At 44.8% G+C, this 110,550-nt stretch overlaps 2 protein-coding genes across 3 annotated transcripts; one reads left to right on the top strand and one right to left on the bottom strand.

Annotated features, from left to right (window-relative positions):
- Window positions 1-17,926: 17,926 nt before the first annotated feature.
- On the top strand, window positions 17,927-103,662 carry LOC121549116 (rho-associated protein kinase 2-like). Of its 2 annotated transcripts, none has more exons than XM_045213352.1 (32): window positions 17,927-18,446; window positions 32,801-32,882; window positions 34,412-34,512; window positions 39,823-39,960; window positions 46,188-46,448; window positions 48,437-48,581; window positions 48,924-49,062; window positions 53,228-53,319; window positions 60,214-60,373; window positions 60,967-61,060; window positions 68,055-68,143; window positions 68,220-68,268; window positions 68,349-68,484; window positions 76,187-76,278; window positions 76,791-77,037; window positions 77,699-77,805; window positions 78,761-78,920; window positions 79,296-79,456; window positions 79,709-79,893; window positions 80,123-80,192; window positions 80,537-80,640; window positions 82,120-82,306; window positions 82,528-82,621; window positions 82,861-82,955; window positions 83,893-84,084; window positions 84,641-84,812; window positions 86,196-86,263; window positions 86,403-86,491; window positions 86,616-86,694; window positions 86,821-87,091; window positions 87,492-87,768; window positions 103,111-103,662. In XM_045213352.1, exons 1-32 carry the CDS (start codon window positions 18,348-18,350, stop codon window positions 103,121-103,123), a joined length of 4,248 nt encoding a protein of 1,415 aa, XP_045069287.1. In that variant the 5' UTR covers window positions 17,927-18,347; the 3' UTR covers window positions 103,124-103,662. The 2 variants fall into 2 exon arrangements, with proteins under 2 accessions (XP_045069287.1, XP_045069288.1); XM_045213353.1 differs by having other exon boundaries at window positions 17,928-18,038.
- A 1,639-nt stretch (window positions 103,663-105,301) lies between these two features.
- On the bottom strand, window positions 105,302-110,256 carry LOC123483389 (solute carrier family 66 member 3-like; the record flags this gene model as incomplete). Its single annotated transcript, XM_045213354.1, has 5 exons — window positions 105,302-106,302; window positions 106,568-106,609; window positions 109,468-109,588; window positions 109,926-109,983; window positions 110,183-110,256. Coding segments are annotated over 5 exons (387 nt in total), but the record flags the coding sequence as incomplete, so codon positions are not given.
- Between the last annotated feature and the right edge of the window lie 294 nt (window positions 110,257-110,550).

Genomic DNA, 110,550 nt, shown 5'->3' with positions numbered 1-110,550 from the left:
AGACTTTGACTTTATATTAACTTATGAATGATGCCTCTATAGATCTTCAAAAAGTGCTTTATTGATTTTTATTTTGATGATGATTATTATACTGTATTTCGCAAGTGCTGAAACTCTTACCAGTTTCCAAATGTTTTGTTCAAATTTGTCCACTAGAGTGCAGTGTCGCTTTTGGAACACACAGGTAACTGCCAAAATAATGGAAACGCTTCAGTAAATGAGGGATACAAAGTAAATTGAATGCAGGTGGTTCCACACATGTGTGGTTCCTTAATTAAGCAATTAACATCCCATCATGCTTAGGGTCATGTATAAAAATGCTGGGCAAGCCACAGGACACGAGTGGTTATTGAATGGTTTGATGAGCATGAAAAAAATGATGTAAACCATATGCCATGGCCGTCTCAGTCACCAGATCTCAACCCAATTGAACACTTCTGGGAGATTCTGGAGCGGCGCCTGAGACCGCCTTTTACACCACCATCAACAAAACACAAAATTATGGAATTTGTCGTGGAAGAATGGTGTCACATCCCTCCAATAGAGTTCCAGACACTTGTAGAATATATACCATGGTGCATTGCAGCTGGTCTGACTCATGGTGGCCCAACGCCCTATAAAGACACTATGTTGCTGTTTCCCTTATTTTAAAAGTTACCTTACCTGTAGCAGCTGCCTCTTTTTAATATATATAACTAGCTGACTCCAATACCTTCTGTAAATAGATAAGCTATTTTCATAAGCATACACATTTATTAATTCACCTTAATTCAGTAAACAACCATACATTTAGTGCCAATACATACACACACACACATCTCTGCCATCTCAGAACTGCATTCCAAAGAGCACATGCCCAATCAGCGTATGCGCAGCCACGGTGACAACAAGCTCATTCCAGTCAACAGGCTCAGCTTAGGATGCCCTATAGAATCATTGTCATATTTGTCTGGCCAGGGGACTGTGTCACAAACTAGTATGACTCAGCGGTGGTGTCACTCTATACCAATGCCTGTGATATCCGGCAGTACTCCCCTAGCCATTCCTTAGTGGCCAAAAAGTGAACAAAAAACTGCCATAGTATATTGCACATCTGCCTATACCTACCATTTCTGGCCAGTATCAGTTTGGGAAGATAAAAATGTTAAGTTGTCTGAAACCTATAGATTGTGGACTCTGAGGACACTTGTTGAACATGTCGGGTAATGTATAATTGACAATTCACAGATTGTTTTTATGTAAATGAATATGATAAACTGGGAGCTGTTTGGTGAAGACTCGTTTGTAAAGTGAATAAAGGCTATTCTGACAGTAACAACATCATGTTTTATTCATATCTGATGTCGTCTTTTACTTTGTATATCACAAAATATATACTTTTCTATGTAAAATGGTCCAAGGATAGTAACAAAAGTCAAAACTATTCACTGAAAAATAACATCTGGATGTAGGCTGGATAACATTCTCTCTGCCATACCTTGTCTGTGTCCCAAATGGCACCCTAATCCCTTAGTTAATGAAGTTGTTAAAATGTTACACATTTGACCCAATGCCTCACTTATGTTGGTGTCAGCATTTTATATTATTGCATAGAGATAGAGACAGAGAGAGAGTGAGATAGAGCGATAAAGAGAAGACTCATTTACACCTTGCGCTTACATGTGGTTTTGTGATCGGATTAACCTGATCCAATCACTATCTGATCAAGGTCTGTTGCATCTACACATATTTAAATGTGTCTATTTTCAGTCCACTGTGTCTGCATTGTGACCAGATGTCCTGGTGCCTCCCTGTATGCAAATTATTTGACAGATATTCTTTCAAAATAATATGAATTTATTTATTTTAGCAGTTAGGCCTATTGATGCCATAAGTCGATGGTGCCACCTATCAATTATTTTAGAAGCCGGTATAATTATGATTTAAATGACAATCCAGATCTGTTTACACCTGATTGATATGCAGAAAGTTGGAGGAAATACCTTCCTATTGTGTGAGGAACATTTTTGCTGGCCTCAAATGCAAGCCAGCTAGCTAATATTTAGTAGAAATATTTTTGGGGGCTAGAGCTATGCTAACCTGCAATCGCTTTAGTTTTGCTATCTAGCTTGCTGTTGTTGTGTTATCATATATTGCCTATTCCACCGTTAGCAGAATGGCGTTTGAATATAACGCGGGAAATAGGAATCCGGACATAATGTGGGCATGGTAGACAAGTTAAATGTAGGTGTAGACGCATGATGTGTTCAGAATTCCATGATCAAAATTCAATGATCAGAATACAAAAAAATGCATTAAAGATGCATTATATTGGTTTTGTATAACTTCAGCCAGCAGTTTTGAAAGTAGCGCTCACAAGCCAAATAGGGTCCCTGAAAATTGTGAACAATTGTGTACAATGTCATACATTTCATATGATATGTTGAGTCCTGCAAATTAATATAAAAAATCCTGCAATTCGTATGATATGTTACAAATTCGTAAGTGCTTAAGAGATTGAACGGGATCTAAAGCACCTACAAATTCTTAAGGATTTCCAAATGTATAACATATTGTATGAAGTGGAATTCGTAACATATCATACGAATTGCAGGAATATATACAGTGGGGAAAAAAAGTATTTAGTCAGCCACCAATTGTGCAAGTTCTCCCACTTTAAAAGATGAGAGAGGCCTGTAATTTTCATCATAGGTACACGTCAACTATGACAGACAAAATGAGATTTTTTTTCTCCAGAAAATCACATTGTAGGATTTTTAATGAATTTATTTGCAAATTATGGTGGAAAATAAGTATTTGGTCAATAACAAAAGTTTCTCAATACTTTGTTATATACCCTTTGTTGGCAATGACACAGGTCAAACGTTTTCTGTAAGTCTTCACAAGGTTTTCACACACTGTTGCTGGTATTTTGGCCCATTCCTCCATGCAGATCTCCTCTAGAGCAGTGATGTTTTGGGGCTGTCGCTGGGCAACACGGACTTTCAACTCCCTCCAAAGATTTTCTATGGGGTTGAGATCTGGAGACTGGCTAGGCCACTCCAGGACCTTGAAATGCTTCTTACGAAGCCACTCCTTCGTTGCCCGGGCGGTGTGTTTGGGATCATTGTCATGCTGAAAAACCCAGCCACGTTTCATCTTCAATTCCCTTGCTGATGGAAGGAGGTTTTCACTCAAAATCTCACGATACATGGCCCCATTCATTGTTTCCTTTACACGGATCAGTCGTCCTGGTCCCTTTGCAGAAAAACAGCCCCAAAGCATGATGTTTCCACCCCCATGCTTCACAGTAGGTATGGTGTTCTTTGGATGCATCTCAGCATTCTTTGTCCTCCAAACACGACGAGTTGAGTTTTTACCAAAAAGTTCTATTTTGGTTTCATCTGACCATATGACATTCTCCCAATCCTCTTCTGGATCATCCAAATGCACTCTAGCAAACTTCAGACGGGCCTGGACATGTACTGGCTTAAGCAGAGGGACACGTCTGGCACTGCAGGATTTGACTCCCTGGCGGCGTAGTGTGTTACTGATGGTAGGCTTTGTTACTTTGGTCCCAGCTCTCTGCAGGTCATTCACTAGGTCCCCCCGTGTGGTTCTGGGATTTTTGCTCACCGTTTTGTGATCATTTTGACCCCACGGGGTGAGATCTTGCGTGGAGCCCCAGATCGAGGGAGATTATCAGTGGTCTTGTATGTCTTCCATTTCCTAATAATTGCTCCCACAGTTGATTTCTTCAAACCAAGCTGCTTACCTATTGCAGATTCAGTCTTCCCAGCCTGGTGCAGGTCTACAATTTTGTTTCTGGTGTCCTTTGACAGCTCTTTGGTCTTGGCCATAGTGGAGTTTGGAGTGTGACTGTTTGAGGTTGTGGACAGGTGTCTTTTATACTGATAACAAGTTCAAACAGGTGCCATTAATACAGGTAACGAGTGGAGGACAGAGGAGCCTCTTAAAGAAGAAGTTACAGGTCTGTGAGAGCCAGAAATCTTGCTTATTTGTATGTGACCAAATACTTATTTTCCACCATAATTTGCAAATAAATTCATTAAAAATCCTACAATGTGATTTTCTGGATTTTTTTCTTCTCAATTTGTCTGTCATAGTTGACGTGTACCTATGATGAAAATTACAGGCCTCTCTCATATTTTTAAGTGGGAGAACTTGCACAATTGGTGGCTGACTAAATACTTTTTTTCCCCACTGTACATGTATACACACACACACACACACACACACACACTACCAGTCAAAAGTTTGGACACACCCACTCATTCTGTGATGAGTACTGAGGATACGAAGAGGCAGGACGCAGACGCAGGAATACAATGTAAAGGTTTACTTAACACTGAGCATGAGAACAACAAAGAGTGAGTACACGACAAGACACCAACAGTCCAGGGCTATATAGGGGTGGTGATGAGATGATGAGGTGCGCTGGAGGTGATTAGGGTGGGTTGGGTTTCCATTCCGGTGTTGTGCTCAGATCGGTGGCTCAGTAGACCGGCGAATCAGAGTGCCGGAGGGGAGCAACGGGAGGAGACGTGACAGTACCCCACCCCGGACGCGCGGCTCCCGCCGCAGGACGTTACCGGCCATGAGGTCGACCCGGAGGACGAGGAGCGGGCCGGTCAGGGCGGCGACAGTGGAAGGACGGTGGATGTCCCGAAATAGGTTGGGGTCCAGAACGTCCCCAGCCGGAACCCAGCTCCTCTCCTCAGGACCATACCCCTCCCAGTCCACCAGGTAACGGAGCCGTCCCCCATTGAACCTGGAGTCCAGCAGGTCCCTCACCGCATACACTGGACTCCCATCAATATCCAGGGGCGGAGGGGGCGTACCCCGGGGGACGGAATCCGCCAGAGGACCAGGAACCACCGGCCTGAGGAGAGACACATAAAAAGTGGATGAGACACGGTGGTGAGGGGTAAAAGAGCAGCCAGTACGATACCTCATTTATCTGCCGGAGGACCTTAAACGGCCCCACAAACCGGGGGCTCAGTTTCTTGCAGGGCAGGCGGAGAGGGAGGTTTTTTGTGGACAGCCAGACATGATCACCAGGCTGGAATACGAGGGCCTCACTACGTTGGCAGTCGGCTTGGTCCTTCTGCCGACGAATGGCCCTCTGGAGATGGACATGGGCGGTGTCCCAAACCTGTCCGGCCCAGCAGAACCACTTGTCGACAGCGAGCGCAACGGTCTGGCTGGGTGTCCAAGGGGCCGGGAAGGGAGTGAGCCCCGTGGAGGAGTGAACGAGGGAGTTCTGGGCATATTCTGCCCAGGGTAGAAACCTCTCCCACTCACCCTGCTGGTCTTGACAGTGGCAACGAAGAAACCTCCCCAGCTCCTTGTTCATGCGCTCCACCTGCCCATTCGACTGAGGCCTATACCCGGAAGTGAGGCTGGCCGTGGCCCCGATCTTCTCCAGGAAAGCCTTCCACACTCGGGAGGTGAATTGGGGGCCACGGTCCGAGACTATGTTATCCGGAAGTCCATAATGCCGGAAGACCTGTTGGAACAGGACCTCAGCGACCAGGAGAGCAGAAGGAAGACCAGTTAGTGGCAAAAAACTGCATGATTTGGAGAACCGATCTACGACCACCAGGACTGTGGTGAAGCCGTCAGAACGTGGGAGGTCAGTGACAAAGTCTATGGACAGGTGTGACCAAGGTCGCTGAGACACTGGGAGAGGAACTAGTTTGCTTGCCGGGGTGTTCCGAGGTGTCTTCGTTTGGGCACATACGGAACAGGAGTTGATATAGCTGGAGACATCAGTAGCCAAGGTGGGCCACCAGTATTTTTGTGAGAGAGAATGTAGGGTGCGCGTCATACCGGAGTGCCCTGCCGTAAGGGTGGTGTGCGCCCAGATCAGCAGGCGGTCACGGACCCTGGTGGGTACATACACACGCCCCGGAGGGGCGTTGGCAGGTGCTGGGTCCTCCTGAGCCGCCAAATCGGAGGGCCTGTTGTCTGGACCTATGGCAGTCTCTATGGGGGTGCCACAGGGTTCAATTCTTGGGCCAACTCTTTTCTTTGTGTATATCAATGATGTCACTCTTGCTGCTGGTGACTCTCAGATCCACCTCTACGCAGACGACACCATTTTGTATACATCTGGCCCTTCATTGGACACTGTGTTAACAAACCTCCAAACGAGCTTCAATGCCATACAACACTCCTTCAGTAGCCTCCAACTGCTCTTAAACACTAGTAAAACTAAATGCATGCTCTTCAATCGAACGCTGCTGGCACCCGCCCACCCGACTAGAATCACTACTCTTGACGGGTCTGACCTAGAGTATGTGGACAACTACAAATACCTAGGTGTCTGGTTAGACTGTAAACTCTCCTTCCAGACTCACATTAAGCATCTCCAATCCAAAGTTAAATCTAGAATCAGCTTCCTATTTCACAACAAAGCAAACATGCCCTCGTAAAACTGACTATCCTACCGATCCTTGACTTCGGCGATGTCATTTACAAAATAGCCTCCAACACTCTACTCAGCAAATTGGATGTAGTCTATCACAGTGCCATCCGTTTTGTCACCAAAGCCCCATATACTACCCACCACTGTGACCTGTACGCTCTTGTTGGCTGGTCCTCACTACATATTCGTCGCCAAACCCACTGGCTCCAGGCCATCTATAAATCACTGCTAGGCAAATCCCCGCCTTATCTTAGCTCATTGGTCACCATAGTAACACCCACCCGTAGTATGCGCTCCAGCAGGTATATCTCACTGGTCATGCCCAAAGCCAACAACTTCTTTGGCCGCCATTCCTTCCAGTTCTCTGCTGCCAATGATTGGAACCAATGTCAAAAATATCTGAAGCTGGAGACTCTTATCTCCCTCACTAACTAAAGCATCAGTTGTCAGAGCACCATACTGATCACTGCACCTGTACATAGCCCATCTGAAATTAGCCCACCCAACTACTTCATCCCCATATTGTTATTTATTTTGCTAATTTGCACCCCAGTATCTCTATTTGCACATCATCTCTTGCACATCTATCATTCCAGTGTTAATACTAATTGTAATTATTTTGCACTATGACCTATTTATTGCCTTACCGCCATAACTTGCTACATTTGCACACACTGTATATATATTTTCTGTTGTATTTTTAACTTTGTTTTGTTTTACCCCATATGTAACTCTGTGTTGTTGTTTTTAATTGCACTGCTTTGCTTTATCTTGGCCAGGTCGCAGTTGTAAATGAGAACTTGTTCTCAACTGGCTTACCTGGTTAAATAAAGGTTAAATAAAAGAAAAAATTAAAAGGTGGATGTCTTCGTCCACATCCCGAACGACAGGTGCCACGATGAGAGACGGAGGCAGGATAGGACCCCCCAGATCCTTCCTTTCTCCGGTATGGTGCATCCTGGAGAGTGCGTCGGCTTTCACATTCTGAGATCCTGGGTGGTAGGACAGAATAAACTGAAAGCGAGTAAGAAATTGGGCCCACCTGGCTTGACGAGAGTTCATCCGTGTCACTGCCTATATGTGCTCCAAATTCTGGTGGTCAGTGAGAATCCAGAATGGATGGACTGCGCCCTCCAGCCAGTGTCTCCATTCCTCCAGAGCGAGGACCACCGCCAACAGCTCCCTGTCTCCAATGCCATAGTTCCTCTCTGCGGGGGTAAGCTTTTTCGAGAAAAAGGTAGAGGGATACATTTTCTCTGGCTTACCTTGCCGCTGGGAGAGGACCCCACCCACGCCCTCAGATGCGTCCACCTCCAGGATGAAAGGATGAGCTGGATCTGGGTGTTTTAGGAGGGGCGCTGTGGTGAACCTCTCCTTCAGCCTCTTGAAGGCAGCTTCAGCTTCAGGGTTCCAGGCCAGCTTCTGAGGGCCCCCCTTAATGAGAGAGGTGAGCGGGGCGGCTATGGAGCTGAAGGACCTGATGAAACGCCGGTAGAAATTTGCGAAGCCCAGGAAGCTCTGTAGGCCCTTGATGGTGGTGGGGACTGGCCATGACCTGATGGCGTCCGTCTTCGCTGTTTCCATGAACACCCCCTGAGGACTGATCCTGTATCCCAGGAAGGAGATGGCCTGTTGGTGGAATTCTCATTTCTCGCCCTTCACCAACAGGAGGCGGAGTAGGACTGCTCTGATGTCCCTGACGTGCTCCTCGAACGTAGCCGAGTAGATCAGGATATCATCGATGTACACCACCACCTGTCTACTCAGCATGTCTTGGAACACGTCATTGATGAAGGACTGGAACACGGAAGGTGCGTTGGCGAGGCCGTAGGGCATGACGCAGTATTCATAGTGGCCTGAGGTAGTGCTGAATGCAGTCTTCCACTAGTCTCCTTCCCGGATTCGGATCAGGTTGTAGGCACTCCTCAGGTCCAACTTCGTAAAATACTGGGCCCCTCACAGCTGCTCAATGGCCGACGGAACCAGAGGGAGGGGGTACCGGTACTTGGTGGTGACTGCGTTCAGCCCCCTGTAGTCAATGCACGGTCTCAGTCCTCTGTCTTTTTTGGCCACGAAGAAGAAGCTGGCGGAGGCAGGAGAGGTAGAGCGTCTGATGAACCCCTGTTTCAGGGTCTCCGCCACATACTTCTCCATGGCCTCAGTCTCCGCTATGGAGAAGGAGTAAATGTGACCCGTTGGGGGGTGTTGTCCCTTCAGCAGGTCAATGGCGCAGTCCCAGGGCCTGTGAGGAGGGAGACACTTAGCCTTGGAGGCAGAGAAGACATCGGAGAGATCTGCATACTCACGTGGAATGTTGGGCTGGAGGGCAGACTCCGGACTCTCCACTGACGTGGAACAACAAACCACCGGCAGGCAGGTCCTCCGGCATGAGGGGGACCAGGCTGTGATCCTCTTGGTGATCCAATTGATGGTGGGGTTGTGTAGTCTGAGCCAGGGCAATCCCAAGACGATCCGGTGAAGGGGTGACGTGACGATATGGAAGGACAGCTCCTTGTGGTGCTCCGGTAGTGTGGGAATGGTGATGGGGAGAGTGACGTGCGTAATGGTGCCTGATCCAAGTGGTTTATTGTCCAGCAAGGTGACATGTAGCGGAGAAGGCAGTGGCACGGTGGGCAACCCCCATTCAGATTCCAGCTCCCTATCTATAAGGTTCCCCGCTGATCCGGAATCTATCATTGCCGTGGAAAGCGAAGAGAAGGAAGAACCATTCACCGTTAGGGGAACTAAAAACAATGGTTTGGTGACAGGTGATGACGGAACACTCACGGAGCGGCGACGGGAGTCAAACCGCCTAGATAGGGAGCCGCCAGGAGATCTGTGGTCCGTGGTGGTGTAGGGGGTGCTTCCCACCTCCATGGGTGAGGACTCGGAGGCAGGGCGGCTTCCATAGCTCAGATGGGGTGAGCGTCGTGGCTCCGGGAGGTGTTGGGAACACCGTCGGTCTCTCAACATGTCGTCAAGATGAATGGACGTGGCGATGAGGGTATCAAGGTCCATCTCGTCGTCCCGACATGCGAGTTCCGTCGTGATGTCCTCCCGTAAGCCTCTCCTGAAGGCCGAGCGCAGAGCACGCTCATTCCAGCCGGAAGACGCTGCCACCGTGCGAAAGCTCAGGGCGTACTCGCACGTGGCCCCCTCTCCCTGTTGTAGCCGGAGGAGACGCTCACCCCGTCCTTTCCCTCCGTGGGATGATCGAACACCACCCTGAACCGAGTGAGGAAGGTGGAGTAGGGAAGCACCGCGGCCTCACCTCCTTCCCAGACTGCCGTGGTCCAATCCAGCGCCTTTCCCTTCAGTAGCGAAATCACCAGCGCTATCCTAGCTTGGTCCGATGGAGATGCCCCACGCTGACGCGCCAGATAGAGTGAAGTGTAGCAGGAAGCATCTACATTTAGTCGTTTTCCCGTCATAGTGCTCAGGCAAGGCGAGGGGTCCCTCAGATGTTGGTGATAGCCCAGGAGGTGGACTGGGTGCACTCGCCGCTCCCTCAGGTGGAACCGGAGCGATGGTCAGTTTATGCAGCGTTTTGAGCACTTCCTGCATGGCGGCGTTCAGCTGGGCAATCTGCTGCTGGTGCTGCTCGAGGATACCCTGCTGCATCCATCTTCGTAATTGTTGTGTGATTCTGTGACGAGTACGGAGGATACGAAGAGGCAGACGCAGGAATCAACAATGTAAAGGTTTACTTAACACTGAGCATGAGAACAACAAAGAGCGAGTACACGACAAGACACTAACAGTCCAGGGCTATATAGGGGTGGTGATGAGATGATGAGTGGCAGGTGCGCTGGAGGTGATTAGGGTGCGTTGGGTTTCCAATTCCGGTGTTGCCGAGGTGGTGCGCTCAGATCGGTGGCTCAGTAGACTGGCAAATTAGAGCGCCGGTGTGGAGCAACGGAAGGAGACGTGACACATTCAAAGGTTTTTCTTTATTTTTACTATTTTTTACATTGTAGAATAATAGTGAAGAATTCAAAACTATGAAATAACACATATGGAATCATGTAATAACCCCAAAAGTGTTAAAGAAATCAAAATATATTTTATATTTGAGATTCTTCAAATAGCCACCCTTTGCCTTGATGATCCTAACTGACCTAAGACAGGGAATATTTACTAGGATTAAATGTCAGGAATTTTGAAAAACTGAGTTTAAATGTATTTGGCTAAGGTGTATGTAAACCTCCAACTTCAACTGTATATACACTACCAGTCAAAAGTTTGGACACACCTACTCATGTCAGAATAATAGTAGAGAGAATGATTTATTTCAGCTTTTATTTCTTTCATCACATTCCCAGTGGTTCAGAAGTTTACATACACTCAATTAGTATTTGGTAGCATTGCCTTTAAATTGTGTAACTTGGGTTAAACTTTTCGGGTAGCCTTCCACAAGCTTCCCACAATAAGTTGGGTGAATTTTGGCCCATTCCTCCTGACAGAGCTGGTGTAACTGAGTCAGGTTTGTAGGCCTCCTTGCTCGCACACGCTTTTTCAGTTCTGCCCACACATTTTCTATAGGATTGAGGTCAGGGCTTTGTGATTGCCACTCCAATACCTTGACTTTGTTGTCCTTAAGACATTTTGCCACACCTTTGGAAGTATGCTTGGGGTTATTGTCCATTTGGAAGACCCATTTGCGACCAAGCTTTAACTTCCTGACTGATGTTTTGAAATGTTGCTTCAATATATCCACATAATTGTCCTTCCTCATGATGCCATCTATTTTGTGAAGTGCACCAGTCCCTCCTGCAGCAAAGCACCCCCACAGCATGATGCTGCCACCCCCGTGCTTCACGGTTGGGATGGTGTTCTTCAGCTTGCAAGCCACCCCCTTTTTCCTCCAAACATAACGATGGTCATTATGGCCAAACAGTTCTATTTTTGTTTCATCAGACCAGAGGACATTGTCCCCATGTGCAGTTTCAAACCGTAGTCTGGCTTTTTTATGGCGGTTTTGGAGCAGTGGCGTCTTCCTTGCTGAGCGGCCTTTCAGGTTATGTCGAATATAGGACTTGTTTTACTGTGGATAGAGATACTTTTGTACCTGTTTCCTCTAGCATCTTCACAAGGTCCTTTGCTGTTTTCTGGGATTGATTTGCACTTTTCACACCAAAGTACGTTCTTCTCTAGGAGACAGAACGCGTTTCCTTACTGAGCGGTATGACGGCTGCGTGGTCCCATGGTGTTTATATGGAACAGTGGTGAACCTTCCCAGGAGTGGCCGGCAGACCAAAATTACCCCAAGAGCGCAGCGATGACTCATCCAAGAGGTCACAAAAGACCCCACAACAACATCCAAAGAGCTGCAGGCCTCACTTAAGGTCAGTGTTCATGACTCCACCATAAGAAAGAGACCGGGTAAAAATGGTCTGCATAGCAGAGTTCCAAGACAAAAACCACTGCTGAGCAAAATTAACATCAAGGCTCGTCTCATTTTTGCCAGAAAACATCTTGATGATCACCAAGACCTTTGGGAAAATACTCTGTGGACTGACGAGACAAAAGTTGAACTTTTTGGAAGGTGTGTGTCACATTACATCTGGTGTAAAAGTAACACCGCATTTCAGAAAAAGAACATCCTACCAACAGTAAAATATGGTGGTGGTAGTGTGATGGTCTGGGCCTGTTTTGCTGCTTCAGGACCTGGAAGACTTGCTGTGATAAATGGAACCATGAATTCTGCTGTCTACCAAAAAATCCTGAAGGAGAATGTCCGGCCATCTGTTCGTGACCTCAAGCTGAAGCGAACTTGGGTTCTGCAGCAGGACAATGATCCAAAACACACCAGCAAGTCCACCTCTGAATGGCTGAAGAAAAACAAAATGAACACTTTGGAGTGGCCTAGTCAAAGTCCTGACCTGAATCCTATTGAGATGATGTGGCATGACCTTAAAAAGGCAGTTCATGCTCAAAAACCCTCCAATGTGGCTGAATTACAACAATTCTGCAAAGATGAGTGGGCCAAAATTCCTCCACAGCGCTGTAAAAGACTCATTGCAAGTTATTGCAAACGCTTGATTGCAGTTGTTGCTGCTAAGGGTGGCCCAACCAGTTATTAGGTTGTAGGGGGCAATCACTTTTCCACACAGGGCCATGTGGGTTTGGATTTTGTTTTCCCTTAATAATAACAACCTTCATTTCAAAACTGAATTTTGTGTTTACTTGTGTTATCTTTGACTAATATTTAAATTTGTTTGATGATCTGAAACATTTAAGTGTGACAAACACGCAAACAAATAACAAAATCAGGAAGGGGGCAAACACTTTTTTACACCACTGTACTTGCGTACTATTGTTTGTACAGATGAACTTGGTACCTTCAGGCATTTGGAAATTGCTCCCAAGGATGAACCAGACTTGTGGAGGTCTACAATTTTTTTTTCTGAGGTCTTGGTTGATTTATTTTTATTTTCCCATGATGTCGAGCAAAGAGGCACTGAGTTTGAAGGTAGGCCTTGAAATACATCCACAGGTACACCTCCAATTGACTCAAATGATGTCAATTAGCCTATCAGAAGCTTCTAAAGCCATGACATCATTTTCTGGAATTTTCCAAGCTGTTAAAGGCACAGTCAACTTAGTGTATGTAAACTTCTGACCTACTGGAATTGTGATACAGTGAATTATAAGTGAAATAATCTGTCTGTAAACAATTGTTGGAAAAATTACTTGTGTCATGCACAAAGTAGATGTCCTAACCATTACATTACATTTTAGTCATTTAGCAGACGCTCTTATCCAGAGCCTAACCGACTTGCCAAAACTATAGTTTGTTAACAAGAAATTTGTGGAGTGGTTGAAAAATGAGTTTTAATGACTCCAACCTAACTTCCGACTTCAACTGTATATATCTATACTACATTACCAAAAGTATGTGGACACCTGCTCGTCGAACATCTCATTCTAGAATCATGGGAATTAATATGAAGTTGGTCCTCCATTTGCTGCTATAACAGCCTCCACTCTTCTGGGAAGTCTTTCCACTACATGTTGGAACATTTGCTGAGGGGACTTGCTTCCGTTCAGCCACAAGAGCATTAGTGATGTTGGGCACTGATGTTGATCGATTGGGCCTGGCTTGCAGTCGGCGTTCCAATTCATCCCAAAGGTGTTTAGGTCAGGGCTCTGTGCAGGCCAGTCAAATTCTTCCACACCGATCTCGAACAACCATTTCTGTATGGACCTCACTTTGTGCACGGGGGCATTGTCATGCTGAAACAGGAAAGGACCTTCCTCAAACAGTTGTCACAAAGTTGGAAACACAAAATCGTCTAGAATGTCATTGCATGTTGTAGCATTAAGATTTTCCTTCACTGGAACTAAGGAGCCTAGCCCAAATCATGAAAAACAGCCCCAGACCATTATTCCTCCTCCACCAAACTTTACAGTTCGCAATATGCAGTGGGGTTGGTAGATTTGTCCGTCGGACTGCCAGATGGTGAAGCGTGATTCATCACTCCAGAGAACGCGTTTCCACTGCTGCAGAGTCCAATGGCAGCCAGCTTTACACCACTCCAGCTGACGTTTGGCATTGTGCGGCTGCTCGACCATGGAAACCCATTTCATGAAACTCCCGACGAACAGTTATTGTGCTAATGTTGCTTCCAGAGGCAGTTTGGTACTCGGTAGTGAGTGTTGCAACTGAGGACAGACAATTTTTACGCGCTACGCGCTTCAGCACTTGGCGATCATGTTCTGTGAGCTTGTGTGGCCTACCACTTCGCGGCTGATCCATTGTTGCTCCTAGACGTTTCCACTTAACAATAACAGCACTTACAATGGACCAGGGCAGCTCTAGCAGGGCAGACATTAGATGATCTGACTTGTTGGAAAGGCGGCATCCTATGACGGTGCCATGTTGAAAGTCACTGTGCTCTTCAGTAAGGGCATTCTACTGCCAATGTTTGTCTATGGAGATTGCATGGCTGTGTGCTCGATTTTATACACCTGTCAGCAACGGGTGTGGCTGAAATAGCCGAATCCACAAATTTGAAGGGGTGTCCTTATACCTTTGTGTATATATATATATATATATATATATATATATATACATATATATATATACACTGAACAAAAATATAAACGCAACATGTAACATTTTCAAAGATTTTACTAAGTTACAGTTCGTATAAGGAAATCAGTCAATTGAAATGAATTCATTAGGCCTTAATCTATGGGCTTTACGACTGGGAATACATATATGCATTTGTTGGTCACAGATACCTTTAAAAAGTAGGGGCTTGGATCAGAAAACCAGTCAGTATCTGGTGTGACCACCATTTGCTTCATGAAGCGCGACACATCTCCTTCGCATAGAACTAATCAGGCTGTTAATTGTGGCCTGTGGAATGTTGTCCCACTCTTCTTCAATGACTGTGTGAAGTTGCTGGATATTGGCGGGAACTGGAACACGCTGCCGTACACATCGATCCAGAGCATCCCAAACATGCTCAATGGGTGACATGTCTGGTGAGTATGCAGGCCATGGAAGAACTGGGACATTTTCAGCTTTCAGAAATTGTGTACAGATAGATCCTTCTGACATGGTGTCGTGCATTATCTTGCTGAAACATGAGGTGATGGCGGCGGATGAATGGCACGACAATGGGCCTCAGGATCTCGTCATGGTATCTCTGTGCATTCAAATTGCCATTGATAAAATGTAATTGTGTTCATTGTCTGTAGCTTATGACTGCCCATACCATAACCCTACCGCCACCATAGGGCACTCTGTTCACAACATTGACATCAGCAAACCACTCGCCCACACAATGCCATACGCCCTGTCTGCCATCTGTCCGGTACAGTTGAAACTGGGATTCATCCATGAAAAGAACACTTCTCCAGCGTGCCACTGGCCATTGAAGCTGAGCATTTGCCCGCTGAAGTCGGTTACGACGGCGAACTGCAGTCAGGTTAAGACCCTGGTGAAGACGAATAGCATGCAGATGAGATTCCCTGAGATGGTTTCTGACAAGTTTGTGCAGAAATTCTTTGGTTGTGCAAACCCAGTTTCATCAGCTGTCCGGGTGGCTGGTCTCAGACGATCCCACAGGTGAAGAAGCCAGATGTAGAGATCCTGGGATGGTGTGGTTACACGTGGTCTGCGGTTGTGTGGCTGGTTTGATATACTGCCAAATTCTCTAAAATGACATTGGTAGAGAAATGAACATTCAATTCACTGGCAACAGCTCTGGTGGACATTCCTGCAGTCAGCATGCCAATTGCATGCTCCCTCAAAACTTGAGGCATCTGTGGCATTGTGTTGTGTGACAAAACTGCACAGTTTAGAGTGGCCTTTTATTGTCCCCATCACAAGGTGCACCTGTGTAATGATCATGCTGTTTAATCAGCTTCTTGATATGCCATGTGTCAGGTGGATGGATTATCTTGGCAAAGGAGAAATGCTCACTAACAGGGATGTAAACAAATTTGTGTACAAGATTTGAGAGAAATAAGCTTTTTGTGCATTTGGTAAATTTCTGGGACAACATAGCCTAGGATAGCGCTCGAGGGTAGGCTACCACTGTATTAATCTATGATCTCATTCCAAATGACCCCAAAGAACGAGGTGATCGAGTCGCCTAAAGCCTAACGATTATTAAAGTCACCATTCACCAATAAGATAGCACGAATGAGAAAGTTATTTTGCTCCGCAAATACTGTATGTCATCAGCTATTTATAGCCTATTATAGGCGAGAGAAGACTCACAGGCTACCCAGTAAGCAAAATGACATTGAAAATACATATTTCCAGACATTGAAGTTAGGTTCATTTTAGGTTCTGTATGAAAGGTGAAAATACGACTTTTCCGGATGTTTAAAATACGTATTTTCCGTGTGTTAAAAATAGTTTTTTTCCGAACGTTGAAAATAGGTATTTTCCGGCTATTGAAATCAGGTTAATTTGCTGTTCTGAATGAAAGTTGAAATTATGTATTTTCCGGACTTTGAAAATACGAATTTCCGGACGTTGAAAATATGTATTTTCCGGATATTTAAATCGGTTCACTTTCAGTTCTGAATGAAAGTTGAAAAGATGTCATTTACAGACGTTGAAAATACATATTTTTTGGTCATTGATTCTACACATGCATTCTCAATGAAGTAAGCATTATATCACAATAATCATATTTAAATCCATTTCATGTAGGAAAGAGGAGATTGCAACATAGAATATCATTATTAATGCTCCCATCTGTCACATGCACTTATGCTAGATTTTTCAAAAGCTTTCAAACTGGCAGCGATGCAATGATTTTCAAAGTATTCCAACCTACAAAATAAACCAACAGACTACTTTAACTACAATAACATTCTCAGTAACAGTTACAAAAAAAAAAAAATATTGCTATGACTGTGATATGTTGTTGTATATCTACCTTATCTACCTTAGCATTGACTGTAAATCGCTCTGGATAATAGCGTCTTCTGAATGACCAAAATGTAAATGTAAAAAACTAACACTTGCAAAGCATTCTGGATATTATTCTAATGAGTTCCGCACCAAAACAAGTACCAAGTCTGAACGAATCATAGACGTCTGACTTCTTTTCATAAGTTTGAACAGCACAATACAGTACGGCACAGTTCAGTACAGTAGAGCATAGTAAAGTACAGTGCAGTACAGTACGGTATGGTATAGCACAGGACAGTAGTTTAATTCAGTAGAGTACAGTACGGTGCAGTTTAATTCAGTAGAGTACAGTACGATGCAGTTTAATTCAGTAGAGTACAGTACGATGCAGTTTAATTCAGTAGAGTACAGTACGATGCAGTTTAATTCAGTAGAGTAGGGTACAGTACAGTTTAATTCAGTAGAGTAGGGTACAGTTTAGTTCAGCAGAGTACATTAGAGTAAAGTAGGGTATAATACAGTACATTATACTGTATTATGTAGTCCCGTGTAGCTCAGTTGGTAGAGCATGGCGCTTGCAACGCCAGGGTTGTGGGTTTGATTCCCACGGGGGACCAGTATGAAAAATTAAATAAAAAATGTATGCACTCACTAACTGTAAGTCGCTCTGGATAAGAGCGTCTGCTAAATGACTAAAAGGTAAACTGGCTGGTTCAAGCCCTGAATGCTGATTGGCTTGAATATACCACAGGTGTGACAAAATATTTATTTTTACTGGTCTAATTACATTGGTAACCAGTTTATAATAGCAATAAGGCACCTGGGGGGTTTGTGATATATGGAAAATATAGGCCAGTGCGGACCAGACCAAATCTGAACCAAACATAAACTTCTATGATTGGTTCAGAAGTTGAAATCAGGACAGTTAAATAAATCCAAAAGACATTGAGGTTGGTCCGTGCTTTAGGGTAGTTTACAGAGCTACACATGAGCGTTCCAAATATACTGAAAGTTGTGGCGAGCACGAGCTGTGGCGGTAAAATCAATCAATGAGATAAGAGGAAAATAATTCCTGACAATGAAGAAACCTTTCATTTACACCGAGATAATAAATGAGTCATGCTGAACGGAGTGCAGGAGTTCAACACTGTTGCAGCAGTCGACACTGTCATAAGATAAATACCACGATTTGGAACAGCGTATGTCATAGATCTGAAACGCAAATGGGTGAGTGAATTGTACGCGGGGAGATTCTGTCTGGATTTGAGTTGGAAAACCCTCTTTAATGTCGAATAATACATAGAGAGAACACTGGCAATAACTTATTAACCCGTTTATACCGTCAAAACAGCGCGTGTTCAGTGGAGCTGTCAGTTTTTATTGCTCATTCCACCAACCAGCCGCAAAATATCGAGTTGTCTCGAGTGCTGCCCGCCCGGTTAAAGGGCAACTGCAGGTATTGACAAGTTTGTTGTCGGAACATTTCAGCTTGCCATCACATACCATTGACGGACCTGGATTCACTCAATTGTTATCATGTCGTCCGGAGCGGAAAAGAGGCTGGACAGCCGGCTGAAAAAGATGGAATCCTTAATCAGAGACCCGAAGTCAGTTTTAAACTTGGAGAGTTTACTGGTAAGTTTGTAACAATACAGGGCAACAACACATCTGTCAAAAAGAGGAGCATCATGGAACTACAGTATCCGTCCTTTGATGAGTATCTAGGATTTTTGTGTATCGTTTTAGCAGACGCGCTTACCCAGAGCAAATGTTCATACATTTTAGTTGTAGTCCACCGTGGGTATCGAACCCACAACCCTGACATTGCAAGCGCCATGTTTCTACCAACTGAGCCACATGGGACCTTGATCAGATTAATCAAACGGCTATCTTCATAGCTAACTAGCTATAGAATGGACGTTTGATCAGATAATCTATAAAATGATGATATTCACTTGTCAACTTTATTTTGGATATTCAGGGAATTTGCAGATTGGGGAGACTAGGGCTATGCTGGGATATAGGCTACTGAATATAGCCTATTCACGTCGCAGTTAGAGCGGCTATTGCGCTGTTTCCACCGGCTATTGCGCTGTTTCCACCCGCATGTTGGAAGACCAACGCTAACATAATATGAAGATTGGGACACACAAGTGATGCTTCATGATAATCATAAATGGATTTAACGTGAGCATTTTTGTCCAATGAACAAATTACTTGCATGGACACGTGGTTTTGTTTCAAAATTGTTGTTCTTTTGACATTTGGCAATGTGAAACCAACTGAACCAAATGTGGAAAAAATACAATGTAAAAAAATAGTCGACCTCTGATTCAAACTATAGCGCAAAACTATGTGTGAAAACGCCCTAAGGAAGGGTAGCACTGCATTGCATCATGTGTAGGCTACCACTATGGGCCAGATCTATGAGACACAGATAAAGCCAGCTCCAAGAGTATTTGCTAAATCACCCTGTAGTAGGCTCAGGTGTTAGAGAAGAGCAAGAGCTGAGTAAACACTCATGTTGGTCTCCCTGACAGCTAGCTACCTTGGTCATGGCAAGAAGAGATCCAGCTTTTTTTTTGCATTTGATCTAATCCTAACCTTCTTCTTCTTCAATGAGGTTTAATGGCGGTTGGCATCCAATTTGTTTTATTACCGCCACCTACTAGACTGGAGTACAACTATTTTGCTTGAAAAATACAATAAAATAAAGAAATACCCTACCATCTAACACTACACTCACAAATTCAAAATTATTATTCATAATTAACACCACCCTTCTCCACTATTTAAATATATTCATTCCTACCTCATGCCCTCAACCTGAAATTATGGGACATCACCACTTACACTCCCTGTAACTCTTCTGATGTCAAGTCTCACACACCCAAATACCTCTCTGCAGCTGCCACCACAACCTCAATTTTCTTTGACTTACATTCCATCCCTGCAGTACAATTAATAACCATTGCTATAAACCCAATCTTACTGAAACATATATCACTTGTTAGCCTATCCCTCTGTACTGGTACAAACCTACTACTCTCCCCCCTCCCCCTCCCTTTCTTCACTGCCTCAGCATATGACAACTTCTTCACTACTATTACCCTGGAAACCTCAACCTGCTTCTCTCGCACGGGACATTTCTGATCCTCAGCCCTATGACCACCCCTACAAATAGCACATACCACTACTTTCCCCAATGCTACACATTCCTTTGTTTCATGCCATTCTGCACACTTATCACACATTTTAGTCATTTAGCAGACGCTCTTGTCCAGAGCGACTTACAGTTAGTGAGTGCATACATTTTTCATACTGGCCCCCCGTGGGAATCGAGCCCACAACCCTGGCGTTGCAAGCGCCATGCTCTACCAACTGAGCTACAGGAGGCCACACCTTGGAACCTCCCTCCTACATACTGCTGCTACATGCCCATAAGTTTGACACCTGTAACATCGTAATGTATTTGGCACATAAGCTCGTACAGGATAACTTATATATCCTAACTTCACTTTGTCAGGCAAAGACTCAACTTCAAAACTCAAAAGAACAGACAATGACTCTTCTGTTTCCCCACTCTCACCACCCTGTTTGCGTTGCACCATTCCCCTTCAGTTGGTCTACTTTTACATTTACTGCTACACAAACAATTATCACTAGACCACTTCTGGTTACTCTCACCGATTCCACTATACCCAACGCTTTTTTGACCCATCTTGAAACCACAAATGGATCAGCCAAAAGGCAAGGGTCCACTCTTTCCAAAAACTTCACTCCTACTGTCACAGACTCACAGAATCTATATCCTGACCCTCTGTGCAAGCCTCTGGCTCCGAGTACTTCACCACACCTACCACTTCCGATACTTCACCCTCATTCACTTCCATTTCTCCTCCTGTCTTCAGCTCACTTTGCTTACATTTCCTACCACTCTTCTTTACCAAACCTTCTCCCTTTTTCCCGCCATTTTTCCCCGACTCAAGCTCACAATCTTCCTCCCTCTCTCTCTTAGACCTACTCTGCCTCTCTTTTTCCTTCCATTCCTCCTCCGCCATCCAAGTATACGTCTCCTTATCCCACAGTTGTCTGTTAGACATCGTTTTTTCTCCACCTTTAGCCACTCGGGTCAGTGACTCTAATCGGGGAGAGGCGCGGCAAATGGCTGGATAGCTAGCTCTAATCCTAACCTTAACCCTATTCCTAACCTTAACCGAATTCTCATAACCTGCTACATTATTTCTCATAACCTGCTGCGTAAATTCTCCTAACCTTCTACGAAATGTCAAATCAGACGTTAATTTGATAAAAGCTGGATCCCTTCTAGCCATGACCAGCTACCGGTCTCCTCTGCTTGGACAAGCCCCTTGTGACCTGGCTGGCAGCCATCCAGGAATGCACAGCCGGTATCGCTGAAAGCCTCCTTGTGTGGGTGGCGCTCATTGAACTACATTACTAACAACAAACATGGCAGCACATTGTTAGCTGATAAGTCAGGCGATAGGGGAGTCACTTGGTTTTTGTTCTAGCCTGTTATCAGTGCATTAATTTGACTCAATCTCAGCACACACACCTTAGCCCAGGGATCATCAACTAGATTCAGCCACGGGCCGATTTCGGGGGCCGGAACATAAATACAAATAATTTATATATATACAGTGGGGGGAAAAAGTATTTAGTCAGCCACCAATTGTGCAAGTTCTCCCACTTAAAAAGATGAGAGAGGCCTGTACTTTAGACGTGACGCTTGGCATTCAGGCCAAAGAGGTCAATATTTGTTTCATCAGACCAGAGTATCTTGTTTCTCATGGTCTGAGAGTCTTTAGGTGCCTTTTGGCAAACTCCAAGTGGGCTGTCATGTGCCTTTTACTGAGGAGTGGCTTCTATTTGGCCACTCTACCATAAAGGCCTGATTGGTGGAGTGATGCAGAGATGGTTGTCCTTCTGGAAGGTTCCCCAATCTCCACAGAGGAACTCTGGAGCTCTGTCAGTGACCATCGGGTTCTTGGTCACCTCCCTGACCAAGGCCCTTCTCTCCTGATTGCTCAGTTTGGCCGGGCGGCCAGCTCTAGGAAGAGTCTTGGTGGTTCAACTTCTTCCATTTAAGAATGTGTTTTTGGAGACCTTCAAATCTGGTACCCTTCCCCAGATCTGTGCCTTGACACAATCCTGTCTCGGAGCTCTACAGACAATTCCTTCGACCTTATGGCTTGGTTTTTGTTCCGACATGCACTGTCAACTGTGGTACCTTTTTATATAGACAGGTGTGTGCCTTTCCAAATCATGTCCAATCAATTGAATGTACCACAGGTGGACTCCAATCAAGTTGTAGAAACATCTCAAGGATGATCAATGGAAACAGGATGCGCCTGAGCTCAATTTCGAGTCTCATAGCAAAGGGTCTGAATACTTATGTAAATAAGGTATTTTTGTTATAGATTTGCAACAATTTCTAAAAACCTGTTTTCGTCTGTTGGACTGCCAGATAATAAAGGGTTATTTATCACTCCAGAGAACGCGTTTACACTGCTACAGAGTCCAATGGCGGCAAGCTTTTCTCCAGCCGACTCTTGGCATTGCACATTGTTATCTTAGGCTTGTGTCATGGAAACCCATTTCATGAAGCTCCCGACAAACAGTTTTTGTGCTGACGTTGCTTCCAGAGGCAGTTTGGAACTCGGTAGTGAGTGTTGCAACCGATTACAGAGGATTTTTACGCGCTACGCGCTTCAGCACTCGGCGATGCCGTTCTGTGAGATTGTGTGGCCTACCACTTCACGGCTGAGCCGTTGTTGCTCCTAGACGTTTCCACTTCACATAACAGCACTTACAATTGACTGGGGCAGCTCTATCAGGGAAGAAGTTTAACGAACTGACTTGTTGGAAAGGTGGCATCCTATGACGGTGCCACGTTGAAAGTCATTGAGCTCTTCAGTAAGGCCATTCTACTGCCAATATTTGTTAATGAAGATTCTTTGCGAGGCGTTGGAAAACCTCCCTGGTCTTTGTGGTTGAATCTGTGTTTTGACATTCATTGCTCAACTGAGGGACCATACAGATAATTGTATGTGTGGGGTAGAGAGATGAGGTTGTCATTCAAAAATCATGTTAAACACTATTATTGTACACAGAGTGAGTCCATGCAACTTATTATGTGACTTGTTAAGCACATTGTTATTCCTGAACTTATTTAGGCTTGCCATTACAAAGGGGTTGAATACTTATTGACTCAAGACATTTCAGCATTTCATTTTGTATTAATTTGTAACATTTTAGAAAAACATAATTCCACTTTGACATTATGGGGTATTGTGTGTAGGCCAGTGACACAACATTTCAATTTTATCCATTTTAAATTCAGGCTGTAACACAACAAAATGTGGAAAAAGTCAAGGGGTTTGAATACTTTCTGAAGGCATTGTATACTTGAATGAATCAATGAACCCTCAATCCACCTCACTTAGTTAAATAACAAGAGCGGTAGGCTATCAGATGGGTACACTTAGTGATATGAGGGCACTGGATGATACTAAAACAGTGTAGTGTTCAGTTCAGGCGAAAACGTTTTGATAGAGTGAATCATAGCGCTACTGCGACCTGAACTTGACCAATAAGAATGCAGATTTTTGTGCTCTGTTGTGAAATATTTTTCTACGCTCTGCCCTAATAAACAGGACCCAGCTCTCTAGAAGGCCTAACAATGAGGCATGCGGGCCCCCGCTGCAGTGCACCATACCTCAGGAAACTGAAATCACATCCTGGAATTGAGCATGGAGATAACCCACCATGACCTTACAGTACTATTTCCTGTTTGTTCACGCTCATTTTGGTGTAGTCGCTGGCACTCAGCGACGTTTGTGAGGAAAAGAAACAGGAATACATGTTTCAATGAGACGTGTGTCTCTTGAGTAAGTTTGTCCCTGTATTTGTTTTATTTTTTATTCTCACATTCAGTCAGAATGTAAAGACATGCCTGTAAGGAGTTTATTTGTGAGGGAAATGTGATAGCGCTAAAACGTTAAGGGTCCAATCCTAACATGAGCACCAAACACGACTCAAAGGTTCATGTACACTAAATCATCCGAATGTAAAGTTATGATGTGGCCCTATTGCAAATAGAATACATGCAGTCAATGACAAAATTGACTCAGTCAAACACCCACACAGCCCCTAAAATTAAGTGGACCCCGAGCTCCCAGAAATGTTGGGTAAAGTCAGAGAACTCTGTCCCATAAGGGACTGTACATTATTTATAATGAGGGATACCTGGGAAAAATCAAACCTTTCTGAAATGAAAATGGATGTCCCTCCCTTCAGTAAAATAAAGTTTTACCCAACCGTCCCTGAACACTTGGAGAAAAAAAGCAAGTGACCCTCCCCTATACCCAAAATAATAATTAAAACATAAAGTGGATAGCAGAGAAGATGCCTCACTCCTAGGACAGACCAGGGCTGGGTTTCCCAAAAGCATCGTAGCACTAAGATCATCTTAATTCCGTTGACACTAAATGGACGGAAGATTATCTTAGTGCTACGATGCTTTTGGGAAACCCAGTCCAGAGCCATAGCTATTCAGTTTTAGAAACTGGTCTTCGTTTTGTAAGCATTACATGGCAAAGGAGCCAAAAGGTTGCGGACAAGGGTAGGGGTGAAAATATATCCATTTTAATAAAAGCGCTGCATGAGTCTTATTTGCAGTTGAGAAAAAAATAGATTTTTATAAACGCATTTCATGCAATTCTACGTCATTTTACATGACTGGAGACAAACAGAATCTTATTTAATACCACAACAGAGCATGACAACGAATGAGCACATGCTGCAGCACCGAAGACGTTTTGATTTCTATACAGGCTATTGTTAAAACGGAGTTTGGAACAGTGCTAAAGTTGTCTATCAACTGTAAAAATGGAGCACAACATAACCAGTTACAATATGAAGTATCTGATCATCAATCAATTAGAGAAAAAAAACATTTGTTTAACACAGCAGCCACATATCATCAGGTAGGCTTATATGCACTTGTAACTTTGTTTCATTTGGGAAACTATAATTTTCTAATTTATTCTATTTTATTATTGTTACAAAATAGATATGTGTTGAATGTGATTAGGGCATGGGAATATAAGGCTAAATTAACTGCCAGGCTAAATTAACAAACTAGGCATGCATAGCTCACCGCATGATCCTCAAAACAAAGACTGGCCAAACTCATGTTTCTAGAAGTGAACTCAAAGTCACTGTAGAATGACTGTATAGCCTAATTTTTCGTTTAATTATTATTTAATTCTAAGTACTTTATTGGCATGTTGTTGAAGTGCTGTTGTTGATGTGTTGTTGAAATGCTGAGCGCTCCTGCCAGCCTGTAACATGTCACAAATGCTTCACAATTGATTTCTAAAATGGCAGGCTATAGCCTTGAATTATTAGTAACAGCCTAAATAATAATTAATTTAGGCTACCTGGCTTGCTCCTGACTGATTTTAGCGTTAGTATGTTATTTAATAGCCTGTTGAAATGTCAAAAGTCAATTGATAGTGACAGAATTACATATTACTTCCCAAGCAAAGTCCATTTTTTTGTCTCCTCGACTATAGAAGGTTCTAGTGCAGCCTCTGAATGTCATAGAGACAAACAAAAGACATCCCAATATGCATCAGTCACGTCTTTCCCTGGCATTTTACAGCTTGTTTCTAGCATTGCGGACTAAAGCATTGTTATAGATCTTTATACAATCAGGTCCTTTAAATGTTTTTCAAAGGGGTAGACCTATGCTTTTAGCCATTTCCTTTAACAAAAGCCACAATATCCTCACATACCCCCTCAATTCGAGCCCTGGTTTTAACTTAACACACCAAGCTCTTCACTGAGACCGAGACATTTAAGGAGTCACTGAAGGAATTAGCTGACAAAATCTATGGTAGGCCTGTCAAACAGGTAGGCCTAACTCTTATTTCTTGAATAGGAAGAAATAGGCTCCAACACAAAGCACTCTTGATGTTAGTAGCCTAACAGTACATTTACTACTGGTGACATATGTAATGGGCAAAATCTAAGGGCAAACGATTCACATAATGAAACAATGAATGCGCAGGAATTAGCAGGAGACAGCTGAGCCATTCTGGAGAGTGGCTCACCTATATCTTCGCCACACACACCTCCCCTTCTTGTCTCAACATTTTAAATTATACTCAAGACACATTATATTTTAGATGCTTTTCACTGACAGCCGCAACTCAATAATCATCTAGGCCTATTGCCACGTGCGCTGCCCAAATAGTGGGCTTCCCTAATAGGCAGAGGCCTACGAGCTTGTGATTTGAAACAATCCACAACAATCCCAATTTTTTTTAAATAAGCTAATGATCCTCGATTATTCTGTGGCTAAATCATGCTTTCTGGTGAAGTATTTTGAATTATTTTATTTATTTCTGTATAGACAGGAGTAATTGTATAATTTTGGCAAATCTATTTATATTTACTTTCCTATTGGACCCACCGCTATGCCATTTCTCTCCTGTTCTAAGTTTCTATCAGAGATTTTAATCTCTGTCACATATGGAACCGCTAACAGTTGCGCTGTTTAGAATGCTTTTTTCCCAGGTGCGCTGTTTAGAATACTGTTTTCCCGCTAATTGCATTTTGGCAAATTTTTAAAAATGATGTTTTATTGGCTGCTTCATTACATTAGTTGTATGTTCTGTTAAGAATCATTACCATAATCTAAATGTGATTTCTGTCACTCTGGGCACTGTGCCCAATGCATATGGATCCGGTAAATTTCTCAAATGGCATGTACATTTAAAATCTTCCAGGTCACCTTCTCCGGCACCACATTTTCCTAACGGAAACCCTGGCACAGATATTGCATATTTTGGACAAATAAAAATATATTTTAAAAAGAAGCCTTTGACTCACCTCCTGAAGTGTCACCCTACACAGCACAGTTATTGGTTAGGCAGCACAAAAGGGTTAACATCATCAAGAGCAGGGCAGGCCGGGCTCATGATTGGGAATGCCTATCCATTGCAGTGTGCAATGCAGTGTAGCCTAATTTCATATAAACCATCCCAGAAGCACAAAAACTCGGGATGTACAGTGGGGAAAAAAAGTATTTAGTCAGCCACCAATTGTGCAAGTTCTCCCACTTAAAAAGATGAGAGAGGCCTGTAATTTTCATCATAGGTACACATCAACTATGACAGACAAAATGAGATTTTTTTTCTCCAGAAAATCACATTGTAGGATTTTTAATGAATTCATTTGCAAATTATGGTGGAAATAAGTATTTGGTCAATAACAAAAGTTTCTCAATACTTTGTTATATACCCTTTGTTGGCAATGACACAGGTCAAACGTTTTCTGTAAGTCTTCACAAGGTTTTCACACACTGTTGCTGGTATTTTGGCCCATTCCTCCATGCAGATCTCCTCTAGAGCAGTGATGTTTTGGGGCTGTCGATGGGCAACACGGACTTTCAACTCCCTCCAAAAATTTTCTATGGGGTTGAGATCTGGAGACTGGCTAGGCCACTCCAGGACCTTGAAATGCTTCTTACAAGCCACTCCTTCGTTGCCCGGCGGTGTGTTTGGGATCATTGTCATGCTGAAAGACCCAGCCACGTTTCATCTTCAATGCCCTTGCTGATGGAAGGAGGTTTTCACTCAAAATCTCACGATACATGGCCCCATTCATTCTTTCCTTTACACGGATCAGTCGTCCTGGTCCCTTTGCAGAAAAACTACCCCAAAGCATGATGTTTCCACCCCCATGCTTCACAGTAGGTATGGTGTTCTTTGGATGCAACTCAGCATTCTTTGTCCTCCAAACACGACGAGTTGAGTTTTTACCAAAAAAGTTCTATTTTGGTTTCATCTGACCATATGACATTCTCCCAATCCTCTTCTGGATCATCCAAATGCACTCTAGCAAACTTCAGACGGGCCTGGACATGTACTGGCTTAAGCAGGGGGACACATCTGGCACTGCAGGATTTGAGTCCCTGGCGGTGTAGTGTGTTACTGATGGTAGGCTTTGTTACTTTGGTCCCAGCTCTTTGCAGGTCATTCACTAGGTCCCCCCGTGTGGTTCTGGGATTTTTGCTCACCCGTTCTTGTGATCATTTTGACCCCACGGGGTGAGATCTTGCGTGGAGCCCCAGATCGAGGGAGATTATCAGTGGTCTTGTATGTCTTCCATTTCCTAATAATTGCTCCCACAGTTGATTTCTTCAAACCAAGCTGCTTACCTATTGCAGATTCAGTCTTCCCAGCCTGGTGCAGGTCTACAATTTTGTTTCTGGTGTCCTTTGACAGCTCTTTGGTCTTCGCCATAGTGGAGTTTGGAGTGTGACTGTTTGAGGTTGTGGACAGGTGTCTTTTATACACATAACAAGTTCAAACAGGTGCCATTAATACAGGTAACGAGTGGAGGACAGAGGAGCCTCTTAAAGAAGAAGTTACAGGTCTGTGAGAGCCAGAAATCTTGCTTGTTTGTAGGTGACCAAATACTTATTTTCCACCATCATTTGCAAATAAATTCATAAAAAATCCTACAATGTGATTTTCTCAACAAACAAAAAAATCTCAATTTGTCTGTCATAGTTGACGTGTACCTATTATGAAAATGACAGGCCTCTCTCATCTTTTTAAGTGGGAGAACTTGCACAATTGGTGGCTGACTAAATACCTTTTTCCCCCACTGTAAGTACATTTTCTTCGAAAAATAACTTTGCCCTGTGCTTCTCCGAGCATGCTCTTCGTATAGCCTAGGCCTATAGTATAGGCTATGGATAATTTTATTGAGACCACACTAGGCACACCTGATATTACGCGCCCAGCAGAGAATCAGGGATGAGGGGCATCATCGGGAACACATTGAGATACTATAATAACAAACTAATTCTCAAACCCTGAGCAATATGACATTTTAATCGATTACAAATTACATGACTCTCCCCTTTACTAAATAAAAAAATACTAAACCCTCCCCCTAGGAATTTTTCAACATGCCAAGGAGTACCAGCCCAGGCACATGGCTGGAGTTACAGTGAGGGGAAAAAAGTATTTGATCCCCTGCCGATTTTATATGTTTTCCCACTGACAAAGAAATTATCAGTCTATAATTTTAATGGTAGGTTTATTTGAACAGTGAGAGACTGAATAACAACAAAAAAATCCAGAAAAACGCACGTCAAAAATGTTATAAATTGATTTGCATTTTAATGAGGGAAATAACTATTTTACACCCTCTCAATCAGAAAGATTTCTGGCTCCCAGGTGTCTTTTATACAGGTAACGGGCTGATTGGGAGCACACTCTTAAAGGGAGTGCTCCTAATCTCAGCTTGTTACCTGTATAAAAGACACCTGTCCACAGAAGCAATCAATCAATCAGATTCCAAACTCTCCACCATGGCCAAGACCAAAGAGCTCTCCAAGGATGTCAGGGACAAGATTGTAGACCTACACAAGGCTGGAATGGGCTACAAGACCATCGTCAAGCGGCTTGGTGAGAAGGTGACAACAGTTGTTGCAATTATTCGCAAATGGAAGAAACACAAAATAACTGTCAATCTCCCTCGGCCTGGGGCTCCATGCAGGATCTCACCTCGTGGAGTTGCAATGATCATGAGAACGGTGAGGAATCAGCCCATAACTACACGGGAGGATCTTGTCAATGATCTCAAGGCAGCTGGGACCATAGTCACCAAGAAAACAATTGGTAACACACTACGCCATGAAGGACTGAAATCCTGCAGCGCCCGCAAGGTCCCCCTGCTCAAGAAAGCACATATACAGGGCCGTCTGAAGTTTGCCAATGAACATCTGAATGATTCAGAGGAGAACTGGGTGAAAGTGTTGTGGTCAGATGAGACCAAAATCGAGCTCTTTGGCATCAACTCAACTCGCCGTGTTTGGAGGAGGAGGAATGCTGCCTATGACCTCAAGAACACCATCCCCACCGTCAAACATGGATGTGGAAACATTATGCTTTGGGGTTGTTTTTCTGCTAAGGGGACAGGACAACTTCACCGCATCAAAGGGACGATGGACGGGGCCATGTACCGTCAAATCTTGGGTGAGAACCTCCTTCCCTCAGCCAGGGCATTGAAAATGGGTCGTGGATGGGTATTCCAGCATGACAATGACCCAAAACACACGGCCAAGGCAACAAAGGAGTGGCTCAAGAAGAGGCACATTAAGGTCCTGGAGTGGCCTAGCCAGTCTCCAGACCTTAATCCCATAGAAAATCTGTGGAGGGAGCTGAAGGTTCGAGTTGCCAAACGTCAGCCTCGAAACCTTTATGACTTGGAGAAGATCTGCAAAGAGGAGTGGAACAAAATCCCTCCTGAGATGCAAACCTGGTGGCCAACTACAAGAAACATCTGACCTCTGTGATTGTCAACAAGGGTTTTGCCACCAAGTACTAAATCATGTTTTGCAGAGGCGTCAAATACTTATTTCCCTCATTAAAATGCAAATCAATTTATAACATTTTTGACATGCGTTTTTCTGGATTTTTTTGTTGTTTTTCTGTCTCTCACTGTTCAAATAAACCTACCATTAAAATTATAGACTGATCATGTCTTTGTCAGTGGGCAAACGTACAAAATCAGCAGGGGATCAAATACTTTTTTCCCCTCACTGTAAGTGTGGACAGATGATGCTCTGAGGACATCCCCCTCCCCCTAGTTGACTCCACTTGACCCCTAGACTGGGGGGGGAACATCCCTCCCCACATTCCTGGTTTGGCGCTGACTACAGTGACATTTTGAGTTCCCCTGTCGAACCCCTCAGTCCTGTTGCGATGTACTGTGCTGAGGACACCAGGGTTGTTGTGTTCAGTAAGGCACACTGTAGTAAAATGTTTTACGTCAGGTAGTAACTCAAAATGTTTCTAAAGGTTTTCTTCCTACTGAACATGACCAATGGTCTTTAGGCACTCACCACCATCCCAGTCCCTGTACATCAGAGGCAGAGCTCTACTAGTCATTGTGTCATATCCTTGATATACTGTCTATTAGCAGACTCATCTTCTCTCCCAGCTGTGTTGCATTTGGGAGAACTCTGCTATGGCGGGCAATGAGGGATGATGGAGGGAAAAGTCATTGAGTTCATTAGCCTAGTAGTTTTGATTATTAATCATTAATATTCATACATTTTATTGTATTAATCGTTGGGTTGTTTGCTGGAGATGAGGCAGACAGAGGCTATGTTCCAATGTTCATACTGTACTAGCATACTACTTAGAATGCATGCTCAGCCCAATACAGTACATTGCTTCATTCTAAGTGCCTGTGTGTTTAAGTTAGCGTAACATAGTCAGTTTTGGTTAAAAATATTTCAAACTTAAAGGGATAGTTTAGCAATTTTACATTTTAAGATCATCAGCTTTCAAGGTACAGTTGAAGTCGGAAGTTTACATACACCTTAGACAAATACATTTAAACTCAATTAGTATTTGGTAGCATTGCCTTTAAATTGTTTAACTTGGGTCAAACATTTCGGGTAGCCTTCCACAAGCTTCCCATAATAAGTTGGGTGAATTTTGTCCCATTCCTCCTGACAGAGCTGGTGTAACTGAGTCAGGTTTGTAGGCCTCCTTGCTCGCACATGCTTTTTCAGTTCTGCCCACAAATTCTCTATAGGATTGAGGTCAGGGCTTTGTGATGGCCACTCCAATACCTTGACTTTGTTGTCCTTAAGCTTTGGAAGTATGCTTGGGGTCATTGTCCATTTGGAAGACCCATTTGCGACCAAGCTTTAACTTCCTGACTGATGTCTTGAGATGTTGCTTCAATATATCCACATACTTGTCCTTCCTCATGATGCCATCTATTCTGTGAAGTGCACCAGTCCCTCCTGCAGCAAAGCACCCCCACAGCACGATGCTGCCACCCCCGTGCTTCACGGTTGGGATGGTGTTCTTCGGCTTGCAAGCCACCCCCGTTTTCCTCCAAACATAACGATGGTCATTATGGCCAAACTTTTTGTTTCATCAGACCAGAGGACATTTCTCCAAAAAGTATGATATTTTTCCCCATGTGCAGTTGCAAATCGTAGTCAGACTTTTTTATGGCGGTTTTGGAGCAGTGGCTTCTTCCTTGTTGAGCTGCCTTTCAGGTTATGTCGATATAGGACTCTTTTACTGTGGATATAGATACTTTTGTACCTGTTTCCTCCAGCATCTTCACAAGGTCCTTTGCTGTTGTTCTGGGATTGATTTGCACTTTTCGCACCAAAGTACGTTCATCTCTAGGAGACAGAACGCGTCTCCTTCCTTAGCGGTATGACGGCTGCGTGGTCCCATGGTGTTTATACTTGCGTACTATTGTTTGTACAGATGAACGTGGTACCTTCAGGCGTTTGGAAATTGCTCCCAATGATGAACCAGACTTTTGGAGGTATACAATTATTTTTCTGAGGTCTTGGCTGATTTCTTTTGATTCTTCTCATGATGTCAAGCAAAGAGGCACTGAGTTTGAAGGTAGGCCTTGAAATACATCCACAGGTACACCTCCAATTGACTCAATTAGCCTATCAGAAGCTTCTAAAGCCATAACATAATTTTCTGGAATTGTCCAAGCTGTTTAAAGGCACAGTCAACTTAGTGTATGTAAACTTCTGACCTACTGGAATTGTGATACAGTGAGTTATAAGTGAAATAATCTTTCTGTAAACAATTGTTGGAAAAATTACTTGTGTCATGCACAAAGTAGATGTCCTAACCGACTTGCCAAAACTATAGTTTGTTAACAAGAAATGTGTGGAGTGGTTGAAAAACGAGTTTGAATGACTCCAACCTAAGTGTATGTAAACTTCCAACTTCAACTGTAAGTGAACAAATATCTAAATATGTAAAATCGCCGAACTATCCCTTACATTTTTTATTTAACAGGGGAACTGAATTCTTAGATTAATTGTAAGACATAAAACCATTTCAAACACAGTAAATGTATTACATTTATTTTCCTTCTTTTCCCAGGAGTCCATGAATGCCTTGGCCCTGGATCTGGACTACCCGGCGCTACGAAAAAACAAAAACATAGATGCCTTCTTAAACCGATGTAAGAGCTTTCCTAGTAGAATTGCTTTAATTAATGCAGACCATCATTATAAGATTATCATGCATTGCATTATCTAGACTTCTTCCATATCAGACATAGCGGAAGACAGGTTCCTGATTGATTTACAGTCGACTTCTGATATTTGTATATTTGATACTGTTATGAGTGTGTTTGTGCCTATTTGAAGCGTGGACATATCCGGAGTACATTAAAATAATATATATTTTTGAATTAGGACAGGTAGATTAGATTGCATTGTTACAGAGTTAGCTCTCACTATTTTGAGTCCTGCATTCAGTCGACTTTTTACCATCCCAATTCTAGGCTATGTTCAATATTGCAATCCATTGTCATCCTTAGTTACAGGTTTATAACAACTAACTACAGTTTCTGTATCAACCCCTGCCTTGCAATATTTCATATCAGATAATAAGTAGTATGAAACCTGTAACATATATATAATATCACCCTATCCCTAGTAATTAGTGATACAATACAGATATAAGAGCAAGTTATTTTAAAGTATTACTGACCCTTATCTGTATCTTACCTATGGAGGTGTATAGAGATCATTACTTGGAAATAACCCGTTTTTGCATGTATATTGCCATTGATGGCTTCCTCCATTTGAAAGTAGTCAACTGGATGGGGATTCCTATGGGTTGGGAGCGATCAGACAATGATCAGAGCATTGTCTTCTTCAAATAGTTTTAAAGCTAATGGCTTTAAGCAAGATGACCGCCATCTAGTGGTCGCATTAAATGACTGACACACAAGATTTGGTTCAAGACTCCAGGACGAAGGTGGTGGGCGGTAAGTCACCAATATTAGCTTGGCATTTTTTTCAAACACGAAAGAAGAAGAAAATGTACACCTTAAAATGGAGATAGCCTCAATGGCGCTGACCATGCTGTCACAGATGCCATAACGTTGCGATCACTATACATCTCTATGATCTTACCTTGACATGTAAGTAACCACTGGAACAACTGCAAAGGGGTTTGACCTCTGAATGCAGGCAGGTCACCCGTCATAGAAATCAGTGTTCGACGTCCATCCATGTCTCAGGACGTTGGGAGATGACGTGGAAACCGGCCACTTGGGGGCAACAGTGAGCGTTGTTAACTTCAAGTAGGCTTTGGTTTTGCTAGAATGTTGTGGACCGGGATGGCGGTTGGGCTTAAGCATCTGGTTCCAAATGTTGCATGTTCGAATCCAGCGACAGAAAGTTGGTTACCTTAACCATTCTGAGTTAATGCCTAACCTTAAGAATTTGGAGTTAATGCCTAAACTTAAACTTGGAATGATACAGAGAAGTAATCAAACACTTTGAAATTTGATGTTTGGAACAACTTCGAAATTTGACGTTTGAGAAACATGGATGAACGTCTAATTCTTACACGAGACTGTGAGAGGTTGTTGCTGTATGGCCCTCGCTGACCTCTCCTTAGAACACAACCTTATGCGATTGACCTCTGTTTTTGCTATGGTAACCCGTGTGACCTCTGACATCTGTGTCTGTCCTGCAGATGAGAAGGCCATGGTTAAGATGCGGGACCTGCAGGTAAAGCTGGAGGACTTTGACAGGGTGAAGATGATCGGCAGAGGAGCCTACGGAGAGGTGCAACTGGTGAGAAACGTCATCCGTGTGTGCACGCGGCAAAGATACAATGACATAGAAACAGATTAAAAACATTTACATTCCTACATGTATGTGTGAGTGCTTGTGTGTGTCTACCTATCCAAGGTGACTGCCTATGTCTGTACATCTAGCTGTGTGCATCTGGTTTTCCTCTGTTTTGCTGCTTCTGTGTGCCTTGTAATCGAGACATGTTTAGACAGGTCCGAAGTGTGTGTGTGTGTGTGTGTGAGAGAGATTCATTCTGTGTTTGAAGTGTTGTGTGAAGAGGAGTGGGCTTGGTGATCTGTGTGTGGTAAATCACACTTATGTGCGTACATGTCCTTTTTTTTATTTCACCTTTATTTAACCAGGTAAGCCAGTTGAGAACAGGTTCTCATTTACAACTGCGACCTGGCCAAGATAAAGCAAAGCAGTGCAATAAATACCCTTCTGTGGGTATGTGTCTTTTTTTCTGTGTTATGTTGTTTGCAGGACGTTATGTTATCAAGGGTCTTCAATGGCATTATCTGCAACTTTTTGTCATGGTCAAAGTGACATTGTGTCATTCCACCAATTACAGTGCCTTCAGAAAGTATTCATACCCCTTGACTTATTCCACATTTTGTTGTGTTACAGCCTGAATTAAAAATGGATTAAATATATATTTTTCTCACCTATCTACACACAATACCCCATAATGACATAGTGAAAACATGTTTTTAGACATTTTTGCAAATTTGATGAAAATTAAATACAGAAATATCTCATTTACATAAGTATTCACACCCCTGAGTCAATACATGTTAGAATCACCTTTGGAAGCGATTACAGCTGTGAGTCTTTCTGGGTAAGTCTCTAAGAGCTTTGCACACCTGGATTGTACAATATTTGCCCATTATTCTTTTCAAAATTCTTCAAGCTCTGTCAAATTGGTTGTTGATCATTGCTAGACAACCATTTCAAGTCTTGCCATAAATTATCAAGCAGATTTAAGTCAAAACTGTAACTGGGCCAGTCTTGGTAAGCAACTCCAGTGTAGGCCTTGTGTTTTAGGTTATTGTCTTGCTGAAAGGTGAATTCATCTTCCAGTGTCTGGTGGAAAGCAGACTGAACCAGGTTTTCCTTTAGGATTTTGCCTGTGCTTAGCCCCAGTTAGGTACTTCATTGTAACCCAGAAATTATTTGATATCAGTGGTGGCCGTCCATTAGGACGTTAAGGGTGGTGCACCACTTGTGATTGGTAAAAAAAAATATATATATATACAGTGGGGAGAACAAGTATTTGATACACTGCCGATTTTGCAGGTTTTCCTACTTACAAAGCATGTAGAGGTCTGTAATTTTTATCATAGGTGTGAGAGACGGAATCTAAAACAAAAATCCAGAAAATCACATTGTATGATTTTTAAATAATTCATTAGCATTTTATTGCATGACATAAGTATTTGATCACCTACCAACCAGTAAGAATTCCGGCTCTACAGAGCTGTTAGTTTTTCTTTAAGAAGCCCTCCTGTTCTCCACTCATAACTTGTATTAACTGCACCTGTTTGAACTCATTACCTGTATAAAATACACCTGTCCACACACTCAATCAAACAGACTCCAACCTCTCCACAATGGCCAAGACTAGAAAGCTGTGTAAGGACATCAGGGATAAAATTGTAGACCTGCATAAGGCTGGGATGGGCTACAGGACAATAGGCAAGCAGCTTGGTGAGAAGGCAACAACTGTTGGCGCAATTATTAGAAAATGGAAGAAGTTCAAGATGACGGTCAATCACCCTCGGTCTGGGGCTCCATGCAAGATCTCACCTCGTGGGGCATCAATGATCATGAGGAAGGTGAGGGATCAGCCCAGAACTACACAGCAGGACCTGGTCAATGACCTGAAGAGAGCTGACCCACAGTCTCAAAGAAAACCATTAGTAACACACTATGCCGTCATGGATTAAAATCCTGCAGCGCACGCAAGGTCCCCCTGCTCAAGCCAGCGCATGTCCAGGCCCGTCTGAAGTTTGCCAATGACCATCTGGATGATCCAGAGGAGGAAAGGGAGAAGGTAATGTGGTCTGATGAGACAAAATAGAGATTTTGGTCTAAACTCCACTCGCCGTGTTTGGAGGAAGAAGAAGGATGAGTACAACCCCAAGAACACCATCCCAACCGTGAAGCATGGAGGTGGAAACATCATTCTTTGGGGGATGCTTTTCTGCAAAGGGGACAGGCGACTGCACCGTAGAGGGGAGGATGGATGGGGCCATGTATTGCGAGATCTTGGCCAACAACCTCCTTCCCTCAGTAAGAGCATTGAAGATGGGTCGTGGCTGGGTCTTCCAGCATGACAACCGACCGAAACACACAGCCAGGGCAACTAAGGAGTGGCTCCGTAGAAGCATCTCAAGGTCCTGGAGTGGTCTAGCCAGTCTCCAGACCTGAACCCAATAGAAAATCTTTGGAGGGAGCTGAAAGTCCGTATTGCCCAGCGACAGCCCCGAAACCTGAAGGATCTGGAGAAGTTCTGTATGGAGGAGTGGGCCAAAATCCCTGCTGCAGTGTGTGCAAACCTGGTCAAGACCTACAGGAAACGTATGATCTCTGTAATTGCAAACAAAGGTTTCTGTACCAAATATTAAGTTCTGCTTTTTCTGATGTATCAAATACTTATGTCATGCAATAAATTGCAAATTAATTACTTAAAAAATCATACAATGTGATTTTCTGGATTTTTGTTTTAGATTCCGTCTCTCACAGTTGAAGTGTACCTATGATAAAAATTACAGACCTCTACATGCTTTGTAAGTAGGAAAACCTGCAAAATCGGCAGTGTATCAAATACTTGTTCTCCCCACTGTATTTGATACACTGCCGATTTTGCAGGTTTTCCTACTTACAAAGCATGTAGAGGTCTGTAATTTTTATCATAGGTACACTTCAACTGTGAGAGACGGAATCCAGAAAATCACATTGTATGATTTTTAAGTAATTCATTTGCATTTTATTGCATGACATAAGTATTTGATACATCAGAAAAGCAGAACTTAATATTTGGTACAGAAAATTTGATTGCAATTACAGAGATCATACGTTTCCTGTAGGTCTTGACCAGGTTTGCACACACTGCAGCAGGGATTTTGGCCCACTCCATACAGACCTTCTCCAGATCCTTCAGGTTTCGGGGCTGTCGCTGGGCAATACGGACTTTCAGCTCCCTCCAAAGATTTTCTATTGGGTTCAGGTCTGGAGACTGGCTAGGCCACTCCAGGACCTTGAGATGCTTCTTACGGAGCCACTCCTTAGTTGCCCTGGCTGTGTGTTTCAGGTCGTTGTCATGCTGGAAGACCCAGCCACGACCCATCTTCAATGCTCTTACTGAGGGAAGGAGGTTGTTGGCCAAGATCTCGCGATACATGCCCCATCCATCCTCCCCTCAATACGGTGCAGTCGTCCTGTCCCCTTTGCAGAAAAGCATCCCCAAAGAATGATGTTTCCACCTCCATGCTTCACGGTTGGGATGGTGTTCTTGTGGTTGTACTCATCCTTCTTCTTCCTCCAAACACGGCGAGAGGAGTTTAGACCAAAAATCTATATTTTTGTCTTATCAGACCACATGACCTTCTCCCATTCCTCCTCTGGATAATCCAGATGGTTATTGGCAAACTTCAGACGGGCCTGGACATGCGCTGGCTTGAGCAGGGGGACCTTGCGTGCGCTGCAGGATTTTAATCCATGACGGCGTAGTGTGTTACTAATGGTTTTCTTTGAGACTGTGGTCCCAGCTCTCTTCAGGTCATTGACCAGGTCCTGCCGTGTAGTTCTGGGCTGATCCCTCACCTTCCTCATGATCATTGATGCCCCACGAGGTGAGATCTTGCATGGAGCCCCAGACCGAGGGTGATTGACCGTCATCTTGAACTTCTTCCATTTTCTAATAATTGCGCCAACAGTTGTTGCCTTCTCCCGCTGCTTGCCTATTGTCCTGTCCTGTACCCCCCGCAGTCTCAATTTTATCCCATTCCCAGTCTTGGTCTTGGCCTGTGGAGAGGTTGGAGGCTGTTTGATTGAGTTTAATTCAGGTAATGAGTGGAGAACAGGAGGGCTTCTTAAAGAAAAACAGGTCTGTGAGAGCCGGAATTCTTACTGGTTGGTAGGTGATCAAATACTTATGTCATGCAATAAAATGCAAATTAATTACTTAAAAATCATACATTGTGATTTTTGTTTTACATTCCGTCTCTCACAGGTACACTGTAAAAATTACAGACCTCTACATGCTTTGTAAGTAGGAAAACCTACAAAATCGGCAGTGTATCAAATACTTGTTCTCCCCACTGTATATATTACATCATTCAAGGATTATGTTTAAAATGTCAATAAAAGTGTGGTTAATTTGTGTACATTTTACTATTTTCAAAATATATTGTTCAAAACAAGCTGTTCAGTTACATGATGCTCTGCCATCAGCAGCTCCGGGCATTCGGCCTGCCGCCCAGCGCTTGGATTGCATTGCAAGGGTATTACATTGCTTGCTGTTGGGGGGAACTGCAGTAATGAGTGAAAATCCTCACATGATTTTCACAGTCAGATTATTTGTTTTCACTTGTCGAATCTGTGCTTGTTGCATTTTTCCTGTGCTTGTGTCACTGATGCACTCGGGAGCTAGCTGCGCACTGCTCGTTCTAAAAATATAACTTTTGGTAATGAAAACAGTGGCAGCATAGGCAGCAGTGGTGATTCTGTTTTTACATGCAAAAGTTAATAGGTGTTTATACTGTTCTTCAAATGCACAGATCACTTTATATATATATTCCCAAACAAACAACCGTTAATTTGAAAACTTGGCTAATAATTCTGTCATGCTGCTTTGTTGACAATATGTCAGACGTAAATAAATTACTAATCACATGAAGTAAATTATGATCTTCAGAAAGCAACAAAATAACTAGGGCTTTACAATGATGGTGAAACTTGGGTTAAAATCTTTCTATAACTGACACAGGGTTGATGGAGGGACATGTCAAAATGCTGAATTTTGGCACTTTAGCAAGCCTTTATTAGTCTGATGTATTGATTTCTTCATGTGGTCTATTTAATATAACAGGCTTTTAAAATGCAATATTGGTGCACAATTTCTACTTAAAATATCAAAGGGACGCAAAAGGCCCTATTTTCGTGGAATGACCCCATTGCATTGGATCTTGTATCTATTGGTGACTTTTATGTTATACATGTGTTTCATGTTTGTGTGAGCTCACGCGCCTATGCTTGCACGTGTGTGTGTGTCATATACCTCATCATATAACTTGGCCCCTCCTCCAGGTCCGTCACAAGGCATCTCAGAAGGTGTATGCCATGAAACAGCTGAGCAAGTTTGAGATGATCAAGCGCTCCGACTCTGCCTTCTTCTGGGAGGAGAGAGACATCATGGCCTTCTCCAACAGCCCCTGGGTCGTCCAGGTGAGAGGGAGACAGTCACACACACACACAAACGCACGCATGCACACATACGCATACATGCGCGCACCTACACACATGTACAGTACACACACACAGACATACAGTCATCTCCAAAATTATTGGCACCCTTGATAAAGATGAGGAGAAAATACATAATACAAATACTGAGCTATATTGTATGCACATCTTTTTTGGGGACAATTATATTACTTTATACTATTACAATTGCTCAGAGAAAGAGATTTTGTTTAACAAGTTAAAAAATATATATCTTAAAAAGATTATCAAAATTATTGGCACCCCTAAAGATTCTTCTAAATACATTTTTCATTAACCCTTTACACTCACAGCCCCTGTCCTCCCATATACGGGTTGAAAATGGCAGATTTGGTCACTGATAAGCGCCTACATTGGGACTCAGTGGCTGTACAGTAACATACTATATATGATGTCAGAGCTCAGGCGTGTCACTTTACAGCGCTGTATGGGATTCAGCTGACTGCGGTTCTAAACGTGTGCACCACGCCGTGCACAAAAACCCCCCAAAAAAACATGTTTATTCATATTGTGAATAACATTTGCAGTGAACACGCACTTGAATGCGCTCATAACTCCATTCTATGCACATCAAAATTACAATCTGTTTGTCTGAAGTGCCTTGTGAAAGCTTAATACTGTAAAATTGTATTTTATAACTGCTAGTCATGTTGGCAATAGAATAAGCTTTGAAATGTTGTCCACCTGACCTAGATTGCGATTTATAATGGAACGTTTTTGGATTGCGTAAACAACAACAGTAATTGTGTGATGTGTGGACGCAGTGTTCCAAACTTCAGTTACTCAACGGCAAAGCTAGGAGAGCTAAAAAATGCACCTTATAGTTGACGGCGCTTTCCTTGAGTCATAAAAGTGCATTCAAATTACTTATGAACTGTGCACAGGTGTGTGTCCACTTGGAGACACCAGTTAGACCTCTCACTCAAACCCTTGTAATCATTTTTTCATATATTGTACCATGAATATTCTTATTATATTACTCAATGTATCCAGAGTGAATTGATTTTAATTTGTTTGTATTTTACCCCCTTTTTCTCCCCAATTACGATCTTGTCTCATCACTGCAACTGCAAGATCGAGTAATGCGTCCTCCAAAACACGACCCGCCAAACCACGCTCCTTAACACCCGCCCGCCAGCCACACCAATGTGTCAGAGGAAACAGTTAAACTGACAACCGTAGTCAGCCTGCAGGTGCCCGGCCACCACAAGGTGTTGCTAGAGCACGATGAGCCAAGTAAACCCCCCCGGCCAAACCCTCCCCTAACCCGGACGACGCTGGGCCATTTGTGCGCCGCCCAGTCACGGTCGGTTGTGACACAGCCTGGTATCGAACCCGGGTCTGTATTGATGCCATTTGTGGTGTGTGATTCTGTGGCGTGTGATTTGTACGGAGTCAGGCGCAGGAGGGTAAATCACAGAATAAAGGTTTATTCCGTATATATGTCGATACAAAGTACAAGGAGCTCCACCGAGCTCATATAACCTCCACAATAAACAATCACACACAAAGACAAGGGGGCAGAGGGAACACTTATACAGGTACTGATGAGGGGATATGAACCAGGTGTGTGTAATAAACAAGATAAAACAAATGGAATGATGAGATGAGGAGCGGCAATGGCTAGAAAGCCGGTGACGACGAACGCCGAAGCCTGCCCGAACAAGGACAGGAGGCAGCTTCAGAGGAAGTCGTGACAGCTGCTTTCCACTTTGCTTCTTAATATACAGTACCAGTCAAACGTTTGGACACACCTATTCATTCCAGAGTTTTTCTTTATTTTGACTATTTTCTACATTGTAGAATAATAGTGAAGACATCAAAACAATGAAATAACACAAATGGAATCATGTAGTAACCAAAAAAGTGTTCAACAAATCAAAATATATTTTATATTTGAGATTCTTCAAAGTAGCCACCCTTTGCATTGATGACAGATTTGCACACTCTTGGCATTCTCTCAACCAGCTTCATGAGGTAGTCACCTGGAATGCATTTCAATTAACAGGTTTGCCTTGTTAAAAGTTAATTTGTGGAATTTCTTTCCTTCTTAATGCGTTTGAGCCAATCAGTTGTGTTGTGACAACGTAGGGGCGGTATACAGAAGATAGGCCTATTTATCGACGGATTCCGGTGCAGCATGCGAGAGAATGTCAGAAGGGAGCTAGCCTGCCGGGATACCATGTTAACCTTCGACCAGCTGGTGGACATGGCCATCCGGTTGGACAACCTGCTGGCTGCTAGAGGACGTCCTGGGAGTGGCTTGCCCATTTCACCCCCCCCAACTCGGAGTCCGTTCCGATGGAGCTGGGTGGGGCAGCGATCCAGGAGAACGGAGGAGGGCAGCTTCAGTGTCACTCTTGTGGCAGAATAGGACATTATACTGCACGCTGTCGTCAGGGTTCTTCCGGGTCTGGAGGCAGCAGGCAGGGTACTCTCGCATCACCCCAGGTAGCGCAAACCCACAATCGGTCAGAGCCCTCTGCTGCACACTGCACCATACACGTCACCTTCCCTGACTACCCCGTAGTTTCCCAGTGTAAGGCGCTGGTCGATTCAGGCGCAGCTGGGAACTTTATGGACAGGTCATTAGCTCTAAGTCAGGTATTCCATTGGTTCCCCTAGCCCATCAAAGCACTTGACAGTTGACCATTAGGGTCAGGGTTCGTTAGGGAAGTTACTGCACCGGTCACGAAGGTTACCCAAAGGACCCATAGAGAGCACGTCACATTTTTTATGATTTTGTCCCCAGATTTCCCTGTTGTGTTGGGTCTTCCCTGGTTAGCACTACACAACCCCACCTTTTCAGGGCCGCAGAGGGTTCTCACGGGGTGTTCGCGAGAGTGTCAGGGTAGGTGCCTAGCTGTTTCCGTTGGTGCAACCACAGTGGAAAGTCCAGACACTTCCTCCACTGTGCGCATCCCCCCCGAATACCTCGATTTGGCGCACGTGTTTTTCAAAACGCAGGCGACCAAATTACCACCTCATCGGGCGGGGCGGATTGCGCGATAAACCTACGAGTAGATGCTGTGCCTCCCAGGAGGCATGTATATCCCCTGTCGAAGGCTGAAACGGATGCGATGGAGACATACGTCTCCGAGTCCCTGCGCCAGGGGTTCATACGTCCCTCCACTTCGCCTGCCTCCTCAAGTTTCTTTTTTGTGAAGAAGAAAGACGGAGGTCTGCGCCCGTGCATTGATTACCAAGCATTGAACAAGGGGACAATACGTTATAGTTATCCTCTGCCCCTCATCCCATCTGTGATCGAGTCAATGCATGGGGCGCGCTTTTTCACAAAATTAGATCTCCGGAGTGCGTATAACCTGGTGCGTGTCCGAGAGGGCATTACGAATACCTGGTGATGCCATACGGTTTGATTCATGCTCCATCCATTTTCCAGTCCTTTGTGAACGAGGTGTTTCGGGACATGCTTGGTCACGGTGTAGTGGTCTACATCGATGACATTCTGGTGTATTCCGCTACGCGCGCCGAGCAAGTGACCCTGGTTCGCAAAGTGCTGGGCCGACTGTTGGAAAATGACCTTTATGCCAAGGCAGAGAAGTATTTGTTTTTCCAGCAGGCCGTCTCCTTCCTCGGATACCGCATTACCACTTCAGGTGTGGAGATGGAGGTAGATCACATTTCAGCCGTGCGTAATTGGCCGACCACGGTAAAGGAGGTGAAGCGCTTTATTGGCTTTGCCCACTACTATCAGAGGTTTATCGGGGGCTTTGGCAAGGTCGCATCTCTGTTGAAGGGTGGGCCGTCCCGGCTCCGCTGGTCTGCTGAGGCTGACAGGGCCTTCAGTAACCTGAGGGTTCTGTTCACCTCAGCCCCGGTACTGGCCCACCCCGATCCATCACTACCCTCGCCAGGACAGGTGGGCCCTATTCTTCACCCGGTTTGAGTTTACTCTGTCATACATCCCGGGTACGAAGAATGTGAAGGCAGACGTGCTGTCACGACTGTACGACACAGAGGAGAGGTCCATAGACAACACCCCCATACTCCCGGCCAGCAGCATCGTTCTTGTTTGGAACATCTGTTGACTGCATTTGACGTAACAGAACAGCATGAAAACGTATAGTGAATCTAACAGAGGAAGCAGCCACAAGAGGAGAGAGAGACTATAAACAGAGTAAACTATAAAAACGGACGTTACACGCGGCTGAGTGGCGTTTCACAATATTGCATGCTATATGGATCTCTTGCGATATGGATATTGCACACGTCAATATTGCGATTTCGATGTGAATTCAATTACTTGTGCAGCCCTACTTCCATGGCTTCCTGTTTCACTGGGGTATAAAAATGAGGAAACAAGCATGTAAAATCCTTTTGTCATCCATCACCATGGGGAAAGGCAAAGAACTCACAAATGTAAAGAGACAAATGGTTGTTGACTTTCATAAATCAGGCAATGGCTACAAAAATCTACTGAAAAAAAAAAAAAAACACTTACCACTATTATGGCAACAAATAAGAGGTTTAAAACCACTGCAATAGTGGTAAACGTGCCTGGTAGAGGACCCAAGTGTATCTTGTCCCCACACACAGTGAGCACGGTTTACATGCACACAATAATGCATTGGAAGAAGAACGATTTCCCTAATCATCCTGTTTACATGGACACATCTGAAATCAGGCTACTGATGGGACTTTGATAAATACTGAAAATCAGCAATCAAAATAAACGTTGTACCAAAGTAACCATGTTATTTTTGCAAATACTTATTAGATTCTGAGTTTGGACAAAGAAGGTTTGTATGTGAAAACTATTTATAAGATGCATACTTTAAGTTTTTCTGAACTCACTTCACTCACGCATAATAAAGGGAGGCTTGCGCTAACCTGTGTTGGCACGTGTGCAAATCAAATACACCGCTGGAATGTCAATTTAAGCTGTGTACATGTCCTAATCATTTGAAAGATTACTCAGAAATCCAGGTGTTTTAATTGGCGAATGCTTACTTCGATTATGACCTTACACCGATTAAGATAAGCAGGGTAAGGTGTTTACTAACGCCATACTCTGCCTTCTGCCATAATCAGTTTAATATCGAATTATTAGTGTGCATGTAAACATACTCAGTGAGGAAGATGGTTCAGGAGGCAAAGAAAAGTCCAAGGGCCACAGTTGAAGAATTACAGAACTTGGTCGCATCTTGGGTCACCAAGTTTCCAAAACCATAATTAGACGCCACCTCCATGCCAATATGCTATTTGGAAGGGTTGCCATAAAGCCTTTATTGAGAGGAACCAACAATTTTAAACGCCTGGAGTTTGCTCAACGGCATTGGCACTTGGAACCGGGTGCTATGGTCAGATGAGACAAAAATAGAGGTCTTTAACCGCTCACACCAGTGGTGGGTTTGGCCTCGAAAAAAGGATGCATATGCAGAAACCTACTGTAAAATATGGTGGTGGATATTTTATTTTATGGGGGTGTTTAGCTTCCACTGGTCCTGGGGCCCTTGTTAAGGTCAACGGCATCATGAACTCTACCAAGTACCAGGACATTTTAGCCAAAAGGTTGGTTGCCTCTGCGAGGAGGCTGAAACTTGGCCACGACTGGATCTTCAAGCAAGACAATAGCCTCAAAATCCACAAATAAATGTTTAGTTGACCACAGAATTAACAGTTTGCAATGGCCATCTCTGTCTCCGGACTTGAACCACATTGAAAACCAATACAAATTTTTATTTTTTATTTTTTAGAGGGCATTCCATACGTGCAGACCGAAGGATATCAGGAATCTGTACAAATGTTGTATGGAGTAATGGTCTAAGATCCCTCACCATGTGTTCTTCAATCTAATAAAACATTATAGAAAAGGCTGAGTACCTTTATCCTCAAAAGGGCAGGGTGCACAAAGTATTAAAAACAAGGGTGCAAATCATTTTGAGACCTATCATTTTGCGTTTATTTTTTAAACTTGTTAAACAAAATAATATTTTTCTCGGAGCAATGGTATTAGTATAAAATTATATAATTCCCCAAAAACGTTGCTCAGTATTTCTATTTATTTTATACAATCTTTTTTACAGGATACACACACAAACTTCTACGGTGTATATATACACACACACACACACACACACAAACACTCCTCTCACTTACTGTGAATCAATCATTGTTGTGATATACTATCCTATCCGCATGTTTTTCAGCTGTGCTGTGCTTTCCAAGATGACCGCCACCTCTACATGGTCATGGAGTATATGCCCGGTGGAGACCTGGTCACCCTGACCATGAACTATGACATGCCAGAGAAGTGGGCCCGCTTCTACACTGCCGAGGTGGTGCTGGCTCTAGATGCCATCCACTCTATGGGTTTCATCCACCGCGACGTGAAACCAGACAACATACTGCTGGACCAAAATGGCCACCTCAAGCTGGCTGACTTTGGCACCTGCATGAAGATGGACTTGGTGAGTTTTGGTGGTGGAGATTGGAAAATAAAACAAAAATGTGCACCCCCTTTGGCTCCCTAGGACAAGGATTGGGAAACACTGGTCTAGGGCCTAGATTGGGCATTAAGGGTTTGCTGAGTGAGACTTCATCCTAACCTGTAAATTGAGTTGTTATGGTAATTCTCTCTGAAATGCCAAACTCAAGCCCTAAACCAGCATTTTTTCTGCTTTCGTCTATTGAGCTAAAATTGAGATTATTTTCAAGTCAATGAACTGTGTCTGGCTGAAATCTGCATTTGAGAGAATTTCACTGCTCCAGTTGAACACCCTGTGGTCAGATTTTGAATTGTGCAGTGTTAACTTCGCCAGAGAAATTGCATCAGATTTAGTTGCTGAATCATATCTTATAAGCACAGGTAAAGTGTGGTAAAAAGCTGTTCGACAAAATGTATGGGCCAGTTTCCCAGACACTGATTAGGCCTAGTCCTGGACTAAAAAGCATGCTAAATGGAGAATCACCAACGGTGCTTTATAGTCCCGGACTAGGCTTAACACTAGAACCACTGGGCATCGAGGAACCCCCCTTCAAGCTAATGAGAAGTCATTCTGACTGCAACATTCTAACAGTGTAATTAATACATTTAATATATGCTATTGCAAAAATAATCATTTGGTTGTGTTTATGAAGGTCTTAGGTAACATTAAAATACATTTATAAAATGTATTTCAAATAACACAATAGTATTTTCATTAGTTTATGTTACTGTAGGCTATATGTAAAAACTGAAAAACACACAAATTCAAGTGTTCAATCCATTTTATTCGTGGAGTGCCTTTGTTACAGCTATGAAACAGAAAGCATATGTTGTAACGTGGTAACGGCTTATTTTGATAATGACCCAAAAATTATAATACCCCAACCACGAAAACGCACGGTCAGCAAGTCGCGCGGTCAAATGATGAAAACATCAGTAGCCCAAACATAATTATAAGCGTTAAGTGTGCTTGATAAATAATGAAAGTCTGCACAAAAGCAATAATGGCATTATGAATATGTGTTGATATGACAGCAGTCAAAAATAGTAAATTGTCAGGCCGTCCATGTCACAAGTCACACAAACAATAAAACAGTGCGTTGCTGATGTTGTTTTTTGCTTGAGATGTAGGGTCTGTTCTCTCAGTGATTACATTTTGTGCTGATAATCGGCCTGTAGCATTGTCACCGGCTTGTTCTATCCAAATGGTGCTGTCCTTTCATCTCTCCTGTCTCACTGTTTCATTTGTTGGTGGCTCAGGCAACTGCTCAGTGCGCACTGTTCTGGCTTTTTTGCGCTTAGGCCTTGGAGGGGTAGGTTTCAGGCAGAGGCTCAGAATCAGAAGAATAATCATCATAAATGTCATGATTCATTTCTTCCCCACCATCTGAATCATTTTCATTCAGATTTTTTAAATTACGCACGCTCAATGTGTACTCCAAGTAGGCCAGAGAAAACTGATAAGACTGCTTGGACTGCTGTTCTTTAACAATTGATGATTACATAATCTAGAATCCTTAGTTGCTACATCCATTTCTGGAGTTATAAATTAGAGATTGATTCTTGAAGAATATAATGTATAAATGCCTCATGAGTTTAGTTCAGCTATTATACCTAATCAGAACCCCAAATATAAGCTTGTTTGTAGACAATATGAATGTAAACAAACACTGTATATCCTCAAAACATGGTTAAAACTAGAATTTCTATAGCTCTTTCTATGAACTTGAGAGTGGTTACATTTCTCCAGGCCCATCCCTCAACTTTTTACCTAAAGAGAGGCGGGGTGACCCTTTGTTATGGTTTCAATTAAGGATTCTATCTGTATTCTGTGTTAGCCACTCCGTCCCAATAGCTTTCACTTAAGGTTACCTGCTTTAACTACGTCTCAGTCTCTATCTCTGTCTGCCTGTCTCCCCACCTGCCTGTCTGCCTCCCCGCCTGCATCTTTGTCCGTCTGTCTGATTCCAGACAGGCATGGTCCACTGTGACACAGCGGTGGGTACTCCGGACTACATCTCCCCCGAGGTGCTCAAGTCTCAGGGGGGCGACGGCTACTATGGCCGCGAGTGTGACTGGTGGTCCGTGGGGGTCTTCATCTTTGAGATGCTGGTCGGTGAGTGAGTTTGTCTGCCCCAATTCACTGATCCTGAATCAGAATGGGGTTGAGGGTCTGATTTAGGCAGACCATTGGCTTGAAAAAGTTGATAAGCTTAGTTTTGTCATTTGATTTGGATTGGCGTTAAGCTACAATATCAAACATAGTTTGCCAGAGACCTCAATACTTGGCTTTAGCTCAGCGGGCTAACACAGTCTTGTGGTGTGCACTAGACACAGATTCGAACCCAGTTAGTCACACTACTAATCTATTAGTGTGTATTGAAGCCAGCTTAACCTCCACCTGTAAAGCGTAAAATAAACTCAATCATTGTTATTTAAATTTCACCTCTCTTTTTAGGTGACACCCCATTTTATGCCGAGTCACTAGTAGGAACGTACGGGAAGATCATGGATCACAAGAATAACCTTAACTTCCCAGACAACGTGCAGATGTCCAACGATGCCAAGGACCTCATCTGTGCCTTCCTGTCTGACAGGTATGTGTGTGACCTCTGACCTATGAAACACAACCCCATGACCTCTGTGACCTCTCGGCTCCTTCAAATTGTGACCCCTCACTTTTCACACTTTCCTGTGGAGGCTGTTACTGCCCTTTAAAGGCACAGTGCAAACAAAAGCTAGATGTTCCAGTTTTTTTATATACTGAACAAAAATATGAACGCAACATGTAAAGTGTTGGTCCCATGAGTTTGGTTTCATGAGCTGAAATAAAAGGTGCCAGAAATGTTCCTACGCACAAAAAGCTTATTTATCTAAAATGTTGTGCACAAATTTGTTTACATCCCTGTTAGTGAGCATTTCTCCTTTTCCAAGATAATCTATCCACCTGACAGATGTGGCATATCAAGAAGCTTTTTAAACAGCATGGCCATTACACAGGTGCACCTTGTGCTGGGGACAATAAAAGGCCACTAAAATGTGCGGTTTTGTAACACAATGCCACAAATGTCTCAAGGTTTGAGGGAGCGTGCAATTGGCATGCTGACTACAGGAATGTCCTCCAGAGTTGTTGCCAGAGAATTGAATGTTAATTTCTCTACCATAAGCCGCCTCCAACATCGTTTTAGCGAATTTGGCAGTACGTCCAACCGGCCACACAACCGCAGACCACGTGTAACCACGCCAGCCCAGGACCTCCACATCCAGCTTCTTCACCTGCGGGATCGTCTGAGACCAGCCACGCGGACAGCTAATGAAACTGTGGGTTTGCACAACCGAAGAATTTCTAAACAAACTTGTCAAAAACATCTCATCTGCATACTCGTCGTCCTTACCAGGGTCTTGACATGACTGCAGTTTGGCGGACAACGAACACAATTGCATTTTATCGATGGCAATTTGAATGCACAGACATACCGTGACGAGATCCTGAGGCCCATTGTCATGCCATTCATCTGCCGCCATCACCTCATGTTTCAACATAATAATGCACGACCCCATGTCTCAAGGATCTGTACACAATTCCTGGAAGCTGAAAATGTGCCAGTTCTTCGATGGCCTGCATACTCACCAGACATGTCACCCATTGAATGTTTGGGATGCTCTGGATCGATGTGTACGACAGCGTGTTCCAGTTCCCGCCAATTTCCAGCAACTTCGCACAGCCATTGAAGAGGAGTGTGACAACATTCCACAGGCCACAATCAACAGCCTGATTAACTCTATGCGAAGGAGATGTGTCGTGCTGCATGAGGCCAATGGTGGTCACACCAAATACTGACTCATTTTCTGATCCACGCTCCTACCTTTTCTTTAAGGTATCTGTGACCGACAGATGCATATTTCTTTTACATTTACATTTGTCATTTAGCAGACGCTCTTATCCAGAGCGACTTACAGTTAGTGAGTACATACATTTTTCATATCTGTATTCCCAGTCATGTGCAATCTATAGATTGGGCCTAATGAATTTATTTAAATTGACTGATTTCCTTATATGAACTGTAACTCAGTAAAATCCTAAAAATTGTTTCATGTTGCGTTTGTATTTTTGTTCAGTGTATATACACTGCTCAAAAAAATAAAGGGAACACTTAAACAACACATCCTAGATCTGAATGAATGAAATAATCTTATTAAATACTTTTTTCTTTACATAGTTGAATGTGCTGACAACAAAATCACACAAAAATGATCAATGGAAATCAAATTTATCAACGCATGGAGGTCTGGATTTTGAGTCACCCTCAAACTTAAAGTGGAAAACCACACTACAGGCTGATCCAACTTTGATGTAATGTCCTTAAAACAAGTCAAAATGAGGCTCAGTAGTGTGTGTGGCCTCCCTACCACGCCTGGGCATGCTCCTGATGAGGTGGCGGATGGTCTCCTGAGGGATCTCCTCCCAGACCTGGACTAAAGCATCCGCCAACTCCTGGACAGTCTGTGGTGCAACGTGGCGTTGGTGGATGGAGCGAGACATGATGTCCTTGATTGGATTCAGGTCTGGGGAACGGGCGGGCCAGTCCATAGCATCAATGCCTTCCTCTTGCAGGAACTGCTGACACACTCCAGCCACATGAGGTCTAGCATTGTCTTGCATTAGGAGTAACCCAGGGCCAACTGCACCAGCATATGGTCTCACAAGGGGTCTGAGGATCTCATCTTGGTACCTAATGGCAGTCAGGCTACCTCTGGCGAGCACATGGAGGGCTGTGCAGCCCCCCAAAGAAATGCCACCCCACACCGTGACTGACCCACCGCCAAACCGGTCATGCTCGAGGATGTTGCAGGCAGCAGAACGTTCTCCACGGCGTCTCCAGACTCTGTCACGTCTGTCACATGTGCTCAATGTGAACCTGCTTTCATCTGTGAAGAGCACAGGGCGCCAGTGGCGAATTTGCCAATCTTGGTGTTCTCTGGCAAATGCCAAACGTCCTGCACGGTGTTGAGCTGTAAGCACAACCCCCACCTATGGACGTCGGGCCCTCATACCACCCTCATGGATTCTGTTTCTTACCGTTTGAGCAGACACATGCACATTTGTGGCCTGCTGGAGGTCATTTTGCAGGGCTCTGGCAGTGCTCCTCCTGCTCCTCCTTGCACAAAGGCGGAGGTAGCGATCCTGCTGCTGGGTTGTTGCCCTCCTATGGCACCCTCCACGTCTCCTGATGTACTGGCCTGTCTCCTGGTAGCGCCTCCATGCTCTGGACACTACGCTGACAGACACAGCAAACCTTCTTGCCACAGCTCGCATTGATGTGCCATCCTGGATGAGCTGCACTACCTGAGCCACTTGTGTGGGTTGTAGACTCCGTCTCATGCTACCAATAGAGTGAAAGCACCGCCAGCATTCAAAAGTGACCAAAACATCAGCCAGGAAGCATAGGAACTGAGAAGTGGTCTGTGGTCACCACCTGCAGAACCACTTCTTTATTGGGGGTGTCTTGCTAATTGCCTATAATTTCCACCTGTTGTCTATTCCATTTGCACAACAGCATGTGAAATGTATTGTAAATCAGTGTTGCTTCCTAAGTGGACAGTTTGATTTCACAGAAGTGTGATTGACTTGGAGTTACATTGTGTTGTTTAAGTGTTCCCTTTATTTTTTTGAGCAGTGTATTTACACACTATGAGGTTGGAATAAAACTGTGAAATTTATGATAATGCCCTTTTAGTGTAAGAGCTGATTGAAAAGACTGTTGGGATGGAGTTTTGATGACATCACCAGGCGGTAAATTAGCTAAAGGTAGACAGTATAGTGGGTCAATTTCCGCAACAACTAAGAGCATTGAAGCGTGAGGACCCAGCTCAGCCCAACCAGTCAGCCCCCAGGTGGAGCCCACTTCCTGTTGACATTAGCAGCTCCCTGCCCCCCTGGGGCCTTTCTGCTGCCGCACAACGCCTGCTTTCTACTCCCCTTCCCTCTGTTTATTATTTCTCTCACTTATTCCACTGGCATTCACACACACACTCCCTACACACTGTCTCATGCACTCATTCACCCATTTATTCACGCTCAACACATTATGTTGTTTACTCACCAATTCTCTCTCTCTCTCTCTCTCTCTCTCTCTCTCTCTCTCTCTCTCTCTCTCTCTCTCTCTCTCTCTCTCTCTCTCTCTCTCTCTCTCTCTCTCTCTCTCTCTCTCTCTCTCTCTCTCTCTCTCTCTCTCTCTCTCTCTCTCTCTCTCTCTCTCTCTCTCTCTCTCTCTCACCCTTCTTCCCTTGCTCCCTCCCTTCCTCATGGCTGAGGCTGGAATGTCCCACACGTGGCAGCCCAAACTGCCGCACCCCTCTGTACCCTGCACCCTGTGGCAGATAAGGAGGGAGGAGAGAGAGAGAAAGAGGGGAGGAGTGGAGGAGGGAGGGAAGTGCAGCAGTAGAGAGGTGTGTCAGTAGTTGCCTCACTACCCTATTTTGCTCCTGTGTGGCTTTATCTATCTCTATATCAGCAACTTACTGGATCTATATTCTCTCAGTATCACTACTCCTACTGGCTGCAGTTAGACTCTGGTTCTACTGAGTGCTGCAGTGGTCATGAGGCGGTCCAGTGGACTGTGGTCAGTGCCTAGCGGGCTTGCGGTCACTCCAACTGTGTGGAGGAAAGTGGTGCTTTGCATTGTGTTCAGGTTGTGGTCGAGTTGCACGTTTGAGTGAGTGACCACTCTCTGACCGCGTCGTCCCATTGGCTATGTACAGGGAGGTGCGTCTGGGGAGGAACGGCGTGGAGGAGATCAAGAGACACCCCTTCTTCAGGAATGACCAGTGGACCTTCGACACCATCCGAGAGAGTAAGTGTGTGTCCCCAGTCATACAGTGTGTGTGTTCAGTCATACAGTGTGTGTGTGTGTGGGCATGCGTGCCCATGTATGCCTGTCTGTGTGTGCCTGTGTATCTGCCTATGTCACCCAACTTCCCATTTTCATGATTTTAAACTACATACCACAGTTCATTCCCATGAATGGGGCCATGAAGCATTAGCCTCCACTTTACTCTCTTTGCTCTATCAGCAAAAATGTAGTAGAGAAGTCACATGGCTATCATCAGCACTGCAGCACAGCAACCCTGCATGATCAGGGGCTGTATGTACTGTATCAAGCGTGTCAAAGAAGGAGTGCTGATCTAGGATCAGGTCTTTCCTGCTGTCCATCTGATCGTATTTATTGTGATCTAAAAGGCTAAACTGATCCTAAAATCAGCACTCTTGCTCTTGATACATACAGTTATCAGAAGGCAGAGCTCAGCTGTGAATGAACTATTATTACTAATTACTAATGGCGCAGTGGTCTAAGGCACTGCATCGCAGTGCTAGATGTGCCAGTAGAGATCCTGGTTCGAATCCAGGCTCTGTCGTAGCCAGCCGCGACCGGGAGACCCATGGGGCGGCGCACAATTGGCCCAGCGTCGTCCAGGGTAGGGGAGGGAATGGCCGGCAGGGATGTAGCTCAGTTGGTAGAGCATGGTGTTTGCAACGCCAGGGTTGTGGGTTCGATTCCCACAGGGGGCCAGTATGAAAAATTAAAAAATAATGTATGCACTCACTAACTGTAAGTCGCTCTGGATAAGAGTGTCTGCTAAATGACGTAAATGTAAATGATTAGACCATTGCCCTGCGTAAAGATGTACAGACATGAATGCTTTGTCAGTAGTATGTACAGTCGTGGTCCTAAGCTTTGAGAATGACACAAATATTAATTTTCACGAAGTCTGCTGCCTCAGTTTTTATGATGCCAATTTGCATATAATGTTATGAAGAGTGATCAGATGAATTGCAATGAATTGCAAAGTCCCTCTTTGCCATGAAAATGAACTTAATCCCCCAAAAACATTTCCACTGCATTTCAGCCCTGCCACAAAAGGACCAGCTGACATCATGTCAGTGATTCTCTCGTTAACACAGGTGAGAGTGTTGACGAGGACAAGGCTGGAGATCACTCTGTCATGCTGATTGAGTTAGAATAACAGACTGGAAGCTTTAAAAAGGAGGGTGGTGCTTGAAATCATTGTTATTCCGCTGTTAACCATGGTTACCTGCAAGGAAACACGTGCCGTCATCATTGCTTTGCACAAAAAGGGCTTCACAAGCAATGATATTGCTGCTAGTAAGATTGCACCTAAATCAACCATTTATCGGATCATCAAGAACTTCAAGGAGAGAGGTTCAATTGTTGGGAAGAAGGCTTCAGGGCGCCCAAGAAAGTCCAGCAAGCGCCAGGACCGTCTCCTAAAGTTGATTCAGCTGCGGGATCGAGGCACCACCAGTGCAGAGCTTGCTCAGGAATGGCAGCAGGCAGGTGTGAGTGCATCTTCACGCACAGTGAGGCGAAGACTTTTGAAGGATGGCCTGGTGTCAAGAAGGGCAGCGAGGAAGCCACATCTCTCCAGGAAAAACATCAGGGACAGACTGATATTCTGCAAAAGGTACAGGGATTGGACTGCTGAGGACTGGGGTAAAGTCATTTTCTCTGATGAATCCCCTTTCCGATTGTTGGGGCATTCAGAAAAAAGCTTGTCCGGAGAAGGCAAGGTGAGCGCTACCATCAGTCCTGTGTCATGCCAACAGTAAAGCATCCTGAGACCATTCATGTGTGGGGTTGCTTCTCAGCCAAGGGAGTGGGCTCACTCACAATTTTGCCTAAGAACACAGCCATGAATAATGAATGGTACCAAAACATCCTCCGAGAGCAACTTCTCCCAACCATCCAAGAACAGTTTGGTGACGAACAATGCCTTTCCAGCATGATGGAGCACCTTGCCATAAGGCAAAAGTGATAACTAAGTGGCTCGGGGAACAAAACATCAAGATTTTGGGTCCATTGCCAGGAAACTCCCCAGACCTTAATCCCATTGAGAACTTGTGGTCAATCCTTAAGAGGCGTGTGGACAAACAAAACCCCACAAATTCTGACAAACTCCAAGCGTTGATTATGCAAGAATGGGCTGCCATCAGTCAGGATGTGGCCCAGAAGTTAATTGACAGCATGCCAGGGCGGATTGCAGAGGTCTTGAAAAAAAAGGGTCAACACTGCAAATATTGACTTTTTGCATAAACTGAATGTAATTGTCAACAAAAGCGTTTGACACTTACATTTTTTACATTTACATTTTAGTCATTTAGCAGACGCTCTTATCCAGAGCGACTTACAGGAGCAATTAGGGTTAAGTGCCTTGCTCAAGGGCACATTTACGTCATTTAGCAGACGCTCTCATCCAGAGCGACTACAAATTGGTGCATTCACCCTATAGCCAGTGGGATAACCACTTTACAATTATATTATTATTATTTTTTTTTGGGGGGGTAGAAGGATTACTTTATCCTATCCCAGGTGTTCCTTAAAGAGGTGGGGTTTCAAATGTCTCTGGAAGGTGGTGAGTGACTCCGCTGTCCTGGCGTCGTGAGGGAGCTTGTTCCACCATTGGGGTGCCAGAGCAGCGAACAGCTTTGACTGGGCTGAGCGGGAACTATGCTTCCGCAGAGGAAGGGGAGCCAGCAGGAGGAGAGAGTAGTGGGAGAGAGAGAGCGAAGGTTGCGGCGGCGCGTTACCATCTGTGTAGGGGCAGAGTGAGTAGTGTTGGAGGAGAGCGAGAGAGAAAAGGATACAAAGTAGTGGTCGGAGACATGGAGGGGAGTTGCAGTGAGATTAGTAGAAGAGCAACATCTAGTAAAGATGAAGTCAAGCGTATTGCCTGCCTTGTGAGTGGGGGGGGATGGTGAGAGGGTGAGGTCAAAAGAGGAGAGGAGTGGAAAGAAGGAGGCAGAGAGAAATGAGTCAAATGTAGACGTGGGGAGGTTGAAATCCCCCAAGACTGTGAAGGGTGAGCCATCCTCAGGAAAGGAACTTATCAAGGCGTCAAGCTCATTGATGAACTCTCCAAGGGAACCTGGAGGGCGATAGATGACAAGGATATTAAGCTTAAATGGGCTAGTGACTGTGACAGCGTGGAATTCAAATGAGGAGATAGACAGATGGGTTAGGGGAAAAATTGAGAATGACCACTTGGGAGAGATGAGGATTCCTGTGCCACCACCCCTCTGACCAGATGCTCTCGGGGTATGCGAGAACACATGGTCAGACGAGGAGAGAGCAGTAGGAGTAGCAGTGTTTTCAGTGGTAATCCATGTTTCCGTCAGTGCCAGGAAGTCGAGGGACTGGAGGGTGGCATAGGCTGGGATGAAGTCAGCCTTGTTGGCGGCAGAACGGCAGTTCCAGAGGCTGCCTGAGACCTGGAACTCCAGGTGTGTGGTGCGTGCAGGGACCACCAGGTTAGAGAGGCAGCAGCCACGCGGTGTGAGGCGTTTGTGTAGCCTGTGCGGAGAGGAGAGAACAGGGATAGGCAGAGGCATAGTTGACAGGCTGCAGCAGATGGCTACAATAATGCAGAGGAGATCGGGATGAAATGAACTAAACATCAGGGAAAGGAGAGAGCAGGCCTCCCTCACCAAAAAAAATATATATATATAACTCTCCCAACTTCCACCTCAGAAACTATAATTGTTTCACTGAACCACCCGAGTAAAACTCTCCCAACTTCCACTTTAGAAATTATAATTGTTGTAAACTACAGCAGACTGTTATCAGTAGCTGTAATTAAGTACAGCAGCTACCAACCACCTAACGTTAATGCCTCGGATGAGGTTAGAAAAACAGCTGAATGGTAGCAGCTAGCTGGCTCAATCACAGGTACTCTTAAGCATGAAATAACATTGGAAACAATTAACCATAGTTGCAAAAAGTTACCAGTAGCTACCCGCTAGCTAGCTAGCTTTGTTGGTCCAAGTAGTGGGTAGGCTAGCCTCGTGCTTCGCCGGAGTCCGCCGAATACAGTCCTTACCTACAATAATTACCTACAATAACCTTCAATAACTACCTGAGTAAGCTACCTATAATACCAAACTACAATACCTACCTACAATCTAAATACATGGTTTAAGCTTAACTCAACACCATATAAGAAGCCAAGCTTACCTTTCATAACGCAGCAACGATTAAACGTTGGGTAGCTAGCACAAAGATATTGTATTTAGCTACCACAGCCTGCAGGTAGTGTTGGCTGGCTAGCAATGGCTACTGTGTTGACTTTGTTTGAAAAACGGCGTCGCTGCGAACGAATGTAGCTGGCTAAAAGGATATTGTTTTTAGTTGCAACCGTTGCTAATAGCAACTCGCCAGCTAATCCAGGAGGTGAGTTAGCTAGCTAGCTTCGTGCTACATCCGGCACCGCCGAATACAAAAGTAACCTACAATAACTACACAACAGCTACCCACAACAGCCCACGATGCCTACCTATACTACTTAATAATATACAGCCCACGATGCCTACCTATAGTACCTAACTACAATCTAAATACATAGTTTAAGCCTTACTCGACAAAGCCCAAGCTATGTATAAAGCCAAACTGGCAGACTGCAATCAGTAGCCGAAATAGCCTACGGAATGCTTGTAATTATACTTCAGTATACCATTGTAACATCTGACAAAAATATCTAAAAACACTGAAGCAGCAAACTTTGAAGACCAATACTTGTGTCATTCTCAAAACTTTTGACCACGACTGTACTTGTTTGCCATTTTATTCGGAGATACAAGGAGGGATCGAATAACATGGGCTCCTCCATCCTTCCATCCTCACTGATTTTGATATAATGTGACAGGAATCTACTGAAAGTACTTTGGTGGGATCACGTGCACACACACAAATGGTGGAAACGCTGCTTGCAGTTATCCACTGCTGCCAGATCAGTAAAGTCACCAGGGGAATGAGGAAGGAAGGAAGGAAGGAGTTTCACCTGGCTCTGATTAAGGCAGAGACGTACTGTAACTCCTGCCAAGGCAGTCTGTAACACTAAACCAGAAGGAGTCATTACTGCACTTCTGAACCCCACTGTGTGTGTATGCCGGTGTGTGCGCCTGTGCATGAGTGTGTTTTTCCTCCTTACCGAACCCCACTGTGTGTCTCATCCTTTGCGAACTCTAGTATGTGTGCATTTGAACCCAACTGTGTACGTGTCTCATCCTTAGATCTCCATTCAACCCATCGTTGCAACCTCCATAGCACATATCACAGTCATCAGTTCTCCTATTGACCTCCCCACTCTCTAGTTTGTGCTGCGTCCCCATTCTGCACCCTTTTCCAGACGTGTGCACTTGCACATTGTCCATTATGGGTTTAAAAGTGAATGATGGGGTTTAAGCATTGGCTGGGGGGAGTTTCCACAGTTGTCAAATCTATGGGAGAAAGTGTGCAAGTGCACACTTAGGGAGAAGGGTAGAGATTTGGAATGCAGCCTCCCTCTCTCTAGTCTGCTCATTGGCTAGTAGGTTAAAGCATCCCTCTTCCTGACTGTTGCGTGAAATAAAGCCATAAAGCTCTCAGATATGGAAGTCTGGGTCTGCATCCTAAATGGCACCCCATTCCCTTTTGACCAGGGCCCACATGGTACGCCATGTGATGGCATGATTGAGGGGGAGGTGGAGGAAGGGAAGGGGTGGAGAGGGTGTCGGTAGCCACTCTAGGGGCGGGTTGGATTGGGATAATGAGAGGGGGTGCCCCAGAACCGCTGCACCAGGCCCCAGATCAGATTTGAGGTACGGTCGCTCCCTCCTCTCTCCACTCTCACTGTGGCCACAGCTGCCTGTCATTAGCCTACCCACTATCAGAGCGCATGCTGGGAAAGCAGCGCCGTAATTGGCCTCCGCAGAGCTGGAGCGGCATCTCTCTCTGCCTGTCATTAGCCTACCCGCTATCAGAGAGCATGCTGGGAAAGCAGCGCCATAATTGGCCTCCGCAGAGCTGGAGCAGCGTCTCTCTCTCCAGTCTCACCGCACAACTCTCTTTTTTCTTTCTTTCGTTCCCTCTCTTTTATCACTCCCTCTCTGTATCCATTTATCTTTCTCTCCTGTCTTTCATCCGTCCATCTCTTGATCTCTCCCTACTTGAGGGTCTGTCTTAAACTTGGTTCTCTTTGCCTGGAGCCAGAATAGATCCTGTTGAAGAAAGAGGATTCAACATGGCGGCTTAGTTTCCTGCAGAGCAGGCTTAGTTTTTCAGCTTTCGCCTCCTGGCCCTTTAATTTATTTCTGTCCGCCTGCTCTGCAGCCGGGGGCCTTTAAAAGTGCAGCAGAGGAAGGGGAGTTAGTTATATCTCTCCTGGAGTGTGTTTAGGCTAAATGTGTGAAAAGCAACAGTGTGTGTTGGGACACAAAGCGGGTACTGTAGGGGGAGAGAGGAGTGGCGGGTCTGGCGTCCGCCCCTCGCCAGCTCGCTCTCTTCTACCTCCTATGCCCAGTTTCGTTTGGTATACTACACTCACACACACTCACACATTCTATACACACTTAGAAAACTATACTGTGAAAATAATCACACACTAATTGAGAATCGGAGGAGCCGACGGTTAGCTCTGTGTTAGTGTCTCTTGATTGACACCAATTTTGAGCTGAGTTGGTTGATTTTAGACATATTTTAATCAGCTACGTCTCCCTCTCCTTTCTCTATCCAAACCCACACTATTTCCACCCATTTTCTGCCCTCTCTCTCTCTCTCTCACACACACACTCTGCTTCTTTATGACTGCATCTCTCTGCTCTCTCTCTCACTCTGCCTCTCTCCCTCTCTGCCCCATCTCCCCCTCTCTGCTTCTCCCGCTTCTTCTCTGCCTTCCTCTCTCTCTTCCTCATTCAGCCGTGGCCCCAGTAGTGCCAGAGCTGAGCAGTGACATAGACACCAGTCATTTTGACGAGATTGAGGATGACAAAGGCGATGTGGAGACCTTTCCCACACCAAGGGCCTTTGTGGGCAACCAGCTGCCATTCGTGGGCTTCACCTACTTCAAGGAAGACCAGTAAGACTAATTGGTTTCTATCTATTCTAAGAGTTAAGTTTAGTGTCTATACAGTGTCTGTGCACATTCATGTTAGGGTTATATTTAGCTTCAAGCGGGCCAATTATCTAGGAATCTGGATTGGTTTTCTAAATTTAAATTGGAATGAGTCTGCTGTATGTTTTAAGGGGGTTTTCGTGTTAGCAAACAGTATTTTTGTAAGGCTCTCTGTACTGTGGGGTGGGGGGGGAGAGTCAAAGATAGAAGGTAGAGAGTTGTGTGTTTTACACATGTAGAACTGTAACACTGTTTTAAGCCAATCGTACATGCCGTGTCTGTTCCTACTTTACACTGCCTGCTTGTTCCAATAGCCCTTTTAGTAAATCGTCTAGGGTAAGGATCATGATCAGTGAATGGGAATTGTAGAGCTGCAGTCTGAGCTCGGTGGGTTCTTGATTGTGCAGGATGTGTTATGGGGCGGGATGCGGGCTTGGGTACTCCGAGGGTGAGGAAGGTTGGCATGGAGGTTGGCATGGCTGGCAGGGCACCTCAGGTAAAGCCAGTTTAAAGACCTCGCTCCTCCCTCTCCCTCGCTTCTTCTCCTTCTCTAACAGGCTGCTGAGAGGTGGGAATAAAGGGATCTCTGTGGAGGACTCAAAAGACTGTATGGAGATCTCTGAGGAAAAAGAGGACAGCGTCAAAGGAGAGGTAGGTTGTTACATTGTTGCGTACATACATGCATGCATTTGTGGGTTTGTTTGTATGTTTTTAAAACACAGCTGGGAGCAAAAGGGAAGATGTGTGCTCAGAAGGGACAAGACTGACATTTGAGGACAAATTCAATATTGAAATGTTCGGTGCAATGTAGTAGCTCTCAAGACAGACCAATGGAATAGAACACTCAGATAGACCTACTCAGATGGCCCAAATACAACCAAGTTCACTCTAGCCTTTTGGGGGACCGAAGCGAGATTTGGTTGCCCCTCCCTACACTTTTTTTCCATGGGGTGGAGAGAAAATGTTTCAATTTCATAACAAATTTAATGCAATTCTATTCATTTGGCCATGCGGCAGAGATTTTTTTGTTTTTGTTTTACAACTAATTTCCTGTAATTCTACCCATTTTGCCATGAGGTGGAGACAATATTTTTCAGTTTTGAAGCTAATTTCCTGAAATTCTACACATTTTGCCATGACTTATGCCATGTTAATGATATCTGAGTGAAGGTGACTAACAAAATCAATGTGGGCCCCCTGGAGGTCAGGGCCCCTGTGCACGTGCCCTGCGGGACCGTTCGGTATTCGGCCATGATTACTACAAGTTTAAATAGCTGGCTAGACTAACTTACCAATCAAAATATTATTAGCTGACATGACTAATTGAGTGACTGTCAGTGACTGACATAACAAGAGACAAATTCCTGATGCACAACCAAATTTCGAACTTGCACCTTGTGTATTCTACTATTCTAACTCTCAACAGTCCTCTCAACAGGCCTGGGGCCCTCAGCGACCGCTTATGTCGCTTATGCCTGGAGCTGGTCCTGAGTTCACTAAACAGGTGCCTCGCAAACCCAACAAAAAACAAGGCCTACCCTGATTCGAAGATACTCTATGGCAACTTATGAAGAAGCGAGATGCTGCTCCGAAACAGTCTCTAAAATCTGCCCTAGATGTTATGTTTTACATTTTAGTCATTTAGCAGACGCTCTTATCCAGAGCGACTTACAGTAGTCAGTGCATACATTTCATACTTTTTTTTCTCTTCTCCGTACTGGCCCTCTGTGGGAATCGAATTCACAACCCTGGCGTTGCAAGCGCCATGTTCTACCAACTGAGCCACACGGGACCACATTGACCAACTAATCTATAAAGGACTGAGAAACAAAGTGACAATGAGTCTCAGGAAAGTCAAAGCCAATGTCTTTCTCAATATCATCAATGAAGCAAAAGGGAACATCAAGGTCATTTGGAAAAACATTAACAAACTCACTGGGAAAGGTCATGCCAAGTCTGGTGAACTACAACTGAAAATCAATGGCTTCAGGACAACAGCTCAGTCATTGCAACCACCTTTAATGACTATTTAATTGACTCAGTCCTAGAGCTGGGCCAAAAGTTCACCCCAAGAGACCTGTCCATTATCCCCAGCAATGACAGCCATACCGTTTTTTAAAATTTAGAGTCCACTAGTAAGGAAACGGTCAAGAGAGTCCTCTCCTCACTCAAACTCTAAAGCAAAGGATGTGTATGGTCTTGATATTGTATTTCTAAAAAAGGTACAGTGACAGCCTAACCACCCCAATTACCCAGATAGTCAAGTTATCAATGCAAGAAAATGTATTCCCAAAAGCATGGAAGACTGCCATCTTGACCCCTGTACATACAGTGGGGAAAAAAAGTATTTAGTCAGCCACCAATTGTGCAAGTTCTCCCACTTAAAAAGAGGAGAGAGGCCTGTAATTTTCATCATAGGTACACGTCAACTATGACAGACAAATTGAGAAAAGAAAATCCACAAAATCACATTGTAGCATTTTTAATGAATTTATTTGCAAATTATGGTGGAAAATAAGTATTTGGTCACCTACAAACAAGCAAGATTTCTGGCTCTCACAGACCTGTAACTTCTTCTTTAAGAGGCTCCTCTGTCCTCCACTCGTTACCTGTATTAATGGCACCTGTTTGAACTTGTTATCAGTATAAAAAGACACCTGTCCACAACCTCAAACAGTCACACTCCAAACTCCACTATGGCCAAGACCAAAGAGCTGTCAAAGGACACCATAAACAAAATTGTAGACCTGCACCAGGCTGGGAAGACTGAATCTGCAATAGGTAAGCAGCTTGGTTTGAAGAAATCAACTGTGGGAGCAATTATTAGGAAATGGAAGACATACAAGACCACTGATAATCTCCCTCGATCTGGGGCTCCACGCAAGATCTCACCCGTGGGGTCAAAATGATCACAAGAACGGTGAGCAAAAATCCCAGAACCACACGGGGGGACCTAGTGAATGACCTGCAGAGAGCTGGGACCAAAGTAACAAAGCCTACCATCAGTAACACACTACGCCGCCAGGGACTCAAATCCGGCAGTGCAAGACGTGTCCCCCTGCTTAAGCCAGTACATGTCCAGGCCCGTCTGAAGTTAGCTAGAGTGTATTTGGATGATCCAGAAGAGGATTGGGAGAATGTCATATGGTCAGATGAAACCAAAATAGAACTTTTTGGTAAAAACTCAACTCGTCGTGTTTGGAGGACAAAGAATGCTGAGTTGCATCCAAAGAACACCATACCTACTGTGAAGCATGGGGGTGGAAACATCATGCTTTGGGGCTGTTTTTTCTGCAAAGGGACCAGGACGACTGATCCGTGTAAAGGAAAGAATGAATGGGGCCATGTATCGTGAGATTTTGAGTGAAAACCTCCTTCCATCAGCAAGGGCATTGAAGATGAAACGTGGCTGGGTCTTTCAGCATGACAATGATCCCAAACACACCGCCCGGGCAACGAAGGAGTGGCTTCGTAAGAAGCATTTCAAGGTCCTGGAGTGGCCTAGCCAGTCTCCAGATCTCAACCCCATAGAAAATATTTGGAGGGGAGTTGAAAGTCCGTGTTGCCCAGCGACAGCCCCAAAACATCACTGCTCTAGAGGAGATCTGCATGGAGGAATGGGCCAAAATACCAGCAACAGTGTGTGAAAACCTTGTGAAGACTTACAGAAAACGTTTGACCTGTGTCATTGCCAACAAAGGGTATATAACAAAGTATTGAGAAACTTTTGTTATTGACCAAATACTTATTTTCCACCATAATTTGCAAATAAATTCATAAAAAATCCTACAATGTGATTTTCTGGATTTTTTTTTTCTCAATTTGTCTGCCATAGTTGACGTGTACCTATGATGAAAATTACAGGCCTCTCTCATCTTTTTAAGTGGGAGAACTTGCACAATTGGTGGCTGACTAAATACTTTTTTCCCCCACTGTAAATCTGGAGACCAGCAGGAAGTGAGCAACAACAGGCCTATCAGTATACTCCCTGTCATCTCTAAGGTTGCTAAAAAAGTTGTAGGAACAGCTCACAGCACACCTGAATACAGGGTATGTCCCTCTTCACCCCATGCAGCTTGGGTTTAGGGTGAACCACTCAGAGGCAGCATGTTGTTACCGTCAACCATAAAGTCCTTCTCTCAAAATCTCCAGTTTCAACCTCTCCCAAAATGCTTTTGACTGTGGTTCAGCCTATATATCAATGATCTTCCTTCTGTATGCCAGAGAGTGGAGATCCAAATGTACGCTGACAACACGTCATCTACATCCATGGAAAGAGTGCTGAGCAAGTGGCTGCAGAGTTAACGTCAGTTATGGAGAATGTTTCACAATGGCTCAACGACTCCTGTCTCACCCTAAATGTGGGGAAAACAGTGGCCATGTATTTCTCCATCAATCAAAAGCAGCAGGTCTACCCCGACATCCTTATATATGACCAAAAGATCAAAACTGTCTCAGAATTCAATACCTCGGCATAATCCTTGAGCCCACCCTCAACTTAAAAAAACATATTAAAAAATGACCAACACAATCAAATACAGCCTCGCCAATTTCCGGTTAATCAGAAACTCTCTCCATCAAGGCTTCCAGAATATTTTTGTATGCTTTGGTTTTCTCCCCATCTCTCCTACTTCATCACCAGCTGGTCACAAGCATGTGAGACATCCCTGAAACCTCTCAAATCACTCTACAAAGAAGCACTGGAAATGTCGGACAAGAAAACACGTTACTACTACCACTGTAATATAATCACCAAGTTCAACCTGTTTAGTTTTTACAACTTAATTCTGTTCTCAGATATCTGCCTGGTTTATAAGATAACTCACAATCTAGCACCTCCACCCCTGAGGTTCTTTGTAAATCTCTGCTACGATCAAAATAGCAGGGTAACAAGAACCTCCACCAGCGGGGACTGTAGCATCCCCAAACAGTCCACCACCTTTGCACAATCGGCCTTCTCATTCAGAGCTGCTAAGAAATGGAATGGCCTCCCCTCTGCTCTGAAAACATGTGGCAGCGTCCAAGCCTTCTCGACTGAGATTATCCAATCAGTCATGCACAACTTAAAACGCCATACTGACGTTTAATGCAACAGAAGACACATTAGTAAATATACAGGTTTAATTTCAATATGTGCAATAACTGGGCTATGTACAATATTTCCTTTTTATTAATAGGTATATTACCATTGTTTATCCGATAGCAATGTGTTTCTATGTGTAATGTTTTGATGTCCTGATCTCTGTGGGTTTTGTTTACTGTATGATGTATGTTTTTGTATATTATTTTTCCATGTCTAGATGATCACCTGTGTCTAGATGTTTTAGGGACTACAGATGGAAATTAGCTATTAGCAAAATCTGGTGCGACATGTTTTCTCAGTGCTCTGAGACTTATGTTTTTGTTGTACATTGTCCCTGCCAAATAAAAGTAATATTTTTTTTTTAAATAAGAAATATAACTCAGATAAACAAAATATAACTTTCAGACAGAAGAAATAGAACTGTCATACAAAATAGAACTCTCAGAAAGAAGAAATGGAACTCAGACAGACAAAATGGAACTCCTACAGATAGACAAAATAGAACTCTCAGGCAGACAGACAAACAAGAACTCTCAGGGCACTATGTTAACAAACTTAACGCAATGGTAAATATTAGCGCTGGCGGTAGTACTATAGGTCCAGGGCTGTGTCAGAAATATTTTCACTATTTTCATTGCGGGAACTATGGCCGCAGTTGCTGGTGGTGGCGCGAAAGGTCTAGGTTTTGATGAAAAAATAAATTGGAGGCTTGACCCCTCACTGGCCGATCAGAACATGTTCCATGACTAAATATGTGGTTTCTCCAAGTTGTGTATTTACGGTCTTTTATGTATTGCGTTGTCATCAACTCCAATTGTAATGTTAGTCCATTATAGCCTAGTTTGTTAAATAGTCTACAGCAGGGATGGGCAACATTGATTGGGGTGGGGGCCACAAAAAATCTGAACCCATTATGAGGGGCCGCAGTAACCTAAGCAACATTTTGTTCCCAAATGTAATGTTTTATAAACATAATGGAACCATCTTACAGATCGCATTCACACTTCTCCAAAATAGGAGACTGTAAGGGTTGGTGTGAGGTGTGACACAGGTGCGGTGCAGGATAGACAGTAGGCAGTAGGCAAGGATGGTGAAACAAGGATATTTACTGGTGGTCCAAAAGCCAGGATACAAAAAAAACGGACTATACATGAAAACAAATGAGGAGCACATAGGTCTCCAAAAAACAGGCTGACAACCAACAATACGAAATACTAACTCTGACTGGAAAAATACAATGACACAGGGAGAACACTTCTCGAGTACCTGTAACTCCGTCATGTGATCCGACACTGATACGTACTGCTTGACATCAAGGAACCAGCAGAGAAAACTGACCAAGGGAACACAGGGATGTGAGGCCATAAATACACAGGTGAATCAGATAGCCACAGGTGACAACAATAAGCAGATAATTAGTCCCGACTGTGAGTGAGGAGGTGCCTATGGTTGTCGGAGGTTGACACCTGGTGGGTTGCTCCGGAACTGCGACCCACTCCTGTAACAGGAGACGGCTCCTAAATTCAATTGCATGTGAGCTAGACATTTTCATAAAGCCAGAACGGTGAATAATTCTAACAAGTTGTAAAAAAATAAAAAAAACGAAAAAAAAAAAACAAGCAATTTCTTATTTTTTTTAACAACAACAGTGTTTCTAAATAGCTTGGGGTCAGAAGCATGATGTCATAACATTGACAGGATAAAAAAGACGCAAAGGATTGCTGTTGAACCCGTCTTCGTTATAGCCTATAGGCCTAGGGTAGCCTACAGAGGGCTTGGTTTTTTATCATATGAAACGGAAAAGCAATTGTTATAGGAAAATAAGTTCTAAACAAGGGTCACCAGCATCCTCTCATCTTTCCGTTTCATGATGGGCATATGAACACAGGTAGCCTACGTGGAAGGGTTTTTACACACGTCCAAAACAGGAGCTGGCTAAAATAATGTAGGCCTTCACAATACAAAGAACAAAAGGGATGTTCGCTAACTGTTTTGCTGCTCCCAAACTTGATCTTTTAATAAAGCTTTGGTGATTTAAGATTTATTTCAAAGCAGTCTCACGAGTCAAATCCTTTATTGATAGACTTGGCTACTTGGTGAACGCATTGGGCAAGACAATAAAACAGCCTTCATCAAGGGGAGGCTATTTGCTTGGTTTTTAATTAAATGAAACCAAATGGTAAAAAACATTTGGTTTTTAAGTTTATTAATACGAGTGTTACCGGCACAAAAAGCACATCTCCTCTCTTGTTCCATGAGCATAAGGGCATTGTGGATCACAGCTGGATAGGTTGCACTTCCGCTAATAAAATCCATGCCGTTACCAACCGCGTTACCGCTAAGACCTTATTTTCATTGGTCTTAAATCTGCCGATATGTGCTGCATGAAATTGTCACTTTTTGTCAGAAAGACAGACACAATAGAAATATCTGACAGACAAACTAGAACTCTCAGAAAATATAAAACTCTCATACAGACAATATATAATTCTGTCTGACAGACATATTGATATCTGTGTGCATCTGGTGAGCTTGTTATCTCTCCCTCCCTCTCCTCTTTAGTCAGATCAGCTACAAAAGAAGCTCCATTGTCTGGAGGAGCAGCTCAACCATGAGATGCAGGCCAAAGACGACCTGGAGCACAAGTGCAAGTACGGCTCACCTCAGAACACACACACACAGGCACACACACCACACACACATTCACACATGCTCCTCTCTCCCCAGGACTACCACTAGTCGTCTAGAGAAGCTGGTCAAAGAACTCGACGAGGAGGTGAGACCAGCAATGTACAATAGAGTTAATGGTCAGTAATGTTTTGACTATGCACATCACACACTTCCCTGTCCCTGTAGATGAGCAGCAGGCAGAGAGTGGAGTCTTCTCTGAGGCAGCTGGAGAGAGAGAGGGCCCTGCTGCAGCACCAGAGTGCTGAGAACCTCCGCAGGGTGGAGATGGAGGCAGACAGGAAACGCAGCCTGGAGAACGAGTGTAAGCTAAGCCCAGTATACTGATTATAATGAGTTTGTAATGAGCTTATAATGCATTGTAAGACTTGTCATAAGCATGTATGACCGGCTCATATTGTATTATCACTTTACAGTGATCCTGACTATTACTTGCATTTGTGTAATTTTAACATTCCTTCACAGATACAATAACAAGGGCTTGTGCATGCTTATAACAAATCAAGCATTATACCTATTGGCTTTAAGGCCAGGCACCTCATTAAATATGCAGATATTTGCATTTCACGCAAATACATTTTTATGGACACTGGATGTTGTCAGCCTAAATATTTTGATTTCATTATGTTTAGACACTCCAGGACCAGACTTATTCAGAAGAGATTATGGATAAATACTTTTTTCATCTTTCTATCTGTGAAAGTCTAAAGGCATTTTTGGCAAATTCTTTTAAGAAAATGTTAACTAGAATAAAAATTTGACAACATATTATGAACAATTCCCTCTGAGTAAGTCTGGAGAATATATCTAAGGATAACTACACAAACTGTGGTGTATGTAGATTCTTCATAAGCTGAGAAAAATGTGTTGGCGTGTGGGAAGAGTCTGACTTTAGAGAAATCGCAGTTAAAGACAAGTACAATGAATTTAGTCTACCAATCGCCAAATGCCTATTTTGACCCAATCACCATCTCTTCATAGTAAGTTACTTTATAGTCCCGTTTCTAACATTCTCTATGAAATGGGTGATTCAGTGTAGTTGTCAGCGGGTGCTGTAGGTGGGTGTGGTGTGGGAATCAGGCGCAGGACGCAGAAGATAAGTCCAAAAGACTTTAGTAATGCACACTCAAAACACGATCCAACAGCCCGGAGGCGAGAAAATGCGCACACAGGCGTAAACAAAAGGGCGCACTAAACATGTGCGAACAATACTCTCCTACACAAAGGAGGCAAGCTACAATAGCGCACTGTAAATAGTAGCGCACCAACACGACAGCGAAAACAATCACACACAACACCTGACAAACACAACGAGAACTTATAGGACACTAATGACGCTAAACGACAACAGGTGTACATAATCCAGACAAAACCAAACGAACATAGAAACATACAACGGTGGCAGCTAGTATTCCGGAGACGACGAACGCCGAAGCCTGCCCGAGCAAGGAAGAGAGGTAGCCTCGGCCGAAACCGTGACAGTACCCCCCCCTTGACGCGCGGCTCCAGACGTGCGCCGACTCCGGCCTCGGGGACGACCAGGAGGACGCGGAGCAGGGCGCGTCGGGTGACTACGGTGGAATTCTGTCAGGAGAGACGGGTCCAAAATGTCTCTCCTCGGCACCCAGCACCGTTCCTCCGGGCCGTACCCCTCCCACTCCACCAGATATTGGAGACCCCCCATCCGACGTCTCGAATCCAAGATGGACCGCACGGAGTACGCCGGTGCCCCCTCGATGTCAAGGAGTCTCCTTGATCTCATTTTCCTGGAGTGGGCCAGCTACCACCGGCCTGAGAAGAGACACATGGAACGAGGGGTTAATACTTTTATACTCAATAGTTAGTTGTAATCTGTAACACACCTCGTTCAATCTTCTCAGGACTTTAAACGGCCCCACAAACCGCCGACCCAGTTTCCGACAGGGCAGGCGGAGGGGCAGGTTTCTGGTAGAGAGCCAGACTCGATCACCAGGAGCGTACACCGGTCCCTCACTGCGGTGGAGATCGGCGCTCGCCTTTTGACGACGGAGGGCCCGCTGCAGGTGGACGTGTGCAGCGTTCCACGTCTCCTCCGAGCGCCGCACCCACTCATCCACCGCAGGAGCCTCGATCTGGCTCTGCTGCCAAGGTGCCAGAACCGGCTGGTAACCTAACACACATTGGAAAGGGGTTAGGTTAGTGGAGGAATGGCGTAGGGAATTCTGGGCCATTTCTGCCCAGGGAACGTACCGTGCCCACTCCTCCGGCCGGTCCTGGCAGTATGATCTAAGAAACCTACCCACATCCTGGTTCACACGTTCCACCTGCCCATTACTCTCCGGATGGTAACCCGAGGTGAGGCTCACCGAGACCCCAACCGCTCCATAAAGGCTCTCCAGACTCTGGAGGTGAATTGGGGACCTCGATCAGACACAATATCCTCGGGTACCCCGTAGTGCCGGAAAACATGGGTGAATAGAGCTTCGGCGGTCTGTAGGGCAGTAGGAAGGCCCGGCATAGGGAGCAAACGACAGGCCTTAGAGAACCGGTCCACAACGACCAGTATAGTAGTATTCCCCTGTGAGGGAGGAAGGTCAGTGATGAAGTCCACCGAGAGGTGAGACCATGGTCGTTGTGGAACGGGCAGGGGTAGTAACTTACCCCTAGGCAGATGTCTAGGCGCCTTACACTGGGCGCACACCGAGCAGGAGGAGACATAAACCCTCACATCCCTCGCCAACGTGGGCCACCAGTACTTAGCACTAAGGCAGTGCACTGTCCGGCCTATACCAGGATGTCCAGAGGAGGGTGACGTGTGAGCCCAATAGATCAATCGATCCCGAACCTCGAGCGGAACGTACGTCCGACCCTCCGGGCATTGAGGAGGACTAGGGTCGGTGCGCAACGCCCGCTCGAGTTCAGCATCGACCTCCCACACTACCGGTGCCACCAGACAAGACTCCGGCAGTATGGGAGTGGGCTCCACGGACCTCTCCTCCGTGTCATACCGCCGAGACAGTGCGTCTGCCTTACCGTTCTGTGACCCAGGGATGTACGTGATCTTAAATACGAACCGGGTCAAAAACATAATCCACCGCGCCTGGCGAGGGTTCAGTCTCCTAGCTGCCCGGATGTACTCCAGGTTACGGTGGTCAGTCAAAATGAGGAAAGGGTGTTGAGCCCCCTCAAGCCAGTGCCTCCACACCTTTAGTGCCTGTACCACGGCTAACAGCTCCCTGTCCCCTACGTCATAATTTCGCTCCGCCGGACTGAGCTTTTTGGAATAAAAAGCACAGGGGCGGAGTTTAGAGTGGCGTGCCGGGACCGTTATGAAAAGCACGGCTCCTATACCGCCTCTGACGCCGTCCCACCTCTACCTGAAATGGTAAAGAGGGATCCGGATGCGCCAGCACCGGAGCCGAGGTAAACAGGTCCTTCAGCCTCCCAAAAGCCCTATCCGCCTCGGCTGACCACTGCAAACGCACCGGACCCCCTTCAAAAAGAGACGTTATGGGAGCTGCCACCCGTCCAAAACCCCGGATAAACCTCCGGTAGTAATTCGCAAACCCCAAAAACTGCTGCACCTCCTTCACAGTGGTTGGCGTTTGCCAATTACGCACGGCTGACACCCGGTCAACCTCCATCTTCACCCCTGACGCAGACAACTGATAACCCAAAAAGGAGATCGACTCCTGGAAAAACAGACACTTCTCTGCCTTGACATACAGGTCGTGCTCCAACAGCCTCCTCAACACTCGGCGCACCAGAGCCACATGCTCGACTCGGTAGACGAGTACACGAGAATGTCATCTATGTACACCCGACCACCCCTGCCCCCTGCATGTCCCTGAATATCTCATCCACGAATGATTGGAAAACTGAAGGAGCGTTTCATCAACCCGTATGGCATGACAAGATACTCGTAATGGCCCGAGATGGTACTAAAGGCTGTCTTCCATTCATCGCCCTCCCCAATGCGCACCAGTTGTACGCGCTCCTGAGATCTAATTTAGTGAAAAACGCGCCCGTGCAATGACTCCGCATGGTCGCAATCAGAGGAAGTGGATAACTGTACTTCACCGTGATCTGATTGAGACCACGGTAATCAATGCACGGGCGTAACCCTCCATCCTTTTTTCTTCACAAAAAAGAAACTCGAGGACGCAGGGGAAGTGGATGGCGTATGTATCCTTGTCTCAGAGATTCGTCTATGTAAGTCTCCATAGCTCTCTTCTCCTCCTGAGACAGAGGATACACATGGCTCCGTGGGAGCGCCGCTCCTGCCTGGAGGTCTATCGCACAATCTCCCTGCCTATGGGGGAGGCAACTGCGTCGCCCTCGACTTACTGAACACAATAGCCAAATCCTCATACTCAGGGGGAACGTGCAATGCGGGCACCTGGTTTGGACTCTCCACCGAGGTAGCCCCTACGAAACGCCTAAACATCGACTCCACACACTGGGCAGACCACTCCATCAGAGCCCTCTCCTGCCACGAAATAGACAGGTTATGGATACTCAACCAGGGCATGCCCAGCACCACCGGATACGCAGGCGAGTCGATCAGAAATAGCTGGATCATCTCCTTATGACCCCCCGCGCACACATCCTAAGTGGCGCCGGTGACCTCCCTGATCAAGCCCGATCCCAACGGACGGCTATCTAGGGCATGAACGGGAATGGGACGTCAACAGGAAGAAGGGGAATCCCTAATTCTAAACAAAATTTCCTATCAACAAAATTCCCAGCCGCGCCTGAATCTACCAGCGCCTTATGCTGGGAATGAGGTGCTACCTGTGGAAAACGCACAGGTATACAGAAGTGCGCAACAGAGAGCTCTGGGTGAGTGGGGCGCCTACTCACCTGGAAGGACTCCCCAGTGCGGGGCCTGTCGTCTTCTCCCCGAGGAGGCCATCCCCAGCACCTAGCCGCGGTGTGTCCTCCACGGCCACAGTTGGTTCAGGAGACGGCCCCCTGTACTCCGACCCCTCCTCTCTCTAGCGCCAGCGCCCCAAGCTCCATAGGGCTCGGCTCGGAGGCGCTGGAGGGTGAAATGGACGGACCCCCTCGGAACGTCCGCGGGTAGCCAGCAGGGTGTCCAGCCTGATGGACATGTCGACTAACTGGTCGAAAGAGAGACTGGTGTCCCTACAGGCCAGCTCCCGACGACGTCCTCTCGTAGACTACAGCGGTAGTGATCGATGAGGGCCCGCTCATTCCACCCTGCATCCGCCGCTAGAGTACGGAATTCTAACGCGAACTCCTGGGCGCTCCTCCTGCCGGAGGCAGAACAGACGCTCCCCGCCGCTTTCCCTCCGGTGGATGGTCAAACACCGCCCTGAAGCGGCGGGAGAACTCAGCGTATGTGATGGTGGTAGCGTCTATCCTCCTCCACTCGGCGTTGGCCCATTCCAACGCCTTGCCGGTAAGGCAGGAGATGAGGGCGGACACGCCCGTGTCCCGAGGGCGCCCGGGTGCACGGTGGCCAGGTATAGCTCCACCTGGAGAAGGAAGCCCTGACACCCGGCAGCGGTCCCATCGTAGGCTCTCGGGAGCGAGAGTCGAATCCCCTGGGTTCCGGAGCGGGAATGGGCTGACTGGCTGATGGTGATGGCAGGGGAGGTGGAGTTGGGGGTGTCCTCGGGTCTCCCAGCGTTGAAGTGTGTTAATAACATCCTGCAGGGCGGTCCCGATCCGAAGGATCTGGTCATTCTGCTCCCCGGACCCGATCCTCCAAAGTCTCCTGTGCTGCTGCGGCTCCTGCTGATTCCATTCTGAATGGTGTGTGATTCTGTCAGCGGGTGCTGTAGGTGGGTGTGGTGTGGGAATCAGGCGCAGGACGCAGAAGATAAGTCCAAAAGACTTTAGTAATGCACACTCAAAACACGATCCAACAGCCCGGAGGCGAGAAAATGCGCACACAGGCGTAAACAAAAGGGTGCACTAAACATGTGCGAACAATACTCTCCTACAATAGCGCACTGTAAATAGTAGCGCACCAACACGACAGCGAAAACAATCACACACAACACCTGACAAACACAACGAGAACTTATAGGACACTAATGACGCTAAACGACAACAGGTGTACATAATCCAGACAAAACCAAACGAACATAGAAACATACAACGGTGGCAGCTAGTATTCCGGAAACGACGAACGCCGAAGCCTGCCCGAGCAAGGAAGAGAGGCAGCCTCGGCCGAAACCATGACAGTAGTGAGCTTTTAAATTATGGATATATGTCCATTTAAAAGTAGTTAACATTCATGAAATGTTGATTACGGTAGTATGATAAACTAAAGAAAATATGCATTTACATTACGTTTTAGAAATGTTTGTTTACTTTTTTAAAGTACTCATTAAAGGATCAAAATACCAAAAAAAATGCTAAATTGGTTAGTAGATGCAAAACTTTAATTTTAGCCTGTGGTTCCTGGCTTTAAAGGGATAGTTCACTCAAATTACAAAATTACATATTGGTTTCCTTACCCTGTAAGCAGTCTAGGGAGAAGGTATGACAGCAATCCATGCTTTGGTTTTGTTTTCCTGACCAGTGTTTCAAATGCTAACGTTTTAGCATTTTTGACACAAATCTAATGCAAGTCAGTGGTACCTAAATAGGCATTTTCACGCTTCATGTCCAAATCATCTATAAGTAACTTAATTGAGATACACAATAAAAAAAATTATACTTTAGACCAGGGTTTGGAACCAAAATTATTTTCTAATCGTTTCGTTCTGAACAGAACCCCCCCAAAAAATTGTTTCGTTCCACTGTTCCGACAAGCAAAATAAAGTTCTGAACCGGTTTGATCCCCCAAAAAGTACCGGTTTATATAGTTCCTTTCTGTTCCTTTTTTAACCTGTGAAATCAACAGTTTTTTTACATTTAGCTAATTAAATTACTTCACCAATCAGTGTGGCTAGAGCAGGCAAGCTAGTTGTTTACATGCGTGATGGACAGACAAGTGTGGCCTATGACGCAAGATGCGACTGAAATTTTGTGGGTGGGGAGAGAGCGAGAGAGGGTTGAGGAGGAGGCTTGAAGCGCTGGGTATCTTGTAATGACATGCATTATATGAATTAGGTCAACAGAATTATACCTAGGAGGAGAGGCTTCTATGGAGGAACTTTGAATGTCCTTTGTGCTAGCTAGCTAACAAGCTTGAGCTAGCTAGCTAACAAGCTTGTGTGTACAGAGCGGCACCAGAATTAAAAACACGTCTTACCTTTTTGTAGCTTTTAAATCCAACATGAAGCATGATAACTAGGCCTATAGTATCCTTAACTAGCATTGAAAAAGTGAATCCATTCTTCTCTTGCTAATTAGTAATCTCTCTTCCTATCTTCTGAATCAAGCTTGTAAAGTCAGTACAGTAGCCCAGGGTTTCCCAAACTCGATCCTGCCCCCCTGGGTGCAGGTTTTGGTTTTTGCCCTAGCACTACACAGCTGATTAAAATAACCAACTCATCATCAAGCTTTGATTATTTGAATCAGCTGTGTAGTGCTAGGGCAAAACCAAAGTTTGGGACACCCTGGGCTACTGTACTGACGTTACAAGCTTGATTCAGAAGATAGGGAGAGAGATTTTTATTAGCAAGCCCCAGGACCGAGTTTGGGAAACCCTGCAATAGCCTAAGCAGGGAGGGGCAGGTAGCCTAAACACCAACAGGCAAAGGTTTTCAACTTGCAGGCAGACACTGGAAATGTTGGTGAGTGACAGAATGAGGGCTTTGCATAGGCGCTTTGTTTCTTTTTTGTTGTGGGACTAGAAAAAATGCCTGGAACATAAAATAACTTATTAACCGGTTCCCATGCTTTCAAAATAACTATTCTATTCCAGACAGTATGGATCACTTCGTTCCAGGTTCTGTTTCTGTTTCTTGAAAACAGGTTTTCTGTTCTGTTCCCTGAACCGGTTACAACCCCTGCTTTAGACAAATGCTAATATAGGTCCCATTGACTTCCATTGGATTTACCATTACCCTGAATCGCATGTCCATCCATTCCCTCACCATGTCTAGTAAACAGCCTGCGGGACCAGCTTGAAGAGCTGAAGAGGAGGAACCAGAACTCTCAGATCTCCAATGAGAAGAACATCCACCTGCAGAGACAGGTGAGGGAGAGCAAGCTTGTATGCATGTATTCCTTTGAATAAGAATGCTTTATTATCTTGTCATTTTCAGATCACAGAAATTAGTGTGTTTTGCTTTCTTAACCCAACATCTTGATAAACACACACACACAAACTCCACGAGGGTATGTAAGCTTGGGTGCCTTGCTCAAGGGCACAACGACAGGAGATGGCTTCTAAAATACCTAGAAAATATGATAGCCGACCAGGAATGGACTGACTACTTTCACTTTATTGAGTCTTGCTAACAAAAAACAGAAAAAATTTGCATCACACAAATTGCATAGAAAATAGCATAAGAAAACACTTACTTAGGCACAAAATATGATACAGCTTTTTCTTATTTTTTTCTCGATTGGGAAACGATTGATGAAAATGGATTGTTATAAAGCTTACTTTAAAAACATTTAAGAACTACAGTTATTGTACAGTCGGACAGCAGCGGTAGAGTGGCGTTTCTCAGGCGGTTCCTTCTCTCCCTCTATCTCTCTCAGCTGGAGGAGGCGACAGCGGTGCTGGCCGAGGAGCAGGAGGCGGCTGGGCGGCTGCGGAGGAGCCAGGCAGAGGCCCAGAAGCAGGCCCAGGCCCTAGAGCTCAGCCTCAGGGAGCTGGTGGGCAACTGCACCCAGCTGGAAAATGCCAAGATGGGCCTGGAGCAGCAGCTGATGGACCTGCAGGCCGACCTGGAGGCCGAGAGGAGGGACCGCAGCCTAGGGACAGAGATTATACAGGACCTGAAGGGTGAGACTGGGGATGAGGTTGGGGATGGGGCTGGGGCTGGAGCAAGGGTTGTCCGATCGGCAGAGTTTGCACTTTTGGAACTATTCCATTGGTTCCATTGTGACATGAGTGCCAGAGGGGCAGGGTTTTGCACTTTTGGAACCATTCCATTGGTTCTATTACGCCAGGCAAGTTTAACCAAGCACAACTAGGACCCAGGTCTGCCTGGGAGTATGTCACTCTTATAGGGGGACTGTGTTTTGGACATTGGTCTTTGCGTCCATTCCGGGGAGGCCGCTACATGATATCAGACAGAACAGTTTGGAACGGGCCTATGTCGGCCTTCCGCATCTGCGGTGGTTAGGTTACCAGATCAGGAAAAACTACGGGCCCCAGAATTGTTTTTCCGCCACACCATTCTGGGACCTGTGGTGCCACCTCTGCCTCACAGATATGATACTAATCTCTGCCTCTGTCTCTCTCACTCCCTCCCCTCTCTCTCTCCTTCTCTCCCACTTTCTCTCTCTGCCTCTCTCACTCCCTTTCTCCCTATTTCTGTACCTCTGTCTCTCTTTCTCTACCTTTACTCTCGTCCCTACCTCCCTCTCTCCTTCCTCTCTCTCCCCTTCTCTCCATCTCCCCGTTCTATAATTCCACCTCCCTGTCTCGCTCTATGTCTCAGGGCATATCCAGGGTCTGGAGGAGGAGGTGAAGGAAGTGAAGGGTTCTCTCTCCAATTCACAGATGGAGAAGAAGCAGCTACAGCATAGGCTCACTGACATGGAAAAGGTAAGAGGCCTGGGTCGTGAAAGATTAGGCACCAAATGGAAGAAAACGGACTGAAACAGGGATGACCTACCTCCAGTAGTAAACGTTAATTATTGTTTCTGTTGCAAAATGTGCCATGATGAACACAACCCTGCACTTCACTGGGAAGACTTACTCTACATAACACTCAGGCTCAGTGGGATTGCCCCAAGCCCAAATTGACCCCTAGCCCCTACCCTCTAATTGTGGAGATCTAAGAGGATTGGATAGGTATGAGCAACATTATGAAGATTTTCCTATCAAAAAGCATGATACAGTGCCTTCAGAAAGTATTCACACCTCTTGACTTTTTCCACATTTTGTTGTGTTACAAAGTGGGATTCAAATGTATATATATATATTTTAAATTAAATGATCTACACAAAATACTCTGTAATGTCCCCCAAAAATTTTTTACAAAGTTAATGGAAAATAAACACATATCTTGTTTAGATAAGTATTCAACCCCCTATGTCAATACATGTTTGAATCACATTTGGAAATGATTCCAGCTGTGAGTCTTTCTGGGTACAGTGGCTTGTGAAAGTATTCACCCCTCTTGGCATTTTTCCTATTTTGTTGCCTTACAACAGGGGTGTCAAACTCATTCTAGCTCAGGGGCCACATGGAGGAAAATCCATGTGGTATTGGGTGTAGATCAGTGACACAATGTAATACTTTTTTAATTCAAGCAGTAACACAACAAAATGTGGAAAAGTCAAGGGGTGTGAATACTTTCTGAAGGCACTGTCGATCTTCTAATGATTAAACCTATTAGATCTAATCATCTCAAGTCCTCTTAGATCTCTCACCAGGGCAATCAATTTGGTGTTGGGCGGATGTCCCCTCTTTATCCTGTGGCTGTACACAGATTACAGCCACACACACAGAGACACACATACACAGCTGACCTTTGACCTCTGGTTGGGTCCATTAGGAGAAGAGCAACCAGGAGATTGACCTGATGTTCAAGCTCAAGTCGCTGCAGCAGAGCTTTGACATGGAGCAGGCAGAGCACAAGGCCACCAAGACACGCCTGGCCGACAAGAACCAGATCTACGAGTCCATCGAAGAAGCCAAGTCTGAGGCCCTGAAAGGTGAGAGAGGGGGGAAGAAAAGGTAGAGGCGATTGGGAATGGATAGATGAGGGAAATGGAGCATAAGATAAAAATATATGTGACAAGAAGAAGCAGGGGGAAAATGGGCCCCACCTACTGAGTGTATGTGTCACTGTCAACAATTTGGATAAAGGTGTTTGCTAAATCAGGGGTTTTCAAACCTCTTCTCTGGGACCCCCAGCTGTTCCATCTATTCTAGCACATCTGCTTCAACTTGTCAACTAATCACCAAGTCCTTGAATAGGTGAATCAGGTGAGCTAGTTCAGGGCTGCAACAAAATAGTGAAACATCTATATTATATTATACAATTGTCTATTATTATCATAACATTGTTTCCATCTTGTGTTTGTCAGGGATGGAGCGGACGCTGCAGGAGGAGCGGAGCTCCAAGCTGCAGTTGGAGTCCAGACTGCTTCACCTGGAGAAGGAGTACTCCATGCTGGACTATGACTACAAGCAGGCTGAGCACAAACTGGACGAGCTGCGCACGCACAAGGACAAACTCGTTGAGGAGGTGTGTGTGTGGGGGGTTCGGGGTTGTGTGTGTGGGGGGGGGGCAAGTCTGTGCGTGTCTCTACATGCATTGTGTGTCTGTGTGAGAGAGCGTGTAAAGGTGTGTGCGCGTGTGTGTATTTATTTGTGTTTCGTGAAGATTTCTCTCTGTCTGTTCCATTAGCTGCAAGAACAGGTCTTGGTGCTGTCTTTACCCTGACTAACCTCACCATCTTGCTCTCTCTCTCTCTCTCTCTCTGTCTCCTCCCTCTAGGTGAAGAACCTGACCCTGTGTATGGAGCAGGAGGAGCTGAAGCGCAGGCTGAGCCAGAATGACCTGAAGGCCCAAACCCAGCAGGTGAACGCCCTGTGCTCCTCGGAGAAGCAGCTGAAGCAGGAGCGCAACCACCTGCTAGACATGAAGCACAGCCTGGAGAAACAGAGCCAGGAGCTACGCAGGTAGAGGGGATAACGCACACACACATGCTTTACACACACATACACAGTCGGGCTGGCTTGGACATACAGTATGTGTGTGAGAGAGAGGATGTGATGGCGAATAGATGTTACTCATCATTAGGTATCAATTCTGTCTTCCCCATGCCTTACGTGGTGGGAGTTGTGTGTGTCGCTTGTTTTAGATTGATTTGACATGGCAGTGATTGAAAGTTATTTTGTCCAATCACAGGGAGAGACAGGAGGCTGACGGACAGCTGAAGGAGTTGAAGGACCAGCTGGAGGCGGAACAGTATTTCACGGTACTGTTGACTTCTAGTCACTCTCCCAAAGTGTGCAAAGACTTTCCCCAAATTCCCAGGATTACCAGAAATCCTGGTTGGAATACTCCTGAGAAGTTTTGGAAAGTTACCAGAATTTTTGCAACCCTAAGAAATACTATTATTAGCAGTTTCTCAGTCTAGTAATTCTGCTTTCCAGTGTATGGCTATGTCCCAAATGGCACCCTATCCCCTCTATAGTGCAATACTTTTGACCAGAGCCCTATTGGCCCTGGTCAAAAGTAGTGCACTACAGAGGAAATAGGGTGCCATTTGGGACGTACCATGGTTGGTGTGTGTTGACATGGCTGTGTCCTCTTTGCCAGACCCTGTACAAGACCCAGATCCGGGAGCTGAAGGAGGAGTGTGATGAGAGGAACAAGCTGTATAAGGACATTCTGCGGAGACTGGAGGAGAACCAGGAGGAGAGGTACTGGAACAGGATCCTACCATAAACTATGCCTTGACATTAGGGTTTGCGAAATTACAGTAACTTTTCCCAAAATTCCCAAAACCCTGGGAATTCCTAGAAAGTTACCGGAATTTTACAACCCTACCTGACGCTCAATTATATCTTTGTTCACACTACTGAGCCGAGCTGTACTGCACGGGTCTGGTTACACATCCACCGTAGTTGCTGGACCCATGGTGGAAAGAACCATTTTGAAAGGAAGATATCATCTTGAACCTCTGAGCACTTCTAACAAGCTCTTGGAGATTAGTGTCATTAGCACAAAGTGAATCTCTCATGGACAAATGGTACCACTTATGTTTAAGTAGTCTGTCCACGAGTGATTAGCATGTAATAATGCGTTCCACCCTTATCATTGGGAAATGATAGCCAGACAATACTGCAGGTAATATGATCAGAGCATAACCTAACCTAACCTCTTGTGATGCCTAGTCTACAGGTGATGTGCCATCAATCACCATATCACAAACACAATGAGCTTTGAGCATCTGACCAAATTTTAGATTATTAGCACTCACTGTAAAGTCACACAGACAAACTTTAAGCTCTAAACTCTTGTTACAGCCAGCCCTGAGGTCCAATGCAGACGTTTTTATCTCAATATCAAATCATTTCTGGGTAACAATTAAGTACCTCACTGTGATTGTTTTCAATTAAAATGGTGGGGAGGGGAAAACTGAAAACTAGCTGTTATTGGCAGAGAGGTTTTGAACTCTTTCTTATTGGTCTATTAACTAATTTAGTTAATAGACCAATATAGACCAGGCAGGCCAAAACTCCATCCCACCAAAACAGGCTGACACTAAACAGCTCTTAGACTATTACACTAAAAGGGCATTATCATAATTTTCACAATTTCACAGTATTATTCTAACCTCATAGTGTGGAAGTATATATAAAACACAGGAAAATCACGTTTTTGACTTGACTGCACTTTTAATAGAAGTGGATATGGAACACATTGATATACTTAGGCCTAACCTCGGGCCAGCCTTCTCCTATTACAGAGTTTGGCAATGCAAGATTAATGTATTCCTAGGTCAAGTGACCGTCCCGACATACAGTACAGGACACTGATGTCATTAGCTTAATTTTCCCATATTATAGTGTAAAGATTCCCCCAAACCATGATTTTCCTGGTATTCCGGGATTTCCTTTCTGGCCTTCCAGTGACTGCTCTGACATAGAGCACTGGGCTAGATTCAGTCATTTTCCCATACAGTAGTGTCAGTATGTCCCAAAATTCCCATATTCCCTGATATTCCAGGTGTCTCTACTTCCCTTCCCAGGGATTCCCTGGCGGCCGTAACAGTACTGGGCACAGATTTGGTCTCGTTAACTTTGGTCTCATTAATATTTTCCAGATTATAGTGTAAAATTCCCAAACGTTCCAACATTCCCTGATATTCCTGTTATTCCGGGTCTTCCTTCCCTCAGGGATTCCCTGGCAGTCCAGCTGGAGGTGAGCCTGACCAAGGCAGACTCTGAGCAGCTGGCGCGCTCCATCGCTGAGGAGCAGTACTCCGACCTGGAGAAGGAGAAGATCATGAAGGAGCTGGAGATCAAGGACATGATGGCCCGACACAGGCAGGAGCTAGGAGACAAGGAGGCCACCATCGGCTCGGTGAGGAGGGAGGGTGGGATTGGGTAGAGAGAGAGTCAGAGCAGGGAGGAAGAGAGACAGACAGAGAGAGGGAGAGATACAAAGAGAGAGACTGAGGCTTGAGTTAAATCAGTGAAATTAGAATGTTGTCAAAGAGAGGGTGTCACTGAATAGTGTTGAGACCCCTCCCCCACTGTACTTAGTGTCTGTAATGCTCACCTGTCATCTGCTGCCCCCTACAGCTGGAGGAGTCCAACCGCACCCTGACCGTGGACGTGGCCAACCTGGCCAATGAGAAAGAGGAGCTCAATAACCAACTGAAGGAGATGCAGCAACGTGAGTAGCACCCCCCCCCACCCACTACCCCTACCTCTCCCTACCTACTTTGAGCCCAGGTCCACAGTGTCAAGAATGTTACAGAAATGTTTGTTCTTGGTTTGGTGATGGAGGATTCCATGTACTCTCAAGGTCATCACAGTATCCAGAATGTTACATAGATGTGGTGAGAATGCTTTGTGCTGTCCAGAACACTCTAGGGATGTTGTCAGAAGGTTTGGTATTGGTTTGGTTCACAGAGCTCCAGAAGGCCAGGGAGGAGGAGAGACATATGAACAGCGTGAAGATGTCCTTCGAGAAGCATCTGCAGACAGAAAGAACGCTTAAGATACAGGTGAGAGACTGTTTGGATGTGGATCACGTGATTTAGCTGGCTAGTAAGCACTGGTTAGCTACAATGAGTGTCGCTGTAAAAGTAGTGTCGCCCTTTCCCAACCAAGACCATGTTATTGGTATGGTAATAGTAAGCATAACACGTTAGCTCCTGGAGTACAACGTTTCAGGGGGTTCATGGTCCTGGGTTCAGCAGAACAGATACAGAACTCAAATGTTACATATTATGCATCTATCTATTCAGTGAATATATAGGGTCAGTTGCCTAGTCCCAGACTAAAAAACATGCACTATATAGAATCTCCATCAGAAGCGCTTTTTGTTCCAGGACTAGGCTGAATCTGGGAAACCAGTACATAAAGTATTTTACATTGAGAATATACACTGAGTGTACAAAACATTAGGAACACCTGCTCTTTCCATGACATACACTGGCCAGTTGAATCCAGGTGAAAGCTATGATCCCTTATTGATGTCGCCTGTTAAATCCACTTCAATCAGTGTATATGAAGGGGCAAGAATGTGTGCCATTCAGAGGGTGAATGGGCAAGACAAAATATTTAAGTGCCTTTGAACAAGGTATGGTAGTAGGTGCCAGGAGCACCGATTTGAGTGTGTCAAGAACTGCTACGCTGCTGGGTTTATCACGCTCGAATGTTTCCCGTGTATCAAGAATTGTCCACCACCCAAAGAACATCCAGCCAACTTGACACAACTGTGGGACGCATTGTAGTCAACATGAGCCAGCATTCCTGTGGAACGCTTGACACCTTGTAGAGTCCATGTCCCAACGAATTGAGGATGTTCTGAGAGCAAAAGGTGGTGCAACGCAGTATTAGGAAAGTGCTCCTAATGTTTTGTACACAGTGTATATTGCGGTGTGTTGTCCATTTCTGTCCCCATAACCTATTGTGTATATTTATGGCCGTATCCACCAGGCGGTCAACAAGCTGTCTGAAATCATGAACCGGACGGAGACGATGCGTACGGGTCACCGCCGCGACGAAACCCTGGACGTGCGCAGGAAGGAGAAGGAGAACAGGAAGCTACAGCTGGAGCTGAGGTCGGAGAAGGAGAAACTCAACAGCACCATCATCAAGTACCAGAGAGAGATAAACGACATGCAGGCGGTCAGTCTATAACACAACCACAACCTTACACTAACCATCACACAACCACTTAAACAGGTAGTCAGTCCAACCAAAACACAACCACAACCTTATGCTAACCATCACACAACCTTATACTAACCATCGCACAATCACTTTAACAGGTAGTCAGTCCAACCAAAACACAACCACAACCTTAAACTAACCATCATCACACAACCACTTGTTGCTGTGAACATTTACTATAAGAGCATTTCACATTTTGTTATTACTAGGCAGTGCTGTGGGAAGAAAGTGAGGCCAGTTGGCTGGAATGGCCTCCCAAAGTCACATCGATATAAAGACACCAGTAAATACTACCTACTTGATGCTACTTCAGCTAAAAGTGTGTGTGTGTGTGTTTCCATCAGTGGAAGGTGCTGAGGGGAGGACAGGCTTGTGGTAATGGAATGGCATCAAACATATGGAAACCATGTGTCTGATACCATTTCACCTATTCCGCTCCAGCCATTACCACGAGCCTGTCCTCCCCAATGAAGGTGCCACCAACCTCCTCTGGTTTCCATCTGTACTGTAGGTGTTATCAGACGAGAGCCAGGTACGCATCGAGCTGCAGATGGCCTTGGACAGTAAGGACAGTGACATTGAGCAGCTGCGCTGTCAGCTGACCTCTCTTAGCATCCACTCTATAGACTCCACCAGCATCAGCAGCGGCAACGACCTGGACATGGACGACAGCGGTCACCCAGGTAAGACCACCCTCACACCCCTCACTTTAACACTGGCCACTTAACTCTTAAAGTCGAAACCCTTAATAGGCAGGTGTTACATTTATGTACTCAAATGTTCAGTGTTTTGACTTGAGCGTTAAATAATTCATATTTAACATTCAAGTCCCCTGTAGCTCAGTTGGTAGAGCATGGCGCTTGCAACGCCAGGGTTGTGGGTTCATTTCCCACGGGGGGCCAGTATGAGAATGTATGCACTCAAAATGTATGCACTACTAAAATGTAAGTCAAAGCACTGAACACTCCTCTCTATCAATCCCTCTATCCTTCCCTATCTCTCTGTCTCAACACAGTTTTCCTCACGCCTTGATTTTCCCACCTGTCACTCCTTTATTGACTTTCCCACCCCTTCTTTCACTATGCCTAAACATCTGCTTTGAATACGCCTTTATTTCCTTATTCTTGCATTGTTTTCCTTTCTTTCTTTCCCTTCAATATCCACTCCCTCGCTCCCTCTCTCTCTGTCTGTTGTGATGGCGTTTTGTGCATCAGTCACTCCCACACCTCTGAGTACATGTCCTTTCACTACCAGCGCAGGCAGAAATCTGTCAGCATTGCCAGCCGGCCCTCCTTTAGAGTGGCTCACCCTCTCTTTGTCTCCGACTCTGAGAATGAGGAGCAGGTAGAGGAAGAGTATAAAGGAAATTATCGGCGGTTAGAACATGGCCGCCGACCTTTGACCCTCACCTATGAGCAGCTGTCTCCAGAGCCTGACTGCAGCGGTGCAGGTGACCCCGCATGGTGGTTCAAAGTTCAAACGCAACGAAGCTAGTTGCCAAAATACGCATCCTCTCTATCCCGCCTCGGCAGTCTGTCTGTCTGTAACACTCCCGGCAGTGACTCTGCAGTGCTACTAATAGTGGTTGGTGTATCACAGCTGTGTGCGGAACGTCGCAGCCTAACATTGTGTGGCCCCTGTTAACCTTGAGTCTAGTCAACTCAAACTATGTGGACTGTCAAAGCTTTTCCCGTTTTGAATAGATCCAGTGTAGGGATCGTGAGCTGCATCTCAAATGGCTCCCTATTCCTTATATAGTGCACTACTTTGTCCAGAAATGGCACCATTTTGGATAAGGAATAGGGTGCCTTTTTTTTTTTTTTCAGGCACCATTAGTAGATTCATTTAGAAAAATACAAACCTTTGTAGGGAAGGCATGTAAAAGATGTATAGGGATAATTAGCTACAGAGCATTACATGATGCATGCAACACGTTTCCACAAAAATGTTTTAAAAGGTTGAAACAATGAAGTGTGGATCCTAACATCAGCTCTCTGCAGTATGTAACAGAGCTGTAATGAAGCTCTTATGAAGCAATATTCATGTACTTCCTGTATGCAAAACAGATACCAGGCTGGAGGGCTGGCTTTCACTTCCTGTGAAGAACACCAAGAGATTTGGATGGGATAGAAGGGTATGGTGCCCCTTCTGGCTCTCTGACTATACTGTACCTGATTATTGGTCTTTATTGATTATTCCACTGACACGTGAGTCCTACTGTGTGATTTTGGCTTTTGCCCTGCTCTCTCTCTCTCTCTCTCTCTCTCTGACAGTACGTGGTGGTAAGCAGTAAGAAGATCTTGTTCTACAATAGTGAGATGGACCGAGAGCAGTCCAACCCCTACATGATCCTAGACATTGAGTGAGTCACAAACCTTGTTTGTCCTCATTTGACCTTTTTTTCTCACCTGTGAGACTACTTCTATTGAGATGAACTTTTTTTTTTTAAATTGAGATATCATTTTACCCTTCTTTCCTCCATGCAGTAAGCTGTTCCATGTCCGACCGGTCACTCAAACAGACGTTTACCGTGCTGACAGCAAAGAAATACCAAGGATATTCCAAGTGACAATTCAAATTGACATCAATATCTTTTCTTCGAGACTTTCAACAGAATCCTCAGTTACAGAAACGTAACATATTCTCTGCTCCTTACTCCTCTTCCCTCTCTTCCATCTCTCCCCCGCACAGATCCTGTACGCCAACGAGGGCGAGAGCAAACGGGAGCAGGAGTTTGCGGTGGAGCCGGTGGCACTGGCGGGCGAGCGCTCGTCCTACGTCATGCACAAGGGTCACGAGTTCATCCCCACGCTCTACCACCTGCCGTCGAGCTGTGAGGCATGCACGCGGCCCCTGTGGAACGTGTTCAAGCCGCCACCAGCGCTTGAGTGCCGCCGCTGCCACACCAAGTGCCACAAGGACCACTTGGACCGGAAGGAAGAGGCCATCGCCCCCTGCAGGGGTCAGTAAGAGTGGAATGGTCACAATATTTAACCCTCCCTTGCCTCCCACATTCCATAAAACTCTATGAACCCAGTGGTGTTCAGCCATAGAGTTCTAAAACCCAGTGCCACTTTCCCGTTTAGGTTTTATATTTCTGTGGGTGAACGCCACTGGGTTCATAGGGTTTTATGGGCATGTGGGCAAGCGAGGGTTAAATATTATTTAGGAGTTTTCGAACAATGGGAATTACTGTTTAGAATGTTAGTCCCCCTTGAACATTGCCACTTTAGCGATTTGTATTATTAGGACAGTCAAGTTAAAGCACATTTTGGTAGGCATACATATTAGTCAGTTTTCTTTAAATAAATTGTTTACCTGTATTAGTGTATTCGCTAACTTCAACCCTCCTCCCTCCTCAGTGAACTACGACATATCCACGGCCAAAGACCTACTCCTATTGGCCGGCTCTCAGGAGGAGCAGCAGCGATGGGTCAGCCGGCTAATCAAACGCATCCCCCGGAAACACCCTGGCCCCGCCCCCGCCTCCGTGGCCCAAGCCCCCGAGCCACCCTCCCACTCCTCCCCCCGACTCTCCCCCGACGCCTCCCCCCGCAACTCCCCGAGCCTGTCCCCCCACCGCGGAGCCGTCAAGGTCCAGCCTAGTCGCCAGCAGACACAGCCTGCAGGGAAGTCCAGGTAAGACTATGGATGGGGTGAAGAGGGTCGCTTTCAGACCTGGGTTCAAATAGTTTTTGGAAATCTTTCAAATACACTGCTCAAAAAAATAAAGGGAACACTAAAATAACACATCCTAGATCTGAATGAATGAAATAATCTTATTAAATACTTTTTTCTTTACATAGTTGAATGTGCTGACAACAAAATCACACAAAAATTATCAATGGAAATCAAATGTATCAACCCATGGAGGTCTGGATTTGGAGTCACCCTCAAAATGAAAGTGGAAAACCACACTACAGGCTGATCCAACTTTGATGTAATGTCCTTAAAACAAGTCAAAATGAGGCTCAGTAGTGTGTGTGGCCTCCACGTGCCTGTATGACCTCCCTACAATGCCTGGGCATGCTCCTGATGAGGTGGCGGATGGTCTCCTGAGGGATCTCCTCCCAGACCTGGCCTAAAGCATCCGCCAACTCCTGGACAGTCTGTGGTGCAACGTGGCGTTGGTGGATGGAGCGAGACATGATATCCCAGATGTGCTCAATTGGATTCAGGTCCGGGGAACGGGCGGGCCAGTCCATAGCATCAATGGCTTCCTCTTGCAGGAACTGCTGACACACTCCAGCCACATGAGGTCTAGCATTGTCTTGCATTAGGAGGAACCCAGGGCCAACCGCACCAGCATATGGTCTCACAAGGGGTCTGAGGATCTCATCTCGGTACCTAATGGCAGTCAGGCTACCTCTGGCGAGCACATGGAGGGCTGTGCGGCCCCCCAAAGAAATGCCACCCCACACCATGACTGACCCACCGCCAAACCGGTCATGCTGGAGGATGCTGCAGGCAGCAGAACGTTCTCCACGGCGTCTCCAGACTCTGTCACGTCTGTCACGTGCTCAGTGTGAACCTGCTTTCATCTGTGAAGAGCACAGGGCGCCAGTGGCGAATTTGCCAATCTTGGTGTTCTCTGGCAAATGCCAAACGTCCTGCACGGTGTTGGGCTGTAAGCACTACCCCCATCTGTGGACGTCGGGCCCTCATACCACCCTCATGGAGTCTGTTTCTGACCGTTTGAGCAGACACATGCACATTTGTGGCCTGCTGGAGGTCATTTTGCAGGGCTCTGGCAGTGCTCCTCCTGCTCCTCCTTGCTCAAAGGCGGAGGTAGCAGTCCTGCTGCTGGGTTTTTGCCCTCCTACGGCCTCCTCCACGTCTCCTGATGTACTGGCCTGTCTCCTGGTAGCGCCTCCATGCTCTGGACACTACGCTGACAGACACAGCAAACCTTCTTGCCACAGCTCGCATTGATGTGCCATCCTGGATGAGCTGCACTACCTGAGCCACTTGTGTGGGTTGTAGACTCCGTCTCATGCTACCACTAGAGTGAAAGCACCGCCAGCATTCAAAAGTGACCAAAACATCAGCCAGGAAGCATAGGAACTGAGAAGTGATCTGTGGTCACCACCTGCAAACCAGTTCTTTATTGGGGGTGTCTTGCTAATTGCCTATAATTTCCACCTGTTGTCTATTCCATTTGCACAACAGCATGTGAAATGTATTGTCAATCAGTGTTGCTTCCTAAGTGGAGAGTTTGATTTCACAGAAGTGTGATTGACTTGGAGTTACATTGTGTTGTTAAAGTGTTCCCTTTATTTTTTTGAGCAGTGTACTTTGAACATTTGCTTGAGCCTGCCTGGAATGCCAGATCGGTGGTGTTTGTGCTTTTGGGGCTATTCCGTTGGTTACACTGCACCAGACAAGCTTAATCAAGAGATGTTAACCCTTTACACTCGTGGGAATTGGCCTATATGGATATGGCTAAATATAAATGTTTCTTACAGAAGAAATATGAAAATGCATATGCATAACAGTTAATCTGACATAAGACTGAATCCAAACATTACACTGTTGATTTAATGTGTATTTTACATTTACTGTACTTTTTGATGCATTTGTTGATAATGAAATCTGAAAATACTCTGGATACATGAAATAACAAATTTGGGGTAGATGCAACATAAGACAAACAAATGATAAGGGTTAGAGTGAGAGGTCTAACAATTCATCCCAAAGGTGTGGGTTGAGGTCAGGGCTCTGTTCAGGCCAGTCAAGTTCTTCCACACCAATCTCAACAAGCCATTTCTGTATGGACCTCGCTTTGTGCACAGGGGCATTGTCATGCTGAAATGGGAAAGGGCCTTCCCCAAACTGTTGCCACAAAGTTGGAAGCACAGAATCGTCTAGAATGTCATTGTATTCTGTAGCGTTAAGATTTCACTTCACTGGAACTAAGTGGCCTAGCCCGAACCATGAATAACAGCCGCAGACCATTATTCCTCCTCTACTAAACTTTAGAGTTGGCACTATGCATTGTGGCAGGTAGCATTCTCCTGGCATCCGCCAAACCCAGATGCGTCCGTCGGACTGCCAGATGGTGAAGTGTGATTCATCACTCCAGAGAACACATTTCCACTGCTCCAGAGTCCAATGGCGGCGAGCTTTACACCACTCCAGCCGACACTTGGCATTGCGCATTGTGATTTTAGGCTTGTGTGCATCTGCCCTGCCATGGAAACCCATTTGAAGCTCCCGACGAACAGTTCTTGTGCTGACGTTGCTTCCAGAGGCAGTTTGGAACTCCTTATTGAGTGTTGCAATTGAGGACAGACGATTTTTACGGGCTACGCGTTTCAGCACTCTGCGGTCCCGTTCTGTGAGCTTGTGTAGCCTACCACTTCGCGGCTGAGCCGTTGTTGCTTCTAGACGTTTCCACTTCGCAATAACAGCACTTACAGTTGACCGGGGCAGCTGTAGCAGGGCAGAAATTTGACAAACTGACTTGTTGGAAAGATGGCATCCTATGACAGTGCCACGTTGAAAGTCACTGAGCTCTTCAGTAAGGCCATTCTACTGCTACTGTTTGTCTATGGAGATTGCATGGCTGTGTGCTCGATTTACACCTGTCAGCAACGGGTGTGGCTGAAATAGCCGTATCCACTAAATTGAAGGGGTGTCCATATACTTTTGGCCATGTAGTGTATAAGGTGCTATTCTGAGCTCTCCTTACTGTGCTGTTGCCGAACTAGAGCAAGCAGATTTGTAGTTGTTTTGTTTGCAACACAGCCCTGCACCCCCCCATCACACAATTACTGTTGTTTATGCAATCCAAAAACGGTCCATTATAAATCACAATATGGTCAGGTGGGCATCATTTGTAAGCGTGTTCTATTGCCAACATGGCTAGCTAAGTTACAAAATACGATCTTACAGTGTTAGGCTTCTACATGGCAATTCAGAGAAGCAGATCGTAATTTGGTGCGCCTCGAATAGAATCACGAGTGCATTCAGATGCGTGTTCCCTGCAAAATTTCTTCACAATATGACAAACAGGTTCATTCTGTTGAGAGCAAGCCAGGGTATGACCCCATGTCATCTTGTAACTGTACATCAAGCATGGTGGTCATAAACGATGGCACTGTATATTACATTTGTTTTATGATATGGAAATATGAAGTGCACATTTGGACTCACAGGTGTTTGGCTTGCTTGTATGACATGAAAGTGGTATTTATAATAATCTTCAACGTCTCATCTTTCAAAATACATATAGTCCTCTTAATTTACAGCATTTCCCTCACGCAGACAACAAAACATTTGCAAAAGTTGCCCAATTAGCGGGAGGGATGGGGGCAACTTCTTGTCGCCCGTGGTGCTCAAGTTCAGAACCGATGTCAGTCAAAATCAATACTGCACTGTGAAACAGAGACCTTGAGCTCTGACGTCATGTATAGCATGTTACTGCGTTCCAATTTCCAATCCGTGTCCAAATCTGCCATTTTCAACCCATATATGGGTATGAGTGTAAAGAGTAAAAGTTTTTGAAAGATTTTAATTACTATTTAAACCCATGATCTGTTAGGTTTGTGTGTAAACCTGGGTCATGTTCAGTAGTCCACAACTTTGCAAAACCTTTTGCAGCGCGAAGCAAAAACCAGCGTTCTTATTGGATAAGTTCAGGTTGTACCTTCCCATTTCAAAATGTTTTCTCCCTACTGAACATGGCACTGGTTAAATAAAACGAGATGGATAGACAGCTAATGTATTCATAAATCAGACGTGTGTTACCTGATATTGGATTTGCTTTTCTTGGCAAATATAATATATCTGTCCGTTTGGTCAACACCGCATACTCTTTATCTCACCCCATGTTCATTGTTCATCTATCTCATCTTTATCTCATTTATTTTAAACTGTGTAGTGTAGGAGTGCACTTGTCAGCATATTCATTCTTGGAACTCTCCACAGTGATCACATGATACTTTTCTTTCAGACCAGTGCTATCTCGCTCAGCTCCATGTCAGTTCATGAGTTAATAAGTAATTTAGCTAACTTATCTTATAAACTAATCTGCAATCTTGGCATAATGTTCTTGGTGCTACTTAAGTTTAATATGGACAATACTTAACCAGGTCACATAACCCGGAAACAGATTAAACCTAGTCCTGGATTTAAACACACTTTCAATGGAGTTTCTCCATTGAGCTTACTTAGTTGCCAGATATTTTCTCAGTTCTGCTTTCAGCTCAACACTATACAGGGCTTGACATTAACTTTTTTAGCCACTGCCCCTTTAAGGCTCTCCTGGAGGATGGTTGGCACTCTTGGTAGCCTATAAAACATTGCAACGTTACAATTATAGCAAAATACTTTTTATGTCTTTTATAAAATAATTCCTTCCAGGGCTCGACATTAAGAGCGTCCCGTCGTCCCTGGGACGATAGAAAACAGGTATAAGGTCCGAAATTCAAATATTATGTTTTTAAAAAAGCAATGAGGCTGATGGAACAGATAAGACCGTTTAGCATAAAATGTTGATAACGTTGTATTTCTTTATATTATAAGCTCAACAAAGTACGCATGGCTGTAGGGTACGCGTGAATGTTCCAAAATGCAATTAGCGGAAAACACAATTTTCAGAAGCGCACAGCTTGCAAGAGCGGTTTCATGTGACAGAGCTGAAAACATCCTTAAGAAATTAAGAAAGACTGGAGATCTAAAGATGCATCAACTAGCATGGGTTACTAACATGACTCGGACTATGCCTTTGGCTGCTGGACAATAAAATTAAGTTACTTTGAAAACCAATAGAACATGAGAGAAAGTCTGATTTCAATGGCATATTAAGTGTTTATAAAAATTATTCCCTCAACATTTCTGTGATCGTATTTTGGCTAGGTTAGGCTACTTTGAAACAAGGTAAGACATGCTTCATACAATGACATGAAACGTCCAGGTTTTAAACAATTACATTTATGGTTAAATAGTTTCAAAATGCTGACTGCCTCCGCTCAGATTCAAGGTAGGTGATGTGCGGTGCGCAACAGGCACTGTCCTTCACGCACTCGGTCTTGTGACCATTTGATCTGAACAAACCGTGCCTTGAGTAGGTATGTTGACAGAATCAAGGCTTTAGACGTTAATGTTAATTATCCTTCATTATATCTGTCAAACATGACTGCCGTTTAGCCTATATTTCTGTCATTAAGTGTCAGTAAAGTTTGGCTACATTTTCTGGTGCCTCCCTCATGTCAGCATCGGTTTGGACATGAGACTGTAGCCAATATGCATATCACCTACACTTTGTAGGCTTTTTTATTTATGTTCATGAAACATTTATTTGAACATTATTCCAATGTTGACCTCTCAGATCCAATTCTGATTGGAGTAACTGTTTGATATTGTTATTTTTAAATGTTTTATTTACTTGTACATTTCGCACAATTTAAATATATATTGTTCTTGTCCAACTCTTTTTTTAAACTTGTCCTGGACAAGAGGACAAGCATTAATGTCAAGCCTTGCAATACCTGCTCGAATAAACAAAGTCAAGTCAGTGTCATCTGAGACGTGTGTGTGGCCCATCGTTGTTCAACTCAGCAATGACTATGAATGCTGGAAAACGTATTCACTCACATGCTCCGCTAGCACCTAACTCGCTCTCTTCCGCTGGCCGCTTCCCTTAGCACTGGCCCCGTGCTCAGCATCATCCTCCACTGACTCTTGACTCCTCACCTTTGACCACTCACCTTTGCTAGACTGTAAGTAGCAGACCCCAGTGTGTGACTGTCTGTCTGCTGCACTGCCTGCTATGTCGTCTCCATTTAACCCACTCCCTCTCTCAACTACTCCTCCACCCTCTACCTCATGGCATGTATCTCAAATAACTCTACAGGACTGACCCTACTACGTCCCAATTCTCTAACTTTCTCCCTAGATGTGCACTCCAATTCACACATTTAAAAGCATTGGATTGGCATCTGAATAGACTGGACTAGGGAATTCACCATATTTCTTACACCAGTCTTTTCTTTTAAATCGATGAAGGTGTACAGTTAGGACAGAAAGGTCGAGAATTGGTGCACAAGCACCTTTAGAAAAATATATTGTCCATTTACACAGAATGGAAAATTGTCTTTGGCGCTCTTGCTTGCATTTAAAAGGATAGAATCAGACATAAAACATGCACATTACACACTGAGCATTTACATGTCAGTTCATCAGTTTTATTTAGGATTGTAACTGGGGGGATAAAGGATTTCTTTAGTCCATTCTTCCGTGCGGTTACTGTAATCTGACTAAAACAGGATGCCTCAATGCTGCCACCTGTTGGATGCTGCATTGACTGCACAGTCCTTGTAACACTATTACAAGTTCCTTCCGGGCTGTAGGTTGACACCTGGGCGACTCCCTCAACTGTTTCAGATTGCTTGTTGACCTTGAAAGCCTGAAGGAGTTGGTCATTGGAGGGTGTCGATAATGATGATATACAGTTGAAGTCGGAAGTTTACATACACTTAGGTTGGAGTCATTAAAAGTCGTTTTTCAACAACTCCACAAATTTCTTGTTAACAAACTATAGTTTTGGCAAGTCGGTTACGACATCTACTTTGTGCATGCACAAGTCATTTTTCCAACAATTGTTTACAGACAGATTATTTCACTTATAATTCACTGTATCAAAATTCCAGCGGGTCAGAAGTTTACATACACTAAGTTGACTGTGCCTTTAAACAGCTTGGAAAATTCCAGAAAATGATGTCATGGCTTTAGAAGCTTTTGATAGGCTAATTGACATCATTTGAGTCAATTGGAGGTGTACCTGCGGATGTATTTCAAGGCTTACCTTCAAACTCAGTGCCTCTTTGCTTGACATCATGGGAAAATCAAAAGAAATCAGCCAAGACCTCAGAAAGAAAATGGTAGACCTCCACAAGTCTGGTTCATCCTTGGGAGCAATTTCCAAACGCCTGAAGGTACCACGTTCATCTGTACAAACAATTGTACGCAAGAATAAACACCATAGGACCACGCAGCCGTCATACCGCTCAGGAAGGAGATACGTTCTGTCTCCTGGAGATGAACATACTTTGGGGCGAAAAGTGCAAATCAATCCCAGAACAACAACAAAGGACCTTGTGAAGATGCTGGAGGAAACACATACAAAGTATCTATATCCACAGTAAAACGAGTCCTATATCGACATAACCTGAAAGGCTGCTCAGCAAGGAAGAAGCCACTGCTCCAAAACCGCCATAAAAAAGCCAGACTACGGTTTGCAACTGCACATGGGGACAAAGATCATACTTTTTGGAGAAATGTCCTTTGGTCTGATAGAAACTGTTTGGCCATAATGAACATCGTTATGTTTGGAGGAAAAATGGGGTGGCTTGCAAGCCGAAGAACACCATCCCAACCGTGAAGCACCGGGGTGGCAGCATCATGCTGTGGGGGTGTTTTGCTGCAGGAGGGACTGGTGCACTTCACAAAATAGATGGCATCATGAGGAAGGAAAATTATGTGGATATATTGAAGCAACATCTCAAGACATCAGTCAGGAAGTTAAAGCTTGGTCGCAAATGGGTCTTCCAAATGGACAATGACCCCAAGCATACTTCCAAAGTTGTGGCAAAATGGCTTAAGCACAACAAAGTCAAGGTATTGGAGTGGCCATCACAAAGCCCTGACCTCAATCCTATAAAAAATGTGTGGGCAGAACTGAAAAAGCGTGTGCAAGCAAGGAGGCCTACAAACCTGCCTCAGTTACACCAGCTCTGTCAGGAGGAATGGGCCAAAATTCACCCAACTTATTGTGGGAAGCTTGTGGAAGGCTACCCAAACGTTTGACCCAAGTTAAACAATTTAAAGGCAATGCTACCAAATACGAATTGAGTGTATGTAAACTTCTGACCCACTGGGAATGTGATGAAAGAAATAAAAGCTGAAATAAATCATTCTCTCTACTATTATTCTGAAATTTCACATTCTTAAAATAAAGTGGTGGGGCCCCACCTGGGTGCAGGTTTGGGATTTTGCCCTAGCACTACACAGCTGATTCAAATAACCAACTCACTATCAAGCTTTGATTATTTGATTCAGCTGTGTAGTGCTAGGGCAAAAAATAAAATGTGCACCCGGGGGGCCAGGACCCAGACCCAGTTTGTGAAACCCTGACATAGACAAAACATTTATGCATTCACTGTACTGTAACACACTTTGGGGGAAAAAAGTGTCTACTTAATGGCATATTATGCATGGTTTGTTTGATTTCAATAGGGGCATACAGAATTGATTGCCATTAATGGTTTTGTTGTTTAGAGTGTTTCCCTTTCTTATGGCAGTCACTTGTCGTGGAAATTCTACACAGGGACACTCAAAGTCAATCTTAAATGAATAATTGTTTATTATCAGCGCGCTAGAGACCATCCATAGTCCCTATAGCATCACAGTCCCTATTGCATCCATAGTATCTATGGTCCCTATAGCATCTATAGTCCCTACAGCATCTATAGTCCCTCAGCATACATAGTATCAATAGTTTATATAGTCATAAATGCTATGGTCTCTATAGACTCTATAGTCTTGCCGCATACATATAGAATAACACACACACTTTCACACATTCACTCAGTAACTCACATTCACATTCACTTTGTGCTATTACTTGACTTAGGACTAGTGGTACCCTCCTCCATTTTTGTTTAATTTTTGTTGGTAAAATTTTTTCTTCAATTTCTATGCAAATTGATTTACTGATATTTAGTCACTGTGTCCTTCAATTGTTCACGGATGATGTGTCTCCTCCTGGGCAGCTCACAGTAAGGGTCTCGTCATCTTTTGGTCAGATGGGAATTTCCCTCACGCTTCATAAAATGCGCCACCGGTTTTCCTCGTAGACCCCCACTTTAAAGCTCTGCAGGCAGAATCAATCAACCTGTTCATTGACGCCAAATTGTCGTGGAAATTCTACACAGGGACTCTCGAAGTCAATCTTAAATGAATCATTGTTTATTATCAGCACGCTGGAGAGGTTCCAACCAACTCAATACACCAAGTACACATGTCGATCAGGAGCTCCTTCCGGGGCAATCCCGTTAGTTCTCTTATATACAGACAAGTTATATTTGCATGATTTAATTCATCATTAACGATTTGCTTCATTCATGTGACCGACCAATACTGGTTCATAACATGTGACAGACCAATACCTCACGATGCTTCTTCTCTCTAAGCTGAGACCTTGAAACTGAGATCCCTTTCTAAAAACAAGGTTCTAGGCGTACTGCCAAATTGTAGATACTGATAGTGAGGATTCGTTCAATCAGTCACTTGTGTCACGAGCCGGCTCGTAACAAATAGGGAGACAATGTGGAGATAAGGAATAACAAAATATATTTATTAACTAAAGCAAACTATATACAATTAACAATGGTGTGTGTAGTCAGTAATCAGTAGTGTGAGTGGATGCGTGTATTGATGGGATAATGAGGAGTGTTGAAAGGTGCCAAAGCAAACAAACAATACAGCCACAAAAATGCCACAATCAAAATCCAACAGTGTGTCTGCATGGAGAGAGCCTCCCCAATGAATGGGGGAAAGGTGTATTTATCCCTGGGACACACCCGAGCCCAGGTGTGTCCCATTTCTCTGATGACCCTCCCGGCTCTGCCCACCGAATATGCTTCCTGCGCTTTACCAGTCAACACACACTGCAACATTAAAGTGCGATCAGAGTCAGGCCAACTCCTAGCGCCAGCAACACGCTCAAACAACGAAAGGAACGTCTCAGGGTCCTTTTCATTAAATTTTGGCAACAGCCGTAAATTTCCAACAATATCAAATGTGTCCGGGGCACGACCGAGAGAGGAGCGACCCCTAGGTAAATTAGGGTCACCTTCCCAGAGCAAACTCTCCCCCGAGAGCTTTCCTTCCCTAACCAAATATAACCGCTCTTGTTGGAGCTTGATTGTAGCACGCTCCAAATCCTGTTTAAATTCCAATTCCTTTTCATACTTAACACGATCATGCTCTAACTGTAACAGAAGCAGTTCTTTCTGCTGGTCAAAAGAAACACTACTAGGGCTAACAGACGGAGCGGCCATTGTAACAAAATCGGGGAGACAGCAGGGGAGGTGGCGAGTCCTCGCCAGAGGCTGCCCCAGTGGTAACTTCCAGTATACCACTCTCCATCATATTAGCCTTCAATATCAACTGTGATGTCACGAGAGGCTGTGTCCTGGAGGGACGTTACATCCCCCTGAGGTGGCTGCAAACCCAGACAGCTATGGCTCCATCTGCTGGTATGGTCGGGAACTCCACCCCTCTATGGCCAATCTTCCTACGCAGCTGAAACAAATGAGCTGATGAGCTGAAGGTTTGGGAAGGGAAGAGACAGTCTCCAGGCTGGGCTCTCTGGAGGACAAGAGTGCTGCACGTCCACTTCCATGAGGAATATAAGGATTTGGAGATACTTACCTTTGAAAAATACTCACCTTTGGATATATGCACCTGTGGAAATACGTGTGGGACATTTGGAAGGACGTTTTGCTGGGTTGGCCACTAGCTGCAACGGGGAATACAGTAAGACTGGGGAAAAGTTATTTGAGCGAGGGAGAGTTATGATTTTGGATGTGGAAGAGACATCCCTGAACTGTTAACCCTGAAAGAGCCACCAGAGTACAGAATTGTGTTATACTTTCGTTAGTTTCCCAAGACCTTTAATAAAATCCTTGTTTTGGTTGAACCTGGTCTCCTTGCACTACTTGAGCAATCCCGCTGAAAGCTGTGTAGCCTCTCGTGACGTCACAGATGGTGGAGAATACGGGCAGCTCAAGCGTTAATAGTGCATGTCAGAGGAGGATACCGAAGGTTTGATCACCCAGTTTTCCAAGTTGGCCGTAGGCTCCCCGCCGACTGAAATGGAGGACATATTGAAAGCCCTTGTTGCTGGCCAGCAAGCCCAGATGCAAGCAAACGTGGCTCTCTTGGAGGAGCAAAAGAAAGCCAACCTTCTGAAGGCAGAGGAATTGCAGTTGCAGAGACAGAGGGTGGTCCAAAATACCCGCCCAATAAAGGCAAGTGACTTTATATCTAAGATGGGAGCTACCGATGACATTGAGGCATACCTGCATGCATCTGAGGCCACGGCCACTAGGGAAGCCTGGCCCAAGCAACAGTGGGTTGGTCTGTTAGCCCCCTTTCTAACCGGGGAAGCGCTGAATGCTGTCCGGGACCTGGGCCCTGACCAGGTTACTGACTATGATGCCCTGAAGGCTGAGATCCTCAGCAGATATGGACTCACAAAGTTTGGTATGGCCCAGCGCTTTCACAGCTGGACCTTCCAACCAGACCAACCTCCTCGGGCGCAGATGCATGAACTTGTCCGAATCGCAAGGAAATGGCTGGATCCGCAGAGGAATACAGCAGCGGCGGTGGTGGAGGCCGTTGTGGTGGATCGTTACCTACGCGCCCTGCCTTATGAGGCAAAACGGTTCATCAGTCAACAGGCCTTGACCACGGCTGATCTGACCGTGGAAGCTGTGGAAAAGTACCAGGCCACAGCGGAGATGCTGAATGCTTCCCCGAAAAAGACCCCCAGGAGTGCGGCCCCACCACAAATGGGAAGAACCCGTCCAAAGGACCCCAAGGTCTCGAACCCAGCCACGTCAGGACTTATCCCGGCTCCAGGGGGAGCCAGAAACCAGGCGGGTCCAAGAAGAGTACACCAGGAGGGGGAAACTCGACAGTGTTACCGGTGTGGGGAGATGGGACATATCTCCTGGCAGTGTGGGAAACCAGCCGATGAACCTATGCCCACTGCGGAGTCCTCCAGCTCAGCACCCACACACCGTTTTGCCTCGCTCTTGGGAGTCGTAGATGGCGGCCCAGATCGACCCCCCACCTGCCCGGTAACTGTGAATCACCATGATGTGGAGGCCTTACTGGATTCTGGTAGCTGGGCCACCCTGGTGCGTAAGGATTTGGTGGGCCCAACGTGTCTGACCCCGGGGAAAGTCCTCCCAGTTTCCTGTGTCCATGGGGACACCAGAGAATACCCCATTACTGAACTTACAATGACCAGCACACGGGGAACCATACACACGACGGCGGGGTGGTTGATTCCCTCCCCGTCCCTGTCCTAATTGGACGAGACTGCCCAGCCTTTTACCCACTCTGGAGAGAGTCTCAGGAGAGGATAACCCGAGTACCTCGGAAACGGAGAGGCAAGACTCATCCTGGGAAGGCTCCGGTGCAATCCTCCGAATTACTCACTCCCGCCCGGGCTCTGATAGGGATGGCAGGTGCCCAGACCGACACAGAGACGGAGCTACAGAATCTGGACAAAGAACTGTCTGGTCTGAAGGGGACCGCTGAGAGGTATCGTTTGTTAAAGCAACAGTTAGACATGAAGACAGAAGAGTTAGATATCCTCCAGGCTAAACTCCAACAGAGCTCCTTCCCTAAGCAACAGGAGGAGCTGGAGAGGCTGCGCAGGACCATCGAGGAGTGTGAGGAGACCCTGCGCAGTAGTAAGGAGGTCCAGAAGAAGGCAGAGGAGAAGTACAAGGTGTTGGAGAACAAGATGAAGAATGCGGAGGCAGAGAGAGAGAAGGAACTGAAAGCTGCTCAACAGAAGCTAAACTCTGCTAAAACCAAGGCTGATGCGTTCAGTAAGAAACTCAAGGAGAGACAACAGGAGGCTGAGTCCCTGGTCCTAGAGTTGGAGGAGTTGAAGGGAGAGCAGTCTGGCAAGCACCACGGCAATGCGGACGCCCTCTCCCGGCGTGATGCCTTCTTCGCTGCCTTTACCCCGACGAGGACGTCGGTCCCGAGGAGGGGGGATGTGTGATGTCACGAGAGGCTGTGTCCTGGAGGGACGTTACATCCCCCTGAGGTGGCTGCAAACCCAGACAGCTATGGCTCCATCTGCTGGTATGGTCGGGAACTCCACCCCCTCTATGGCCAATCTTCCTACGCAGCTGAAACAAATGAGCTGATGAGCTGAAGGTTTGGGAAGGGAAGAGACAGTCTCCAGGCTGGGCTCTCTGGAGGACAAGAGTGCTGCACGTCCACTTCCATGAGGAATATAAGGATTTGGAGATACTTACCTTTGAAAAATACTCACCTTTGGATATATGCACCTGTGGAAATACGTGTGGGACATTTGGAAGGACGTTTTGCTGGGTTGGCCACTAGCTGCAACGGGAATACAGTAAGACTGGGGAAAAGTTATTTGAGCGAGGGAGAGTTATGATTTTGGATGTGGAAGAGACATCCCTGAACTGTTAACCCTGAAAGAGCCACCAGAGTACAGAATTGTGTTATACTTTCGTTAGTTTCCCAAGACCTTTAATAAAATCCTTGTTTTGGTTGAACCTGGTCTCCTTGCACTACTTGAGCAATCCCGCTGAAAGCTGTGTAGCCTCTCGTGACGTCACACAACTTAACAGAATATTGATGTTTATCACTAATTTCACCCCGGTAGTGTTGAGCAATCTTCAACAGCTGTTCTTTAGTACATCATTCTAACAGTTCCTCTGATGGAATGCGAATGAACTCGTCTACATTAGATGCCATAGTCACAAATAACTACTAAAAAGAATCTCGCTCTTCCCTTCTGCTGAGCACACCAGACCACAACATGAGAAGCGCCAATCACACTGGACACCACAGGAGAGAGTTGAGATATATAAGGAGCTTCCCCAAATCCTACAATAACTCAACCCTAGTCTTCGTGGGGATTCGTGGTGGGTAATTACACACTGTAGCACGCTGGCATGGGGGAAAAAACAGCACGCTGGCGGATTCCACCCAAGCCACGGATGTGCCCCCGAGACAACTGCTCCATCCCCGGACACCACACAAAAATAACAAACAAAATAACCATGCCCAATGTATTCCAAAGTGGAACACGTCGCTAAGCCTAACAGAGGAAAAGAAAGGCTATAGCTCCGGGTAGCAAATAGCACTACCCTACACAAATCTCCCACTGAGGTACACAGCCGATAGTACTCACCACCTCGGACCAATATCCCAACAGCGAGTAGAGCAAGAGTTTCCGGCCTGGAAACTAACCAATGTACTCTCTCCAACGCAGTACACAACTATCCACCGCAGTGGCTAGTTTAACAAACAAAAGGCAACCAACACTGGGCCTACTAAACATCACAACTCAAAACAAGCTGTACCAAAAGATGCAAAGAAAGCACCTAAAGAGTTTATCGAACACTAACTCCACGTTTTCTCCCAAACAAAATACTCATACCAGTTAGCCAAACAACAAAAATGCCACAACCAAAATCCAACAGTGTGTCTGCATGGAGAGAGCCTCCCCAATGAATGGGGGAAAGGTGTATTTATCCCTGGGACACACCCGAGCCCAGGTAGGTCCCATTTCTCTGACGACCCTCAGGGCTCCGCCCACCGACATCCTATTAAAGAAAACAAGAACAAAGAGAGAATTCGGCAGACAGAGTGGGAGGGTCGTCACACTTGCATGAACACAGAAATGGGTTATGAGGAAAGCACAAACGTAATAATTTCCATCACACACTTTGAGTTTGACATTCACTATATGATGATGACATCTGCGGACGATCCCACCAAAGTCAGTGTTAATGTGTGTTAATCTTTGAGTTGCTGTGTGCTGCCTGTTTCTGGTGTTGATTTTTGTTAGCTGTTTGGTGTGTGTGTGTGGTGTGTGCACGTGCGCGTGCGTCTGTTCTTTAGGGCCGGGACGATACCAGTATCGCAATGAAAACACGAAGCAAACCGAACGATTTGGTTCTTTAAAAACCTACTTTATGTCAAATATTGTGTGCTATAGCTTGGAACATTAGGGCTGTTTTCCTAAAGAAGTGAAATCCGCTTCGTGTTTTGTGTCCTTGCCACGGTTTCGCGATACTGGTATCATCTGGGCTGTTCTTGTTTGTGCGCACGCACAATTATGTGAATAAACCGACTTAATCTAGCAAAACGCCATGATTCATTTTTGCTTATTTTTCTCCTCTCTCTTCACAGCTTACCTCTATAATACAATGGTGTGGTGTATCCTCTCACATCATGTGGACTTTGACGGGAGCCTGGACACACAGTGGAAGACGCATCTACCTGCCTTGTTCTCAAATTGCACTCTATTCCCTATGGCTCTGGTCAAAAGTAGTGCACTATATAGGGAATGGGGTGCCATTTGGAACACAACCAAAGACTACAAAATGCCAAGTATTTACACATCTTTTAGGGGAAGAGGGTAAGGTTAGGTAAATGTTGTATTTATGTTAGCACTGCGGTCTGACTCACATCTGTCTCAGTAAACCAAATGGTTTCACCTTTTGCCTTATGCAGTATAGTATACAGATCTGTGACTTTATACAGTATTCATGTCATAGCAAATTTCTATAATTTCGTGACTTCATGGATCGAGAAAATGTAATACTTTGCAGGTCGCTCTAAAACTGCCTTATTTTATACATGATTTATGTCATGATGAAATACATAGACATACACTGAGTGTACAAAACATTAAGAACACCTTCCTATTATTGAGTCGCACCCCCTTTTGCCCTCAGAACAGCCTCAATTCGTTGAGGCATGGACTCTACAAGGTGTCGAAAGCGTTTCACAGGGATGCTGGCCCATGTTGACTCCAATGCGTCCCACAGTTGTAGCTGGTAGTAGATCTCTACTCCGAATAGCTCGTTCCATCTCATCCCACAGATACTCAGTTGGATTGAGATCTGGTGACTGGGCAGGCCACTGCATTAAGCTGAATTCACTGTCATGTCCATGGAACCATTCCTGGACAGTCCTAGCCACTGCTTCTTGACACAATGCCCGCTTAACCCGGAAGCCAGCCGCACCAATGTGTCGGAGGAAACGCCGTACACCTGGCGACCGTGTCAGCGTGCACTGCGCCCGGCCCGCCACAGGAGTCGCTAGTGCGCGATGGGACAAGAACATCCCTGCCGGCCAAACCCTCCCCTAACCTGGACGACGCTGGGCCAATTGTGCGCCGCCCCATGGGTCTCCCGGTCGCGGCCGGCTGCGACAGAGCCTGGACTCGAACCAGGATCTCTAGTGGGACAATCCTAGCCTTGTGGCATGGGGCATTATCCTGCTGAAAAAATCAATTCACAGATGGATACACTGCTGCTATGAAGGGATGCACCTGATTGGCAATGGTGTTCAGATATCCTGTGGCATTCAAACGTTTCTCCACTTTTATCAAGGGGCCCAATGTGTGCCATGAAAACACACCCCATGTACTCTTCTGGTATTCTCCATACCCTAGTCCTCCCATCAGCGTGAAACCGCAGGAAGCGGGATTCATCAGACTAGGCAATGTTTTTCCAATTCTCCAGTGTCCAGTGTTTTCGTTCCTAAACCCACTGCAACCGCAGATTCTTTTTTTTTTTGCTGAAAGAAGTGGAACTCTGTAAGGTCGTCTGTTGCCATTTGTGTCAAGGTACGACGAGTTGTACATTCTTTTATGGGTCTTTGGGCACCAATGTTGTACTGGACTGTCAGTTGACTAACTGTAGCCCGTCTGTTGCTCTGCACAATTCGTGTCAGCCTCTTTTGTCCTCTTTCATCAATGACCAGTTTTCGACCACTGGCCTGCCGTTGGCTGGATGTCGGGGAAACTGTTGAGCGTGAAAAACCCAGCAGCGTTGCAGTTCTTGACACACTCAAACCAGTGCGCCTAGCACCTACTACCATACCCCGTTCAAAGGCACTTCAATATTTTGTCTTTCCCATTCACCTTTCCCATTCACCTTCTGAATAGCACACATACACAATCCATGTCTCAATTGTCTCAAGGCTTAGAAATCCTTCTTTAACCTGTCTCCTCCCCTTCATTTAAACTGATTGAAGTGGATTTAACAGGTGACATCAATAAGGGATCATAGATTTCACCTGGATAGTCTATGTCATGGAAAGATCAGGTGTTCCTAATGTTTTGTACACTCAGTGTATATCTACCGGTCTTTAACATAGAAATAGAATGAATGGCTGCCATTCTAACCATTATGGCTTAATAGACCTGAATGTGGGCATCCATTCTATTCATTCTAATTCTATGGTCTTTACATGCCTGGGTGATCCTCAGAAACGATGTTATTAGATGGTGTTGTATTACGTATGTTAGTGAGAGTGTGTGTGTATATAGGAAGAATTGTTCCGTCAGTGTATTGCCACATAAAGATGTGACTATTTTTACGAAAACTAAAGTTTTCACTGCACATATGATATATACAGTATATTTCCCTGTAATGTTTCAAGATGGGCTATATATAAAGAAAAACAATTATTGTCAAGATTGAAATCTGAGTTCAGTCCACAACTGATATTCAGATGAGTGCATTATTTCATTCAAATCAGTAAGTGTGTTGTAGCCTGGTCCCAGGTCTGTTTGTGCTGTCTTGCCAACAACAACGACCATAGGGGCATGACAGCACAAACAGATCTGGGTCCAGGCTAAAGTGTTTGTCTTTATGACAGAATAAGGTGAACCATGATGTACAATATGGGAATATTATTTAGCAGTCGCCCCAATCATATAGAGTGAAGTTGCCCCCAGATGCTGATCCTGGATCAGTTTAGCATTTCCCCCAATAATGGTTAAGGGAAGGATTGTGGGAGGGAAAGCTGATCCTAGATCTGTACCTAGGAGAAACTTCACCCAAGAGCTTCTCGCTCCTCAGTTCACATGCTTCCGTAAACTATGGTGACCCTCAGACAGAACTGTATCAATATATTTCATATTTATGTACTGTATTGTACTGTATGACTGCCGTCTACTACATAGCTTGTTGAAAAGAAATATACTGTACTCTATAAGACATCAACAGAGAATATTTATTTATTGCGTGTTTAAGACACTTTTTTTCTATTGGTTGTTCTGGGACCAAAATATATCATTTATTGTTAGTGGTTTCACAAGTCAGGGACGTATTCATCAGGGCACACAAAAGAAAACATTTAAAAACATTTTGCAAATTCAAATGAGTGTTTCTTATTGGACAAGTACAGATAGTCCCTCCTTGTTTCAGACCGTTTTCTTCTATTTGGTGCCTGAAGAACATGACCCAGGTGACTGACAGACTCTCTTCTCCAAAGCTCATTCCACCTTTTTGACACCTCTTCTGTAGTGGAATATCATGGACAGCACAAATCCATTGAGCGATGACAAGACAGCAAACCGGGTAAGAACTGAAGGAATTAAAGAACCAAGCGTTACAAACTGATCACAGTATGAGCTCATTTCCTAATGTTTATAACCGCAGAAACTTATGTTCTATGTCTATTGCATTGATCAGACAAAAAACATAGAGTTGGATAGAGGATGCACTTGGTCCAAAGCATGCTTGAACAAAGGTATGAGATGAGCTCTCTAGTTACTAGTCTAGCACATCTTTATGAACTAAGAACACATTATGATTGCTATGTTTCTACAAGGCAGGCAGTAGATACTGACCTTGTATGTCTGTCGTTGTCATGATTGTAGTGAACATCCTCGCTGAAACATAGGATTTGAGTGTAAAAACAAACCTTCCAAACAGTCAGTAATCACGTTTCCATCCACAGTTTTTATGCGTGTAAAGTCATACCGTATTTTAAAAAATCACGACAGCTGTGATGGAAACAGGAAGTTTCAGTATCATTTTATAAATGCTGACAGATAATTTGTTCGTTCAACATGGAGGGATCTTTTTGTGTCAGTAAAATTAATTATGCGAGAAATGGCGAGGGAAACGCATTTATGCACAAATATTGATATAATAACCATATTGAAGTAAACTTGGATGATATGGTGTGTGCTCCTCCCACTACGACTCGGGAAAGCATGCAGTTTATTAGGCTACAGATGGAATACGTTTTGATAAACTTCACATGGTGGTGAAAGTGCATGGTGATCTTGATGCGCCTTTCCAATAGGGTCTTATTCTGGTGACATGATCATCGATGATTGACTGCCAATCTCATCATGTAGACTAGCCTACTCGCACAGCCTACCCGCACTGTATCTGCGAGCTGTTGGCTAGAGCGCACGTGCCAAGACCAGAGTAGGCACATTTACTATTTAACACAACAGTTTTTGTGACAAAATTATCGGTAGAGTTACAGTTGAAGTCGGAAGTTTACATACACTTAGGTTGGAGTCATTAAAACTCGTTTTTCAACCACTCCACAAATTTCTTGTTAACAAACTATAGTTTTGGCAAGTCGGTTAGGACATCTACTTTGTGCATGACACAAGTAATTTTTCCAACAATTGTTTACAGACAGATATTTCACTTATAATTCACTGTATCACAATTCCAGTGGGTCAGAAGTTTACATACACTAGGTTGACTGTGCCTTTAAACAGCTTGGAAAATTCCAGAAAATGCTTCTGATAGGCTAATTGACATAATTTGAGTCAATTGGAGGTGTACCTGTGGATGTATTTCAAGGCTTACCTTCAAACTCAGTGCCTCTTTGCTTGACATCATGAGAAAATCAAAATAAATCAGCCAAGACCTCAGGAAAAACATTGTAGACCTCCACAAGTCTGTTTCATCCTTGGGAGCAATTTCCAAACACCTGAAGGTACTACGTTCATCTGTACAAACAATAGTACGCAAGTATAAACAACATGGGACCACGCAGCCGTCATATCGCTCAGGAAGGAGACGCGTTCTGTCTCCTAGAGATGAACATACTTTGGTGCGAAAAGTGCAAATCAATCCCAGCACAGCAGCAAAGGACCTTGTGAAGATGCTGGAGGAAACAGGTACAAAAGTATCTATATCCACAGTAAAACGAGTCCTATATCGACATGACCTGAAAGACCGCTCAGCAAGGAAAAAGCCACTGATCCAAAACCGCCATAAAAAACCCAGACTACGGTTTGAAACTGCACATGGGGACAAAGATCGTACTTTTTGGAGAAATGTCCTCTGGTCTGATGAAACAAAAATAGAACTGTTTGGCCATAATGACCATTGTTATATTTGGAGGGAAAAGGGGGTGGCTTGCATGCCGAAGAACACCATCCCAACTGTGAAGCACGGGGGTGGCAGCATCATGCTGTGGGGGTGCTTTGCTGCAGGAGGGACTGGTGCACTTCACGAAATAGATGGCATCATGAGGAAGGAAAATTATGTGGATATATTGAAGCAACATCTCAAGACATCAGTCAGGAAGTTAAATGGACAATGACCCCAAGCATACTTCCAAAGTTAAAATGGCTTAAGGACAACAAACTTAAGGTATTGGAGTGGCCATCACAAAGCCCTTACCTCAATCCTATAAAACATTTGTGGGCAGAACTGAAAAAGTGTGTGCGAGCAAGGAGGCCTACAAACCTGTCAGGAGGAATGGGCCAAAATTCACCCAACTTATTGTGGGAAGCTTGTGGAAGGCTACCCGAAACATTTGACCCAAGTTAAACAATTTAAAGCAATGCTACCAAATACTAATTGAGTGTATGTAAACTTCTGACCCACTGGGAATGTGATGAAAGAAATAAAAGCTTAAATAAATCATTCTCTCTACTATTATTCTGACATTTCACATTCTTAAAATAAAGTGGTGATCCTAACTGACCTATGACCGGGCATTTCTACTTGGATTAAATGTCAGGAATTGTGAAAAACTGAGTTTAAATGTATTTGGCTAAGGTGTATGTAAACTTCTGACTTCAACTGTATGTGCACTATGTCATCATGCACTGATTTGTTTCCGCAATTTGGTGGATACGCACCACTGGTGAGAAAATGCGCATATTTTATTTATGCAGATTCTAGAATATTTGTATGAAAATCTTTCACAAATTGGATGGAAACCTAGCTAGTGATACCTCCATTACTGTATTAAATTACGAAAGGGTGAACTATCCCTTTAAAGCTGGAATCCGTAGCGGTGAAACAGCCACGTCCGTTTGCGATATATTACAAAGCATTACTTAAAACAACGAACACCGTTTCTTTCCCTCTGACATCATTGCACATCATTGTACGTGCGACGGTACATACTATGCTGTTCTATTATTTTATTTTATTCTTCCACGATGCAGGATGCTCCTCTGCCCCGTTTAAAAAACAATAACAAATGTTCCTGGGGCGACCAGTGTCGCTGTTTCACCTTATGTGGATCTCCGCTTTAAGCATTCAGACCCCAGATACCAAAGGACCAATGGAAGAGGCGCACTATTATAGTACCAGACCTGTGGTCAGATTCGCTACCCTTCATCCTGAAATGTACACCTGTTCACTCCCCCCTAGTGGATTTAAAAGCAGTGGAAAGGTGTAAGTATTGAGAATTTCTACCATTTCCTTCCACCAATCCATGGACCACAGCCCCTCTACCCCTCTCCCTTGGCGTGATACTCACCCAGGCAGGTGTAGAAGGATATGCTCCAGGCGAGGGCACTGACCCCGGATGAGTCCTTGGACTGATACAGGCACTGGGCGGAGGCAAACTTACTGCTGGCACTGATGAAGGTACAGGCGCTCTGATGGGGTAGAAACAGGACCAAGATCACAAACATCAAGATTTAACCCCTACTAGGTAAGAACTGAGGGCAGACCAGTACTAACACACCTGAATGAACTAAGGGCTTGATAATTGGGTGAATCAGGTGTGTTGGGCTGGAACAAAAGCCTGCAAAGCCACTGTGGGCCCCCAGAATCAGGATATAAGACCTATACAGATGCTTCACAAATCATTTACAAGAAAAGTTACCTAACAGCTGAATGATTTCTGGAGCATCTAAATAGGCCTTTATAAAGTGTTTAGGAATCATTCATTAAGCCTTAGAAGTTGTCGTTTTTTTAAAGTACTGTACTCACCATAGCCAGATCAATGATCCAATCTTGTAGTGTGACAAGTTTCCATCCCCCTACAAATCTAGAGTGGAACATTAAAGACTAAAAGAGCTGACAGTGAACAATGTTGGTAATCATTCAGTGATTGGTTAGAGTTGTGATAATAAGCAGCAGCCTTTAATGGCTGGTCTCAGTGGTCTGTAATATAAAATTGTATCAGTGAAACATTGTAATTGGTCAGATCTGCCTGGGCATCTGCATTCTGATTGGGTGGAGGATACAGTGCAATGTAGATCACACTGTGCTTGATGTTCCCATTGTAGTAAAGGATGAGCAAAAGCAGGATGGTGTCAAAAAAATAAAAATACAGTGTACATCAATTTCAAACTCTTACTTCATACTTTACAGTAGCAACCACAAACAGGCAGCACATAGCATGTTCAGTATTTTACAAATAATATTAGATGATTCTTCACCTCGAAAGAAGTCTATGAGGCAGGAGACTGTAATCCATGGTTCGGATTTCATTAAACAGCCACTATAAACTTTAAGCTAACTTTAGCCACAGCTTGCTAAGAATTAATGGGAGTACAATTGCCAAAATATCATGGCCAAATCAACTCAATTATTTGGTTTGATGTTACTAAAA

The sequence above is a fragment of the Coregonus clupeaformis genome, unplaced genomic scaffold (genome assembly GCF_020615455.1).
Source record: "Coregonus clupeaformis isolate EN_2021a unplaced genomic scaffold, ASM2061545v1 scaf0104, whole genome shotgun sequence".
In the NCBI taxonomy this organism is placed as follows: Eukaryota; Metazoa; Chordata; class Actinopteri; order Salmoniformes; family Salmonidae; genus Coregonus; species Coregonus clupeaformis.
The sequence above is the reverse complement of the archived record's forward strand: the minus strand, read 5'-3'. Positions and strand labels throughout refer to the sequence as shown.

Excerpts from the sequence above, each read along its gene's own strand:
- LOC121549116 (XM_045213352.1), top strand. The coding sequence starts at position 18,348 with ATGTCGTCCGGAGCGGAAAAGAGGCTGGACAGCCGGCTGAAAAAGATG. Across the intron at positions 60,374-60,966 it reads ACCTACTTCAAGGAAGACCA|GCTGCTGAGAGGTGGGAATA; the intron begins GTAAGACTAATT and ends CTTCTCTAACAG. Across the intron at positions 68,144-68,219 it reads GACCTGGAGCACAAGTGCAA|GACTACCACTAGTCGTCTAG; the intron begins GTACGGCTCACC and ends CTCTCTCCCCAG.